The sequence below is a fragment of the Ursus arctos genome, unplaced genomic scaffold (genome assembly GCF_023065955.2).
Source record: "Ursus arctos isolate Adak ecotype North America unplaced genomic scaffold, UrsArc2.0 scaffold_8, whole genome shotgun sequence".
In the NCBI taxonomy this organism is placed as follows: Eukaryota; Metazoa; Chordata; class Mammalia; order Carnivora; family Ursidae; genus Ursus; species Ursus arctos.
The window spans coordinates 49289919-49429769 of record NW_026623100.1 but is presented as its reverse complement, the minus strand read 5'-3'; the positions used below and the strand labels follow the sequence as shown (position 1 = coordinate 49429769).

The 139851-nt window shown below is 49.8% G+C and overlaps 5 protein-coding genes and 1 long non-coding RNA gene across 12 annotated transcripts; all 6 read left to right on the top strand.

Moving 5' to 3' along the window:
• The first annotated feature begins 4424 nt into the window (after nucleotides 1-4424).
• LOC113268188 (interleukin-36 beta-like) lies at nucleotides 4425-12781 on the top strand. The gene is made up of 7 exons (XM_026516524.4): nucleotides 4425-4516; nucleotides 5351-5438; nucleotides 6002-6109; nucleotides 8685-8824; nucleotides 9621-9833; nucleotides 11187-11284; nucleotides 12721-12781. The coding sequence occupies exons 2-7, from the start codon at nucleotides 5423-5425 to the stop codon at nucleotides 12779-12781; spliced, it is 636 nt and encodes a 211-aa protein (XP_026372309.4). The 5' UTR covers nucleotides 4425-4516; nucleotides 5351-5422.
• A 7778-nt stretch (nucleotides 12782-20559) lies between these two features.
• LOC123000364 (uncharacterized) lies at nucleotides 20560-25422 on the top strand. Its single transcript, XR_006408324.3, has 3 exons — nucleotides 20560-20915; nucleotides 22218-22396; nucleotides 24052-25422. It is a non-coding gene; the product is annotated as an uncharacterized LOC123000364 (long non-coding RNA).
• A 4143-nt stretch (nucleotides 25423-29565) lies between these two features.
• LOC113268712 (interleukin-36 receptor antagonist protein) lies at nucleotides 29566-33850 on the top strand. The gene is made up of 5 exons (XM_044379700.3): nucleotides 29566-29599; nucleotides 29792-29852; nucleotides 31466-31551; nucleotides 32609-32736; nucleotides 32938-33850. Exons 2-5 carry the CDS (start codon nucleotides 29824-29826, stop codon nucleotides 33160-33162), a joined length of 468 nt encoding a protein of 155 aa, XP_044235635.1. The 5' UTR covers nucleotides 29566-29599; nucleotides 29792-29823; the 3' UTR covers nucleotides 33163-33850.
• A 4374-nt stretch (nucleotides 33851-38224) lies between these two features.
• Nucleotides 38225-45298, top strand: IL1F10 (interleukin 1 family member 10). The gene is made up of 5 exons (XM_026517305.4): nucleotides 38225-38259; nucleotides 41870-41929; nucleotides 43850-43935; nucleotides 44205-44332; nucleotides 44616-45298. Exons 2-5 carry the CDS (start codon nucleotides 41898-41900, stop codon nucleotides 44826-44828), a joined length of 459 nt encoding a protein of 152 aa, XP_026373090.1. The 5' UTR covers nucleotides 38225-38259; nucleotides 41870-41897; the 3' UTR covers nucleotides 44829-45298.
• A 30409-nt stretch (nucleotides 45299-75707) lies between these two features.
• LOC113242510 (interleukin-1 receptor antagonist protein) lies at nucleotides 75708-89077 on the top strand. 2 transcript variants are annotated; one of them, XM_026480583.3, is made up of 5 exons: nucleotides 75708-75932; nucleotides 83868-83919; nucleotides 85364-85452; nucleotides 86560-86672; nucleotides 87792-89077. In XM_026480583.3, exons 1-5 carry the CDS (start codon nucleotides 75728-75730, stop codon nucleotides 88002-88004), a joined length of 672 nt encoding a protein of 223 aa, XP_026336368.2. In that variant the 5' UTR covers nucleotides 75708-75727; the 3' UTR covers nucleotides 88005-89077. The 2 variants fall into 2 exon arrangements, with proteins under 2 accessions (XP_026336368.2, XP_044247578.2); XM_044391643.3 differs by lacking the exon at nucleotides 75708-75932 and adding an exon at nucleotides 83365-83725.
• Nucleotides 89078-100545: 11468 nt separating this feature from the next.
• PSD4 (pleckstrin and Sec7 domain containing 4) lies at nucleotides 100546-135549 on the top strand. Of its 6 annotated transcripts, XM_048222777.2 has the most exons (18): nucleotides 100546-101081; nucleotides 106597-106879; nucleotides 119637-120716; nucleotides 121844-121969; nucleotides 122259-122337; nucleotides 122840-123221; nucleotides 125910-126086; nucleotides 126493-126573; nucleotides 126719-126831; nucleotides 127057-127115; nucleotides 127294-127383; nucleotides 128672-128715; nucleotides 129101-129261; nucleotides 130279-130349; nucleotides 130469-130635; nucleotides 131131-131275; nucleotides 131594-131737; nucleotides 133234-135549. In XM_048222777.2, exons 3-18 carry the CDS (start codon nucleotides 119745-119747, stop codon nucleotides 133489-133491), a joined length of 3069 nt encoding a protein of 1022 aa, XP_048078734.1. In that variant the 5' UTR covers nucleotides 100546-101081; nucleotides 106597-106879; nucleotides 119637-119744; the 3' UTR covers nucleotides 133492-135549. The 6 variants fall into 6 exon arrangements, with proteins under 6 accessions (XP_048078734.1, XP_044247591.2, XP_026336389.2 ...); XM_044391656.3 differs by lacking the exon at nucleotides 106597-106879 and having other exon boundaries at nucleotides 123080-123221; XM_026480604.4 differs by lacking the exon at nucleotides 106597-106879.
• The last annotated feature ends 4302 nt before the right edge of the window (nucleotides 135550-139851 follow it).

Here is a 139851-nt window from a genome sequence, read left to right as displayed (position 1 = left end):
GCTGGCTTTGGAAGGAAAAGCCCTTTACCAGTCAGCTTATCCAGAGATTCTAGGTGGGCTTGCTGCTGAAGTTCTCAGACAGGTGTGTCTGGTGCCTGGGTCAGCAGGTGGGCAGACCTGGTGCTTGGGTCCACAGGGGCCAATCTGGTGTCTGGGTTCACTGGGTTCACAGGTGCAGTGCCTGTCTTTGGTGGTAGGCTTGTGACCGGGGTCTATGTAGCTGGGCCTGGTGTTTGGGTCCACAGGGGCTGGCCTGGTGGTGGGGTGGCCCTGGATCCTGGGTTCATGGGAGCTGGCCTGGAAGCCAGGACTATGGAGGCCACCCTAGCAGTTGGGCAAGCCTGTAGCCTATAGCTGCGGGGGCCATGAGGGAGTTTGGATCCATGGGTGCTAGCCTGGAGGCTGGAGCCATGGGAGTTGGTCTGGAGACTGGGTCTCTAGGAACTAGCCTGGTGCTGGGGTGGGCTGGTAGCCTGCATCCATGGGAACCCACCTGGAGCCTAGGTTTATGGGTGTAACCTGTCTAGAGCCTGAGGTCATGGGGTCTGGCCTGGTGTTAGGGCAGCCTGGGGGCCTGGATCCACGGGAAACTGCCTGGACCTTGGGACCAATAGTACCAGCTTGGAACAGGGGCAGGCTAGGAACCTCATTCCATGGAAGCTTATCTGGAACCTAGGTTTGTAAAGGCTGGCCTGGGTGCTGGGGCAGGCTGGTAGCCTAGGGCCATAAGAGTCAGCCTGATGCTAGGGAGGGCCAGGAGTCTGGATTAGCAGGAGGCTGCCTGGAGCCTGGGTTTGTGGGGGTCTGCCCAGTGCTGGGGTGGACTGGTAGCCTGGGTGTTGGGGCCCACCAGAAGTTTGGGGCCATGGGAACTGGCCTGGTGCTGGGATAGGCCTAGACCCTCAGGCCACAGGAGTCAGTCTGGTGCTGGTGTAGGCTGATGGTAGAGTCCACTGTGAAGTCAGTTCCTTACTTCACTCTTCTCCCATGAGTTGGATGTCTCTTTCCATGCTGGGCTACCTTGGCTTGGTTGGGGGGGCGGTGGGTAATGGGAGTAATGTGAAACTATGATTCCTATCATTTTTTCAATGCATCTTTTCTTATTTCTGTGTTCTACCCAGGTGCTGTCATCCCTACCTGGAATTCTTAGCTCTTGTGGAAGTCTTTTTATATATGGATAATTGTTCAAATTGACATTTCTGGGAGGCATGAGTGCTAGAAATTCCAGCTGATGGTACTCTCTAACTCTTCCTTCTGCTGTGTGCTGTCTGTTGCCAAATACAAATTTTGATTTATATAATTTTATTTGTTGTGTTATATAGTTCTAGAGATCCTGTTTAACTCTTCCAAATTGGCCACATTTCATAGTTTGCTGTTCTAGAAAAAATATATCCATGTTTGTCATTTGCTTCTTAAATATGGTTAAGATAGTTGTTTTATGCTCTATGTATAATAATTACAGAATCTGATGTCTGTGTATGTTTCTGCTATCTTGCTTTGCTTATTTTTTTGGTTCTTGTTCTTGTGATCTTGTTTACTTGTATGCCTTGTAATCTTCAACTACTTGTGGCTTGTTGCCTTTGTAAAATTATTTAAATGGGTCTGCCGTCCTCTAGAGAGGCTTTCTCTTTGTTTCTTGTGGAAAGTGTTTGGTCTACGTTAAATCAAATACAATTTGAGACTTCCTGGCTCAATCAAGCTATGAGTACTTAAAGTGGAAATCCCCCAGAGGGCCTGTCCATGTCCATAGCCTTCCAGGAATTACTTCTTTTCTTTATATCTTTCCCTCCCCCACTTTGTTCAGTGCCAAGAAAGCCCACTTCATGGGTCCCAGAGATTGGGGAAAGGTGAGGGTGCGTCTAGATCTGGTTTGCTTGTCCCTGTTCCAGTCCTAGGCAGGCCCTGAGTCTTGACCTTTTTTTTTTTTTTTTTTTTTTTTTTGTGCTGCTATGACTAGATTATGATGTGTGTGTGTGTGTGTGTGTGTGTGTGTGTGTGTGTGTTATATCAACACAGAACATATAGTAGTTTTAATGCTCCTTTAGTTCAGATCCTGATTCCGTAAGTCTGGGACAAACCCTGAGATTCTGCATTTCTGACAAGCTTCCAGGTGATGCAAATGCTACTGGTCCCCAGGTTACACTTTGAATATTGAGGATATATCAAACAAGGACTGTTCCATCTAATAACTTGGCAATATGTGAACAATAGCCAAATTGAATGATGGGAATTGTGCTGTAGAAGTTGGGAAGGATTTATGGAACTGAGGTGACTTTGATGTGAAGGTGACCTTGATATGAAGTAGTGAACGATAGATATGTGTGGACATAGGAATGCATGCAATCCCAAGCTGGATCCAGTTCTGGCTACCTGAAGAGAGAAGGAAGGCTATATCTCTGGGTTTTATTCCTATGCAGTTCTTGTCTTACAGAGGGAGAAATTTCATTCACGTATTTGAGCCAGTGTCCCTTTTCAGGATCATCCACCATCTTGGTGGTAAAGGATGCATCTCCATACTAGGGAGACACAAGTAGAGGTCTCGGGTTATCTGATATCACCAAAGCCCCCATCACCTCAACTAATGTGCTGGCTACATGGAGCTCCACATATTTATAGGGTGAAATAATGAATCTGAAATGATCCACATCTTATTAGCTGTGGTCCTGAGTGAGTTTGCATGCAGCATCCATACCAATGTATCCTGAATATTTGCTTCTTTGTGCCTTATGGCAGGACATTGAATCTCTCTCCTCAAGATATCCAAGTGGGTTTGGTCCTATATAAGGAGCATGGGGGTGATTCCATAGGCTCTGAACTTTCTTCTTAGAACATGGAAATCAACTCATGCTAATGGATACCTAGGGCAACTCCTCATCATGGCCGCAGATTGATTCTGAATCCTAGTTTTGACTCAGAGACACCTACTGCACATTTAAGTTTGCTTCATGATTCCACACTCCTGAGGGAATGGTTATGGTCCTGGATAGGACAAGATCATAATGACCTTTATATCCCACTGTGCAGTGGGAATCCCTTGGAAGTGTATACAGTGTGGGTGTTAGGTAGTTAGGTAGGTTGATGAGGTAGCACAAATGTCAAGAGCTAGGATGATCTATTGGTGGTCAAAGCAAAAAGGCTGGTAGAGACAAATAGGCTGATCTGGGGTCTGATGACAGACATAGGAGACTTAATAGGCCAGTTGCTACAGGAAGCTTTAATGTACTGGAGGATTTGCATACTCTTCTTTAACCCGCACAATAATCCAGCAAGGTACAATGCATTTCATATAATAGTCATTTGAGGATCAGAGATGTGAAAGAACTCTGCCAAGGACACAAGTCTGAAAGTTGCAAAGCCTAATTATGAACATGCATCTTTTGAATAAAGTCTCTGGCTTTTGAACACTAAACTACTATCTTAGTGTAGGTTCTCCCTGAGAAACCCTACCATTGTCCTACTGGAGGCTGGGAAGGCTGGAACATTATGAGCCTTTCCCCCCCTTGGTTGAGGTTGCTGTTGAGATGAATACCCTTGAGGTGTGAAGCTGTCAGATGCTGGGAACTGTCACAGTGACAGTGAACTCAATTGGCCTGAAAGGATTAGAGCAGAGTATCAACGGCATTGCTTCAGCTTTCCTTCATGTAAGACCTAATGCGTGTCTGCTAGCTCAGAGCAGTGGAGCATCTGGGAGCCAGGCTCCCTTTCCCATTAATCCAGGGCAGTGATCTAGAGTCAGTGATAGGCAGGATGCCCAGGAGCTGGCTTTGCCCAGATGAGGCTCCCTTAAGTGGAGAAGCAGCATGTACACAGACTCTGAGAAGCTGGAGAAGCATACACTGGGGCATTTTTATCTGATTTGAGATTGGCAGAGAATATGGTGACCGTGGACCAGGAGTAGTTGCAAGCTACACAGGTCTTAGGGGACACAGCCCTTCCTTGGTCTATCTTGAACCTACTATGGGCTTCCACTCCTAGGGATAACATTCCAGTATGTCATTTTGTGGCAACAGAATCCAGTCATCGGCCCTGGGGCAGTCCCATGTTTCTTTCCTCAAACTTGGTGTTGATGACTATATTTCCTGATTGTTGCTTTTAAGGGTTTTGCATGCCCTACTTTTTCAGGGTGAATAGACAAGTCATAGCGATGCTTGGTTGACATTTACATAAAGACTCACTGAATCCTCTGGCACCAGGAACCAGCAAATATCGGGTGTCAGGTAGTCCCAGCCCAAGTGAGGCAGAACCTCCTTCCTTCCCCGTGTGAATAAAATGCTTGGGACCTGTTGGAGTCAGTCAGAGCACCTGAGTCCAGAGGAAGCCATAGTCCGTAATAACAGATTACAGGTGCAGCCTGAAGTCATGAAGGCTGTTGACCTTTGATGTTTTCTTGCATCTGGATCTCTGGTCTCTCCTGTTTTTTCAGTAAAGGAACTAGGAGTCCCAGACAGCTTTCCAGAGCCCTTGGATGCAGAACCTTAACTTTGGATTCAGGGACAAGAGCATCTCATAGACAAAGGTAACTTCAGCTCAGAAGCCATTTGTGGGGAGTCTTGTTTCACTGCTCTATGTCTAGCCTTGGGGAGCCTTAGGGGCCTTGGTGGAAGGCACAGGGTGCTGGAGGAGCTAGGGCTTCTTCCAAGAGTGCGGGTGGTGATTTGCTTACTCCCTGTCCAATGATAACTATTGAATTAGGCCGTGAGGATCCTGAGGTGGGGAGGGATGTAAATAGCTGGCTCTCACTATGGGGAGTTTGTGGGCTTCTTGGGGGAACTGTCCTGGTTCCCTAATCAGAAGCCCAGGGACAGATGGCCCCTGACAGTCAAAACACCTAATGGAGCTCGTAGATGTCCATGTGCAAGATCGTAGTGATGCCTCTTTGGATGAAAAATGGGGGAAGATGGGGGTCAGAGAGGCAGATTTGCTGCCAGTTATTTAGTAGTGTTCAAGCTTGATGTCAGGATGAATGGTGACTCACCAGCTGTATGGGAGGCTAGAAAGGAGATAGCTGCACAGTCTCCCCTCCATACCTTCCTTTAAATCTGGAGACTTGTTGCACTAAGCAGTGCCTGAGGTGATGCTCTGGAACCTCCTAATGATCCCAGATGTGATGGATAGAGGGCATCCCAAGTCCACCAGAGTCTGGAGAACAAGGACTACCTAGTCACGACAGAGACAGGAGTTTCCATTTGGGGTTTTCTGGCCTTGGAAAACCCCGTCCCTAGTCTCAAATGTGCATCTGGGGCAGGATCTTGGGGCAGTTTCTCAAAAGAATTTTTACACAAAATTCCAGGGTGGAGGAGAGGCAGTGAGACATGGATGACATGTTTTTCTTCTTTCTTTCACCCACAAGACCAGCTGCTGACAACCTCCTCTCTATCATCTCATCTATTTTGTCCTCTTCACAGGAAGCTCTGAAGCCATCATGGCTACCCCGCAAGGTGAGTGGTGAATTTCAAACCAGCTTGGAAATAGCTCCATCCTGCCTCACCGAAGAAAAAAGAGTGCAAGGGCCCCCATCATTTACTCAGTTAAAGATGCATTTATTTCTTGCTAAAATATGCAGATTGCAAAACTTGCATTTGAATATTTCAGAGCCTTTAGCTCTTTTCTTATTATGTATGTTCAGAATTGTTATTTATTTCAATAAAGAGGGTAAAGAAAAAAACAAGAAATATACTGATGACCAATTTGAATATTTTTGGTTTTGTTACTACCTAGAGACTATCAATCAGAAAAAGACAAGTCACTGATATCCCTAGAAAAAAGACAAATCTTGAAAATCTGTTGGGAACTATAAATGCAGGTAGATCCTTACAGACACTTTGATCCACAAACCAGTTCCTGTCTTAATTTCTTCTCTCTTTCTTATAGCCACTCTTTCTCAAGTCAGTAAGCCTACCCCACGGATTCAAAAGCCATTATTACCGAGATGCAGCTAGAGTCCTGAAGTTTATAATATAATAGCCTCATATGTGTTTTGTGCTTTTCTGTCTTCTCTCAGCGGTGGATTTTCCCAGAATCTTTGGTGTGTATGATTCTCAACAGATGGTGTGGATCCTGAAAGAAAATTCATTAATAGCAACTCCTTTTAGCCGCAATGTCATACCTGGTGAGTGACAGACAAAGCCACTGTCGCCTCTAAAAGGGACACCGGCTCCACTGCAGAGCTTGCTTGAGCCTGGCCTTGGGCCCCTCCTGCTTCTGGGCGGTAGCCCAATGTCCACAGGAAGGACGAGAAGGTTCTCTTCACAGAGGGAACCCTGCACCTAGAGATGAGGGTGTGAGGGGTTGGCAGTTCTTCTTATCAAGAGAAAATGTCTTCAGATAAGAAGAGATGTCCATTTAAGCAGCAGTTGACCTTCTCCTTGGAGTTTCTCTCCTTTAAATTTCAACTATTGCTACCTATGTCCCCAGAATCAAACTTGGTCATCTTTTCACCACCAGACCTACACACTTTCCTAATTCGGTGTCCTCTCTTCTAATAATGGGGGATATTCCTTCCTCTCAGCAAAAGTCAATCTGTCTCAACTTCTTTCCCTTTTGCTAGGACTTCAGTGTTTGATTTAATTCTTCTCTTCCCTGCATACTCCACCTTTGTCTGTCTGCTGTATCCTTTCTATCACTGACAGACATGCTCTAATATAATATTTCTAAATTTAATACTAAACACCTTCTCTTGATTGCCACATTCCATTCTTGCTACCAGGCTTTTTTCCCTATATACCAACCTCTATACAGTGCTATGTACTAGTCGTAGCCAAACTTCATTGAAGAGTGGGCTATACAACTAGTTTCCACTTTATCTCCTGCTCACGCTTGCATTAAACAACCTGACTTCTGAACTGTTTTCTCAAGCTCCTCTTCCCAAGGTCACCAAATATGCTCCTCTCTCCTCACATTATTTGGTTCCTCAGCTGCAGTCAGCATAACTGATAACTCTTTCTTTCTCGAACACCCCCCCCCACCTTTCCTTCTGTAGGAACATTCTCTTGTGGTTCACTGGCTTCTCTATGGCATTCTTTACGACTCCACTTTCTCTATAAAATCTCCAACACTGGGGATCCTCAGATCTCAGTCTGTAATCATTATGTAACCCCTCTGAAGGGATTCGGAGCTGGTCTCTTAGACTGATGTATCACCTCTATCACTCTGACGTTTATGCTTCCAACCCAGAAGTCCCCTCTGGACAATTTACGCATGTCCTCTCGATGTCCCCTCAGACATCTCTAACTTCATCTATCCCAAGCAGAATTATGGATCTGACTTCTCAAAACTGCTGATGAGCCCAGTCTTCCCCATCTCTAATAGTGGCATTACCATCACTTGTTTCCCTGAGCCAGAAGTGCAGGAGACATCCTTGATTCAATCTCTATCCAATCCATTAACAAAGACTGAGGAGTCTTTTGCAAAATATGCCTTATTTCTAAGATAATATAATCTCTCACCTGGGCCACTGCCATTGCCTCCTCACTGCCCTCCCTCCCCCTTCATTTGTGTAGCCTCTCATCCATTCTCTACAAAACATGAAGAGTGACCTTCTGAACAATGTTAATTGAACAGTATAATTCCCATGTGTTTGTGTTTTGGGGGGTGGGAGGTGGGGGCCAGTAGGGAAATCTCAGGGGCGCCAGTCTTCTTTCAGAGCCACATAGGGGCCTTTACCCATCTTTTCCCTGTGACACTCTCCTTTCAACCCTGCTCCAGCACCCATGTTTTCATGCACTAGTTTCCTCTTAAGTTTAAGGTCTTGGTTTGAACTTCACCTCTGCAGAGGGGTCTTTCTTGATTCCTCTATCTAAATTTGGTCTCCTACTGTCCCAGGCTTTGGTCCCTTCCCCTGAAGCAGGCATTGCAATTTATTGTGGTTCTGGTCATGTCTCTGCTTACATCTTTTGGTCTCATTTTCTGCAGGGGCAATGACAATGTCTCTCTTATCCTCAGCTAAATCTCTGGTGCCCACATGCAGCCTTGTCCTGAGTGGGAATTCAATAAAGAGAGTTGACTGGAGAATTCTCAGCCCCTTGCCCAGATGGATAGATGCAGAACACCCAGGCTCCTGGGCTAAATTAGTTGGGAATTAAATTCAGCTGATAGTGACAGAAAACCCACATAACTGGGATTTAGCTAAGAAGTTTATTTCTTTCTCATGAAAAAGAAGCCTGAGCAGGCAGGCTGAGGCCTGTATGGTGACTCCATGATACCCCCATAGTCCAAAGATTCTAGCTTTCTGCTTTACCAAGCTCAAGTTCTCCTCAACCATCATCCAAGTATTTGAGTCTGGCAGTAAGAAGACACAGGGTATAAGAAAGGAGCTTCTCCCAACTGAGTCAACTCCTTTTAAAGAACATTCTTAGAAATCCCACACAACACTTTCACATTTATCTAATGGACTACAACTTCAGTGTATGATCAAATTTAGCTGCAAATGTGGTGGGGAGTTTTATTTTTATTTTTGGGATGCAATATGCCTTGGTAACAACTTCTGATATTAAGTAAGAGAATGAAAATGGGCTTCAGATAATGATGAAGGATCTCAGCTACATGGTGAATGGGAGGAGCCTTCTGAGAGAGTCCTGACTGCTCAGCATCCCCCCTGGCTGGGAGAAGTAATGTCAGGCCAGAAGGACTGGACTTTTTGTTGCTTGGGGCCTGATACCTGTTTCCATTTTTCCTTGTGTTTCCAGTCAGTCTTGATTTAATAACATGTACAGACAAAGAATTTCATGATGCAGGAAAAGGCAATCCGGTTTACTTGGGCATCAAGGGCAACCATCTTTGTCTCTTCTGTGCAGAAATTCAAGGCCAGCCCACTCTGCAGCTTAAGGTGAGTGGTTGTACAGCTAAGGAGAGAAGCACTGTGAGATGCACTTTTTATTACATTTAACATATCGCTGAATAAAAATGACATTTTTTCAATCCTGGATTGTTCAGTTTAAGGAAGGAAATGTGACTTGGCTGACCCCCAAGTCAATGGGCATGGGTGTAACAATCATTTGAACATGAGAGCATTCTCTGAAAGCCAGAGGGTATGCCCATGAGAATGTTTCATATAGGCCAAGGAATGGTGGTTTCTTCATCCTCAGTTTTCTTTAACTGCCTCCCAGAAGTCTTCCAAGATGCTGGGCGGCTCCCACTTAAGCAAAGGCCATTGTGTGGCAGAGGAGACAAGGGGGAGATTGTTAGTCTGGATTTTGTGGATAATATGCCTGTGGTCTCTGTGCTGAAGGTAGCATTTGTAGTTATGAAGCGAATCCTTCTGGTTATGATGAATGCTGTAAGATGTCAACCCACTTGGAGGCTGGGAATCTTGTGAGATGCCCACACCTGCAGATGGGTGCCCACCAGGAGCACCCACAAAAGGGACTTAAGCCTGTCTCTGTTCTCAGGGAAGATAGTGCTGTCTTTGAGAACCAGAAACACCTGGTGTTATGGGATGCTGGGGTGGAGCCAAGCTATTAGGAGCCAGCGGGTTGTCTGTTTTGACACCTAGTGTCCTTTCATCTGCCTGTATCCCTGGCCTCTGTCCCTCCCTTTGGGGAAAGCAGTCACTCTCAGGGCTGTGTTAGTTTAGACCCTTCCTCTCAGTAATCCTCTCTAATAAGCCTTTTTCCTAATCCTAGGAGAAAAAGATCATGGATATGTCCAACGAGAAGAAAGCACAGAAGCCCTTTCTCTTTTTCCATAGTAGGGAGGGCTCCACCTCTACGTTTCAGTCTGTCTCCTACCCGGACTGGTTCATAGCCACTTCCAAAATGGCAGGACAGCCTGTCATTCTCACCAAGGAGAGGGGCAAAAATTACACCACTAACTTCTATTTAGAGCCTGAGGACCAAAATTAGGCTAGGCTGTCATGACTGATTCCAGGACAGAGGATCAAGCAGTCAGAGAATCTTCCTTTCCAAAACACAATAGGTCATCTTGAGAGACCAACATGCACTGATGCCCATCCATAGCCCACCTCATTCTCATCACCCCAAACCACCTCTTCCTTTAGACATTCATTCTGCACCATGTCTCCCCATCTGAACATCATCCCAGTATAAAACCCGAGTTACTTTTTATTCTTTCCTGTTCTTGTCCCGCCATCCGCTTAGCTGTCACGTCTAGTTAAGTCAACATCCAAGATGCTTCCTGTACACACCTCTCTCTTCCTTTTCCTTCTGACAACCTATGGCCTAGAGATATGAGTTCCAAACATTTTTGTTCTACAACCCTATCAATAAAAGAGTATTATTTGTTAATTCTCTGCATGTTTATTATAAATATTATGATATGTGTCCCAAATGAATCTAAAGTTTTATCTATTTAAGTAATCTCTACACTCCACATGGGCTCAAACTCATGACCCTGAGATCAAGAGTCACATGCTCTTCTGACTAAGCCAGTCAGGTGCCCCACCAAAGATGAATCTAAAGGATAAAATAAATGTGAAATAAAAATTTTATGTGTCTTGATCATCATAATATCAGTAGTTAATAATTTAACACATAACACATACTTTGGTTAAGAGTAATTATTAACCGTAGTGAATTTAAATCAATCCATATTTCAGAGAATCACTTGCATCAGTTTAAATTTTTTTCAGGTGACTTCTCAGAACTTATTGCATTGTCTTTGTTTTTACTTATATATTAACTCAAAGGAGAAGTACTGGTTTTGATATTTTCCTGTTATTATTCATGTTTTCTGGAATTTTAGTCAAATCTTTAATCAACAGTTTCTTTATGGGGATGCTTTTAGGCCAGTTGTCCATTTGGTGAGGGTTACTTTATTTAAAACCTGTAATAAAATCACCAAATTCACTTAGCCAATCACAAGGAACTGTAATTTACCATAATATTTTGCACATGAATGTGAGCATGATGGGCTCCCTTCCCTCCGGAGAACTTGCCCTTCTCTGCACATGACAAGCAGTGGTATCAGGTTTTGCAATGGACACCCATTGCTAACTAAGTTCAAATTTCTTAGCCAAGCATAATCTCTTCCAAAACCTGTCCTTGTGGCATTACCTCCGGGTGCCTCACTGGCCATGGTTCTGGGATAATCCCTGAATCCCCCCTTACATCCTGTTCGCCTGCCTCTTACTCTAGTTATTGCTGTGTGTCCAGCTCTGAGAAGGTGTAACTTGACATCATGCCATCTCAGCTGCGCCAAGCATCTGTCTGCCTCTGCGTGGGGGCTCCCAGGACACCTTGGGGGAAGACAATTGCAGGAACTTGCTTGGCACTCACACATGCACACACCTGCAAGTGAGAGGGAGCTACCAACGAAGAACCCTTGACCAGTGGGCGGTGGGAGTGGGTGGGAACCTGCTACTCTCTTGGATCCTTCAGGTGCACAATTCTGAGACGCATGCTACCTACATGGTTCCTCAGAGGGTCCCTGTAGAATTGAGTCATAGTCATCCACCGCAGCCCTGAGCTCAAGAATACACCCTTGCATTGGTTTATCTCATTTCCCTGCTTTGGTTTCTCTATGCCCCATTCCTGTTCCCTGGAATCACTTCTCATCATCTGAATGCCAACGCTTGTCTCAGGTTCTGCTTTCCAGTGTAAACCCAGGCTAAGACAGATTCAGTCAAAGCGAGCTGCTTTTCTTACCAGCTGCACCCAACACGTTGGATTTCTTCTCTCTGTGCCTCTGCGCATGCTTTTGCAAACATCTCAACCACTTTGGTCATTGCATCTCTCACCTGCCTACGTCTTCCTAATATCCTACATCTGTCTTAAGTGTTTAGAGGCTGCTCCTCCTTCTCCCAAGTAAATCCAACATCGTATCTTCTTTGAAGCCTGTAGCACTTTGCCTTATCACGTGACAGACATTTCTTTTGTTAGACTTGTGCTAGAGTTTTTTCTTGTCTTGGCTTCTTTGCTCTTTTCTCCTCAACCAAATTCTAGGTACATAGTGGGCAGGGATTGTGACTTTGATATCTCTATACTCCTTAGGTGCCAAATCTTGCCTCCTACATAACAGTCACACAAAATATATTGTTGAAACAAATGAATTCTCATTGCATGTATTAACATCTTCCAATGATACTGAGGTGTGTCGGAGTGGAGTTTGCTTTATCATGGCAGAGGCAGTCCTAACTGCAAGAAAGGTGCAAGAAACATCAGTGTTCCTCAGAGAAGGTGAGGAAGGAAAGCACAGAAAAGCTAGCTAGGAACTTTCCCTTCTGAACTCTTCTTCCTCCTCCCTGCAAGCCAATCTGACCTTAGGGGATTGCGATGATGTTAGGGTATCCTCTCAGGAGGGGATGGCTGCAGAAACAAAGCACAGCCCGGAGCTTCCCAGGGGGCCTCCAGCCAATGTCCACTGATTCCATGGCATCTCCCTCTTGGATTTTGTCCAAGCCTTCACCAACATACATTCTCATAAACCACTAAAGGGCACAGGAAAAGGATAACAGGGGAATCCAGTGTTTCAGTTTTTTTCTCTGACGAGGTCAGGACTAAGCACTAAATGACCCCAAGTACGGCTGTGAGAGGCTTGTGGTGGCAATAAAACGGACACAGAATAAGCAGGTTTTCTGAGAAGGCTGCAAAGAATGTTGAGTTCTATAAATAGCTGAATGTGTAGAAAGAATAGTAGACAATGATAAAAAACCACAATATAACCCTAGGCTGTTCTTATAAATATTAACTTCTCAGAAATCCCAAGAGCACTGGAGATGAGCTGGAGGTAGACGGCTGGCCCACCCTACACTGCACCCTCTGACAGAGAAGGTGAGGAAGTGGTCGTGGTGAACGAGGAAGAAGAAGAGGAGGAGGAGAAATCATAGAAGGACCCAAGAGGTATTCTCAGATATTTTATTGGCTCTCCTAGTTCGAGGGAGGTTTTAGTCTGTTTGGGCTACTGTAACAAAATTCCGTAGACTAGCATTCCCTACCCCAGCAGAGCTTGAAGGGACTGTGGGGCAATATTCTTCAGAAGCAGTTGGTGGAAACTCCCACCCCAACTCAGAACTTTGAGATACGTAGGAGGGTAGAAGATAATCCCAGAGGCTCTCATGACACATATAAAGAAGCCTGGGGTGGGCAGAAGATTTGGAACCGTGGGATTTTTCTCCAAGGGAGCAATGGGTCAAGTGATGAGACACTCCACCCTGGAAAGAGTTTGAGTCTGAGAGCTACTCAGGTCTCTCCGAGGGTGCTTAACAATGGGTAAAGCCAAGGTGATGCGGATCGTCATACCCTCTGCAACAGCTATACACACACCACCTACTGAAATCTGATGACACCAGACTACACCCAGGAGTGTGGGAACACCTTCCCTGCAGACCCAAAGCCAGTGTCCTGAGAGGGTCTTTGCCTTTCCTTTTCTTGCTCTTTGCTTGCAACATTTTGGCACTAGGTCTCATAAAAAGGAGGGAACAGCTTCCAAAACCAAAATATCATCCCCCCCGACCATTCTTAGAAAAATGACAAGGAAGTTAGGACACCTTGACTAGGATGTTGTTAGGGGCCTGATACCAGGTGGGAAAGTGGAGTGAATACTGCAAACTCTAAAGAAGTGATTGCACTAAAGGAAAAGAAAAACATGAAGTATTCTGACATTTATACCTAGATGATTAGATGGCCCCTTAGAAGTGGACTAGAAAAGGAAAAGTGATGGGTATTAAGGAAGGCACTTGACATAATGAGCACTGGGTGTTATATGGAACTGATAAATCACTAAATTCTACCCCTGATACTAATAATACAGTATTAGTTATATGTTAACTATATGTTATATTAACTAAACTATATGTTAACGAAACTGAATTTAAACAAAAAATATATAAAAAAAAAAGAAAGAAAGAAAAAAGAAAAGAAAAGAAAAGGAAATAGACCAAGAAGAAGTAAAAGACCCAGGAGTCACAAGGTAAGGCTCAGCCCAGGAGAGAGGTATGGGGATTCCTGCAAATAGAGAATACCTTTCCTGAATGGATCTGAAGATTGGGCTAAGAGAAAGAAGATGGTGTGGGCAGGAGTCTGTTGTTTATAGTTATGCATTCTAAAAATTCTATCTGGCCTTTAAAAGCAATGTGCATGTATTACTTTGATAAAAATTAAAATGAGTTAAAATAGTATGATTCTGTGCCCTTGTTTTACTCATCTGGAAATGTCTTTCTTTTTTTGCTGGGGTGAGGACTGAGTCCCTTTTAAGGAGATAAATATAGGAAATCCAGGAGGGTTTATCCAAAATCACAAAACATGGCATCTTTCCTCTTTTTTCTAGAGAGGAAAACCAAACCTCTGATGAATATACTTGAGAGCATCAAGCTCATTTTTCACATTCATTTTCACCTGGGTGTTGGACTTTCTGCTTCAATCCCTGTCCTTTTTGGTGACAAAGTTAGTGATGAACTAGAACTTCTATCTCTTGACCCTTAAGAAGAGTGCGTTTCTGTGGGTGCCCAAATAGCTCAATTCCTGGATAGATCATTCTCAGGCCTCTGAATGAGTAAGCACTTGATCCTGCCCAGAGTGTGTCATCCTGATTTCTCAAAGCCAGGGACTCAGAGATGTCCCTCTCCTGGTTTAGACTAAGGCGGATGCTGTTGGAGGCCCAGCCTTGGTGATTCAGTCAATCAGAGGAGGCTATGTCTGGGCAAGACAAATTCTAGGGCTGCACTGCCCTCCCTGCATTCCACCTGCAGGCAATTTGCCCTTCCCTAAGTTTCTCCAGTTTGGAGAAGTAACTGAATCACCGTAAATGTAGCAAAATAATTGCTAAGACTAAACCTGAATCTATAGAGTTGGAGGAGCCCTGGTTCTAGATTCCTCCCTCTGACCCTTAGGTATGTTTATAAATGCTTGAGAACCAAGGGGCGTCTCTCTGTGTCCCTGACCATGGTGAGCATGGGTGTCTGTATGCATCTATTACCACAGGTGGAGGTATGGTTCTCAACCTCCACAAGGCTGTGTATCCACCCTATCCAGGTTCTTTCTGTCATGGGCCTCTGTAGATAGTCCAGCATCAAGACCCTTTGCTGTTCTCCTGAGACTCATTTGTGGATTCTCTCAATAGCCTGGAGAATGTAACCATTTGCTCTTTGGACAACCCATCTTCTGTAGAAGACCCAATTGGTTCATACTTTCTGTTTTTGTACATTCTTCAAATTATTATATGAATGGTGGGATTCTTCTATATCCTTATAGTTGTCTTTTAATTCTGTCTAGTTTTGAACACATTTAAGGACCCTTTAGGCAGTTGGCCTTAGTAACTTGCAGATATTATGCTTTAGAGGCAAATTTTCATAAAAATTGTATACTAAATTTTATGTGCTGATTTGACTCTAGGTCAAATCAATTAAAGGAGTGGGTGTTTGGTACTACTAAATTTGCATGGATAATTTTGTGTTTCTTAGTGCAGTTTAATTTCTGCACCATAATTAGGGCAGTTCTACAATGAGAGAACGTCCTTGGGCATTTCCCTCCTTGAGAGAATGAATAACAGGAGTTTTGGTGAGCCTTTGATACTGACAATTTGAAGTCCAGTGGTATTGTTCCTCCTCCGATTAAATGATAGCTTGATAGGCACCTCTCTCCCCTCCACTACAAAGCCCTACATGGGGCTGAGATATCCCCAGAGGACAGATTGTATTGATAACTTGGGCTAGGATACAGCTTGTGATCTGAGCTTTGTGCTTCCCAAATAGGAAAGATGCTTTTCCTATTGCTATAAGATGATGGAGAGGAGGCTTTAGAGAACAGAGTATCCAGACCAGATAATCCCAGCTCCAGAGGGCTTCTCATTGCTGGCTGGGCTCAGGGATCTGCCTAAGAGAGTGAAAGATGTGAGAACTAAATTGGCAAATAACGTAATTTTAACCCAAATGCTACTCACCTCTGAGCTGTCCTTGCCAGTCCTCTGTGCAGAGCAAGTTGATATCATTCCTTCATTTTTTTCTTCAACTGCTCTTGGCTTCTGACCAAAAACCAAACTCTGCCTTAGCCTCATCTGGGACCAGCAGCAGATGAGAGGGAAGGGGCCCAGCACTAGGGGACCAGAAGGGCTAGGTGCCTAGGACTGCCCTTCTTTGAGGCCAGAGCTTGGAGGTGGGGTGTAGCTAGGGGGTAGGGGGTAGCTCAGCTCTCATTTTGCACATTTTCCATTTTGGAATTTTGAGTTCCATTGTTATAAAACAATTTCTCCCCAGTTAGTATATATGTATTTTTAGAATTAAATTTTTATTTTTTATTAAAACAAAAAGCCCAGCTCTGCCAAAGCCTGAGTGTCCCTTGGAACAATGTCCTCAGTTGGGTGGCCTTGAGGTGTGGTGCGGGTGGCGTGGCCACAGTATTTGCTTGAACACAGAGACTCAAGAGGTGACAATACTTTGTATGAATAAAGTACATATGGACACTTGCAAAAAACCCAGAAACCAAAACATAATTATTGTCATTCTGGACCAGACCCTGTTTTGTGGTACTTCTATTTCCTTGCAGATAGAGGAGATTTCTTACTGGGAAGTCAAATGATTCCGGGCATGAGCATTTTTTTCCCCCAGCAATCTCTGCTCCATGTCTTCTCTAGAAGATCCAGTTCCTATAAGAAAGTTAATTTCCTGATAAGAGATATCAAACCCAGCTGTGGCCTCTGGTTGCATCACTGTGGTATTTCATACAGAGTGAGATGTATGATAGTGGATGACATCCTTGCGTCTCAGTCCAGTCTGAGGAGGCTGGTTGATGTGGGGGAAGATACAGGGTAGTGAAGACTAAGGCTCAAATGAGAGGCTGTGGGATTGGTTATTTTAGGAAGGCATGATCCCAGAGTGCAGGGAGAAGAGATAAGCTTCATGACTTCAAGGACTAGTAGTAGGAGAGGGAGACAAAGAGACAGAAATGAGGACAAATGATTGAGCTTCAGAAAATTCATGGACTCAGGGACAGCCTGGAGAGAGCCCATTCTCTCAACTGCTGAATCTCCATCTATGCTTGTGTTTCAGGTGAGAACTCAGCAAGGAGAATGAGTCATTGGGGAACTGCTCATTGAGGACCAGACAAGCCATGTCCGCTTGGGATCTTCTCCCCTTATCACCAGACTGAAGGCAAATAGTCATGGGCCTAAGGGCTGAGGAGAGAGGAAGGGTAGGGTGGTCTTGGATTTCTGCATCTGGCCTCTTGTCTGTAGGTTGGATATCAACTAGTGCAGATTGGACCTTGGATGCCAAGTGCACTCCAGGCATCTTGGGTGTCCAAGGATATAATCAGCATGTGCTTTGTAGGATGAGGCAGGCACCAACTTCAAGTTCTGTTCTTTCTTGACCCTTCATCATTACTAGCCAAATGGCAGAGAGTCCCACTGTGCCCTCATCACAAAACTCAGTGAACACTCTAGGGACAGATACCCCAAAAGGTGGTCACCGTCCTACCCCTGTGGCCAGCCTCACTATGGCACAGTTCTCCAGCTAAAAATCCTGATTAACTTTGTACTTAGTTGGGTCAAGAAAGATTGTTAAAATAGCTAGAGTAACTACCAAATTAATAGAGAGCCTGTAACTTCCCAATTTGAGAGAAGGATGAACAAAGGGAAAACAAACGAAACCATCTCATTCAATCCAGTTGAAGGCACTAAAGGAAGGAGAGAAAGAAACAGAAAAAAAGACATCAGAAAGAAAGGAATAAAAAAGAAAGAAAGGAAAGAAAAAAATAAAAGGATAATAGAAATAAATTGACATATTTCAGTAATCGGTCAATTTAAATTAACTTAATTATCCAGTTAAAAGAACGTTAACAGACTAGAAAAAGAAAAATTGCAATGTGCTAATTACAAGAGACATACTTAGAACTGAAAGGCATGAGTTTCTTTTGATGCCAAGTAGGCTCTGACTGGACCAAGGCTTTCACAAAAACATAAACTATAAGATCTGGCGGGAAATGGGGAGGGAACCTGAATGCATTGGTGAGAGGGCACAAGCAAACACATGCAGGCAGATTCCACAGGAGAGTAGCTACTTGGAAAAAAATGATGTGAATGGGTCAGTTTCCCATATGTCCAATTTTTGCACCGAGGGCAGGCTTAAGCTGCACAGCATGAGGCAACTAAAACTGATTGAAAACCCTACAGTCCTCCTTGAAGAACCAGAGGACAGATTTGGGACAACTACAGCCCCTGGAAAGGGAGGGGGTAATCTTAGGAGAGAGGCAGTAAGGGAGAGCCACAAAATTCGGTGTAAAAACTGCCCAAACCTCTGGCTGACCCATGAGCCATGCCTAAAAGCCCAGCTAAAGGTAAAGGAACTGATCTTAGATATTTGCTGCCACTTGAAAGACAGGATTTGCATTTTGAATCTAATGAGGTTAATTGTGTGGAAAAACAGAAACATAAACTTCTTCAGAGGAGTGTAATAGTCTCTGAAATATAATATTTATAATGTCCAGGGAGCAATTCAAACATATGAGGAAGAAGGAATGTGTGACCCTGTGTCAGGAATTAGGGCAATGAAGACCAATCCTGAAATGATCTAGGTGTCAGAATTAGTAGGCATGAACTGTAAAATGGAATCGTATTAACAGAATAAAGGACAAATACCAGATGATTATTTCAGTGCATACAGAGAAAGCATTAAGTTAAAGTTAACCCTTACTCATGATATACACTCCCAACCAACTAGGCATAGAAAAAACTTTTTCGGTATTTTGAAGGGGCATCTACCAAAAAAATATATCTACAGCTCATACTGAATGGTGAATGACTGGGTGTTTTTTCCTAAGATTGGTAACCAGTTAAGGATGATTGTTTTCTCTTCTTGTGTTTAACGTTTTACTGGGAATCCTAGCCATTGCAAAAGTTAATTAAAAATATCCAAGGAATGAAGACCAGAAAATAAGGAAATCTGTCCCTCTTTGCAGATGATACAATCATTTATGTAGAAAAGCCCAAGGTATCTACACAACAACTACTAGAACTAGTAATAAGGATAAGGTGGTGGGATACACTGTTAATATAGAAAAGTTAATTGCATTTTTTTAAAACAGCAAACCTTAAGAAAAAATTGGAGTATAACATAGATAGAGGACACTGCACAGCTCATCAGGATATAGTTTGCTGCATTTTCTGACGATACACATTAAGTACCCAGAAACAGCCCTGTGTTCCTTCCAATCACTCTCCCTACCTCAGGGTGAGGTTAACCCTGGGCCTGATGTCCAATACCATGGGTTAGTTTTGCCTAGTTTTGAATTATGTAAATGAAATAATACAGCATGCATTCTTTTTGTGCCTCATTTCTTTCACTTAATACTATATTTGAGAATCACCTTGTAAAGTTAAGTAAAAAAAGCAAACTTTAAGTCAATAACACATCTAAATGATTTTTTAAAAATTCAGGTAGGATGAAGGGAACAAAGTGAAAGTCAGTTCTGTCTCCCTATCCAGTTTTCTATGGCATATAGAGATAATGAATGCTACCCGTTTGCAGACTATCTTTGGAGAGAAATTTGGAGCACCAGCCGGCCTCTGAATGTGTACTTTTTTTACACAAAGGGTAGCACATGCTACATATAGAAGAGAACCCTTCAGGAGATGTACTTCCTAAATATTTTCCTAGTCAGCCTACTTTTTCTCCATCCTTGTTGTCGTTGTTCATTCATTGTTGAAGAATAAGGGGCTGTTTCTTTGCGACTGTCCCTCAAGTTGGCTCTGTCTGGTGTTCCTCGTAATTAGATTCAGCTTATGAACTTTTGGCAAGAAAGGTGCAGAAGAGGTAATGTGTCCTCTTCCGTGTGCCATCTCCCGTATGGACACACCTCATGTTGTCTCGCGCCGTTAATGGTGAACGACATTTTGGCCACTTGGTTAAGATGCAGTTGGCCAGGTTTCTTCACTGCAATATTACCAATTTTCCTTTTGTCATTGGTAAGCAATCTGTGAGCAGATCCTTTAAGACAATGCATATCTTGCTCTTCAAACATTCGCACAAAGGCTTTAACATCTGTTGATGATTTTCACCTGAATCGGTCATTACTATGATGATTGCAAAAATATTATTAAGTTTATTTTTATTATCTTTGAAGTCATTGTGTTTTTTATACGTGGGCAGCAAGCTGTTAGGAAATGAAATAAAGAATCAATTCTGTTTACAATAAAATACTCAGGAATAGATTAACAAAGGATGTAAAAGACACGTACGTATCTGTACACTTAAAAATGGTTAAGACGGTAAATTTGTTATGTGCATTTTACTACAATTAAATATAATAATAAAAAATTAGAAAAGACAAATGTGTAAACACTTATCTAATAACTGTTTTATATATATAATTGTTATATATATAATTGTTATACATATATATATAATATATATGTATATATATTACATATATAAAGAAGTCGTCCCTAGTTCTTGAGGAATTTGTGAAAGGAGATGATTCTACTCCATCAGTGCCAAGTGTCACAGACAGAGCCAAGGAAGGCATGGGGCCTCCTTTGGGGGAGTCCCAATGCAGTTCCCTTTGCCCTAATTCTGCTACAAGTGCTCACTGCTCCAAGTCCTCTGTGGAAAGAGACAAAAAAACAGGAGGAAAGACTGCATGGATTGGTCAGGCGGGTGTTTGGAAGAAATCCACCCACGTGTGGCCCACCCAGTCCAGCCTGGCCAAGAGCGCTCTTTCTGTGAGGTCACAGCCATACTCACAGAGCCTGTACTCTGCCCGGGCAGAAGGAGGGCATGGCCCAGGGAGCAGGGAAAATGGAGTCAGACCAGTACTCTTCCTGACCTATTGACTTTTTCCTTCCACGTTTGGCTTATTTCCAATTTCCATCTGCAGAATCTTGTTCAAGTCCTAGCTATTCTGTGGACAGAGGTCCAGAAATGGCCAAACCACGTAATCTGTGGGAGGTGAGTCCTCAGACTCTGGAGGCCTCTGAAGTACAGATGAACAGAGTACCTGGACCTGCTCTGGAGGGTCTCACCTGGATCTGAGGTAAGGAAGTTGCTGTGGCTCTGGTCCTGCCCTTGGTGACTCAGTCAGGAGAAACCGCTTGTGGGTGTGACACACACCAGTCTCACCCTGCTGTTGCCTACACACTCCCCGGTCCCACCTTGTAGAACTGGCCCGTCCCTAGACCCTCCACCCCGGAAGATGCCATGGGACTGAGCAAGGACAACAAAGCAACATGTTTCTGGCTCAGCACCCAGCTGCAGTGCCCTGACCCACAGACTTCCCTGTAATTTCACAGGGACCCCAGTGTTACTCAAATGTGCTATGAGCCAAGTAGGAGCTTCCCTCTGTTGCTCTGCACAGTGACTGCAGGATGTGGCTGTAGTTGGGGTGGCGGTCTAGGGCTGTGGCAGGAGGACCTTCTCTTCACAGCTCCCTGAAGGCTGTGTGTCTGTGTATCACCACCAGCTCTCCTAGGCCAGGCAGGGCCTCCATGGTTGTTCTAAGCTGCCAAAAGTCACTCCAGGGAGTGAAGAATCCCCTCTGTCCTAATGTGTGCCACACTCTGTTGTGCTGGAGCCCTTTGTCTCTGGACCAACTCTGTGGGTTTCTGCTGTCTTTCTTGAAGTCTCTGTTCTTCTCAAGAAGCCCCTTGGTCCTTCCTGCAAAAGACTCCTGGCATGGAGTCCCCTTGGCCTCCAGCTCTACCTTCCATCCCTTGATTGCTTGAGTCTGTAAGCATTATACGGCTTGTTGGTTCACAGTGGGGAATGGGGGCGAGTTAGTATGAAATCAAACTGCCAGAGTACTAGTACCAGGTCCATCTCTCACTAGTTTGTGACCTTGGACTAGTTACTTCATCTCTCTGGGCCTGACTTTATCTTATCAGCTAAAGGCGAATAAAAATTGCTCTCACTTCACAGGTCTGATAGCACAATGTCTGTACTGCTTTTGAGATAATGTTGACAGTGAATGCGCAGCAGATGTGAACCTTTCTTGTAAGGGATTTGAAAGTCCACAGCATATGCTGTGGTCATTCAGCCAGGCTGGGTTGGGGCCTCCTCCCTCTCTGGGTCAGGTAAGATGTGTTAGCACAACGGCAAGGAAGTGTTTGGCCTTGAACTAGCCTCAGATTTGGGTCAGTGTAGACATGGACTCTGCCATGTTCTCAGGGTTCTCTCTACATACGTGGGGAGGGGTCCCAGAGAGGTGAGAAACAGAGGGGATGGGAGGCAGGTGTCTGTGGGTTTGTGCTAAGTGATGACCCTGCTCTTCACAGCCTCTGTCTCATCCATCCTCATGACAACCCAGTGTGGTGGTTGTTCCTCTTTTTTTTTTTTACAGAAAAACGCAGATGAGGTGAGATGAATCATCACATCAGAGAGATGAGGCAAATTCCCCCAGGCCACGTGGCCGGTGATGACGATGATGATACAGCTGACATTTAAGCACCTGCTTGTGCCAGGCATGGCTCTAACCACTTCACATACATTAACTCCTTTAATCTTAACGGCCACTCCTGAGTAAGTACTATTTTTATCCCCATTTTACAGATGAGACCTCCAAAAAGCAGAAAGGTTAAAGAACTTGACCAAAGATGTGTGCTAATAAGTGACAGATTTAGGACTTGAATCAAGATGGTTGTGACCAGAGTTCGGGAAGCTTTTTCTGTAAAGGACCACATACTAAATACCCTATCTGTGCAGTTTCTGTCACAGATACTTAACTCTGCCATTGTAGTGCAGAAGGATCCACAGACTGTGTAAACAAATGAGCATGTTTGTGTTGCAATAAAGCATTGTTTAGAAGAGAAACAGTGGGCCCGTGTTAGCCCACTGGCCAGAGAGTGTCCACCCTGGTCTTTAACTGCTATATTAAGAGAACGAGGACCCAGAAGCATCAAAGCTCTCTGAGAAATAAAAATCATAACTGTGAACAAAATGTGAGACAATTCTCTGGTCTTTTCAAAATTTTATTTATTTATTTGAGAGAGAGAGAGAGAGAGAGAAATCATAAGCAGGGGGAGAGGCAGAGGAAGAAGCAGACTCCCTGCTGAGCAGGGAGCCCAATGCAAGGCTCCATCCCAGGACCCTGAGATCATGACCTGAGCTGAAGGCAGGTGCTTAACTGACTGAGCCACCCAGGTGCCCCTCTCTGGCCTTTTCAATGTGTTACAACATACAACTCATTCAGTGTTAATGCGATATTACTTATTAAAGACATACTGTATACCAGGCACCACCTCAAGTGCTTGGAATACACTAATGAACAAAATAGACAGGAAACACCTCCCTTGTATGAGCTTATCTTCCAGTAGGGTAGGGTGGGGAGCTGATTAATAATACACATAACACACAGCTGAATTATACAGTGTGTTAACAGATGGTGAGTACTGTGGAAAGAAATAGAGCATGGTAAGCGGAATGTGGCAGCAGGAGAGGAAAGCATGAGATGGTAAGTATAGGTTTCATGAAGAAGATGATACTTTAGCAAAGATGTTAAGGAGGTGAGAGAGTGAGCCATGCTCATATCTTGGAGAAGAGGTTCCCAGGCAGAGAGAATAGTCAGTGCAAAGGCCCTGATGCAGGACTGCACCTGGCTTGTTCAAGAAAGGGCAAGAGGTCATGTGGCTTGAGTGTACTGCATGGTGTGGTAAAAGAATAAAATGAAGTGTTAATGAGAACCTGGTTTTGTGAGGCTTGGGAGCATGGCAAAGACTTGCCTTTTACTCTCAAAGATTCAGGGAGCAGAAGAGTGACATGATCTAAGGCAGACTGTCAATGGTTCCCTCTAACTTCTATGTTGTGCCTGGGGGTCCATAGCTTTAGATTCAGGTCTCCTGGATTTGGTTCTGATTATTGGCTCCATATCAGACAACATGATTAACCTTTCTATGTTTGGTTTCCACATCCATGAAACAGAGATAATAAGAGCATTTACCACATAGGGCAGTTCTGAGCATAAAATGAGAACATTCTCATGAAATAGAAAAAGTCCCCCACTAAACATAGTTCTAGGGACATAGTGACACCACATGAATACTGGTTATTTTAATTATGTTTGATTTATCTTCCTAATAAAAAATTACTATTTTACTATAATAAACCACTTTTGAATGTGTGCTTACACTTTGATACAGCTGTATACCCTTGTCCTGTTTGCTTCCTCCCCTCTTCAGCAAGAGCAGGAGCCACCCCCACCTCCAAGGCCCTGGTGAGAAGCACCATGGGGAACATTACCCCTCTGCAGACTGGCACAACTTCTGGGACAACCTCCATGGTCACGTGAAGTCCATGAAGAATTGAGATGTTTCCTAAGAAGGGAGGATATCCACTGAGGACTGAGGCGAATGAAAGGAGAACAGGCGTAGAAACTGCCCATGGTGATGACAAAGTGTGTTAGTTGCCTGTTGCCATATAACAAATTGTTCCAAAACTTAGCAATAGCTTAAAATAAAAAGCATTATAATTTCACAGCTTCTCAGAATGAAGAACCGGAAAAGCGGCATGAACTGGGTGGTCTGGCTCAGGACTTCTTGTGAGGTTGCAATCAAGATGTCAGCAGGGCTTCCTCATCTGAAGGCTGGAGTGGGGCTGTAGGGCCTGTTTCTAAGATTGATCACCTGTAGCTGTTGTCAGGAGGCCTCAGGTCCTACCATGCAGACCTCTCCAAAGGCTGCTTGAGTGTCCTCCTGACACGGCAGCTGGCTTCCCCCAGGGGGGAGAGCCAAGAAAGATCAGGAAGAAGCTCCAAGGCCGTTTGTGACCTAGCCTCAGATGTAGCACCTTGCCACTTCCACCACGTAGTAGATACTTTAGAAATAAGCCACTAAGTCTGGCCTACGCTCAAAGGAAAATTAAGCTCCAACTCTTAAATGGTAGAGTATCAAAGAATTTGTGGACAGGTTTTAAAACTACCACATACCACACATGATATGTGGCTTGGGACAAAATAATATTATCTTAGGTAGTGTCAGTTTAACTTTCAAAAAAGTCCAAAACACAACTCACACACAAACACAGAGTGAGCATGTGCCAAAGATTATCGTTATTAATAAATGAAGGAACCAGCAAGATGATAAAGCTGATTCAAAAGACATGATCAGTCAGGAAAGAAATGGTGGAGTGGGTTGGCTGACTTAGATTAGAAAAAAAAAAAAACCTGCTTAATGAATTGCAGAGCAATAAAACTGCACCCTCTGGGGCAATCTTTTCTATCAGGCAGAAATGATTTGCAATTTATCAATCTCCTCCTAGTTCACATCAAACTTCACAGTCTGGTGTCTAATCCACAGTCATCAATAAGCCAAAGACATCTATTTCCTAAAGAATTGAGTAATTGCTGATGGGGCCTCTTTGACCAAGTTCTAGTGTGACACTGAAAGCACATGTGGTCACCATTTTGTTTTCTTTTCTGTTTTAAAAAATTTAAATTGAATTAGCCAATGTATAGTACATCATGAGTTTCAGATGTTGAGTTCAATAATTCATCAGTTGGATATAACACCCAATGCTCATCACATCATATGCCCTCCTTAATGCCCATCACCCGGTTACCCATCCCCTCACCTATCTCCCCTTCAGCAATCCTCAGTTTGTTTACCAGAGTCAATAGTCTTTCATGGTTTGTCTCCCTCTCTGATTTCTTTCCATTCCATTTTCTCTCCCTTCCCCTATGATCCTCTGCGCTGTTTCTTATATTCCGCATATGAGTGAAACCATATGATAATTGTCTTTCTCTGATTGACTTATTTTGCTCAGCATAATACCCTCCAGTTCCATCCACAGTGATGTAAGTGGTAAGTATTCATCCTTTCTGATGGCTGAGTAGTGTTCCATTGTATATATATATACTACACCTTCTTTATCCATTCATCTGTCAGTGGACATCTTGGTTCTTTCAATAGTTTGGCTATTGTGGACATTGCTGCTATAAACATTCTTTCTTGATTAAAACTCTCCACACTGTAGGGATAGAAGGAACTTACCTCAATATCATAAAAACCATATACAAAAAGCCCACAGTGAATATCATTCTCAATGGGGAAAAATTGAGACCTTTTTCCCTAAAATCAGAAACATGATAGGGATGCCCACTCTCACCACTGTTGTTCCTCATAGTACTAGAAGTCCTAGCCTCAGCAATCAGAAAACAAAAAGAAATAAAAGGCATTCAAATTGGCAAAGAAGAAGTCAAACTCTCACTCTTCTCAGATAACATGATACTTTATGTGGAAAATCCAAAGACTCCACCCCAAAATTGCTAGAACTCATACAGGAATTTAGCAAAGTGGCAGGATATACAATCAATGCACAGAAATCAGTTGCATTTCTATACACTAACAATGAGAGAGAAGAAAGAGAAATTAAGGAATTGATCCCATTTACAATTACACCAAAAACCATAAGATACCTAGGAATAAACCTAACCAAAGAGGTAAAGGATCTGTACTCTAAAAACTACAGAACACTTATGAAAGAAATTGAGGAAGACACAAAGATATGGAAAAACATTCCATGCTCATCAATTGGAAGAATAAACATTGTGAAAATGTCTATGCTACCCGGAGCAATTTACCCTTTCAGTGCAATCCCTATCAAAATACCATGGGCATTTTTCACAGAGCTGGAACAAATAACCCTAAAATTAGTATGGAACAAGAAAAGACCCTGAATAACCAGAAGAATGTTGAAAAATAAAACCAAAGCTGGTGGCATCACAATGCAGGTCTTCAAGCTACAGTTTGTCTTATTTTCAAGTGTGAAGAACTTAATTTTCTTCATGGGGGTTCATTTTGTTTTTGTCACTTTCACTGTCTTAGCTCATTCATTCACCTCTCCATCCATTCATCCTGTACCCATCACCATGAAGCACACTGCAGAGCAGACAGAGCTGGCAGACACATCCCCCTGTGCCCTCAGCAAGTTGCCCTATCTGGAGGGGGGCAGCCATGCACTGGTGTCATTCCATATTAGTCAGAATGAGGACAGAGCTTCTGAAGCCCCACAGATGTGTCCTGTGGGCACGTGGGTGCAATTCACTGCAGTCAGGGTATCAGAGAAGGCAGCCTTTTTAAGTGAAACAACATGTACTTCCCTATAATCACTTTACAAATGAAAGTCGTCTGCTTAAAACCACTTTGGGGCACCTGGGTGGTGTAGTCGGTTGAGTGTGCGACTCTTGGTTTTGGCTCAGGTCGTGATCTCATGGGTACTTTGATAGAGCCCTGAGTCAGTTGGGTTCTGGGCTCAGCAGGAGTTTTCTTTCTTTTCTTTTCTTTTCTTTTCTTTTCTTTTCTTTTCTTTTCTTTTCTTTTCTTTTCTTTCTTTTCTTTTCTTTTCTTTTCTTTCTTTTCTTTTCTTTTCTTTCTTTCTTTCAAGATTTTTTATTTATTTGACAGAGAGAGACAGCCAGCGAGAGAGGGAACACAAGCAGGGGGAGTGGAAGAGGAAGAAGCAGGCTCCCAGCGGAGGAGCCTGATGTGGGACTCGATCCCAGAACGCTGGTATCATGCCCTGAGCTGAAGGCAGACGCTCAACGACTGCACCACCCAGGCGCCCCTCAGCAGTTTTCTTGAAGATTCTCTCTCTCTGCCCCTACCCCCCACTACCACTCACACACACACACTCTCTCTCTCTAAATAAGTAAAATCTTAAAAAAAAAAAAAAAAAAAAAACAACTTCAAAAAAATCACGCCTTTTGGTGTTTCTTTTTCATTTTGTTCTTTTTTGTAGTTATTTTCAGTGTCATTTCCATTTGGTCAATTTAATGATTTTGCATAAGGTAGCCTTTACATTTTAAAGTTTTCTTTTCTTTTTTAAAGATTTTATTTATTTATTCGACAGAGATAGAGACAGCCAGCGAGAGAGGGAACACAAGCAGGGGGAGTGTGAGAGGAAGAAGCAGGCTCATAGCGGAGGAGCCTGATGTGGGGCTCGATCCCATAACGCCGGGATCACGCCCTGAGCCGAAGGCAGACGCTTAACCGCTATGCCACCCAGGCGCCCCTACATTTTAAAGTTTTCTGAAAGGTGTTTATCACATTGGAAAAACTTGATATTTTATTTATTCTTGAGCACTTTAAGGACTTTTTAGCCTATAAACTGGAATACAATTTCTTTAAAATTTGTACCTTAATGATATATAGCTATTAGCAGTACTCAAGGTATTGTTAGATTGTTTGTTATTATGCACTGCCCTCTATCTTTAATTCAGATCCGTCACAGAGAGTGTGTAGAGGTATTGAAGCTGCATGAATTGTTACCCAGCCACATATTAATTCGCCAATTAGGTATTGGAGAAAGATCAATCACAGGTGGCATGGGCTAGATTTTATTTTCTAAGGAAATAATCAGACACGTGAAAGATGTTTGTCACCACGTGATTTTCAATAGCAAATAATAATAGATGAATAATAATTGATTGCTGTAAATAAATGATGCATCTATACAATGAAGTGTATGCAGCTATACAATTTTTTAAAAAGATTTTATTTATTTATTTGACAGAGAGAAAGAGACAGCCAGAGAGAGGGAACACAAGCAGGGGGAGTGGGAGAGGAAGAAGCAGGCTCCCAGTGGAGGAGCCTGATGTGGGGCTCGACCCCAGAACGCCGGGATCACGCCCTGAGCTGAAGGCAGACACTTAACGACGGAGCCACCCAGGCGCCCCAGCAGCTATTCAATATTATATCATAATTCATATTTGGTATGGAAAGATATTCTGCTATTTTGTTACATGAAGAAAGCGAACTGAATAGAGTGTAGGCTCTATGACTCAGTTGTGGGAGACACAGTTGACAGTTACCTGTATATATACACACAGAGGAAAAGTGTTGTCGTCGGTTTTCTTTTTTTTTTTTTTAAACCTGAACTTGCGCCCTCGCAAGTTCTTTTTTTTTTTTTTTTTTTTTAGAGATTTTTTATTTATTTATTTGACAAAGACAGAGTCAGCCAGCGATAGAGGGAACACAAGCAGGGGGAGTGGGAGAGGAAGCAGCAGGCTCATAGCAGAGGAGCCTGATGTGGGGCTCGATCCCACAACGCCGGGATCACGCCCTGAGCCGAAGGCAGACGCTCAACCGCTGTGCCACCCAGGCGCCCCTGTCGTCGGTTTTCTGATGGTGTACTCACAGAAGACAAGTATCATGGTAGCGTTTTTGTTCGTTTGTTTTAGTTTGGTTTGGTTTTTGGTTTTGGGTTTTTTTTTTTTGCCAATCTGGATTTTCAGGTTTTTCTACAATGAATAAGTAGACTAAACATTGCCTAAGCAGGAAAGCCCCACCTCCAGTATTTTCCATGGGCCTGGCAAAGGAAGGAAGGAAGGAAGGAAGGAAGGAAGGAAGGAAGGAAGGAAGGAAGGAAGGAAGGGGAAAAGGGGCTTGTTCTAAAATTTGCTTTCCTTGAGGGGCTATTTGCACTGAAGGCTTTGGGTCTGGAAGTGCCTGAGGTCCAGGAGCTGAGTGCTTACAAAGAGCTTGAAAGCCCCTGGGAAGTTCATCAGAATTGGTGAAAGACTATCTCCAGAACCTTCCTTCCTTGGGAGAGGTAATGAAGAGCAGGAGTTTCTGGAGGCTTAGGGTGGTGTGAAATACCTGGAAACCCTGCTCCTCCTCAGCTTGTGGCAGTTTCAGGGGCTCCTCCCTAGTGCATTATTAAAAGGGCTGAGGCATCCCAGAGGAGCAGGCTGATACCACAAGCTCTGCCAGGAGAAAGGAGCATTCTGAGGTGTCCTTTGGGGAGCTGGGTTTCATTCTCCCCAGCAGGACTGGAGTTTTCTCCTGACCCCAGACCTAGAGTCCCCTGCTCTGTGGGGGATGTTCACATGCTGGGGGGTGGGGTGGGGTCAGAAGGCTGTTTGCTACTCAGGCCACTGCCAGCCCAGCCTCTATCTCCACCTAAGTTTTTGTGTTATTTCAGAATAGAAGAAGCTACACACTGTGAAGCTCAAGATGGTCCTGAGTGGGGCGCTGTGTTTCCGGTGAGTATCTGAACCTCTGATTGGCTGTGTCCTCTAAGGGAAGTAAGTTCCAGGTAGACCTGTTTTCCATCCTTTCTGGGCAGGGAGGGGCTGCGGCTGCCCAGAGCTGGGGCTTCTCATTGGTGGATGGGCAGCTGGAAAATTGTGAACAGCCCCTCACTGTCCTAAGAGAATTTTTTTCAGCCTTTCTCAGGCTGGGGCTGGCCACCTCATGGGGATTCCCTGACGAGAAGGGGGAACAAGTGAATCACTCTGTGTAGAGCTTCAGCCCCACGTATCCATAATGAGAATGGAAGTCAGGAGACCCAGCTCGGAGCTGTTACCACTCACTGGGGTGAAGTGACGTCACTCTGCTTCACTACCTCCCTGCTGCCCTTTGGGGCAAAACAACACCAAAACTATTTGGTCAATCAGTCTGTCTGTCCACTGGGATGTACTGAGTCAGACGGTCTGCTGTGTTCTGGACTTCACACTAGTGAGTGAAAATGGTCCTTGTTCTCTTTGAACTCAGAATCTACCATAGCTTTTCCCAAGGTGTGTTCTGTGGAGCCCCAACCATATGAGTTGCTTTATACAGTGGCGCTCCTTGATTAAGAGATGTGGGAAATACTGCTTTCTGTGTCTTCTTGTAAGAGAACCATGGTGCAATTCAATATATTAGTAACTTTGAACGAGATTTGTTTGTGTTTAGCCACCATTGAACCAATTTACACATAGCATACTTATTTCCATATAACACTTGAGGAAACCCATTTTAGGATATATTTGTCACCATACAGGATGTCAAAAAGTCAACTGAGATCAGAGATGAGAAATAAATTTGAAAAGTAAAATGAAAGAATTTTAAATTTATTATGTTATTTTTATTTTTTAAAGATTTATTTATTTATTTGAGAGAGAGAGAGAGAGCACGCACAGTGGGGGAGAGGCAAAGGGAGAGGGAGAGAAGAACTTAAGCAGACTTCAGACTTGAGTGCGAGCCCAATGCAGGGCTCCATCTCACCACACTGAGATCACAACCTGGCCAAAACCAAGAATCTGATGCTCAACCGACTGTGGCCCCCAGGCGCCCCAAGAATTTTAAATTTAAAGATATTCCTCACTTAATAGGTGGAAGTAAATGTGCCTTGATGTCTTCAATAATGATTGAAGAATCAGATTTTCATCTGGAAGAGGCTTGGGCATTATCTAATCCATTGTCTTAATTAGCAACAGGGAGACTCAGGCCCAGAAAGGGCAAGCAGCTGGTCTGTTGTGACTCAGCAGTAATGGTAGCACAGCCAGACAAGAACCCAGGACTCTAACTCACAGTCCAGTTTCTTTTCCAACATCACACATGGAGGAGATTGGTTGGTATAGAAAAGATTGAATAGGATGAAGGAGCAAATCCGAGACTCGGATGGGAGGCTGTGTTGTTACCCTGTTGGTAGGGTATGAGCCCAGCAGGGCTGGCAGGGAAGGTTGGGTGGTTACTCCTGGCACAGCAGGAGGAGACGGAGACAATACCTGACACGGGGGTGGGGGGGGTGGGGGGGGGACGACTCTGTAGAGCCCAGCAAGCCGGAGCACCCACCCCTCCTCTAACTAAGTGTCAATCTGTCTTGATGTTCCAGAATGAAGGATGCGGCCTTGAAGGTGCTTTATCTGCAAGATAACCAGCTTCTAGCCGGAGGGCTGAATGCAGGGAAGGTCATCAAAGGTTGGTGGCAAAACATGACCCTACTTCCCTAGGTCTCTATACACCTCTGAGGGGGCCTGAAGAGGGCTTAGCATAGCTATGCAAACTAGTCCAGGCCTACAGACCCCAGGCCTGACACAGTAGATGGGGCATCATAAAAGGAGGCTCTGAACAAGGACAAATAAAATAATACACCTTCTAGCAAAGTGAGGACACCTACCCTATTGCCACCTGAAGCCTCTATGTAAAGTGGGAATATTTTCTAGGATGAATGCTTTGTTCTTCTTTAATAGGTAAACTTAGGCCAAACATTCCTTTTCCTGGGAGCAAGTACTGAGGAGAGATCTAAAATAGGCTCCTAGACCTTTATTCCCATGCAGGAGTGGCTTTCTACCCTTTTGCCCTGGGTCTCTTCTGCTCTCTGGGGATTCCCGGTCCCTCAGAGTGATGGGACCCGGATAGCAGGTGGCACCATCTGGCCTCATGCCCCAGACACCATGACAGGTCTTCTCTCTAAAATAGCCCATACCTGCCCACTTGGGACATATTTACTGGGCTCTGGGGCCAGGCAGAGTGTGTGTGTGTGTGTGTGTGTGTGTATGTACACGTGTGCATGCATGCATGTATGTATATGAGTGTGTGTGTGTTTGTATGTGTGGTAGGGGATGGTACAGAGAGGAATGAGACACTCTTCTGCTCTCATGTTGGTACAAACATGTCCAAATAACTCTGATGAGATCCTTATCAAATCAAGTTTCCAAAACGAGGCCAGAGGGTCAAGAGGCATTAAAGGAGGTGGTCAGATCTCCCCTGGGGGTTAGAGTAGACTTAAGGGTTTGAGCCTGCACAAGGGGGTGGGCTAGGAGTGGGAGATGGTACAATGTGCTTACATGCCTTGATGTCATTGGACCAACTGGCAGGAGACCACCCTTCCTTAGATGACAGCAGCTAACAGGCTTCCCTTCTGCCCAGTCTGGGGACAGGATGTCTCATGCAGGACTTGCACTCCAAAGTCCACGATTCAGGGAGAGGGAGGGAAGGGCAGTCAAGGCCCCTGAATCTGTCTTCCTTTCTCTAGGCGAGGAGATTAGTGTTGTTCCCAACCGGTCTCTGGATGCCAAGCTGTCTCCAGTCATCCTGGGTGTCCAGGGAGGGAGCCAGTGTCTGTCGTGTGGGACAGGGCAGGAACCGACTCTGAAACTAGAGGTGAGTCCTGTCGGGGCGTCCTTGCTATCTGACTTCACTAAGCCAGCAGATGCTGAAGCCACTGGGCCTGGCATCCTGGGGCCTGATCCTCTCCCTCGCAGGGTTCTGTTGATGATAGCCCTACCTCTCCATGCCCATGGCCCAGCTCTCCTGCCTCCTCCACTCTTTCCCCTCACCTGCCATGCCTCTCCACTCACACAGCCAGTAAACATCATGGAACTCTACCTCGGTGCCAACGAATCTAAGAGCTTCACCTTCTACCGGCGGGACACGGGGCTCACCTCCAGCTTCGAGTCTGCTGCCTACCCGGGCTGGTTCCTCTGCACCATGACGGAAGCAGATCAGCCTCTCAGACTTACCCAGCTCTCAGAGGATGGCAGCTGGGACAACCCTATCACAGACTTCTACTTCCAGCAGTGTGACTAGGGCAATGCACCCCCTAGAACCTACCTGGGCAGAGCCGGCTCAGGCAGGGACGGAGGTAGAGGAAGACACTGATGGCAACCATCCCTCCATCTGCTCTCAGGGCCCCACCTCTGGTGGGCACTTGGCCACTCTCTCTTTTGATTCCCAGTTTGGGTTAATCCTTCTGAGATTTGGGGCTTAGTCCACGGTTTCTTTCCCTGTTGAGTAGTGCTACTGGTGTAGAACCTTGCAAAAACTACTCGAGATAAACTAGAAGTCACATAAAAAGGTTTCCAAGGAGTCAGGGTGGGGGGAGTGTTGGAAACCCTTCATGCTTCATGGTAACTTACCCAGTACCCCTGAGCCCCACAAACCAGCCCATCCCAAGTAGAGCCTATTAGGGCCACTAGCTGCCCACACGAGGTCCTGTCATCTACCACTATGCAGGAGAGGGAGGTCATAGAATTAGGGACCCAAGCCAGCCCCCTCCCTCTTCCCTATAACTCAGCTACCATCATATTCTACATTTTCCATCTCAACCCTCATGCTCTAGCCATGGCAGGAGAGGGTGGGGGAGTCCAAGGAATTGACTCCAGCTCAGAAGGCTGAAGAATGGCCAGGCATGTCATATGTTTTGAAACCTGAGGTACCACTAAAATCCAAGATGCTGGTATCTATTCACATGGAAGGATATTTGTGACATTTTAAGAAGAGCAAATTACTAACATATCTTGTAATTTCATTTTAATTAAAAAAATATCTATCTATATATTTCTGCATAGAAAAAATTCCAAAATAGTTTACTTCAATTTCAGCAATGTCAATTCAGCAATTACAGGTGATTTTTCTTTTTATTCTTTTATTTAAACATTTTCTAATTGTTCTGTAATGATGATGAACTCCTTGTGTAATAAGTAAGTTAATCTTGAGGAAAACAGAGCAGGCAATATTTCTAGTCATCTTCAGCATCCACTTCCCTGAGTGAAATTCAAATTGAATTGAGCTCTGCTGCTGTGGTCAGCAGCGGCAGAATCAGCACACAGACCTCAGCAAAGCCATGAAGAAAGAGAATATGATGAGTTAGAGTGGTTGGAATCTCCTGGAGAAGGAATTTATAGAAAGAACAATCCTGGATCTAGAGTGGTCACAGCCCCCTGAGGTTGCAAGGTGTGGCTTTCAGCTTCCAAAGGGTCCCGTGTTGGTTGAACATGTCCTTCTGGAAATTTTAGACTGTGGCCTTATTTGGAGATAGGTTCTTTGCTGATGCAATTAGTTAAGAGGTCATGGATGTATTCTGGTGGGCTCTACAGCCAACATGATTGCATGTGCAAGAAGAAGAGAGGACAAACAGAGACACCCAGGAGACCCAGGGAGAAGGCTACGTGAAGATGGATGCAAAGATTGCATTTATGCGGTGATAAGGCAAGAAATGCCATGACTGAGGCAACCACCAGAAGCTAGGAAGAGGCAAGGAAGAATTCTTCCCCAAAGCCTTCAGAGGGAGGACAGCCTTCTGGTCTCCTGAACTATGAGAGCACAAATTTTCATTGTTTTAAACCACCAGCTTGATGGTAATTGGTTATGGCAGCCCTATGACATCAACACAGCTGCTGCTGACCCCATCTCACATCGTGTGTGTGTCCCCTCCCACATTGTACATGTGTTGTCTCTGTGGCCAACAGAACATGGCAGAAGCAATATTATGCCGCTTTTCAGATTAGATTATAAAAGACTCTGCAGCTCCTATCTTGTTTTCTTTCTCTGTTTCTTTGTTTACTTGTTCTGGGGGAAGCCAGCTGCCATCTCATAAGCATCCCTATAGAGAGACCCATGTGTTGAAAATGAAGCCTCCTGCCAACTGCCACATGAGTGCATTTGGAAGCCGCTCCCCCAGCCCCAGTCAGGCCTTCAGATGATGCAACTCTGGCTGACAGCTCGATTGCCACCTTAAGAGAGACTCTGAAGTAGAACCACCCAGCTAAACTGGTCTAGATTCCCAACCCTCAGAAACTGTGAGAAAATAAATGTTTGTTGCTTTCAGTTGCTAAGGTTTTTTTTTTTTTTTTTTTTTAAGATTCATTTATTTAACTTTTTAGGGAGAGAGAGAGTGTGTGTACACAGAGGGCAGGCAGAGGCAGAGGGAGAGTGAGAATCTCAAGCAGACTCCCTGCTGAGTGTAGTGCCTGATGCAAGGCTCAATCCCACAACCCTGAGATCATGACCTGAGCTGAAAGAGTCGGATGCTTAACCGACTGAGCCACCCAGGCACCCCAACTAAGTTTTGGGGTCACTTGCTACACAGCAATAGATAACTAATACATAGGGAAAGAGAAATAAATGCATTTATTTTATTATGATTGCAATTTTTTTCCAATATTTTCATTTCCCTTCTCAAAATCAACATTAGCCCTTTCATTTCTCCAAACATTCTATTTAAAAGCTGCTCATACTAAAGTTGTTGAATATTCTCTGTGTCTGCAAGGTTTAGCTCTTCCTTTACTACCTTTGCACCTCCAGTCTGACATGCCAGGGATTGTGACTCCAGCATCCTTGCCTAAACTCTAGGGGATCAGGACAGAAGCCAGAGGAGAGGCCTAAATCTAAGCCCCAGGTATTCTTCCTGCACCTCACCAGTCAGACCAGCCTGGCAAGTTCAGATTCTGCTGAGGCACTAGCAAGGATGTGGCCAGACCAGAAGGGTCTGTCTCTGTGGAGCTGCTGAGGCCCAGATGCAGCCAAAGCCCTCGGTAGCAGACAGCGCAAGTCCTGCCACAGGCCTCTCAGGAGTGCCGAGAACATGGACTCCAGGCACCAGGTTTGTTTCTGCAGACCCAGTTCACACTTCTCTTTGCCCACGGGCCCAGCCATAGTCTGATATCATTACCTCTTCCAAGAAGCCTTTGCTGAATTGAGATCTCTGGTCATCTGCTCTGACTGTGCTACATTGCTATGCCAACTTCCCCTCATTGTAATAATTGATTTGGGGTCTATGGCCCTTGAAATGAGCTCAAGGTCAAGGCTGTATTGATTTGTTTCCAAACACTTCAAATAACATTTGACAAATAATTGGAAACCAGCGAGTACAGAATGTAGAAACTATTCCTCCACCCTGGAATATTCTTTTTCTCTCCTCCACCCATCTAAATGGGCCCACCCTTCAGGGAGCAGCCGAAACCTCACTTCAGTCTGGAAGCTTTCTCCAGCCTAAAGTGACTGATTCATCATTTGTAGGATGGTAGAATTCAAAATGGTTTTAGCAGGGATGAGCTGACATGAGTCAATAGAGAAAGAAGGAATGTAAAATGCTACCTTTGGGAATGTATGGGCTGGGGGACCCTGGCATCATGACTGTTCATACGAAAAAGACATAGTGGTTTTAGATTTCTTCAATTTCAATATAAGCCCCCAGCTTGATCTGTATTTACAGACGTGTATTGCCCACATCACATGGCATTTGTACAAGGCATAGGCATTGAGGACTAAGAGTGTGTCCTGAATAGCAGAGAGTGTCCGAAGACCAAGTCATTAGGGCAGAGGCAGGGAGCTGAGGGTACTTATCCTGGAGAAACAACACAGAAAGCCCCATACAAACACTCAAAGCTCTGCCTAGTAGAAAAATAAACTTGTTCTGTTTAATTCCAGGAGGCACCAGCAGGACTGGTGAGTAAACTATGTGTGACCCCAAAATTTTAACCACAAGGACCACACACACAGCGTTTCTTTAAGAGGTTGTGGAGGTATTGAAGAAGAGCATGATTAATTATGTCTCAGGGGTGCCATAGCACAGATTTCTCCATTTGGAGGGAGCCTATAGCCATGTCTAAAGCCCTTTCAATTCTAGGAATTTTTTTACTCAAGGAGATTCTCTGCCTTTATTGTTCCCAATATGCCCTTGTCGTGCAGATTAGAGAGTCTGGTCTTCTTAATTATCTTTTTAAGTATTTATGACTTAGCTCCCCAGCTGGACTGTAAAGCTACCTAACAACAGGGACCAGGCATTGCACGTCTTTGTCACACAGCAGTGTAAATGCTCAGTAAATGCTCATTGACTGCCTGGCATAATATCCCATGCGTTGGCCCTTTCCACAAGGAGATAAGAGATTGGGAGAAGGATGAAGAATGGCTGTTGGCCTCAGGAAACAGAAATTAGGTCTCCTCCCTGCCCATATTTTCTTATCTTTCACTCTTTAAGCATCTGCATGTGGATTGACCTCTCCTACTTTCTCACCAGGCCCTTTGTGGAACTGTGCAAATGACCGAAGAGTGAGAATTACAGTAAGGCAGATGGTCCCCAGAGAACATTATGCCAAGCTTCTCCACCTCTTGTGAGTAGACAGAAGGATGGATGGTTGGATGGTTGGATGGTGGGACAGACAGGTGGGTGGATGGATGGCCTGAGTTAAGTAATGTTGATTAGAGGCTTGAATATTCTCTTTATTCCTGCCTTGCTCACACTGTGTCATGTGTCCTAGCAGTGCAGGGCATACGATGGCTGCCCAGTCCCAGGATGGATCTAAGTCAATATCCTCTATAGGTGGGTTTCCTTAAATGCTCTGTCTCATCAACCTGATACCAGCTAATAGGACTTGTTGAAAAGCAGAGACTTCCCTCCTCTCTTTCCAGTGCCATCAGTCCCCTCTCTTATATTGTCTCACTGGCCACAGCCTGGCTTAAAACACCGGAGGTTGCTCTGTCCTTGGGCCCCTTAAACATATCCTCTCTTGCCTCTTCTACCTCTCTAAGCCTAGGATGGAGCTCCATGGCGCACCAACGGGAAGGTGATATAAAGACATCTGACCCCAAGACTGTTTATCTGGCTATTGAAACCACCAATAATAGTGTCAATGACAGTAGCTATGAGCAGGGGCCCACTGCCTGGCTTCTGCCAGGGCTTTATGGGTGACTCTCTCCCCCTTCAACAAACGCTCATTAATGCCCCCACCTTCTTATTATCCATACTGTGCTAAAGACATTGTGAAATCCCTAGGCTCTTCTTTCCCATCCTAGAGCCAATTATAAAGATTGCTGCAGGCTTGACCCACCCTGACCAGACAGTATAAACTCGGGGCAGATGCCCTGGAGAAATCAGTCGGACGTTCCAGGCACCCCGGATTGCAGGTCAGTTGTTGATCGGCAGTATTCTATCTCCTTCTCACTTTCCTTCTCCTTTCTCTCAATATCTCTGGTATGCCCCCTCCCTTAACTCCTCCTGGCAAGCTCTCTAGATAACAAGGTATTCCCCTCCACAGAACATCGTGGGATGCTAAATAAGTCTGGGAGCACATAGAAAGAGTTTGAGAGAAGGCATAGGTTAAACCAAGTCAAGATTTTTAAATATTTAGAAACATAGATTTTATTTTTTAATTATAATAATATTTTTTATTATATTATGTTAGTCACCATACAGTACATCCCTGGTGTCTGATGTAAAGTTCGATGATTCGTTAGTTGCGTATAACACCCAGTGCGCCATGCAATACATGCCCTTCTTACTACCCATCACCAGTCTATCCCATTCCCCCACCCTCCTCCCCTCTGAAGCCCTCAGTTTGTTTCTCAGAGTCCATAGTCTCTCATGCTTCATTCCCCCTTCTGAAACATAAATTTTAGAAAATAATTTCAGAAGAAATCAGCTAGGCCAGTGGTATTCAACAGTGTGTGGTGAGGCTTGGGGTTCATTAGTACCCCAACTGCCTGCTTTAGTGGCCAAGGACAGTGTTAGCAGGGTTCTGGTGTCACCCTCATTCTCTGCTTCAGCAAAGGCAAGTCCTCTTTATCCATTTTACTTTCATTAGGTTTCTGTGTAAATTTTCATTGTGAAACTTAGTTTTGAAAAATACTGACCTTGCCTAGCCTCTCCTCCTAATGATAACAAGTTGGAGGCCCAGGGACTAAAGGTTACTTTCTAAGGTAGAAAGATAAATTGGTAGGAGAGCTAGGTCTAGAACCCAGCCTGGCAATTGAAATCTTCTGTGTGTGTTTCTATGTCCTGCTTCTAAGCATATGTGTGTCAGGGTGGTTGGAGGGAGCTACACGCCACACTTCATGGATCAAGATATTGTTAACTTTTATAAGGGAAACAAATGTCTGTATATAGAACAATACAGAAGACAGTGAAATTTAATAGGAGTTCAGAGTAGGGTTGCAAGAGTAAAAGAAAGATTCATTAAACTCTGAGTCATGGAATCATAGATCGTTTGATCTGAAAAGAATCTTAATAACCACAGACTCTAATTCCATGATTTTACAGATGCTGAAACTGAGAATTGGAGGTGAGGTGACATGACCTTGTATGTCTGAGCTGTTACTCTGACCTGATAATTAATTTGGCAGAGCTAGAGACTCAACCTATAGATAAATGATACCATATCCAGTGCTCTAATGCCAAAAGACCTGAATGGATGGCAAGGAGGAAGGATGGCTTTTGAAGGAGGGAAATCAAAGACAACTGTGAGCATGCCCACTGGGAAGAAAGAAGGCATGTGCCTGGAAGGGTGGTTTAGTGTCCACAGAGAAGTGAAATACACTTATAGAAGTGAATCAGGGCCAGATGATGATGAAATGGGCAGCCACTGTAGACTCTAGAGCTGGGTGGGGATGTTGTGAAAGCAATACCTAGAATATAGGTCCAGGTACCTCACATAGGTTGGGCTGGATTGAAGGTAGAAAAACCAGGAATACCGGCACAGGTACCATGGCTTTTAAGAAGACAACGTTACATTTTAGGGGCACCTGGGTGGTGCAGTCGGTTAAGCATCTGACTCTTGATTTCAACTTAGGTCGTGATTTTAGGGTGGTGAGATTGAGCCCTGTGTCGGGCTCTGTGCTCAGCATGGAGTCTGCTTGAGATTCTCCCTCTCTCTCTCTCTCTGTCTCTCTCTCTCCCTCTGCCCCTCCAGCTCATGCATGTGCTCTCTGTCTCTCAAATAAATAAATAAATCTTTCAAAAAAGAAGACAAAATTACATTTCAAAGAATAATTTATTGGAACTTGCTGGTAAATCAGACATACAATAAGGAGGAGGGGGGAGATGAATGGGCTGGAAGGAGGAGAAGATTGATTTGACTTCAGATCTCTTTGGTTGGTTGTGATGGCAGGAAGTCTAAATGAAGGTGTCCTATAGACTGTTGGAGATAAAGTAGCATGTTCAGTTGGGGCTTAAGAGGCTTTAGACCAAGAAGATCGCTGCAGCTGTGGAAATGGATGAATGGCAACTCGATGGGGTATGTGAGAGATGTGCTTAGAACTTAGACTTGTGACTTCCAGCCTTAGAGACACCACCAAATGGAAGGGAGAACTACACAGACCTGAGATGGGGAAAATGGAAGTGTGAAGGGAGTCAATCAATGTCAAGAGCTCTGAGGAGGCAGAAGCCAAATACCAGAGGACTCAAAAGAGTCTTTAGATTTGGTTCCACAGAAGTTAATACTGGTCTTGGAGATAACATAGTCCACATAGAAAATGTGTAGGAGAACAAGGAGAGGGTATGATGGAGAAAGCCCAGTGCTACTTGGGTGGTGGTTTTTGACTCAGGACAGGTGTTATGAAGTCTGAGAAAGCCAGAGATGGTGTCCAGGGAGGACAATAGGCCAGAGTCCAGGGAAAGGTCACTTGGGGACAATAGGGAAGGGAAAGCTTAGGGGATGGAGTGTGTGACACATTAGGAGGGACCATGGCAGATGCTTAGCACCAGGACCCCAGGCTCTCTGATGGACTAGAAGCTGGCCTCTCATTCCTATTCACCTCATCACAGTCTAGCCAGAACCCAGACAGGCGGTGCCTGATATGGCAGTCTTTGGGAGAAATACTGGGATTTGGGGTTTGGCCAGGACAGGAGGCTTCTGGGGCCCCTGGAAATCCAGCTGGACTGGACCACACTGAATTTCTGCCTGCCCCTTATGCTCACACTGACCAAGAGTGGGAATCATCCTCACACAGAGCCCTCAGCTTGATCTGTCCTGGCCAGACCTTCACATAGCTCTTAGCCTGCCCATTATTTTTGTTTCTACAACCAAAGGAGCCCCAGTAGTTTGGCTGAGAGAGAGCACAGCATCAACTGTGCTTGCATTGAGGCCACACTGCCAATGGCCTGCTGGGCTGGGGGATCATCTATCTAGTCCTTTGCTACTTGTGGCCAGGGACCAGCAGCATACGTATCACTTGGTTACATGTCTGAAATGCACAGTCTCAGGTTCCAGCCCAGATCTAGAGAACCAGAACCAGCAGGTGATTTATATGTTCACTGGAGAGTGAGAAAAACTCAGATGGTGTACCAGTTCTCAAGCCTGGCTGGTCATGGAGTCACTTCAAGCCCCGGCGAATCAGAACCTTCAGGTGACTCTAGGGCCAGGCTGGGCAGTGGGACAAGGTTTGAGCTCAGCTCATCCTCAAACTGTGAGGCTGGAGCACGCCCCACCTCAGTCTCAGCCCCAGGAAGTACTCCTGTCTAAACTCTTTGGGGAACCCGTTCTTCGGTTACCCCAAGCTAGCACCATGCACACGTCATGGGCTCACACCCCTGTCAGATGGCCCCAAAGGAGGGTGAGGCGCGGCTGCCTGGAGCTTGCTAGCCTAGGGAGATCATAGAGGATTCCGGCAGGCCGGTTATAGATAAGCAGCCTAGTGAGATTTTTCTACCCTGTGATTTGGTGATTTGGGAGCTCCCGGGGGGTCTGCCCCCCAGCTCTACCCACCCTTCTCTGACAGCCCTTCTCTCCTTCCCCCTCAGCAAGGACCAGTCACCCACAATCGCAGAAATGTGCTCCCTCCCCATGGCAAGATACTACACGTAAGTCTTCCTGGAGTCCTCCCTTTCTGAACCAGGGGTCTGGGGATGACATGGGAAGAGGGAAAGAAGGCTGAAGGGAGGGATGCAGCAACTCCTCATCCAAGAAATCTCAAGGGCCCCATAATTAAGCTTAATTATCATCATCCTAACAATAGCTGTCTTTCCTGACCATACGCAAGATGCCAGCCCTTGGGCTGCCTTGCCTCCCTCCCGAGTAACCTACAAGGGGGGCATGACTGAGTCCATTCAGATTTGGAAACTGAAGCTCAAAGAAGTGAAATAAATTACCTCATGTCACACAGAGCCAGGACTCACCCCTGTGCGGCTCTGTCCTCCTCTCTCCAAGAGCTCAGAGACAATTTTGAATCTCAGTGACGGCCTGTGATTTTTCATTGTAAACTGCCTCCAGCCCTTTGAGGAACGAGATGAGACATAACACAAATAAAACAGACTGACTTTCTGGGCCACATTTCCTCAGCTCCTCCATGGGCTTGCCCTGTCCTAGACACTAGGGGGCCAGTCGGGGCCTCCGAGATGTTACAACGTGCCTGGGAAGGCAAGACACGTGTGCATGAAGCACCCACATGACAAAACAGACGTCAGCACTTCGGGGTATCTAACTTGGGTTCTGGTCTCCAGATAGGTGGTTGCTGGCAGATGAGAACCCCGCAGTCCTGGTTGTCCGGTTGGCAAGCCAGGCTCTTTGCAGATCTTTATTTTTATCGTACAAGTGAACCTACTTTACACACATACAATCATTAGCGAAGGGTATTATAATTAGCTGTTATTGAGAGAGAAAAATCTCCTGGGGGCAATGGCGTTGGCCATTGGTTCTGCCCTTGGAGATAGGGAGGGCTCCCCAGGTCCTGAGAGCGGCTGACAGACATTTTGAAACCAGCCAAGCCACCGAGCTAGTAGCCTGCAAGCTAATAACCTGCATGACTTTGATGTTGCATGCACTCACCGTGGTTCCCTCCCTGTTCCCCAGCACGTATTTACCCTCCCAGGCCGATCGTTGAAATCATTGCCAACCCCAAATGACTGTAAACACGCCCTGCTCCGGCGCCTTGCTGACCTCCTAAATTTGGCACCCATAACTCGGGGCCACCCCAGAACACACCTCACATGGAACAAGGTGGCCATGTTGGCACACCTACTGTCACATAGGATTTTTTTCCCCTGATTTTGGATTTTATTCTATAAAAAGCCTTTAAAATATTTGAAAAGCAAACCACACTATTTTTTAAAAGATTTATGTATGTATGTATGTATTTTAGAGAAAGAGAGCACGTGCGAAGGGAAGGGGCAGAGGGAGAGGGAGAGAGGATCTCAAGCAGACTCCACGCTAAGCACAGAGCCTGACATGGGGCTCAATCTCATGACCTTGAGATCAAGACCAGAGCTAAAATCAAGAGTCGGACGCTTAACTGACTGAGGCACGCAGGCGCCCCACAAACCACACTTGATTATACATTCAATTAATCCTCTTCACTGAAGAAAATAAAACATTTTTGCAAAATTGGGTCAGGCCCAGAAAACCTGGGATAAGGCTCACTATATCCTAGAGACATCTGAGCCTCATTAGGAAACTTCTCAGGAAGGGCATGAAAGGGGTTAGCATAATCAGGAAAACTCTACCCATCAATGAGAAGGCACTGGCTTTCCTCACTGCCCCAGGGCCCTGACAGAGGCCAATGCTGGTAAAGGGAGCCTCTGAGAATCACGAGCTTCCAGAAGACCTTCCCTAGCCTTAAGGCTGACCTGGTTTCACCTGCTCTTGGGTGGAGTCATGCACTTCTCACCTGTGGGAGAGAACACCTAAATGCTCAGTGTAGTACTTCAGAGCATGGGGGTGGAAAGACTTTGGGGCTTGGTGGTGCCTGAAGGGAGCAGGCCATCAGCACTACCGTCTTGTTCCAGAATTAAGGATGCAGATCAGAAGGCACTATACTCAAGAGGCGACCAGCTCCTGGTGGGAGATCCCAATGTGGACAACAGCTGCGCAGGTGAGAACCTATAGCCTCCATCCCCTCGGACTGGCTCTCCCCTCCCCTCCTGCCTCTGGTGACAGTGAGAAGAGGCAGGGAGCAGATGAGGACCTCTCCTTCTGAGGGTGTCATGACTGCTGCAGGGGCCCCAGCCTGCCCGGCAGCCTGTATGCAGGGATCAGGCCAGGTGCGCCCTGGGCCAGCTCTTTCCTGCCCAGCCTTAGCTCGCTGAGAGCTTGCCATCTGGGTCCTTTCATCTCCTGGCTCTCTCCTCTCTTTCCTCCCAGAGAAGATCTGCATACTTCCCAACAGAGGCCTGGACCGCACCAAAGTCCCCATCTTCCTGGGGATCCAGGGAGGCAGTCGCTGCCTAGCCTGTGTGGAGACAGGAGAGGGGCCTACCCTGCAGCTGGAGGTGAGAAACCACACTGTGTTCTGGGGGGTCCTGCAGACGTGGCCTGGCTTCCAGGGTGCTCTGGTATCTCTGCAGCCATCTGTGGACTTCCAGCCAGGTCCACACATGCCTCTCCCTCCCTCTGCACCTAGTGCCAAGACCCCTGCCCTCTAGAACCTGCAGAAGGCACTGCCCTGGGTACAGGCCCTCCCTGTAAAGTCCCTCATTGGCCACCCCCGGGGGCCTCTAGGGCTGACATCTCAACCAGTGGCCTCATCCTGCAGCAGCCACCTTGCCCCCACAGGACGTGAACATCGAGGACCTGTACAAGGGTGGTGAAGAGGCCACACGCTTCACCTTCTTCCAGAGAAGCTTGGGCTCAGCCTTCAGGCTTGAGGCCGCGGCCTGGCCTGGCTGGTTTCTCTGTGGCCCAGCTGAGCCCCAGCAGCCAGTACAACTTGTCAAGGAGAGTGAGCCATTGGCCCGCACTGAGTTCTACTTTGAACAGAGTCGGTAGGGAGGCAGGAGGCTGAGTTCCAAGCTGATGCCCCCAAACCAAGCTCATCCTGCTCAGGATCTGTGGTAGGCAGAATAATGCCCCCCTAAAGATGTCTACATCCTAATCCTCAGAAATTGTGAATATGTTACCTTACAAGGCAAGAGGGACTTGGCAAATGTGATTAAGGTAAGGATCTTGAGATGGGGAGACCATCCTGGATTATCCCGGTGGGCCCAGTGTAACCACAAGCGTCCTCATAAGAGTGAGGCAGAAGGGTGAGAGCCAGAACTGGAAAATGCTATGCTGCTAATTTCGAATATAGAGGATGGGGGCTACCAGTCAACAAATGCTGGTGGTTTCCAGAAGCTGGAAAAGGCAAGGGAAAGGATTCTCCCCTAGAGCTTCCAGGAGAAATTGAATTTTAGCCCAGTGAAACCCATTTCAGACACCTGACCTCCAGAACTGTAAAATAATAAATGTGTGTTGCTCTAAGCCACCAAATTTGTGGTAATTTGTTACAGTAGCCATAGGAAAACAGTACAAGGCCTTCGCAGGCCCCTGTGAACAGTGTTTAATGAAAGCATGTGGGTCGCTCAGTGAGTTCTTGGAAGGCTGCCCACAGCCTCTCCTGCAGCCCATTTGCTCCAGAGCTTCTAGAAACAGCCATAAGTGCCAGGCAGAATCCACGTCTCCCCCTCTGTCCTCAGGTGGACTACATCTTGGGCTGCTCACAATTGTAGTTTTAGTTCAAGTCTTGTGATTTGTCTATCAGATATTTCACAGTGATTCATCAGTGCCACTGGTTGTCTGCTGGTTTGGACGTGTGAGGACCAAGGAGCAGTGAGGGAGAGATGGTGAGTTTGTACTGGGTGTGTTGAGTTTAAGGCTGTGGTAGAACTGATAGACTGAGGTGACTTGTCCCAGCCAGCAATACAGGACTGGGACTCGGTTGAGAGTTTGCAGTTAGGACTGACACTCGTCCTCAGAGCCCAAGTCCCTCTCCATTTCACAAACAATCTGGGGTCGGGTGCAGGCTAGGGCAGAGAGCCCATGGTGTCAGCGCTCAGAGTGGTGGGCAGCTGGTACTCTTCCTCTTTCGTGTAACTACTCAGCGTCCATCCAGCATGCACCAGGGGCCAGGCATTCAAGGACAGGCTGTCTTCACCCTCAGAACCACCCTGCAAAGCAAGCGTTTTTACCCGTTTGACAGATGAGGACACTGAACTAGAAGGGGTGAAATAACTTGCTGAAGGTCACATGAGCCATGAATGATGGAACTCAAGGTCATCCTGGCCCTTCTGACCCCAATGTCGTTCCCCACTCTTATTCTGGGAGTTGGGGACAGGATGGCAAACAAGAACAAGCTTCCTTGGAGCTGATAATTGAGGGGGAGAAACACTAAACAGGCAAATAATCAAAGATGAAAACAAACAAACAAGAGCAGTTCACATGATAGAGGGTGAGGGCAGTAGGTATTGAGTGATATAACATAGGAGAAGGTGGTAAGGGGGAATGACTCATTTTGAGGAGGTGCCCTCTGAGCTGAGGCTGAAGGATAGGAGCGAGTGGGACTGGGAGTGATGAGGCAGAGGAATAGCAAGCATACAGGGTCTGAGACAGAATGGGCTTGGTGTGTCCAGACAGCAGTGGGAGGCAGGGCTGTTGGAGCCTGGAGAATGAGGGAAAGGGTTAGGAGGTGAGCAAGACCAGCAGGGGCTGGGTCCTGGGGGCCTTAAAGGCAAAATGAGGGCTTCAGTTTATCTTTAAGTGTGAAGGGAAGCTACGGGAAGGGTTTTAGCAGAGGAGAGACATGCTGGCCTTATGCCTTTAATAAGTTTAGATTCTTACCCTGCCTCTCCATGGCCTGCATATGTCCTGAGTACTTTATCACCTGGCTATCACGTCATACCTGTGTGTTGAGACTACTGTGTGCTTTTGGAAGGCATGTTCTGTTCTTTCGGATCACCAGTACCCAGAGTAGCTGCTGGGTTATCAAAGGTGCTGAAGAAGTACAGAGTCTCGAATGGATTAGTGGATGATCACTTGGGTCCTGTAGATCATTCAGGATACAGTGTAAGGAGAGCCACGGTAGCAAGGTGGATGATCCCCACTGTGGCACAGAGGCGGAGCTAGCAGAGAGGGCTGGACAGGACTTCAAAAAGGAAAGGTACTTAGTCTGGGCCTCAAGAAAAAAGTAGTTTTCCAGGCACAGAGTGTGGGCATGGGCATTTCTAGGCAGAGAGAAGACTCGGGGAGGTGTGCTGGAGAAGAGCTCTTAGTACTTCTGAGGTGTGGTGAGGCATCATGTGCTGGGACCCAGGGCTTGGGGCTGAGGAGTTGTTGAAAATTAAGATGGGAAGTTAGGCTGGGCCTGGCTCTGAATGCCTTGTGAGGGAGGTTACACTTTATTCAGAAGACTTGGAGGAATCATCCAAGTATTTCAAGCAGGCCCTAGATTTTAAGCCTGGGCCCCTGAGGTCAGTATTGGACCAACCCAGCTGCTACTAGGGCTTTAGCTCCTCCAGCTTCCTCTTCACTCCCCCTCTCATCCCGCCTGCCTTCTGTTTGGCTCTGCCCTGGAATCAGCTTTGGTACTTTGGTTCCAAGTTTTGCCTAGCCCCTGTCACCTCCCCATGCCTGCTCATCTCCTTCACTCATGGTAACTCAACATGATCCAGCTTGGACAGGGCCCATGACTGAGAGGAGGCCTGGGTATGTCTGGGTGCCCATGGGCACTGGTCACAAGAGAAAGGTAAATTGGATCAAGTCCTCTATATAAGTTAAAAAAAAAAAAAACCCAACACATTCTGAGCATCTAATATATGCCAATTCTATATTAGTGCCTGGGACACAAGAGATTTGGGAGACAGAGTCCCTACCCTTTAAAGGTGTAGATAGTATAGTATGGGGAGAGCAGATGTTAGGAATAAAAGCCAACATGTATTGACTGCTTTCTACAGAATGACTAGAAGACACTCCAAATAGCACTCAGGGAGCCTTGGACTGAAATTCTGCAGGCTTCTGTTCTGAATAATGATGGGCTGTTCGGGCACTGGGATTTAAGAGTAGGAAATGGAAATAACTTCTGATAAATACAGTTCAGAGATGCCAGGAATGTTCTTCCTCCACCTCCCAAGACTTGTTGTTTAAATTCCTCCTCCTCCCTGGCGACCACACCAAAGGTTTCATTCCGAAACCAGCCAATCAGAGCTGTTACTGTGTAAATTTCTGGGAGAGGCACACTTTAGGTCTCATCCACTATTTACAACTGGTAGCTGGGAGCCAGAGACTAGTAAACAAGTGATTGGAAAACAGTGTAGTGACCTCTCATTCAGGGAGCACCAGGGAGCCAGGCTGGTGGTGGGGGGGGGGGGGGGTAAGTGGTCCCATCCAAGGGCGTTAGGAAAGGATTTAGAGGAAGTGAGGCATGCATGGGGTCCAGCCAGGTGAGGAGCAGGGGGAGCTCTGGGGGCAAGTCAAGATATTTCTGGCAGAGGAGACAACCACATGGCTGCAGGAAGTCCTGAGTGTGGCTGCATGTGTGTGTGTTAGTGTACACATGTATGTGTGTGCTCACGAGCATGTACACAGGCACGTGTAGCTATCATGTGCATGTGCGTGTGAGTGCATGCATCAGCTGGTTCCGCATGTGTGCACGTGTGCATTGCATGTATACACGAATGTCTGGGTGTGTGTGCTCTGTGTATCCACGAGAGGTGCCAGACAGCTAGGCAGCTGTTGATAAAGGAGCTTGTCTTTATTCCAAGAAGCCTTGGAGCAACTTTATACAAGAGAATAATGTGTTCCGGGTTTCCCGTTACCCGTGTGTCATTCCAACCAGGATTCAAACTCTAGTCACGCTTACCTTTTGACCCCAGTTTTCATCTCATCCCACTCCTGCGTTTTATCATAGCCCCTGCAAACAATGGCTCAGAACGTTGGACACAAACTCCACAGGCTCCACAACATATGGCAGTTCTAGGGACGTCTAAACGTGGATTCAGGGAGGAAAATAAAAGTGAGGAAGAAGACTGGAACAGGAGCCAAATTTTCCTGCATACCATTCTCCTAAAATATACGACCATTTCATGAATGAGCATGACAGAAAGGAACAAAGTGAGCGTAAACAGAAAAGTTAACATCTCAGAAGCACTGGCATTTGAGTTATTTGATAACATTTCCGCCTGGATTTTACATTTGTGAAACTAAGAAGGTTCACTAGCAATCTTGCCAAAACAAAGTCTATCTGTCCTTAAAGCAAATTCCAATCTCTGTCCTTAAAAGGCACAAACTCCAAGCAATCCAGGGTCCAGTCCCTGGAGCCCATTTTCTAGGCCAGCAGGTTGCAGTGAGGCCTTTGGGCTGCAGGTGGCAACAAAGATCAACCTTCCTCACTGCCTTTTTGAGGCTGTGAACAATTAAATTTAATTCCTCCTGTGTTTAGTATCCACTGTGTGTGAGCCCCTGGCACCATATCTCTGCCTCACTTAGAATAGATGCAGCCTTCTCAAATGGTGTGTGAGTGCAGATCCAAATCACGTGAAGACGTTATGAGGCTCGGCGTGCTCCTTCCTTCTGACAAGTTCCCTAGCACCTTCTTGGTACTCTAGGAGCTTGGAGCCTAGGAAGGAAGAAAGATACTAAACACATACTCACTTCTACTTCTTGTGTATATATATGAAGGGGCAAAACATGTATGCCTGATCCCTTCTCCCAGGGACAGAGATGCTGCAGAGAATTATTCTCTCCCATACTCAGCCCCTCCAACCCCCTTGGGACACCCCCAAGTTCTGGTCGTAGAACTAGAGTGACTAAGAAAGCTGGAAGCCTAGCGTTTTGGCAGAGGCTCTTCTGCACCGTAGCGTCTCCCACTGACACTTTCTGAAGGACCCATAGCCAGAAGATCTGAGCCACAAAACAAAACAAAACAAAACAAAACAAAACAAAACAAAACATGGTCACATAACCCTGTCTACTCGGAGAACTGGAGACTCAGGTATCTCCTAGCTAAGTATTTTCTAGACTTCTTCCAGGGAACACTATTCCAACGAATGCTCATGGGTTTATGGGGAAAATGGGTTATTGTAATTTCATGTGCCAACTCGACTAAGCTAAGGAATGCCCAGATAGCTGGTAAAGCATTATTTCTGGTGGTGTCTGTGCGAGTGTTTCTGAAAGAGATTAGCATTTGAATTGGTAGGATGAGTAAAGAAGATGGCCTTCACCAATGTGGGTAGGCTTCATCCAATCCACTGAGGGCCCCAACAGAACAAGAAGCCAGAAGAAAAGTGAATTTTCTCTCTCTTTCCTTGAACTGAGATATCCATCTTCTCAAGCCCTTAGACATTGGAGCTCCATATTCTAGGGCCTTTGGACTCCTGCCACTGGCTTTCCTTGTTCTCCTGCTTGTGGATGGCAGACTGTGGGACTTCTTGGCTTCCATAACTATATGAGTGCATTCCTATAGTAAATCCTTCTCTCTCTCTCTCTCTTTCTCTATGGATAAATATAGATAGATATAGGTATGTGTATCTCTGGATTTCTGTATCTATCTATCTATCTATCATCTGTCATTTATCTAATCTCTCCTATTGGTTCTGTTTCTCTGGAGAACCCTAATACAGTTATCTTTGATGTACTCTCCTACATTCCTCTTTCTATTCACTCTCTGCTTTGGCCATACCAGGCTCCTCACTGCTCTCCAAAGACAAACACTCCAGGCTTGATGCCACCCCAGGGCCTTTGCACTAGCCTTCTGTCTGGAGGTCTCACTTCCTCAATGAGGGCTACCCTGATCACTTCATTTAAAATAGAAATATGCACCCTTCTCCAAATCCCAGCACTCCCAAATCCTCTGTAATACTATCATATTCTAGCATACTCTATGATTTAGTTTTTATTTGTTTTACTTTTTTCCTTCTTGTTCCACTAGAATGCAAGTTACACAGGGCAGAAGTTTTAGCCTGTTCTGTTTGTTTATATATCGTGAGCATTAAAAAGTATTTATAACTGTCAGGCACTTAGTAACTTTTGCTGAATAAATACAATAATTTGGGGGAATATTCATTATTCAGGGCACTGTGGAGCTTAGTCCCAAGAAACTCAAGTAGGATTCCCCAAATGGTCCAGTTTGGAGGTCAGAACCAAAGAATATGACCTCCAGGAAACCTGTCCAGATTTGTTAGGAAGGACTGGCAGTGAGTCGGAATAGTGGAGAAATGGTCTAGTTTCCAGTGGAGGAAGCGTCTAGTTTCCAGGAGGGCTGGTAGGGTTGGGTGGGGTCTTAGAGCTCCCAGTCAATATCTGATGTGCTTCTCATGGTATCTCAGTTACCTATTGCCGTGTAACAACCTATCCAACACTTAAGAACTTAAAACAACAACAATTTATTATTTTTCATGATTCTGTGTGTTGGCTGGTGGGTCCTCTGGTTGTTTTTCCTGGGTTTGCACACATTCAGCTGAAGGTTAGCTGGGCTAGAAGGTACAAGAAGGTCCCACTCATTTGTCTGGCGGTTGATTCGTACTATTGGTTGGGAATCTTGGCTCTTCTCTGTGTGTCCTCCAGCAGGCTATAGTGACTTCCTTATGTGGCAATCTTAGGGCAGCTGTTCAAAAGGGGAAAGGTAGAAGCTGTGAACCCTCATGAAGCTTAGGTCCAGAACTTATATTGTCACTCTTGCCATATCCTAGTGGTCAAAGCAACTCACAAGGCCAGCTCGGGCTTAAGGGATTGTGCGTGGAGAAATAGACTCCACTTCTTAATGGGAAGCACTGCAAAAAATTTGTCCCCAAAGTCACTTGAGGAAATGGAAAAGGAGGGGTTAAATCAGGAACTAATAAGCACTCTTGACCTATGAGCACTCTTGACCTTCATGTTACCCTGCCTTCACAACAAATTCAATGAGCTGTGTAGGGCAGTAAACTTATCTTCATTCATTCATTCATTCACTCATTCATTCATTGAACATTATTGAGCACCCATGGTGTTCAAGTGCAGTGCTGGCACGGGGGGTTACAGAAATGAGTGGGGTCTAGCACTTGGAGCTTCTAAAAACATGGATGCCATTCCAATCAAGCCCTCTCAGATGTTCTTCATCTTGCTTAGTGGTTTAAAGGTTAACTGAGAACACAAGGAAGAGTGTCAGCCCTTGGAAGGATGTCCAGAGGGAAGTGAGGTCCAACTGAAGCCCTCATCTATGAGAGGCAGACTGGTAGAAGTGAGGGTAGGATTTAAGGCAAATCACTAAGGCTGGAAAGGAACAGATCCAAGGAAGAGGAGGAATATCAGCAAAGGGCCTGTGGCCCCAGAAATGGGTTCTGAAATAGGGAAATACATCTGCCTTGAAGCAACTGACCTCTGGTGTCCTGGCAATATTATGATAAAGGTACTCTTGCTGTTCTTCGATGTTTCCTTCCTTCTTTTTTTCTTTCTTCCCTCTCTTCCATTTGTATTTACTGAATCCTACTTTAGATTCTGTTAGGAGATATCTATAAGTTTTGACTTCCTAGCCTTCTCAAGCTCATACTTCTTTCCTGCTCTTCCAAACCCTGAATTCAGTGTTGAGCACATGGTGAGGACTTAATCAATGGCTTGGGATGATTCTAAACTGAGAGGAAGGTCAAAGAATATCTTCACAGACATCCAAGACTATCTCCCCCTCACATCGTACAACTCCTAGGATACCAATCACCCTGTAGGTAGCACAGATTTACATGTTTACTATGTTAAATAATAGTTTGTTCTCAGAGCACCAGAGGTTCTCCAAATCTCTTGACCACTTATACCAGGATCAGCTAGTTAAAAATGAAGACTCCCGAATCTACCTCAAACCAGCTGGTACAGAATTGTGGGGCTAAGTTCAGAAACCTGAGTTTCTAGGGAGCCTGTGGGTGATTTTTCAGAAGTTTCTGAGGATCCCCAAATGTAAATGAAATTCCACTTCCTCCCCAAACAGCCCCATAGAAATAAATCCCAGTCAGGGCACATGGCACTCCGTATGTGTATATTTCCATGACAAAAAGGGGAATAACTGAAACAGGAAGTTGAGAATCAGAACATAACTCTCTATACAAAAACATGTGCCACAAATGTGACCTAAAATGTCGTTCTCTGCTCAGGCTCATTAGTCATAGAAGATCATGGAAAATCATCCTCATTATGAGGGGCTGCTCATTAGCAGTTACTTCTCCAGACACCCTGCGAGAGAGGCAAAGTGGGTGACCAGCATGGAAATTCAGGGAAGTGTGGTTCTGAGAATTCACTAGAATAGACTCCACTGGGGCAGGAGGTGCTTCGCTTAGGATTGGCTAGTGTGGGGGGCAGGGCATAGTTTTTAGGCGAGGGTTCAAGGTTGATGTTACCTCCTTTTTCGTTCTGGAAGTTGGGTGTCTCTCCTTATTGTGTTGTCCTTGGGTACGCTTCTGTTTTACCTTGTAGGTGGCACATCTTAGGCCTGACCAATCGCCTAATTGAAGGGGTGGGAGCTCCTGCTCTGGAGAGGTCCTGACAAGAGAATACGGGAATAACAAAGCCTATACCCACTCACTTCAAATACACTGCTGGTGGCAGATGAATGCTTGACCCTTTATCAACATTCTTATTACAAGACACCTGACTGTGAGCTCCTAAAGGGCAGAGACTTGGTATTTTTATTTCTATACATTTATAAATGAGCACAAAGCTGCTAACATCACTTCATGTGGACGTGCAGGTTTTACACTGCATGACTCTAGAGGACACCACTCACATTCTGATATCATAGACTTGAATATTTATTATGACAATGTTATGGTAATTGACAATAAAGTGACTTGTACTAAAAAACACAGTATTTCTAATGACTTTCTAGCTGATAAGAATAAAAAAAGGAAGATTTATGCTAATTCATTCCAAGGAGACACAGGTAGTTTGAGCAAAGAGTACAAGGAAAGGGGTTTAGGCAAGAGATGTGGCTCAGAGGAAAATAGGGGCCAGATCATGAAATTGATTAAGGTTATCCATGCTAAACCCTGGTCTTTAACAGGAGGGCAACATGGAGTCCCTATGGACGATTTCAAGCAGGGGATGACGTGATTAAATTTGCCTCCTCAAATAGCTGCTTCTGGTGATTGGCTGAAGAATGGTTTCCCTACTCCAGTATTTCTTGCCTCCAATCCAGTTGAGAGATGAGTGTCTAACAATTGACACAGGGGATTTGAGGGAAGTGAATGGATTTAAGGCATAGTAAGAAGGTAGAGTTGATAGATTTTGGTGATATATTGTGCACAGAATGAAGGGGTAATTGTTGAGATTGATTAACAAATTTCTATTTTTGTTGTCTATTAACGGATATTTCTACTGATGGGTAGTGAATCTGTCTTTTTAAAAGATTTATTTATTTATTTATTTGAGAGAGAGAGTCAGGGGTGGGCAGAGGGAGAGAATCTTTAAGCAGACTCCCTACTCTGTTAAGCACAGAGCCTGGTGTGGGGTTCGAGCCCATGATCCCGAGATCATGACGTGGGCCCAAACCAAGAGTTGGTCGCCCGACCATCTGAGCCACCCAGGCACCCCTGGTAGTGAATCTATTCACAATGGCAATTTCTTTCACTGACATAAGGACTGATGGAGGAGAAAGTGGAAGTTTTGGGGAAAAGATGATAAGCTTTGCTTTTGACCATGTTGAATTTTGAGGTATATGTGAACTCCAGATAGAGGTGCTCAGTGGGCAACTATGTGCATCTGGCATTCAAGAGCGGGATCAGGAATGGAGATTTAAATTTTGGAGTTTTCAGCATAAAGGAGATAATTGAATCTATAGGGTGAATAAAATGGGGAGAAAGATTATTTTAAAAGAGAAGATGGTCTAGGACAGAGGGATGTTTGATAGGTGGAGGATGTAGAGCTTTCAGTGGAGATTTGGAAGGAGAGGCCTGAAGAGGTAGAGGGAAGACCGGGAGACATGGAGTATGAAAGTCTAAAGAAAAAATGGTTTCAAAAGGAGAATCAATATTGTCAAACACCAGCAGTACATCAAGGCTGGTAAAGTTTGAAAAGTGTCCATTGGATCTAGGAGCTAGGTGACCCTAGAGCATAAGTTGAAATAAAGGGTCTTCAGGAGTAAGTGGAGGGTGAAAACATAGGGTCAGTGAGTAGAGATAATTTCTTCAGTAGTTTTGGCTGTGAAGGGGAGAGAAAGAGGGGTATAGCTAGAGGGAGACATGTGGCTAAGGGAAGAATTTTTCAAGATGTGACAGGTTTAAACAAGTGTAAAAGCTGAGAGGAAGGAGCTAACAGAAAGTTGGGTTTGAAGAAGCAGGGAGAGGATGGGTTTATGGGTAAATGTGTGGGCTCTGGAGTAAGTCTGGGCAACTTTAAATTCCTGTTCTGCTCTTTCTCCTGTGAGTAAACTGAATGAAATAGGCATACTCAAGTTATTTTTAAAATTATGTAGCAGAGTCATATGCTTTTTTCTTTCCATGATGCATCTGTGAGAAAAGAAAAGTGCCAAGGACCTTCTTCAGACTTAACAAGAAATCTTTTGAGTCTTTATGCCATTTAAGGATGTGGAAATGCTTTTTCATCATTATTTCCAAGGCAACTGTTTCATTTATCCATTATGATGAAATAAATCATCCTGAAACTTAGTAGCTTAAAAAAAAAAAAAAAGAAGACAATCTTATTTTGCTTGTGAATCTACAATTGAACAGGGCTCAGTCTTGTCTCTGATCCACCCAGCATCAGCTGAGGGGGCTCAAAGGGTAAGGGCTGGGGTCATCTGATGGCTCTTTCACTAACAGGTCTAGAGGTAATACTGGCTCTCTGGTGGGACCGTAGTGGGGCTGTTGGTCAAATCACCTTCACATGACCTCTCCATGCAGAGAAGTCTTCTCCACAACATAGTTCCTGGGTTCCAAGAGTGAGCATCTTGAGAGAGAGAGAGCCAGGCAGAAGCTGTATAATTTCTCATGACCTGGCTTCAAAAATCATTCAGCATCACTTCTGCCTTGTTCTATTCATTAGAAGTGCATCACTCATGTCAGCCTACATTGAAAAAGAGGGAAATTAGATTCCGCCTCCTAATGAGAAAACTGTCAAAGAATGTGTGGGCATGTTTTAAAACCACAACAGCAACACATTGTCAATTAAGACAAGTTAAAGCTATAGGTTTCTTTTTCAGGGTTAATTTTACAGGACATAACTTCTGAAACCTTCAGTGTTTTATAAGACACTTTCGTTCAAATAATACTTGCAAGGGTATATTTGTTTTAACTAAGAATAGAAAAGTTTGTGACAGTAATGAATATTCATACAGGCCTTCATAATGCACAGAACAAAAGTGATAGTCTTGTGGCTGTTCTTAATTTAATGTTGCTTAAAATGGATTCTTTGAACTAGTTTATGCTGCATGACCATATCTCTCCCACTGAAGCTGTAAAGAAGAGGGAATACCTCCCATATTGCTGGGATTTTTTGTTTGTTAGTTATGAAGTCTAGCACTGTGGGCGGTATTATTTGTATGATAAGCAAACAGCAGTCCCTTGGGTTTAATTTTAACAGCAGAATGGAAAAAGAACTAACTAGGATTTTATTTAATGATAGTGGGATAAGGAACATAGAGTGTTTTTCTTCCACTTGATGTAAACTTGGGCAAATAAAGTGGGTGTATAATAATGGTGACCACCATATCATAGCCTCATAGCCTTTTGGGGGAGGATTGAGTAAGTTAATGCATGCCAAGCTCTTGGCATGGGGCCGGGCACATAGAGTGCTCACTCAATGATTGAAAATGGTAGGTGATGTCAGAACCTTGATGAGGCTGACTGGGCCAGTACCCAAAGCTAAAGTACAGGGGCTAGCCTTGGATAAGAGCAGAGCTATTGCTTCTGTTAGATAAGAGAGAAGAAGGAAAGGATGAATAAAGGTTCAATGGGTTTTAATGTGGGCTGATGGGAAGTTGAGAAAGTCTTTCTACCAGCTTCTGTTATTTTGCTGTAACTAAAGGAAGAGGACGTTGGGTAGGAGAATGAAGAAAATAAGGAAGATTTGAATTATTTTCTGTGGAGACGGGACAGATAGCAAATTATAGAGACAAGAAAGGGGTGCTAAGCAACTATAAAGGCCAGCTAGTTGGCTATCGTCAAGGTGCCATGGTGCAGATCTGCCATGTTCTCCCGAGCCTCTTGGTGACTTTGGTGTAGAATCTGAGGAGGACATTTCCAGAGCTTTGCCAAACAGTGCAGTGGGTGAGCAGAGGGGCCTCGCAGGGGGAATATCAACAAAAGAATGGTGCAAGTAGGTGCTGGGAAGAAGTGAAAATAGGAGAAGATAATAGAACAAAGTTGAGTAGGTCAAAGGACTAGAGGTGTCCAGTGGTTGAAATACATAAGCAGCAGGGAAAAATGGAGAGTGAGGGAGGAATAGAGGAAGGAGGATAGGAGTAAAGGAAAAACAGACAATAAAGTCTGTCCTTTGTGGTCAGAGAATAGGATGTTTGAACTTTCAGAAGTGAAGAAGTTATGAGAAATGGTAAGTCATAGGGTATAGCCATGAGGGTTGGTAAAAAAAAAAAAAAAGAGAGAGAGAGATTGAGAGTAGAGGTGGAAGTCACTGGAAGTGAGAAAGTCAAGGGACTGAGAGGTCATGGTATGGGTCATCCAAGTGGGTGTCAAGGTCCCTTGGAGTTTAGGGCAAAAAGAAGGACTTGGTTCCAGGTACCAAATATTTAATAAATGGAGGGGAATGATAAGGTCAGTAGCTGAAAGCTACAATGAGAGGTACAAGATGTTATGTATAAACTTCAAAGGGTTGGGGTTTTCATTTGTTTGCTTTTCTTGGTTGTTCAATTAACAAAGGTTGCAGGTGTCACAATCTGATGTCAGTGGAGAGGTGACCCAATGTTGGCCCCAACTTCCTGGTCCTGAAATATCTGGGTGTAGGGGTTTGAGTTCTTTCTCCTTGAGAAAGCTTCAGGGAAAGCAGGGTCCCCCGAGGACAGCCAAGTTTCAGTCAACACAAGAATTGGGGGAATATTTAGAAAAGAGAATGGAAAGATAGAGTCATTCATTTAAAAAATAATGATCCAGCACCTGCTATGGTATGATACTGTTTTGGGCACTGGAACGTATCCATGAATAAAACATATTAAGGAATTTACATGGGACGCCTGGGTGTCCAACTCTTGATTTCAGCTCAGGTCATGATCTGAGGCTCCCTGCTCAGCGGGGAGTCTGCTTGTCTTCCTCTCCCTCTGCTCCTCCCCCACCTCTAATAAATAAATAAATCTTTTAAAAAAGAAGGAATTTACATTCCATTAGCAAGAGACAGAAAAATAAACACTTGAACAAATACATACTCAATACAATTTTGGATAATGGTACGGGCCGTGAAGGAGAAAAATAGGGCTATTAGATGGAAAGTGGAGGGTATATAGAGGAAGTGGGGACTTGTCACAAATTGTGTCCTCCAAAGGGAATGGAAGGTGCAGTGGGAGTTGTGTCAACAGTAAGCCTGGATAGATTTTATAGAATGAATGCTTGTTAGAATAAATAGTTTGGTTGAATAGCAGATGCAGGAAAGCACATTAGGGTTTGCAAACCATCACTGTAGGACATGTGATTTTGCAAAATAACTGCCAAGGTTTTTACAGCAGTTCTTTCCCATTGTGGCCCCCTGGGAAAGCCATGGCCACTGTGTGACCTTTCCTATCTTCTTGACCTCAAGGCCAAGGACAGACACTTGCAATTCCTGCCCACAGACCCCACAGGTCCCACAGATCACTTAACTACTGGAAACCAGAGCAGATGCTTACTGTGTGGGAATTGGAGGCAGCCTCGAGGGTAAGACAGCTTGCATGCAGCTCAGGAAGCAATGGTGTTCTTGACGTTGAGCAAAGGGAAGTGGCTAGCACATCAGACGTGACATTCACTAAGACTTAGAGGACACTTTTTTAGGGCAAAGAAAAGGAAGTTTTACTTTACTGGGGTTAGTAAATATAGGAAATTTACTTTCTTAATAGATCTCTAAATAAGGATAGAGGAAGACCAGGAACAATACCTAGAGGAGAGAGTTGTAACTGACTGGTAATGAGAACCGGGGATTTAGAGGAGGATGCCTCCTCATTCCAAGTGGCCCCAACAGCAGCCTTGGGCTCTCTGGTGCCCTGATTGGCTGGGGCATTGGGAATGCCACTTGGGCCCAGATTGGTGCCCCCTTGCCTGATTTTCTTTCATCAAGAATCCTAATGTCTTGTATGTCCTCATGTTCTCTTCACCTGAGATCATGAAGAAGATGTATTTTTCTAGCTACGTTGATTCATTATTAATTCATGCGTTACTACCATTTGAGCTCTTACTATATTCAAGATAACTGTAGTAGAAAACAGAGACTCAAAGATAAAAACGTGATAGTTCATAATGCAGCAGGGGAAACAAATTGTCTTTAAAAATGACATTACAAGCTACTCTGTGCTGAAGCATTGGTTTACCCTTCAGGCTGCAGTCTCTCTTGCAGGCCTCTCTCAGGCTCCAACGATTGCTTACAGATTTTTATCTTTACGGCAGTCTCCTCTTCTAACTTCCAGGCACGTGAATCTACCTGCCAGCTGGACACCACCTTGGGTGGTCCATCAACATGTCAAACACAATGCAACTAAGCTGATTTAATGACCTCTCCCACTACCTTCTGAAACAATCTTCCCCCCTCCTTCGTGTATCTCTATTCTCAATAAATGATTCTACTGTCTGCCCAGTTCCCGAAGCCCCCAAATAAGAATATCCCTGCTCCGTGTTGTCCCTCCACATTCACATGTTGCATCCACATTCAGCAGTCGCCAAGTCCTATTGAATCTATCTGTCCATCCTGATGGCCATCACCATAATTCAAACCCTTGTCTCCTCATCTGTGGATGCTGAGGTGACCTCCCCACCAGCTGCCTTCCCGCAGTTTTGCCGTGTCCTAAACTCTGGTCCACACTGCTCCATCCGGGTGGTCCCACGCTTTTGGTTCCAAGGTTCCCATAGGATTTTAGCACAGACAAGATACCTCATATTTGGGGCCTTGCCAATCCCCAGCTCATCTGCTAGTTGCCCTCACAGCTACCCCCCCCCCCCCACAGCACATTGTAGCTGCTGGGAACCTCTTGTGGGCCCCCCCTCCCCCGCCCAGGATGCTCTCTTTCTCAACCAAGGTCTGTCCTTGCACATGCTGCTCTTTTTGTTTGGAAAATCATTCTCCTTTTGCTTCCCTGGCTAATTTTGTCATACTGTGAAGCTCAGCTAAGGACTCAACCCCTCAGGGAAACAATGGATCGCCCTGTGGCTAGATTGAGTACCCTTTTTCTATGCTCCAATGAGAACCTGGATGAACCCCAGCATAGCACTTGCCAAACTCCATTTTAATTGTGAGCCTCGGTTAATCTGTAAACAACCTCTGGACAGAGGCTGTGCCCTATAAGTTTTTGTATCTCACTGAGTGTCTTGTAGGAAGTGCTTAGTAAACGTGTGCTAAATGAGTAAGTGAAAGAAATGAGAAAATGAATGAAAGGAAGGAATAAGGGAAAACTGGAGAGAGATGGAGAGAGATAGAGAAGAACAAGAACTAAACCGTACTGGAAATAAGCAGTAAAGACTTCAAACAAGAGGTGATGTTTGAGCCAAAGTTGAAGTAGCAGTTAGGAGTTAGCCAGGCAGAGTCAGGGCAAGAGGATTTTTACACATGGCCGAGAATACACACTCAGGCACAGAGGTGAGGAAGACAGTGAGATGTTGGTTTATTTGTCAGGATTCAGTTGCAGGTGACAGGAAATAATGCAGCTGATTTAATCAGGAAATCTTTTCATATCAAGAACTGGGTGTTTACGGAATCGGCTGAATGACTAGGGGAATGCGCTTTAGGCTGGGCACTCAGGAAAAATCCCTGGAGGAACGCTCTAGAACTGGCTTGCTGAGGGAGCCATCATCTCTGCCACAATCAGGGAGATGCTGTCACAACCTCTGGCACCAGCTTCACACCACTGGGGCCCAGTGCAGAATCAGGAAGCGGCTACAATGGCTGTTGGCTCCAGGAACACATGGCCTCACCCAGATCTGGGGACCTGAAGCACGCCGTCCTTGTGAAAATCTGCAGGGTAGGGCTCTCCCCAAATAATGCATTCCAAATTCAAGTATCCCATGAATGAGTCTGATGGGCAGACCTGAAGTCACATCTGGAACTTTGACTCCAAGGAAGTCTGCAAAATGTGGTTCTCAGTCTTCTAGGCAATGCAAGGACAGGCTGGAAGGCCACTGTAAGAGAGACTGAGGAGCCAAGCTACCATAGGCACTGCCCCTTCCCACCTCTGTGCAGCTGCGGTTACCAGAAATGGTCTGTGTAATGCGGTAGAGATGAGCCCAGGCTTTCTGCAGGTCGCTCCTCCTGCTCCCCTGCCACCCTGCCTGACAGTCTGCTGGGCCCCGGGGTCGACACTCTCTCATTCTTCTCTGCTGAAGCCTATGTTTCTTCTCTGGGTTTCCACCTCGCAGCTTAGAACCCAACGTAGAACCAGCTTGTGTGGGAATAGTGCTCCCGGGGTGGCTGACTGACAATAACAAACGTGGCATTCTCCTATGGGGGAGTGGGGGGGGCAGAGAGCTGGGCCAAGGGGGAGGGTGTGGGCAGAAGGTCCTGTCCCACAATGAGCTTTACTCCTCAATAGCTCTGTGGCCTTGGACAAATTACTTCAGTGTTCCGGATCACGTTCAGCGTTTCGTGTCCTCGGCATGCTCAGCCATAAAGGGAGGGATTAGAGTAACAGCTGCCACCACTGCCGTGAATCATGTAGTGCTTCCTGTATCCTGTAGTCACTCTGTCAGTCGGAGTCCCCAGGAGGAGCATCCATTGGCCTTTGACCATGTGCCCATACCTTCTGCACTATCTAGGGAATGGGAGAGGAGTAGTTGGTTTTTTCCAGTTCTGAAATGGCAAACAGAGCCCTACTTCCTACCAAGACATGACCAGGGGGATTTTTCCCCAATGGGAAGCATGTTTAGTTGGTGAATAGAAAACTAAAAAAACCACTACACTGTGGACACATTTTTAAAACAGGAATTATCCATTTTAGCCTCCTGCTGCATACTGACACCCTTGAAATCACAAGTTTTATGTGCTAGCTGTATTTGTTTCTATTACATCTTAAACACAGTAACACTACCAAAATACAAAAATATATTTGAATCCTAAATTGTCTCATGTACCACTGGCAATAGCCATCACCGCTTGGTGAACACACATGTACACATGGCATGTGAGGTGTTAAAATATCAGTGTCACAAGCCCATCATGGTTGACAGATGCATGCTTATTGGCAAGGGACTGCAGAATAAGGAATAGAAATAGACTTGGACTAGTTTTTTTAAAATTTTATTTATTTAGTTATTTTAGAGAAAGAGACAGTGTGAGCAGCGGGGAGGGTCAGAGGGCTAGGGAGAGAATCTCAAGCAAACTCTGTGCTGAACGTGGAGCCTGATGTGGGGCTTGATTTCACCACCCCGAAATCACGACCTGAGCAGAAATCAAGAGTTGGACACTCAACCTCCTGAGACACCCAGGCACCTCTGGACTCAGACTAGTTTAAATAGAAAAATAATTTATTGAAAAATATTATTAGGTGGGTTCCCAGAATCCATGGGAAGGCTGTAGAGCTGGCTCAGAAAACAGGCAGAAATCAGGGGGCAGGAGTGGGGTGGGTAGATTGAGGGGAAAAGAGCCAAAAAGAGTAGAGAGAAAGGCCACTCAAACAGGAAGGGGCACTCTTCTGTAGCTTTCTGTTCTTTCTTAAACGCCGGCAAACTGGAGAGTATTTTGTGGTTAGACACATTCGCATTCACACAAAGGTGCTAGTTGAGTCCTGTCCCCAGAGAAGCAGGGAATGAGAAGCTGTGGTGTCAGGACGGGAGTATGTCGGACAAAGTGCTGGACACTGGGAGACACAGAAGGAGTCAGTCCTGGTCTTTATTAAACCTATGAAGGTGATCTACTGGTAAGCCTTGAAGGGTCATGCACGCTAGGCATTCCTCCTCCTTCTTAGGAGAGTGTGCCTACGAAGCTCAAACAAGCCAAGATGTAGATGCCACAGGGAAGATTCAAGGAACCTGCGAGGAGTTAAGATAGCAAGCGGCTGGGAGATCTGGAAGGCTTCATGGAGGAAGCAGCGTTCCATATGGGCTTTGAAGGCTCACCAGGGTATCAGCAGGTGAATATGTGTAGGAAGAAGGATGTGGCAGTTTTGACGGAGTGAAATAAGCCAAGTGAACCAGGAGGGTGGAGGGAACGTAGTTCTAGAGACACTGAAGGGTCCATGTGACTGCATGTGGGAAGCGTGGAGGGTGAAGGAGCAGGAGGGAACCTGCTGGGGGGGCATCTGTTGTAAACTGGATGGGCATAAAGAATGAGGCACTTTCCTTCCACAGGCAAGGGAGGCATCTTTATTTTTAGCTTTTTGAATTAATTAAAATTATTTATTAAGTGCATGTTCCTATAGATTTAAAGGTTTTTGTTGTTGTTTGGTTTGGTTTTCTTTCTTTTGTTTAGTTTCAGAGGTAGTTAGTGATTCATCAGTTGCCTGTAACACCCAGTGCTCATGACATCAAGTGCCCTCCTTAATGTCCATCACCCAGTGAGCTCATCCCCCACCTACCTCCCCTCCAGCAACCCACAGTTTGTTTCCTAGAGTTAAGAGTCTCTTATGGTTTGTCTCCCTCTCGATTTTCATCTTATTTTATTTTTTCTTCCCTTCCCCATGTTCATCTGTTTTGTTTCTTAAATTTCACATATGAGTGAAATCATATAATATTTGTCTTTCCCTGACTGACTTATTTCGCTTAGCATAATATGCTCTAGTTCCCTCCGTGTCATTGCAAATGGTAAGATTTCATTCTTTTTGATGGCTGAGTTTGCATTCCCACCAACAGTGTAAGAGGGTTCCCCTTTCTCTGCACCCTCGCCAACATTTACTGTTTCCTGAGTTGATAACTTTAGCCGTTCTGACCAGTGTGAGGTGGCATCTCATTGTGGTTTTGATTTGCACTAAGGGAGGCATTTTTAGATTGAGAGTGAGTTGAGGGCAGGAGGCCTGATATGCTCAATGATCAGAGCTACGATTTAAAACAGCTATTCGCAGACTTTCGAATAACTGATGCCAGGAATTTGTGGGGTTTTTTGCATATATATATATATATATATATATAATTTAATTCAGGAAAACAACTCCGAATTTTGACAAGGACCTTAATAAAAATAACAAATTACATCACTGCTACTGCATAAAAGAAAAGCCATTTTTTATTCTGTGCACCCCTTCCAAAAGATAATCTCAGAGGAAAGGACAGTCCTAAAAAAAAAAGGAGAGTTGTCAACAGTACTCCAATACATTTAAATGTCAAGGGCTCTCACTTTCCTCATTTTATTTGGCCCATTATTATACTAGCATGGGTCTAAGGACCCACATGCAGGAACCACAGCTCTGAAAGATCTGGCCATGTATAGAAGGCAGATTGATGCTGGGAGAGATCACAGGCAGAGCAAAGGGTTCTACTCTTAAGGGGCTATTGCAATACTTTGAGCAAGCAATTCTAACTGGGAGCGGGTGGTGGTGGTGCTGTGGGCATGGGAAGGAGAGGTCAGGTGTGGGAGATGCTGGGATGGAGATGCATGGCACTCGTGCTGTGTTCTGCCCTCTGATGACCACGGTGGACGTGACCAATTGAGCAGATCACTCTTTCTTAAGGGATCCAAGACACAGCCTCACAGTCCTCAACAAAATACTCCAGGCAACCTGTACCAGTGGATCAGAGGGGGCATGTGACCCCAAACTTTTTTGCTCTCACTATACTGGGTGATTTCCTATGAAGGGAGGTAGGGATGGGGATGGAGATGGGAGTCACAGATGTTCCTGATGCTTCAGGCCCAGGATTCTGGAAGAAGTGCGATAGGTAGATTAATGGCCCCCAAAGATATCTACATCAATGAACACAGAATGCTCAGAACATGTCAACATATTACCTTACATGGAAAAAGGGATTTTATAGATGGAATTAAGGATTTCAAAATGGTAAGAAAAATGATCCTGGATTTTCCTGGCGGGCTCAATGTAACTTCAAGGATACTTATAACAGGAAAGCAGGAATGTAAATCCAAGAAGACATGGCAACAGAAAGAGAGGTCAAGGAGATGAAGCCACAATCCAAGGAACGTGGGCAGCCTCTAGAAGCAGGAAAAGACAAGGAAAAAGACCCTCCCCTAGAGTCTCCAGAAGGAACAGGGCCGTGCTGCCACCTTGATTTTCTCCCAGTAACACCTGTGTCAGACTTCTAACCTACATAACTGTAAAATAATAAATCCGTGTTTTAAGTCATTAAGTTTGTGGTAACTTGTTACAGCAGCAATGGGAAACTAATTCAAGAAGGTTGTATCATCCACAGAAACAGAGTGGTTTGAAGGGTGGAGTGAGAAGCTGATGGATTCTGCCTGGGGCATTCTGGGTGTCATATGTAAGATGCATATTACTGGGGAGATGTCCATCTAACAGCTGGAACTCCAGGGACAGAAAAGAAGGAACAACAATATTTTAAAAGGAAGAGAAATGGATAATAACCAATTTTTGTTGGGTACCTACAATGTTTCTGGTTCTTTCACAAAATTATTTTATTTAATCCTCATGACATCTTGAAGACAAGTTTTTTTTTTTAACTTATTTTCACAAGTAAGTGGCCCACGTAAGTGGCCAAGGATTAGGAGATGTGCTAAAGTTTCCTCAGCTAATAACAGGACTCACACCGGGGTCCAATTTAATTCTGGACAGTGTGACTTTTATCATTATGGTTCTACTGCAGTTCTGAAGAAGGGAGTCAAAGGAATTTCTAACCTACATCCTGATTCTTCTCAGTAACACAGAAAATGAGGTCACCAATAGGTAGTGCCAGGGCTAAGGGGTCAATTGAGAGGATAGAAGTAAATAAAGTTTAGAGCAATGGTAATAGAAGGGGAGGCAAATCTTTGGTAACTTGGAGGAGATGCTTCTCAGAAGGAAAGTTTCTTCACATCATGGGGTCACCAACTCCAAGACCAGTGGGTGTCATGGATGATGTCAGCAGTGATTCACTGTCTGTTGTCTCAGCAGAGGTACAGGGGAGGAGACAGGGCAGTGGCCAAGGGGATCTGATTCCTCCTGTCCCTACAGTGATTTATCCCTGGACTTCCTCACTGTGGGGGTAGGAGGTGTGTGAAGGGATTTCCCCAATATGTGAGAGCGCCAAGGGGACAGGAGAAGCAACTGCTAATTTCCAGATCTGTAGTTGGATTCTTGTTGGCTCAAGTTGCTGAGGCCTTCTGTGCTTCATATACCTTCCCAGCCCACGTAGTGTGGCATTGGGTTTGGAGCCACAAGGCTTTGGTCTTATTCTACTCCAGGGAGCCATAAACCTGGGTACATAGCTAACATTTATTGGGCACTTAGCATGTGCCAGTAGCCTCATGAAGCAGTTTTCTCTGACCCTATTGTTCTGATAGAGGATCAGAAGTTCAGAGAGATTCAGTAACTTGTCCAAGGTTACAGAGCTAGTAAATGGTGTGGGTAAAATTTTAAAACCAGGTTTATCCAGCTCCAAGTCCCGTACTTGACACATCTTGCTATGAATTAAACTCCTGGTCACAGCGGAGAAGCAGATGTAATTGCAGTTTACCATAGCACAGTGTAGTCATGTGGAATTAAAGAAAGCGCATGGATGGCCTGGGAAGAGGCCCTACCATGGATAGGGAGATACATGGTGGGGGAGGCTTCTCAGAGGTGGTGGCCTCAGAGCTCAGGGGTGAATGAGTTTCTGGCCAGTAGAAGGCATTCTGGGTAGAGCAGAAACAGACAAAGATGTGAAGATGGTGGCCATGTTTGGGAAGAATGAGTAGTCTGGCGACTATGACAATGAGTCAAGAGTTTATGACATCAGAGGCTACTGTTGACACAGATGAAGACCGGAGGTTCTGTGAAAAACAAACCCTCACACTTCCAACTAAGTCCTAAAGCCAGACTGAGTATACATCGTCCCTCAGGAGAACCAAGGAGGCGAACATTTGGCCTACTTATTCCGTCCAGTAATCATTATATTGTTCATTAAGTATGTGTCAGGGTAATATTTTTGGTGAGATTTGTTTGATCAGGACGTGAACTCAATACATGTAGACACAGGTTTCTCAGTTTGTTACTCATACACTATGGTCATCCGATCATGAGCCACAGCCAGCTGCTCGCACTTCTTTAAAATAGAGAGAAATATATCCTCTGAGAACTGTGCACCTCAAAAATCTCCATGCTTTTTCTGAGCCTCAGTTGGGTGAGATGACACTAGCAGTGTGCGATAAGCATTTTTCGTGTTTGCTACTTGGTCTTTAAAATTCCACATTTCAAAGAGCTGCATCATTTTCCATAAATATGGCATTATTTACTAATTTTCCTTTTCTGCACACTGAAGTTTCTTCTCACGTTTCACTCTTTTCATCTATGCTGAAATAACCATGTGGTTTTTATCCTTTAGATGATTTTCTATTGAAAAATTCCCTGAAATGGGATTAAAGGATCAAAGATGGATAATGTTTTTATGGTTTTTGATACATGTTATATAATCACCTCCTGAAAAGTTTAGAACAATACCCCATTGCTGCATCAATTTTCATCAGTGTTGGGAAGGTGTGCTTTTCCTAATTTTCATTAATTCATTAGGTATAAATGCCTTACTTTAACTATGGCTTCTTCGTTAATGATGTCAAACATTTTCTATATTTCTGTCTTCCATTTGATTTCAGCTTTTTGCAAAATTTCCTTTGTTCACTGGTCTACTAGAATTTTGATATTTTTCTTTTCGATTTGTATTGGAACTCAAATCCAAAATCACACATGGGAAAATAAATAAAGGTCTCTTTGGGAATCTACAGAAATGAAAGGATAGACTAAGAACTAGAACAGCAAAGGGATAATGAAGACACGAAATAATAAATTCAAGTTTATTTTCATTTTTGAAATTCCTCCAGCGTAGTGATTTTTTTTTTTTTTAAGAGAGAGCTCATGCACACACATGCACCAGTGGGGCAGGGCATAGAGGGAGAGGAGGGAGAGTGAGAATCTTAAGCAGGCTCCATGCCCAGTGTGAGCCCAATGGAGGGCTCAATCTCACAACCCTGAGATTGTGACCTGAGCCAAATTCAAGAGTCAGATGTTATTGACTGAGCCACCCAGGCGCCCCTAGAGTAGTAATTCTTAACTTGTTTTTAGATTATACCCCTAAAATGAACCTGACCTATTGCATAAAATTTAAATGAGTTCATGGCTCTTCTCAGGCCTCTCCACAGACATCTCTCGGGTTAAGATCCTTTGTTCTATAATAACTGCTTTAGCTAAAATGTTCATTTGATTATTGCTCATTTTCTCCTGTCTTAACAAAGAGCTACATTGCTTTGTTTTGTGTTAGAAGGCTAATATTATGAATGATTCAAATGTATTTCTTTTCCTTCTTCCCCCCTACCCCCGCACTCCCAGAGTTTTGAAGCTGTCACTGGGTGGACTTCAGAGTCCTAAAGGGAATTTGACTTCATGACTCAGACCTCCAACTTCAGGTATGACATGACCCCAGGAATGTTGGGAACCTCAGAGTCTGAAACACAACTAACACACTGAGGCCTCTAAGACTTCAGATTTATCCGATTCAAAATTTTAAATAACTATGTTTGAAATATTTAAAGCAAAAAAAAACATTAAAAGAAACCTGAATCAATATTGAGCAAGAGAAAAAAAATGACAAATGACCTGGCACTTTGGAGAAATTTTAGAGTTTGTAGAAATCGTCATTCTCTTCAAAGTGCTGAGAGAAAATTAACTGTTAATACCTATTAAAACTACCTATCAAGAAAAAGTACACAATAAAGATATTTACAGGTAAATAATAAATGAGTTTACCACCAACAAGCCGTCATTAAAAGAATAAAGAGTGTTTTAAAAAGAAGGAAATGATTACAGAAAGAAGGTGTATTCGTTATTAGCTGCTGTAACAAATTACCAGTAATGTAGTGGCTGAGAACACCACAAAGTTATCTCCCATTTCTTCAGGTCAGATTTCTGACAAGTCTCATTGGGTTAGAATCAAGGTGTCAGTCAACAGGGCTGCTGGAGGTTCTAGGAGACAAACTGCTTCTCTGCTTTCACTACCTTCTAGAAGCTTCTTGCATTCCTTGGCTGGTGGCCCCCTTCTCCATCTCTAAAGCCAGTAATGGGTGTTAGGTCCTTGTCACATCATATCACTCTGACTCCTCTTCTGTCTTCCTCTTCTACTTTGAAGGACCCTTGTGGTTACATTGAGCCCACCCAGATAATCCAGAATAATCTCCTTATTCTAAGGTCAGCTGATTAGCAACTTGCTGAGGTTTTCACTCTCTTCTACAGTTTGCACTTCTGGGCAGAAACAGGTTCATGTGCTGGCCAGCCAATAAAGCTCCCAGGACTCCTGTGGCATTGGAGCAAGCTCCTCACCTGGTAGAAGGCCATCAGGTGTGCTGGAGAAAGCCAAGGTCCTGTCCCTTCCTGGCTCTGTGTCCTTACCAAGATATCCCCCACCTTTGGACCTCTGATTGTTGGTTGTCAAAAGCCTCCGGTTATTGAAGGGATGAAAGCATAACCTATATAAAGCACCTGGCATGATGCCCAGCACAGGTGGGCATTTCACAAATATTGCCTCCTTCCAACCCCTCTGGGGAAGTCCATATCTTCTTGGCTGGGCCAGCTCTTGCTTCTATCATGTCCTCAGATCCATACTAGGGCCCTGTTGGACATGGATTCTGGGAATTAATTCTTGGCCTCAGTTCTGTCTACAGACTTCCCTGTCATTTACCTCCATCCATCCATTTGCCAAATGGAGGTGTTTGCATTGGCCTTCTGCCAGTTGGAGAAAGGTTTAGGTTTCTGGCCATCCTCAGAGATTGGGGGTGGTCTTATACTGCCATTTCTTAGATTCCATGCTGTTCTTCATTAGTAATAAGAATCCCATCTGCTATTTGTAAAGGGGTTAGCAGTTCACCAAGCACATCCAGCAAAAGGTAGATCAAGTATTATAATCCCTCTTTTAAAGCTGGGAAAATTGAATCCCAGAGAGGAAGAAAGACCCCTCTGGAAAATAGTCAGTAGCTAGATGGGAAGTGAAGGCCTTCTGTGCTGAGGTTTCCTGACTATGCGTCCAGTGCTTTGCTTGGGAAGATGTTATGGTGAAGCAGGCTCTGAGTCAGACAACTCTGGGCCTCAGTTTCCTCATCTGTAAAGTGAAGATAATAGTAAAATGGTCTGAAGCTCTTGTGAAAATTCAGGTACCTAGTCTCTATGGTGGTACGGCGGCTGGCCCTGGGCACTGCTGCTGTAGACGCTGGAGGGTGCTGCCCAGACCGGCCCCTGCCCCAGGAGAACAGTCTACACCTGAACAAGTCATGTCTGCTCTCCAAGGGAAGGCCGCATCCAATGACCAGTCAGTGTGGGATGTGGAGACCGGGCTCTCTTGCCAGGCCTGCCCTAGCTATAGATGTCCTAGGGGAAGGACTGAGGCCCGTGTTGTGACTACATGGCACTTCAGCTCCTTCTGCTTGGTCCTTCTATCTTCACATCACGTAGGGGCCCAATCCTGAACTAATTCCCCAATAAGCACCCTGCGCGCTAGTCTCCGTGTCACGCTTGGCTCTGTGCGCATGCGTTGAAAACCATCCTCGGTAAGGTGTGAACCACAAAGGGGAGTGGGTTTGCATGGAACCATCCACACAAAGCCCTCTTCCCAGAGTAGCAGAGAGGCTGGCCTGGGTTAGGTGTGCATCCCGTGTCCTTGCAACAGACTAGGACGGGCAGGCTGTCCTGGGTTCTAAGTCCATGACCCTGGCCCCCAGCCCTGGGACCAGACGGCTGGGGAAGACTCCAGGTCTGGGCAACCCCAGACTCTGGGTTGTTCTGTTCCTGGGCACAGACTCCTTTCCCCAGTGATGCAACGCTTTGCAACAGATGACAGGTCAATCGTGTTCCTGTTACCCAGCACAGAGAGGCTTGCGGCTCCGTCTCTCCAGGAATTCTGACGCACCGCAAGACCCTGTGGTTGGAATGCTTCTTTCCTCATAAAAGCCCCAGGCCTCAGAAAAGGAAGCTTTCTCAGGTGACTAACATTTGAGGTAGGGCTTCCCAGGACCCAGCCACCCTGGTACACGAAACAACAAACAGAAATCCACTTTAGCTCAAGTTATTTGGGCGGGGGGACAATAGGACCAGATAATTCCCATCGGCCCCCCACCTTCTCCACCGGATAAGCATACAGAGTAAGAGGGAAAATGCAAATGGGATACTTGCCGGCCTTTTCCCCACTTCCAACCAGACTGCCACCCCAAGTCTCTCCATCAGAAGTTCTGGAGCCCCTAATGCTGCCCCAAATCTAGAGCCCTTGATGACATGGATGGGTAAGGGCCTAGAGGCCAGGGGCTCTGTGACTCTGTAGGCTGCTCCCACTGCTTTGAACACTACGCTTTAGCTCTGCTTTGCCTAAACCCCCTTTCACTTTGGGGCTTCTCTTCCTTCCTCCTCCCCTACCTGTCCCATCTTGCTCCCCTGGCCACTCACCCAAGCCTGAGTAGGGTGCCCCTGCTCTGTGCTCCCACAAAACCCTGTGCTTCCTTTATCCATGCACATATCACCTTGTGATGTAGTTTTCCGGAGTTGTGAAGACTAAGTCCATGAGGACAAGGACACACCTGCCCTGCTTACCTCTGTCCCCTCAGGATCTAACATGGCACCTGGTGGGGGGGGGGAGTTGGGAAGTCTTGGTGGAGCCGATGCACATTAGGTTTTGTTGTGAGTGTTAGTTGTTGTCATAAGGTACCAAATCCCACCTGGAACTAGCTGATGGCTTCTACCATTTGGCTGCTGTGAGGGCCAGAGGAACTGCTTCTCTTCCTGCGGTTCCGCTTGAACAATGCCGGGAGGAGTCGCACGTCCCAGGCACTGTGGCTGAGTATGTGGTAAGGTGGCTGGGCTGGGAAAAGCAGGGCCACTGCGCATCATGTGGCGAGGAGCCTGGCAGACGAAACCTCGGGCCCTACGGAGCAGCGGACTCCCGCGGAGGAGCTTTGTGAGCTGCAGTGTCCCCGGCAGACGTGGGCAGCGACTTCCCACTCGTCAGCCGGGGCCTTGCTGGTCTGTCCCTCTGCACTTCATTCTGATGACTCCTCAGTTCCCTTCTGTGCTGCCTGTTGGCTTTTATAGGGTTGTTTAATTGAAGGCTTCGGTTGGAGGAGACAGACGTGCTTGAGCTAGCGCCCCCGTAACGGGCAGTGTGTGAGACAGGACGCCGTGGTAGGAAGTGTTGTCAGACCTCGTGGGATGGGGAGGTTATGAGGTGTGAAGCCAGCTATATTATCTGTCCGGAGAAGGCCTCTGCCTTCTCACTGCTGCGTCTGTCTGCTGCATTCTTCCCTCCCCGCAGAGCGGCTTTCTCTGCCTCTCTGTGCACCTGCAGCAAGTGGCCACTCTAAAGCGTAAGGCTTTTGAAGCCCTCAGCATGGCCTGGCCTCTCTGCATTCTAGTTCCTGCCTCCTGACAGTCGGTTGGTTGGAAGCAGCTGCCCACCACAGGTCCAGGCAGCCATGGCCTGGGGACAACATCAGGTACCTTTATCCGTGACTGGCCCCGAGAGTTGTGGCAGCAGTGACGGGGGTAGTTCCCAGAAGAGTGGATCACGGGGTTAAGCAGAATCTGCATATCTTGACCTTGACTGTTGTGAACTTATGTGTTTCAATGTGTGATCATTTATGAATGTCATGCTGGGAGTCTTATTCTTTTATACAGATGTACGAATGGTGCGGGGGGGAGTGGGAGGGAGAAAGAAAGAGAGAGGGAGGGAGGGGGGCACTATGCACGCAAGTGGCAGCTTCCCACCTATTCCTTTACTCATTTGTCCACGTGGAAGGTTCTGCACTGAGAATCAGGGATATGATGGTGAACAGCACAGCCACAGTCCTTGCTGTGACCTGCCAGGGAGGTAGATGTCACACAGAGGATCACACGAATGAAGTGTCTGAGCTGAGGTCTTAAGGGTGAAGGTAGATTGCTAGTCAGTGGAATGGGGCAGGGAAGGGTGTTCTGTGCAGAGGACAAGCCTATGTCAAAGCCCCGAGGCAAGAGGAAGAGGTGATACTGAGAAATCAAGAGGCCTGTGTCGCTAGAGTTCAGGGAATAAGGGAGGTTGTTTTGCAAGCAGAGCCTGGAGCTGGCTTGTGTAGACTCTCACGGATCCTGCAAGGACTAGCATTTATCTAAGACCACGGGAAACAGCTCAGCGCCGGCTCTTTGCACAACTCGGCTCCATTGCTCTGACCCCACGTACCTAAACTCTCAGGAAGCAGGATGCCCCCTTGGTGCTTCTTTCCCCTGGCGGCAGTGAGGGGGTTCTCTGATGCTCTTAGTCTTCCCACAGTGCACATTCCTGCCATTGAGCCCAGCGTACGACTTCCCCTTGGGGCCTTGGCATCTCTCCTGCCAGGTGACCTCACTTGCAGCTGTCTCAGTCTGAGACACGGGTTCTAAATAACATTGAACCTCAGCATCTCATCCGTCCATTCCTGATGCCTGCTGTCCTTGTTACCTCCCACCTCTGCCCTGTCTTCTTTCTGTCCCACCCCCTTCTTCCTTGTGCAGGCCCCAGGGAGGTCAGTGCTGGAGTGAGTGCTCAGTCATTGTTGCTGATGGAGGAGTAGCTCCGTGTTCTCAGAAGCAGCCCCCCTCCACCGCCAAGGGTGCCCAGCCACCAGGAATTCTCAAGGGCCCAAATGCCAGCTCTTCCCACAAATGTAGTCTTCCCCATCTCTGGGACGTTTTTGGCTCCAGGCTTCTCAGGTACTCTGAGTGTTCCAGGCCAGGTCCCTTAGATCTTTGTGGCTTTGGAAGAGAGGTGGCAAGCCTGCAGAGGAGGCTTCTGGAGTGGGCCAGGCTAGGGGGTTGGAGATGCCCACAAATGGTCCCTCCATCCTGGATGCGCCCTGTGTCAGGTCTGGCCGGGGAATGCCAGCCTTGGGCACTGATCAACATGCCATCCCTGGCCTTGGCTGGCAGCCTCGTTTACCATATCCTTACTGCCCAAAGACTGGCCAGGCCCTTAGCTCCCCAGGGAGAAACCAGACCTGTGTTCCACAGGAATACTAGCTAATGCTTAGATAATGTTTCCTGTGTTCTAAGCCCCTTATGCTTGTTAGCTCAGTCCTCACAACTACCCCACAAGCTGGGTAGCAGTCTTGCCCTCCTTTTCCAAGATCACACAGATGTAGTGTGTGAGGCCAGGACCTGAAACCCTGGGTGCCAGAACCTGCCTCACAGAATGGTCCTCTGGATGTAATAATAGACATGCAGACCGCGATGACAAGATGGCATGTGCAGGCAGGTTCCCTGGCTGCCCCAATGCCCAACTTTCCAGGTTTACAAAATTTAGTTCCTGATTTGTTAGCAAATGGGCATTTCTCTACAAAAGCTGCTTCAGAAATTCCCAGCCCAAACTCAGAGGCCTTGGCATTCTAACCGATGAGCCAAGGCTGCAGAGAACAGGAAGTGAAGGCCTTGTGGGAAGTCCCTGCGGTCAGGAGTACCCAGGAAAGGGCACCCTGCCCGTCTCTGGCTCTCTGCACCTCCCAGCCGACTTCAGGCCCTGTGCTGAGCGGAGGGACCCTGGGAACCAGCCCGGGCCCCAGGGACAGGGTTAGGGAAAGTGAAGCATTCCAATAGACCCCTTTTAAGACCCCATCTGCAAGTAAGCATGGTCTTTCCTTCTCCAACAGAAGAGACAGGCTTGAAGGTGGCCAGGAGTCTGGCCTGCTCCTTCACTCTCCCTTTCCCCTGTGCCTTAAGGCCTTGTCTAGAGCAAAGCCCTGTTTCAATGCATAAAACTCGTAAGGCATTTTACAGTCTGCATGCCATTTCTTCCTCCAGCCCGCCCCTACTCTAAGGGACACTTCCAGGGTCATGCAGCTGGTTAGTTGCAGGCCTGGGGACAAGATCTGGGGCTTCTAGCTTGCCAAGGGAGCCCCTGCCACTACTCTTCATGCATCAACCCAGATTGTCTTAAGGATTCCTGAGTTGTCTGCTCCCTGATGGCAGGATCCAGGGGCATGAAGCTAGAGAGCAAGTTCGGAACGGCAAAGAGGAGAAAGTTTAGAACATAGGGTCTTGGAGAGAAGGTGGAGAGAGAGTAGCCGGCCTTGGGGACAGTGTCATGCCAACAGCTGGGGTGGGGAGCCTGAGAGTAACTGGAAGAAGGGATGGCTACCCTGCTGCTCCATAAGCCATGTCCCAACTGTATGAACCTCCACATGGTCCCCAAATAAACCAAGAAGATCCCCACCCAAGGGCCTTTGTCCTTGGCGTTCCCTCCCCCGGGACACTCTTCTACTTCTTTGGCATCGCTCAGGTCTCAGCTCACTAGTCACCTTCTCAGACCAGCCTTCCCTGCCACTTTACATAAAACATGCACCCGCCCCTAAGTCCCTCAAAAACAGATCATGCTTTTGATTTCCCCTGTAGCACATGCTGTCATAAGAGGTTAGTTTATTTGTTTACTAGTTTCTTGTCTGCCTTCCTCCATTAGATTATCAGGGACCTTATCTGGCTTTCCCCCAATGCCTGGAAGAGTGCCTGGCACACAGGATTAAGTCAACCCATATTGTCTAGTTGAATAAGTGCATGCGTGAACTGGCGGCAGTCGGGTTGAGCATAAAGTGGGGTAGGCACAAAGGTCCAGCCTTACTAAGCCAGCTCAGTTCCTTATGCGAGACCTCTGGCTTTACAGAGATAAGAACCAGTTTGGCTTCTGTTAGCCTGAGTCACCCTTTTGGAAGCTGGGCCTGGCCAGCCCTGCATGGGTGTGTGGAAGGCAGGCTCTGGCCCTTCCTCTTCCTCTCCGCAGGTGATCAGGAGGGAAGGAGCAGCTCCACCCTGGGAGGTGCTGGTGGCACAGGTACTGCCCGGCGCTTCTCCTTTCTGTGCAGCAGCTTCGTCTGGAGCCAGAGGCTGGAAGGCCTTAGAAGACTGCATATTCTCCCAGGCCCTTCCCATGGCTTCGGGTAAGCTCCTTTCACTCCTACTTTTCCATCTGAACAATGGGGAGGAAAATAGCTACCATTAGTGCTTACCGAATGCTCTCAGACTCTGAAGAGTAAGCTTCCAGAGAAATATCAAGGGCAGGTAGCTCCAGGCCTGTCTGGGAGACCTGGCCAAGGGCAAGGCAGCAGCAGGCCATGTAGACGCACTGGGGCCGGGCCCACAGGTAACAGAGGAAGCACGCCTGCTGTGAGAAAATTCCTGGAGCTCTTAGAGTTTATTGGTCAATTTCCACTGGTAAGAGAGACGTGGAAATTGGGGACATATTTCTGTCAAATGAGAGAAAGAACCATGCCAGCTCAGTGAGAAATATTGACAGAATTGGGCACCAGGTCCCAAGATCTGAAGGGTCATATGAAAGCATAGGGACCGGGAATCTGTGGCTACTACTGATTCATCCTAGCAGATGGCTGTCTCATGAGGATGCAGGCCCAGGTGGCCAGAACTTCTCATTTTTCAGGAACTGTCAGATATTCTGATTGCCTTATGTAGTCTTTTCATTAAATAAAACAACAAAGTGAGCAAAGAGAATATTCAACCTGTGGGCAACTGGTTTGCAGTCTCTGGTTAAAATCTGTGTGGGGCAGAGAAAAAAATCTTAAAACTGGGGGTCTGAAGACCTAATTTCTAATTCAATGCTTGACCTCGAATGGGTGAACTATTTCTCCTTTCGGGGTCTCACTCTTCTCAGTGTCAAGAGGAGGCTGGCCAACTCTCAGGGTCTCACGGGCACGGTAAGAGCCAATTCTTCCATAAGCTCACGGACAGGCGCTCTGCTGAGCAATTAACATGGCCTGTCTCTTCTAATCCTCACAACAGCCCTACGAGGAAGCACTGTTATTGTTCACTGTTTCAGAAGTGGGAACTTGGATACAGAGAGGTTAAGTAATTTGCCCAAGACCAGACAGCCACTCTGAGGGGAGGAGCCGGGCTCCACTGCAGACAGTCTGTTCTAAACCACCGTATTGTGCTCTAGGGGTGCGGAGACTGTGTGAGGTCATGGAGGAAGAAGTACTCTGTAAACCACAAGAGTTTTTCCAAGGGCAGCAAATCCTCCCCTTCCTCCAGTAGGTGAGGCAGTCTCCGGTGGGATGTGTTAAAATGTCAGCCCATGGTCTTACGCATCTTTCAAATGTGTAAAGAGGATGCCACTCCCAGAACCAGCCAGTGATGGAATATGAGGGAACCTTGATACTTAAAAACGGTCCACTCCAAAATATTTTAAACTGGTACATCATAGGTGCTGAGTAAGTTTGAGTTCAGGAGATGAGGGCCTGCAAGCCCAGTGAAGACACCATGTCTTCTGGGAGGCCAGGAGCAGGGCTCAGAGAAGGGAGACCATGGAAACCATGGGGTTTGCCTCAAGAGCTGGCAGCTCAGAGACAGAGGAACAAGGACAAAGTTGGGCGTGTACCTTACCTCGCTGGCCCTCTGCCTCCTCTCTAATGCCACTGACCTCACAGCTGATGTGTGTGAAGAAGGTGAGGCAGGAGGAAGAGGACGTGAAGGTGCAGACAGTGATAATGAAACAGAAACTCCTTTTTACAGCCTAAGTTTGAAACCAGTGTTAAGTTACTAGAGGTTGACATATCTTGATTTACATAGTTGGAGGAAATGTGAATGGTTAAATTAAAAATTAACTGATCAGAAGGGGAGCGATTAACCAATACTGCATCTGCTGTGGTCTCTTTTCCTGAGTGGAAGGCTCAGGCTTTTGGTTCTTGTGTGCTCTATCTATCTATCTATCTATCGATCGATCGATCTAATAAAATGGACCCCATCTCTGCTGGGCAAGACACAGTGATGGACAGCTAATGGTGCCTGCAATTTGCAGTACTAACCACCAGATGGTATGAGCACCTTTTAAGGATTTGTATTATAGGGTGACCAATCATCACCCACCAATCTGTTTTCCAGAGACCGAGAGGTTTCCCAGGATGCAGGACTTTCAGTACTAATACTTGGAAAGTCCTGGAAAAACCAGGGCAAATGGCCACCTTAGTCCAAAACCAGGTAAAGAGCTTTCTCATTAACCTCTGTAAGGTTTTAGAATCATCCTTTCCTTACTACCAACAAACAAACAAACTCCTAAAGTTCCCAAGCAATTGTGGAATAAATTGTTGCTTCATAAGACATGAGTTCAAATCAAAAGGAGCTCTGCAAGAACAAATATAATTCTTGCTTCTGTTCACTGTGCAATGAAGCAGAGAGGAAAGAAGTCAGCTGCCTTTCTGGAAGGACTGCCGTGTGGGAAGGAATACAAGAACAGGGTTCAAATCCTGCCTCAGCCATGGTCTGGGGCAAGTGATTTAATCTTTGAGCCTCGATTTCTTATTCTTCGAGGTGAGTATGAGTATATGCCCATCTTGAAAGTGGGTATAAATATACCCACCTTGCACAGCTCTTAGGAGGACTAAGTGAGATGCACGTGAAAGAGTAGAACACATAGCCTGAAGCCCAGCAGGTAAGGAACACAGCTGTCCCCCCATCCTGGTTCTTGCCCCTCTCCCTCTCTGTCCGCCGGTGCAGAAGCCAGCTGCCCTATAAAGCTAGTCACCAGAGCCAAGGAGGCAAGAGCAGACATGTGCCTCTAGAAGGACAAGATAACCAGATAAATAATGGCTTTCAATTCAGATCCATATCAAACTCAGAAATTGCTGGAGCAAAACCCATCTTGGTAGACTTTGAAACTTATGAAAGTTTCCAAATGGTAAGTGTACCATTTAGACCAAGGAGGAGGACGTGCTTCTCGTGAAGCAGTGATATGAAGTTGACTTTATAGACAATCTCCTGACCACCGTACACGGAGTGCACTCAGGTCACCCCGGTGGGAGAACCTCTGTCTCCAAACCTGGCCTGCTGCTGTGGGGAGCTTCTCATTAGCTGCTGGACTTGGTTAAAATTGGCGTGGTTACCTGGCAGCCTGGGGCGCTGGAAGCTGACAAAGAGAAGACGTGAGATGGTATTCGCCCTTCCTCCTCCTGTTTGTCCTGATATATTTACCCACCTCTTGGAAAGAGTAACCAGAGACTTTGTACCATTATCTTTGTAAAAAATTCCAAAGTTTGGGCAACAGCACTGCCTGTATTGTGTGCTGCGCGCTGTGACGCTCACGTATGCAAGAGCTGGCTGAAGAATGTCAACACGAGATCGAGCCCTTACAACCTAAGTGCACACCCGGCCTCCCGAAGCCGGCTGCTTAAGTTCTTACGAATGGTGTTCACATGACATGAATGTAGGCCAGCAGGCCCAGCTGAAAGCGTTTGCACCAACATTCACTGAAGTGTCCTGATACCCTGGATTTGTCGGAGGGATTGCTTTCTGTAAGGGGGACAGGACCTGTGGGGTGAGCCCCTGAGCTGAGATGGGGAGAGACCGGCGGTGGGAAATAGGATGCTCTCTCTCGAGCAAGACGAGAATGACCAAGAGCCGCCCAATCTCCCCGCCTCTACGGGGTGCTAGAGCCAGCAGGATCTGCTGGCGAGCGTCTCTTCCCAGCTCTGCATTCAGTGTTGTCCTGCTGGTGGCTTGAGAGTGTCCACGGTGGGAGGGAGTATTTACACCGGAGAAGCCGGCAGATGCTACTTATGAGAACTCTTTTGGAGATCCAGATGGAGTCGACATTTAGCAGCACGCACGGCCCTGCCCTCAGGCTCAGTGACCCCAAACCACACACCAAGTCTAATCTGTCTGTCCACTGGCCCCAGGATGATCTTAATAAAACGCACCTGACTGTCATGTCACCCTCTGACTCCATGTTCTTTAAGATAAATTCCCTGCTCCTTGGTGCGGCATTAAAGGCCCTTCCTCCTCTGATTCCTGCCCAACTTTTCGATCACTTCTGCCCCTACCCCCAAATGCTGTTCCAACTCCACCATCCTGAATAATAGGACTAAAAAATAGACATCGGGTTCCACATCTGGCCTAGGACCAAACTTCCTGCTGTGATAACCAGCAAAGCCAGCAAAACATATTTCTGAACAATCATACAGCGGCAAAGACTGACCAAGGCTTTGAAGACTGCAGAGGCCCAGACAGGTGGAGGTCAGCCTTGGGGGGCTTTTGCCCCGGGAAGCATTTGCTGGTTTCAAAAGCCCCAGCTGAGTTTTGGACAGACTTATGGGGTTGGACTGGGGGTGGGAGAGGGTAAAATTCGTATTTTATCTCCCACTGAGGAGAAGGGGCCCTGATAAACACTCCAGGTCTGGGCTGGAACCCTGAAGGATGAGGACTGAACAGAAGTGGAGTAGCCTGTGTAGTTATTGATGCCCTGTTGGGATCATCAAGGCTGCTGGGGACAAGGTCACCCGGAGCTGCAGCGCCCCCAGCCTCACTGCCCAGCAGAAGCAAAAGGGGATCATCTCTAAATAAATACAATATTGTCCAGAGCCTCAAATGACCTCCACAGTTTTTGATATACTACCAGGCCCAGCAGCTGAAAGAAAGTAGCCAGGCATACGCAAGACAACCTGTGCGCCAGACAAAAGCGGATGGCAGAGGGACGCCCAGCGGGGATTCGGATAATGAAGTGAGCAGGGGCAGCCTTTACAAGAACCCTGAATACCGTGTGCAAGGATTTAAAAGACAAGACTGAAACTTTTGGCAGAAACCGTACCAAAAAAAGGAAGCAGATGGAAATCCTAGAACCGAAAGATGCAATGAGCTGAAATTGAGAAATAGCATTTATTGAACACTTCCTATGTGGATGGCGCTCTAGGGGCACCGATGGGGGCCCCGGGCTTGGTCTCAGCAGAGCCTGTGGAGTATCACTCCAGGGACAAGGTTGTCCTAGTTCCCTTTGAGGCCTTAGTCATTTCTGCTGTCACCAGGGCAGGGCTCAGCATGTAGAAGGCACCAGATACAGCTGTAATGCCTGCAGCTCCCAGGGAAAGTGCAAGGAGCTGACCGGGAAGGCAGGGTCCTTAAACTGAATTCGGGAACTGGAGCGAGGGGCTGAGCGCCCGGAACCGAGAATAAGTTTAGTCAGAGATTTCCTGTGGGCAGAAATCATAGGGACACCTACTATTTTTGATAAGACGGAACCAAGAGTGGAATTGTGGCCAAAAGCGTGAGGGGAGGGGAGGAGCCTCTGGGCCCCTGCTCATTTCCTCCCCCAGCACAGAGGCCCAAGGGCCTCCCCCTCGGTAATCCAGCCCGGCCTGCAGGGCAGGGTTGATGGGGTTAGGGGCCTTGTGACTGACCTCTCGCACTTTACGTGGGGCAAAGAAGCAGACGCTATAGCGTTCTATTGTGTATTTCCTATGTGCCAGGGTCAGGGTCAAGTACACCGTGTGCAACACCTCAGTCCTCACAGAACCTGTGACAGGGCCTCAATTTTTAGCCCCGTATAGTGGATAATGCAACTGAGGCCAAGAGAACCGGGCCTGGGTGGCCCAGCTCCTAAGTGACAAGGGAGAGTTCAGCCCCAGGTCAGCCCGACTTCTCAGCCCAGCCCTAGGGACTCCCTCCTCTCTATCTGGAAAGGCCTGCCAGACCACTTCTCGAGCACAGACCCGGCAAAGGTGGAGAACCTTTCTCCTGGAGAGATCTGTCTCTAGGAGAAATCTGTCTCTCTGAATTTGGGCTGGGGACAGGGGAGCATTTATTCTGGAGCCACAGTGTGGGTGGGACCTTGACTTGGAACGCTGTCTGAGGGCAGGCAGGACGATGGAGCCCCTCGGCCTCCCCTGGGCAAGTCATTCCTCCTCTCCAGTCTCCAAGGACGTTTTGCAAGGACTGCTGAGGTAACACGGAGGAGGGCTTCAGAAGCGGCATTGAAAGACAAGTAGGAGAGAACTTACCACAGCGGGGGCTAGCTGCCTTCCATCTCAGCAGGGTGGTGACCAGTTTAGGCCCCTGATGATTCATAGGTGTTCCAGAAATTATAACCCCCAATTCAGCAAATGCTGAGAGTGGCCAATAATCAAGCAGGTTCTTACACATCACGTTCTCCAACCAGCCCTCCCCAAAACAAACAGATCTCCCCATTGGCCCTCAAAGGTAGATGTTCTTTCTTGCATGTGTTTCAAAGGTGAATGTCTCCCTCACGGACCCTCACCTTGTGAGAACAGAGGGGACACGTACATGTCACTTTGTCCTTCAAAGTAATCACCCAGGGAAGTGATACAATTTTTGCAGAAATGTTCCATTTGCTCTGAAAGAAGAGCTCTTTAAAGATTTGAGAAATTCGTTTGTAACCTTCATTAAAAATTTTTTTAATTGAGGTGTAATTGACATATAACATTATATTAAAATTTTTAAATTGAGGTATAATTGACATAAACATTAAATTATATTTAATTGAGGTATAATTGACATATAACATTAGGGGTATACAATATAGAAATTCACCCACCGCCTGTTTTTATATACAGTTATAAAAGCATCTTTTTTCTTGTGATGAGAACTTTTGCGATCTACTCTCGTAGCAACTTTCAAATATGCAGTGTAGCCTTCCTCTTTGAAGGATTTTACCTTCATTGGACATGGACGCTGATTTTTTGGTTGCAAATAAAGTCAGACTCATCAAGATCAACTGTTCTAACAGGAAGACCACTGGCTGGGAGTCTGAACACCTGGATTCCTAGGCATACCTCTGCCGTTGATGAGCTGTGTGGCCTTGGGCAGGTCCCTTTCCCTCTCTGGGTCTTTCTGAGTGTTCTTCAAAACAATGATAGGGTGGGACAGGACAACTGCTGAGCTCCCATCCAGTTCTCCAGTGCCACATTAGCATTGCACACTCTGATCATGTGAAGCCCTGTCCATACTTTCCCTATCCATAAATGGGAGTATGCATAACTTTTTCCTAACTTCTAGAATGCAGTATGGAAAGAAGTTAATGCTTATGAGTGCTCACTGCAGGCTAGAATTTCTCCTTCCTTCCCTCTCTCCCTTTCTTCCTTCCTTCCTCCTTCCTCCCTCTTTTCACCCGTGAAGAAGACATGATCAGTCCCACTCTGGGCTCTGAGGCAGAGAGGCAGAGGCCCAGAGAAGCGAAATGACATGTTCCAGGTCACACGGGTAGCAAATGGCAAGTGGCAGAGGTGAAATTTGGATCCATTTCTGTCCAAGGGCTGAGTTGGCCTCATTTTCCCAAGACCATAACTTTTAAAGACGTGGATGGCAGGAAGAGAGCTGGCTTGAAAACACCTCTCAGGAAATTGACTCTATGGCAGGGGTCAGCGGACTTCCAGCCAAATGCAGTCACTACCTATTTTTGTAAATAAAGTTGTATTGGAACATAACCGGCTTGTCATTTACAGATCACCTATTACTGTTTAAGCTACAATAGCTGAGTTGAGAAATCATGACAGAGACAAACCCTAAAATATTGACTATCTGGTTCTTTACTGAATGTTTGCTAGTCCCTGGTCCAGAGTCCAGCACGGCTGTCCATCCTTCAAAGAACACAAAGTGACATGAGACTGTCCCATGTGCTGAAGGGCCCTACCACTTGGCTTGTTAGGAAGGAGGATTTTTCTACTTAAATCTATTTTTAAAAAAGTCAACAAACAGTCTCAGGATACCTGTCAGGCAGATGAGGGACTTCAGTTTTCATCGTGCTCTTCCCAGGAACTCAGTGAAGGGGAAATAGAAATCTTAATTTTGGGGAAATTACACAGGGGAAAAGGGGAGGGAATCAGTTACAACACCCCATTGCGACACTCAGCACGGTTGAAAGTGACAACAACAAGGGTTTCTCATTTTGGAAATGTGAGGGCATTTCCGTTTCTCAGAGTAGCACAGGGCGGCTTGGGTGAGTGACTATTTTCTTTATAAGCGGCCACTCTGGGCCCGAAATGGCAGTGTCGTGTTGTCTCGCTGCGGCCGCAGAATGGAAGCCTGCAGGTGTCCCCTCAGTTACCTGATCTCTTTCCTCCTTTTCCTGTTCCATTCAGAGACAGCCTGCCATCCCTTGAGGAAGAGACCTTGCAGGATGCAAGTCTTCAGGTAAGGCCGCCCCTGAGGAGGTGGGGGGAACGGACAGGTAAGTGGAGCCCCTGCAGCCGTCGGGGGCCGCTGGCCTCTGCAGCTCCTGCGACTGACTTTGGGCTGGAAAGGGACATCCATTATTCAGGAAAGGGGAGCCACATCCGTGGTCTTCAGGGCTTGTGTTTCAGAATACGTCAGATGCACAAAACTCGGCCAGAGGCCTGGGTCCTTCTCCCGGAGACTCTGGCCACTGAGTGAGTGACAGGCAGGTGCCGAGGAGCCAGGCTGAGCCTCTCTGCCGGGCAAGGAAGCAGGAGGGCCGCTGTGGGCAGCGCACAGCCCAGAGGTCTAGACTGCTGGCCGGCATTTCAGGTCCATGTGGAGGACCCCGCTCCTTTGCGGCCTCGGTTTTCCCATCTGTGACATGGCGTTAAGGATACCCCCCTGCCGGCCTTACTGGGTTGTTGTGAAGATCAAACAGTAACGTGAACACTACCGTGATTTTTTAAAAAATTGGGCCAGGAGTCTCACCAACCCCGTTGTAAAATCAATAGGCTGTGACACTGTCCCCACTGTGACATCCCAGGACTGAGCCATGTCAGGGTGACTTTGCCGTCAAACCGAGGTTCCCCGACTTGAGGCTGCAGTTCAGGATTCTGTGTGTGTGCGTGAGTGTGTGTGCATGTGTGTGTGTGTGTGTGCATCCTGGGCAAGTCGTTCCCCTTTCCAGACACGGTAACCGCTCTATGAGCTTTGCCTCTGCCTCCTCCTACTGGCTGGGAGACCCAGGAGATGCACCTGGAAGTCTCTAGTAGGAGACTCATCCGGGAACTCAGAAGAATCTCGAAAGCTGAAATGCTCAACATGTGCAAAGACCTTTACAGTTCATCCAACCGTCCCTCACCGAGCTCATGAGCTCCCCAAAGTCACCTGATGACATGGACGTTGGTAGCCACACTTCACTTCTGAGGAGACAGGCACAGGTCCAAGGTCACATGGGTGGGCTGCAGGGTATGGAGGGTCCACGTCTGGCTGGGGCTCTGCAAGCCCTGCTCTCAGCCCTTCACCAAGAGCTCCATAGCCACATGTGGCTGGTGGCTACCATATTGGATAGAGCAGATAGAGAACATTCCAGCATCCAGAAAGTTCTATTGGATGAGCTACTCTAGAGCATGTTTTGCTGAAGTAGAAGGTGTCTGTTTTGGGAACCTGAGAATGAGGAGTGAGGTGAGGAGAGGGGTAGAATGTGGGTGCACTGCTTTCCAGCTGTGGGAGCTGGGCCTGCCTCTTAGTCGGTGTTGACCTCAGTCTCTCCTCCATGCCAGGGCTGGGCTAAAAGGCCAAACCCCTGGTAGAAAGTTGAATGCAGATCCAGTGAACTCTGGGGGACACAGGAAGTGGGGGAGCAGAGGGCTGGGCACACAGAAGCATTTCACCGCAGCTTGGGCCTTTCGCATTTCAGAATCTGGGATATTAACCAGAAAACCTTCTACCTGAGGAATAACCAACTCGTTGCTGGATACTTGCAAGGATCAAATACTAAATTGGAAGGTGAGTGGTTGCCAGGAAAGTGGGTGTTGTGCGGGTACTGGGTCACTTTGCCCGGGGGCCTCCAGCTTGCCCCTGGAAACCTTAGGTTCAAAGTCCTAATTCCCGCTGGGTCTTTGCAGCTGAGTTGGAAGCTAGGGGAGGCCTGGCCATACTTGAGGGCAGTCTCAAGAGGGTAGGAGGGTTAGAGCCTAGATCTGGATTCCCCACCTGCTGGCACCGTGTCCCAGGGCCACCACTGGCAGGGATGGGGCACAGAAGGGAAGATGCCCCCTTTCCCTCCTGTGACTATGGAGCCTTCCGTATTCCTCTGTTGTTCAAAGCCTAACTACCACCCAAAACGAGTACGCCCTATCTAAGGCTGGGTTACATCCCTATTCACGGATACCACATCCAGCCATGTTCTGGTCCTTGCTCTAAACAAGCTGCCTGACCTTGGGCAGGCTTCCCCCACTCCATCCCTCAGTTTTTCCTGTAGTAAAATGAGGCTGGTGTGACGGCACGATGGGAGAGTTTTTCAGCACGAGCCTCCTGGGATGTTTTCACTCCCTGTTGGCTGACTTGGTACTATGGGATGACAGGATCCGCATCTTCCCACCCTGTCCCAGCCCCTTGTTCTTGGCCCCCCGCCTCGCCCTGAAAGAGCGCGAGGCCGGCCTTTCCTGTCCTTCTGTCATTTCTCCTAATGAACATGCTGAAGGGCAGAAAGGCCAAGATTTTCACTGCCTCGTGAGGGCTCAGAGACTACCAAGGGTAAGAGGCAGGTTCAAAGTCACCCAGGTGCCTGTAGACCAGGCCCTGGGGCCCCCTATGGACTATTTCCCTGCCCATGGGCTGCACCCCTGGGGACCTAGAGTGCAGGTATCCTGGGGAGAAGGAAGGATAGGAACCATGTGGAGCAGAATCTAGGTGACGCGGTCCTTGAGGGGTAACTCAATAGACTGGTGTGATGTTCTGTTTGAATGCAGACCAGGAAGATGGGACCTCACTGTCCTTCTGACCTTTGGGTTTTAGTTGGTGGGGAGGGTGGGGACACAGAAAATCTCTGGGAGAGTCCGGGCTGTCTCTTCCTCTCTCCATAACCTGACCCTGCCTTCTGCTCTTCCCCAGAGAAGTTAGACGTGGTGCCCATCGAGCCTCATGCCGTGTTCCTGGGAATCCATGGGGGGAAGCTGTGCTTGTCCTGTGTCAAGTCTGGCGATGAGACCAGGCTCCAGCTGGAGGTAAGGACCCATCTCAGATAACAACCACCCCAAACCCAGTGGCTGGAACAACCACAGTTGGTTCTTTCTCAGGACTGCGGGGGTTGATGGGGCAGGCGCAGCTGGGCAGCTGTGCTCCGCTCGGCCTCGCTCACGTCCCTCCTGCAGCGGCATCAGCGGGGAGCTCTGCTGGCTCGGGGGCGGCCTCGGTGGCTTCTCACCCCCCAGGCTCTTGCTCCACGTGCTCTCTCAGAGCTCCGTGGGCAGCGTGGGCCTCCTGACAGACGGGTTATTCCACAAAGACAAGCCTCCTTGTGCAAACGCGTATCAAACCCCCACTTACGTCGTATGGCTCACGTCCCATTGGCTGAAGTCAGTCGTGTGGCTAAGTCTAGCCTCGAGAAGGGAGGGGGCCAGGAAGGATGGTTCCTTTGGCGGATTCATTTTCTGTGTGCCACTCTCTTGCCCGAGGGCCCCCAACCCACTTAGACTCGCCCTCTTCCAGGGAAGCCAAGCTTCGGGGCCTTTCTCTTCTAATCCTTATGCAATCAAACCCACGAGTTGGCATCCTATCCAGGGCCCTGTACTCCTTAATCCCCTCAGTATGAACGGGCTGCCAGCCCTGGGAAAAGATGGCTTTGTCTCACGATCTTAACTCAATGTGAGTTGCTGTAACTGGGGTTCCGGCACTTGCCCCCACCAGTGGATGGGGCATTCTTTCAGAGGGTGACTACTCTGTGTGGAGTGGGGATGACCAGGACGTTGTGTGTACCACGTCAAATGCCCTGCAGTCGTCTCTGCCCACCTTCTCCACTGCGCCCTCCTGCCAGAGGCTCAGGCCCTGACAGAGCGCCAGCTCCGCATGCATTGGCCTCTGCTGATGATGCCACGTGGTACCAAACTCACTGGCCCATGGCTAGAGTGGCCAGATTTCCCAAAGTCAAGGTGTGGCCGTGGGACAGCCTCTCTGTGTCACTGCTGCTAGAAGACCCGGGCACGGGGCCTGCCGCAATGGTCTCCGGTCGGTGCTGCTCCCGCCCTTGCTCTGAGCCAGCCAGCGGCCAAGTCCTGCTGGGGAGAGGGAGGCAGCATGGGACCTTTGGGCTCCCCGGCCCTCACTGCTCATGTCTTGGCTTCCAGGCGGTTAACATCACTGACCTGAGTAGGAACAAGGATCAGGACAAGCGCTTCACCTTCATCCTCTCGGACAGCGGCCCCACCACCCGCTTCGAGTCGGCTGCCTGCCCCGGCTGGTTCCTCTGCACAGCACTCGAGGCCGACCGGCCTGTCAGCCTCACCAACACGCCTGAAGAAGACAGGATGGTCACCAAGTTCTACTTCCAGAAGGACTAGTAGTGTGTCCATGCCGCACTTCCCCACGCCCAGCACATCGATGACTCCAGAGACGCCTCTCCACCCTGCCCGGGGCCTCCTGGCTGTCATGGGGGCTCAGAGGAGCAGCCTTGGTGGGGCGGACCCTCGGAAGGATGGACGAGAGCCCCCGCGACAGGACTCTGTCGCCAGCCTCCTCAGCTAAGCACCCTCGATGCCGCGCCCACCATGGGCTTTCTAACGTGCAGCTCCGGCCACAGCACTGCTCCAGGCCTCCAGCGCTGCCTGCACCTCCCAGCCGAAAGCCAGGCGGCTCAGCCAGCCTGGCCCTCTGCCCTCCTCCGCCTGACTCCTCGTCCTCCTCCCTCGGCCCACGTGCACGTCCCGGCTCCCTCACACCCCTCGCTGGCCTCCCAAACCTTGTTTCGCAAACTGATGCTGTTCTGTGGGGAAAACTTGTAGAGTCTGTGCCACAGTGGAAGATAAGGATTTCATTGCTCTTTTAAGCCAACTTCATCCAGTGTGAAGGAGAGCCCTTTATTTAGAGACTGTGTCCTTTCTGGAAAGGGGGCGGGGGAGGGTGAAAGTAGCTCTCCCTTTTGATTTCCCTGTCTTATTTTTGTAATGCCCTAACCTGCAAAAATGAGAAGTTAGTGTGTTATGTTTTTTTCTTTCTGTAATGTTCCTAAAGTCTGGACCCTACTGCTCAGGCCCGGCACCATCTCCACTCCAGACCTCGTACAGCCGCCCGCTGAGTTTTTCTTCCCCCAGCCCACCCATCAAAGCTCCCAGCTCCCAGGGCGCAGCACAACTGTGGCTCCCTTGGAGTTCTTCCTGGGTCTCCTGGGAGGGAGGAATGGCTCTTGGGCCATCTTAGCACTTCGGACACTCTGAGACTTGCTTGAAAGATGGTTGTGCCTCTGTCTGTCTCCTGCCCCAGACTGTGAGCTCCTGAGAGCAGGGAGCATGACCTGGGTGTGTTTCGGGCCCAGCCCTCAGATGTGCTCAGTGAACGTGTGTTGTACGTGTTGAGTAGAAAGTTTCCTACTCCCTGTGACTGAAGCTCTGTTTTATAATAAAATCTTGAAAACTCATCCACTTTGCTGGCTATGTCTCTGGCCTCACCAGGCTTGGCGCATGGAGAGCTTGGGAAATGGGGAGGCCAACGGGCCTTTCTCACTCCAGGGCCTGGGCCTGGCTGCCTCTCCTCTGAGAGCCTTTTCCTCCTTGGGCCTCACTCTTTCTGGATACATGAGAGCAGATCTCCCTGTCAGGAAGGTGTGTAGCACCACTGTCTACAATAGCCCTGATAGAAAACAATCTAAACACCCATCACAGAGGAACGAACACAGACGTCGTGTACGTTCACACGACGCAATACCCGACAGCAAAGAAAGTGGATGCACTGCAGGCGGCTGTGCTCCACAAAGCAGATGTATCGTCCCCACATGTCACGGTGCAAGAAACACAAAAGCAGGCCCGGAGTATGATGCCACGTGCATAAAGCTAAAAGAGGCGGAACTGAGCCGTTGCGAGCAAGGATGTGTAGACAGGTGGTGCAAACAGAGAGAGAAGCAGGGATGGGCTGTGTCTGAAAGCGGGGCTGCTGGGTGACTCCTGGGAGACAGAGGGTCAGGCGGGAGCACCCGGAAGCTTTTAGGATCCAGGCGACACTCTGTTTCTTGGCATGGCTGTGGTTAGGCAGTTTTCTGTGTGTCTATTTCACAATTTCGAAGTCTAAAAAAATGAAAAGCCTTGCCCCTCGGGGGTGTGAGAAAAAGGGGGCACTGGGAGATGATGAGATCACCAGGCAGAATACTGAATTTGGCCCCGGAGAGTGGGAGTGCAAGACCATCTGCAGACATGGCTCGGCTACCAGGCAGGTGAGCAGGCAGTGGGGTCCCTCCTCCTGCCCGGCTTCTGCTGACTTCTGGACTTGGTCTCTGGAGCCTCTGAGTCGGGCCCGGCTGGATGGCCTCCCTCCTTGGGGCCCGCTGCTCACTTGTTCCCAGGGAGAGTTGACTTAGATGGAGTTTGCAGACAGCGCTCCCGGCACTTGTCCCCAAGGCCCAGGAAACAGAGCTCCACAAAGCTAGGCTGCAAGGCTGGGCTGCGGGTCTTGAACCCAATTCCGGCCGAGCCCTCTGCTCCTCTCCACTTCACGCACTGGGCTGCGCACACCACCTTGCTGGAAGAGAAGATTTCATCGCTAAAAACTAACTTCAACAGGTTAAAAGGCAACCGAGGCGAGGAAATCTTAGGATCTCTAGCTCTCCGCTCCGCAGAGGAGACCACCCTGAGGCCAGCTTCCTCTTCCTCGTGTGGAAGATGGAAGTCGCCACACCTGCTCCCCGGTGATGACCTGGGGACAAAATGAGCCAGTGTGGGCTCAGTGCTATGTGTCAGAGAACGGTGCATGGGGCTGATAGATTTTTAGTCCTGGTAAAGGAAGAAGTCCAGAGCAGAAAACCCTTCAAGCCTTAATTTTAACAGTAGCAACAACACGGTGGAGCTCTACAGCCCTCCTGCCCTCCTCTGACAGAAGGGGAAACCCGAGACTCAGACCCTTCATGCGATTACATCAAGCAGCTGGTTGTAGGTAAGTAATAGGAATGGGAGCGGGACAGTCATGCACATGAGTTCTAGAATGTTCTGGATCTCCCGTTTGCAACATGCACTCAAAGACAAGTGAGTTAATGTCTTGGGGGCTCTGTTTCCTCATCTCTAAATGCAGATAATGGCCAATGCGCAGGCCTGACTGACTTAAGCTTTACAATATTACTGTGGTAGTAGTATTACTATTATTTGTTTTAGAAGAGTCAGTGCTCAAGGGAATCTGCTTTAAAGCCTTGCTGCTCAAAGTGTGGTACCCAGACCAGCAGCGGCAGCATTTGGGAGGTGAAATGCAGAGTCCCGGGCCTCACGCCAGACTTCCTGACTTAGGATCTTCATCTTAAGCAGGTCTCCAGGTGATTCAGTGCAGCTTCAAGCGTAAGCAGGTCTACTTCAGAATGCAGCGCTCGTGCGGTGTGTCAACTCAGGCATATTTGTTAAACTGACTCTCATAATCACAAGCCCAACTCATGTCCTCAACATTCCTCCCACGAGCTCACTGCTAACACCCAAAACTCCCCTCTAAGACCTCCTTAGTCTGGCTTAAAGCGTTCTTTAAGAGAGGAAGAGCTTTAGGGGCACCTCAGGGGCTCAGTCTGTTAGGGTCTGACTCTTGGTTTCTGCTCAGGCCATGATATCAGGGTCCTGAGACTGAGCCCTGTGTCGGGCTCTGCGATCAGCCTGGAGTCCGCTTGTCCCTCTCCCTCTGCTCCTCCCTCTGCTCTCTCTCTGTCTCATAAATAAAAAGAGAGAGAGAGAAAGAGAGAAGAAAAGCTTTAAGCCCTTTCCATCCTGCTACAGCATCAGCAGCTCCACCCATGCAGGGATTTTGATCTGTTTTGTTCTATGATGTATCCCAAGTACCCAGATCAACACTCGGAATGTACAGGGTGGCCTGTCAATATTGGATGAAGAAATGCGTTGGTCATCGATATGTCAGTAGGAACTAATGTATCACATGCGTCAGAAAATTTGGGAAGACAGGGAACTTAGGCCAGGGAAGTTTTGAAAGAGGCCTAGGAGGGAAAAGCCCAGGGCGTTGCAGGTTGCAGGGATTTGGGGGCTCATCAAGGAAAAAGAAATGGCCACAAGGTGGCAGTAGTGCACCCGGGCTTTCCAGGGCCAAGCTTTGACAGGTGCGCTTCCTCATGTCAGAAGTCTGTCCAGAGGCTGCTCAGTAGGGAGTTGTTACTTAGGAGGAGAGGCAGGCATGGGGACTCGGGGGAGAGGGGACTCGTGTGTCTAGGTGATGTCACTCAGCAGCACAGAGGGCAATTTCTGGGTCAGAGAGCTCCAAAGCACAGCAGCAGCTTGGGGTTTTTATGGCCTGAGGCTTATCCGCGGCTAGCAGATGTTGGGAACAGTTTTGTGGGGTATGCAAAGCAGGCCGGCTCTAAATAGCTAAAAAGTCTGCTTCTCTGGGTGATGTTTGAAGCAATTGGCTGTGGAAACATTTGAGTTTGGCCTCACGTGGGTTTTGAAGCTAACAGGTCTCAGTCTGCTGTGAGCAAATGAACAGCCTAGGGCCCAGGGTGTTGAGGCCGCCTTCGGCTCATTTACATGACACAGGGCCTGGGCGGTGGCTCAGGACAGGCCGGCCTGGGCAGCATGTGAAAGTGACAATTTTGTGCGAACAGGAGGCAGTCAGGGTGACTGGGAGGTGGGAGGCTCGGCTGGGAGAGCAAAGCTCAGGGAGGGAAGATGGGCAAGCTTCTGAGAGAGTGTGGCCTTTTCTGTCACTTGGAGGCCTGACCGCGCTGGAAGACCACAGGATCATGGAAGAGCTCGTTTGAAACTTCGAAACTGAAAGTACAGGGCTCCAGTCTTTAAGGCTTTCTCAGTCTAGTCAGAATTTCCCTGCTAACTAGTGGGTGACCTCGGCCAAGCGCCATCTCCTCTCTGGGCCGCGGTGTTCCCACTTACTCAAGGAGCAGGTGAGACGAGGTCCGTGGCTCTCATTTGGCTCTCCTGTGGAGCTATACCGAAACTGATGGCAATGCCTGACCCCACCCCCAGGGACGAGTGTGGGGGTGGTCTGGGCACGCCCGGGTCAGGACCCCCTGGACTGGAAGGCTCCTGAGTTCAAGTCCTCCCAACTACTCCCTCAGAGTGAGCCCCGTCTGGTGGCATCTGGAAATGCAAAGGAGGGAAGTGGTCCTTACCTTCAGAGAGAGGCTCTTTACCTGGTCAGCAGTGTATCGGGACTACGTTTTAATTAGAGTTGAAGGTAGAAGAAGGTTTTCTACTTTCTCCGTTGGGTTAAGACACACTTAGAGCTTCATTTTTTTTTTTTTGGCATAAATTTGGCTATAATAGATGTTATATTGGGGTAAAATTCTTGCAGATCTTGGGGAAACCAAATAATTTTGTGTTTTCTCTTCATAAAATTATGAAATCCCTAATCACAGCAGCAAATCTTAACATGCTTGATATTAAACCCAACTCTCAGGAAAATGGGGAGAGAGAGTGAAGTATGTGTTTTGGGTTCTTATCCTCAAACCTCACGGAGCCTAAAGAGAGGGACATTCAGCTTTCAAAAGAATGTTTTGCCTCTGGGTCTCCTGCTGCATCAACTTTGTGGAGGTTTAAAAACAACAACAAAAAAACCCCAAACCAAAGAAAACCCCCCAAAAACAGTTCAAGAAATGTCCACCAGAGGTCAGCATTTTACTGAAGAGAATCCTACAGACCTGCCTTCCGTCTTTGCTCTGGAAAGAACCTTGCGAAGACAAGTAACTAGTTCAGTTCATGCTCTCAGGCTCGTGAAGGTTCAGTTTTTAAAAAACTCTCTGAGAAATAGCTAGATTTTCATGCCAGGGGAAGTACATTCTCATTCAGCCTCTCAATCAAGCTGTGGTCCTGATTTGAGCTGTTTGCCTCATGAAGTTCATGACCCTTGAGAAGTAGCCAATAGACGGTGTCTCTTATTGATGTCTGTTTTCCAAAGGGTGAGACTCAGGAAGTTCTAAAGGTCATCCTGTGCCTGCTTGTGGTTCTGTTTCCAGCTGAGATCCTGGTAGCTGGATGATTGATTGACTCGTGGAACTACGGCCACCCCACTCCCCGGGGACAATGTGCACCTGCCTCGCCAGAACTCAACACAGGAGCCCCAGTGGGCATGCCTGCAAGGGACATGTGCACTTCTTTCTGTGCTGGAAAGGGGTTAATGGAGCTCACAAAAGACAGATAAACAAAAAGGCCTAGACACTTAACTACGCTGGGGAGCGGATGCAGATCCATGGAGGGAACAGCCCGGCCTCTATCCTCTCTCCGGGGAAACCCTACACACAGTCAGCTGACTTGGAGTCAGAGCGGAGGTCACTGACCCTAGTGACCAGTGACCTCAAACTGCCACACCTTCTTATCCACCTCTATTCGGAGGGTCTCCCTGCCAAGGGATGGGAATGGCCAATTCTTAAATTCAAGGCACACTCTTCCTTGGGCCTTGATGGAGTCATCTGGAACCTTCTTTCTCCTTGGCAGTATTCCTGATTCGTCGTGGAAGTTTTCTCTCCTTTCATTGAAGGCCTGTGGCGGAAGCACAGGGGCGGGGAAGAGGTAGGCAGGGGCTAGACCCCGCCGGGCCTGGCTGGTGATGGTCGGGATCCCAGTCTCTGTCCTAAGGCATGAACAGGCCTTGGAAACTCTGAAGCTTACCCTGTCAGCACCCCAGGTCCCATTTTGGGGTGCACACATTCCTGCTCAGCACCACCTAATTCCTGGTCAACCTTCATATCCAGGCTCCTTGGCCACATTTTCCATTGAGGACCATCTGTGCCAGCCCTCGGTACCTTGCTCTCTTGACATCTCCACGGGGACCTGGGGCTCAGAGCCCTGATTTGCATAGTACTGATGAGGCCTTTCCAAGTGTGCATGTATTAACTGTCCCCTGAATGCCTGAAGGCCGGGACGAAGCGGTTTGCATTTTGCAACGTCCAGAGCACTGGGCCACTTCCCTGAAACTGACGAAAACTCATTGCAAACAGATTCCGAAGTATATTCGTTTCCCATGCACTTCCCATTTACTCTTTCCTCTTCTTCCAGTGCTCTACCCCAGAGATCCTCTGGGCTGGTTTCCTCTACTTCCCTGAGGCCTCTGCACACATGGGACCTTATCGGGTCTTTTCCGCCCCCCTCAAACTAGTATTCTACCCCCCGCCCCCCAAAGCCACCTGCATCTCCCTTACTTGCTGTCCCTGTACCTTGCTGTATTTTTCTTTCTGGCAATGATTACCTTCTGACATGTTATTGCTTGTTTGCTCCTTTCAATCGATTGCCCTACTACAACTAAGCTTCATTAAGGCAGGAACATCGCCCCACATCAGTGCCTGATTAGTAATTCAACAGTCTTCTTCGCCAAGCCCCTGCTCTATGTCAGTTCCTGGTGCTGGAGACAACACCCAGAGTGCTCCCTAGCAAGCTCGGGCAGGAGAAGAAGCCCGTTCAAACATATACTCGTAATGGGTAGCATGTTTACATGGCTAAAACTTGTATTCCAGTTTTTGTCCCCTTTCTCATGTGGTATGAAACAATTCCTTCTCCTGGGGTAGATAAGGGGGCCCAAGGGTACTAATGGGGCATCGCTATGTCCTTGTTCTGAGAGCCACAAATATCTCAGGGGTGTGATGGAATCCTTTGAGGAGAAAAGGAAAGGTTTGGATAGTGAATGAAGGGTCTCGGCAGAGACAGCATGAGCCACAATGGGAACTGAGTGGGCGACACCACTGTCCTAAATAGCCAAGGGCCTCCCCACCCCATCAGGCAGGATCCCAAGGCCCGGCCGAGTGCTTTGTTCTCAGCCCCTCTCTTTCCATGAAGACCCTTGTCCCCCACTCTCCAGCTGCCCCCAGCGCTCGCATTGCTGCAAAGGAGCTTACATCTCCTGACCTCCCTCCGCTGCAAGTGGGTCCAGGGCTTACCTCTGTGTTTCCAAACAGACCAAAGAGCTCCGCTAAGCCCCAGGCCCATGTGCTCCGGGAGGTGCAGAGCTTTCGATGTGTGGTTGTCTTTAATGTCAAATTCTTGGGCAGAGCTTCCGTTGTTTTTGGACCAGAGCCAACGCCTGGGGACCATCCGCATCTCTACCCGCTCCAGAGGCCCACAGTCAGGAGGCTGGATGCTGGGGTCTGCAGAAGGGCGGGGGCGGCCTCACAGAGAGCTGGGTCCAGGCGGGCCCCTTTCCCGTGCAGAGGGCCGCCCAGCAGCAGAAAGCTCTGACTTGACGTCAGAAGGCTTGGGAAGAAGGTCCAGCTCCACCCTCTCATAGCTGGAGGATTCCGAGCAGGCTACTGAAGCTTCCTGAAGTTCGTTTGATTCATTTGGAAAACCAAGATCATCATACTTCGTGGACTTGTGTTGATTAAATAACATATGTGAAAGTCCTCTGTGTCAAAGCTCTCTATGGACCCCGGTTTCATAATGGTACAACTCAAGTGCCTCCAGATGTCTCCAGGCTGTGGAAACAAAGCAAATCACACACGGTCCGAGGGTCCGGGTCTCCATCCAGCTTCCCCCAAGGCCCCTCGCTGCCCCTGACAGGATTGCTGGGATGATCCAGTAAGGGGCCCGCACCCGTGTCCGTCAGAACCTTAGCCCCAAACCTTCCACCGCTTACTTCCCTCCTCTCTTTTTGCAACAGTGTCTGTGCCAAGGGCAACCTCTCCAGATAATCCCAGAGCGTCCAGTTCTCAAAAGTGTCCCGGCGGGTTCCAAGAGAAGGAAAGAACATTTATTTCTCCAGCTCTTGTACCACTAGGTGGCACTTGTCTTCCCCAAAAGCATTCAGGGAGGCCTTTCAGTTCCCAATGAAAAACTTGGCCTGTGATCCTTTGTTTCATTAAGACACACATTCCCCAGAAGCAGCAGCAACATTTTGCAGGCACAGCGAAGTCTGATCCGGATTCGGGAAGGAAACATAAGGAAGGAGTGTATAGGGAAGCCGTCCCTCCTCTCCTGCTCGCATTGCCCACAGAGCAAGGCTCCAAGGCCTCCTCTTTGGATGCTGGTTTCTGCTTGGCAAATGCATAATGAAATGGCCCCATTCTTCACCCAGAACAAAGGACCCACCTGCCCCAAATGCCTTTCCAAGGGTTCATTTTTTTTTCCGTAACAAAACTGCTTGCTGCTTTGAAATGACAACTTCTCATTCAACATAATGCTTTCGAGATTGATCCACGTGTTGTGGGCACTCAGTAGATTGCGTCTCCCTATTTGCTGAGCACTGTTCCAACTTACGAATAAATCACAACTGTGTTTTCATGGACTTTGGGGTCGGTCGTTTCCAGGTTTCGTATTTGATAAATGAAGCTGTTGTGAACGTTCCTTTGTACAAGTCTTCTCACGGACATTTATTTTTCATTCTCTCGGGTAAATTGCTAGGAGTGGCGACTCTGAGTTCAGTGGTAGATGTGTGTTTCATTTTATAAAAATGTAACAAATTGCTTTCCAAAAAGGTTGCACCTTTTTTTCCAGTGTTCCACTTCCTCACCGATATTTGGTATTATGAGTATTCAAATTTTAGCCATTCTGGGAGGGCCGATGTGGTATCTCGTTGTAGTTTTATTTTACATGAATGACAGCGAGCATCATTTCGGGGCTTATTGGCAATTTGTTTATCTTTCAGTGTAAAGTCTCTGTTCGAGTCTATTGGCCTTTATTTTAATTGAGTGGTTTGTATTTTTACTCCCGATTTGCAGCAGTCGACTTTAACCTGGATATAATTCTTCTGTCAGATACATGTTTTGTGAATATCTTCTCCCAATCTGGAACTTGCTTGTTCATTTCCCTCACAGGGTATTTTGATGAACAGAATTAAAAAATTTTTAAATCCAATTATTGTTGTACGAAATCTTGGCCTCTTACAAAGGTGCAAAATTGTCTCCTTATTTTCTTCTAAATATTTTATAGTTTCAGTTTTTATAGTTAGGTCTATGATCCATTTTGAGTTAATTTTTATGTGTGTTGTAAAGTGAGACGCAAGGTTCTTTTCTTTTTCTTTTGTAACTGCTTTATGAGCGATCATCTTTCACATGCCACACGGTTCAACCATTTAAAGGGTGCAATCCAGTGGTTTTTGATGCTGTCATGATGACTTCTATGTGCGGGTGGAGCTGAGAGATACCCAGGTAGCCGGTAAAACATTATTTCGGGGTGTGTCTGTGAGGGTGTTTCTGGAAGATGTTGGCATTAAACCGGTGGACCAAGAAGGTGGCCCTCACCGACACTCGTGGACATCAGCCAATCCATTGACACGCACGTAATGGCAGACGGAGGGTGAATCTGCTCTCTCTGCCTGAGCCAGGGCATCCCTGTCCTTCTCCTGCTCTGGCACAGCAGCTCCCCTGGCCTTTGGGCTCAGACTGGGATTTACACCAGCAGTGTTCCCTGGTTTAGCCTGTAGATGGCAGTTCAGGAGCCAATTCCTATATAAATCTCTTCGGTAGCACTCTCTCTCTCTCTCCTGTCATTTCTAGTTTTCTGGAGAACTCGCACACAAGTATTTGTGCAGTGTTGTGCAACTACTGCCTCGATCAATTTCATCCTCCTCATCACCCCAAACACACACCCCAGATTTTTAGCAGTCGCTGCCCATTTCCCCTTTTCCCTAGTCCTGGCAACCACGAATTTACTTTCTGTCCCTAGAGATTTGCCTATTCTGAACGTCCTATATAAATGGAATCATGCAATATGTGGTCTTTTATGACTGAGTTCTTTCACTTAGCAAAATGCTTTTGAAATTAAATCCAGGGGTGTCTGGGTGGCTCAGTTAGTTAAGCATCTGCCTTCGGCCCAGGTCATGATCCCGGGGTCCTGGGATCCAGCCCCACATCAGGCTCTCCGCTCAGGGGTGAGTCTGCTTCTCCCTGTCCCTCTGTACACACCTCGCCTTCCCCTCCACTCATGCTCTCTCTCCCTCTCTCAAATTAATAAATTAAATCCATATTTTCATATCATGTATCAGACAGGACAAATAATATTGCACTGTATACACACACTAACTGTTGTTTATTCATCAGTTGATTGACATTTGGGTTGCTCTACTTTTGGCTGCTATGAATAATGCTGCTATACATATTCCTGTACAAACTTTTGTGTGGGGATATGTTTTCATTTCTCTTCGGTATATACCAAAAAGTGTAATTGCTAGGTCATATGGCACTTCTATGTTTAACCTTTGAGGAATTGTCAAACTGTTTTCCAAAGCTGCTAGACCATTTTATAATTTTATAATCCCACCAGCAGTATACGAGGGTTCCGGTTTCTCAACAGAGAGATTAACTGTCTTTTTTATTGTAGTCAGCCCAGTGTGTGAAGGAGTAGCTCGTGGCGGTTTTGATTTGCATTTCTCTGATGGCCGATGATGTTGAACATCTTTTTTGGTGCTTATTAGTCATTTGTGTATCTTTTTTTGGAGAAATGTTTATTCAGATCCTTTGCCCATCTTTTAGCTGGGTTGTCTTTTTGTTATTGAGTTGAAAGATTTCTTTATTTACTCTAGATGCAAGTCCCAAGGTTCACATTTCACCATGTGGATTTCGAGGTGTTCCAGAACAATTTGTGGAAAGCCTTTTCTTTCTCCACTGAATTACCTGGACGCTTTGTGAAAGATGCCAATTGCTCCTATATGTGTGGGTCTCTATTTGAACAGTCTGATTCTGCTACGTTGATCTCCTTCTCTGTCTTTATGCCATTTCGGTTTGAAGTGCTTCCTTTTTCCTGTGATGTCTTCTCTGGCCCATGGGTTGTTTGGAGGTGTCTTGCTTGATTTGGCATTTTCCAGATAAAACACTGTTGTTGATTTGTAATTTAATTCTATCGAGATCGAGAAGGTACCATCTCCATGAGCTGACCCGCTGAAATTCAGTGATTGTTCTAGAGTCAGTCTTTATGGTCGGTCTTCATCCTTTATCCCATAGCGCGAGTCAATGACTGACATGTATGCTGCAGGTGCACAATGAGTGTTTGTAGAGCGAGTCAATGTATGAATAAGTTATAGGATTGCTGACCTAGCATCCGGGCCCCCTCTAAAAAAGACAAAGAACCAGCACTGCGCGGGAATGTAGAGCACAGACTCGGGGTCCTTCTGACTGTGTGACCTTGGTCAGGTTACTTCCCTCTCTGTGTCTGAGTTTCTTCACTACGGGAAAAGCCTCCTGCCTCACTGGGTAGTTGCAAGGACTACATGTGTTAAGACAGACAGACAGACAGCCATTGCCTGGCACCCAGTTAACAGAACAAACGTTAGCTGTCATTCCTCGTGGAGAGCCTGGTCAGCTCCACGTTGGGCAGCATCAGATAAAGAGACGGGTTTCTCCAGGTTGCCAGGCTCTAGGACAGCTATGTGTCCCTGGCTGTGTTGGAAATAGGGAATCCCTTCCCTCGGATTTTCACACACGGTGCCTTGCATAGCTACAGAACTAGAAACCAGACAGTGCCATCCAGAGGGATCCTGAAAATAAAAGTTTCTTGCCAACATCAACCAATGTCTGAGGATAAGTTTGCTAAAATATGTTCGTTTCAAAACACCACTATTTGCCATCACGCCATCCATTCGCAGAGCAGCGAGCAGCTAGCGAGCGGCCGAGTGCACAGTCGCCGACAGCGGAAATTCTGGATTCCCACACCGCAGTTTGTCTCGCGCAATGGGTTTGCAGGGACCCGGAGCGGCGTCCCGCTCCGGGCGTGCACACAGCTGGGTCCGGCCTCAGTTTCCGGTGTCTGGGCCCGGAGACGAAGCCGAGGGCCCGGCCGTGGACGGCTCGGCCCGCGCAGAGCGGAGGCCGGCGGCCCAGCCCGCGCCGCCGCCGTCAGACCAGTCGGACGGCTTCGCCCGCAGCCCGCCCCTCCCCGCCCGCGCCGCCGCCCTCCCTCCCGGAAACCCGGTCCCTCCCGCGAGCGCCCGAGCAGGACGCGCCCGGCCCCGCGCAGCCGCCGCCCGCAGCCCTCGCGCTCCCGGCCGGCGCCCGGGCGCCGGGCCATGGGGCAGCCGGGCCGGCGGGAGGCCGGAGCAGGAGCCCGGCGGGAAGTGGGTAAGGGCACGCGGGGAGGCCGGGCCGGGGCGCCCCCGCCGCCCTCGACAGTGACTGTGTGCCGGGTGCGGGGCGCGCCGAGCCGGGGAGCACCTGCACGAGGCCGCGGGGCCTTGCGCTGAGGTCGAGGGAGCCTGCGGACGGGGAGAGGCCGCAGGAGGGTGGAGAGCGAGCGGGGGCCCCCCAGAATCCAACCTGCTCCGGTGACAGGGACGGCACACGGTGGCTACGGTGCCCCACGGGGAGCGTCAGTCCGGGCCTGGGCTGCCGTGGCGCCACAGGCTTCTCCAGCTGGGCCGGCTGGATCTGGGCTCCAGGATCAGAACTGGGTGACAGCGAGGGCTCCGCTCCTAACGTCCGTCGCCCTGTGCCGCAGTGGCCCCTGCCCTCTTGGATGTTGGCACCTCTCCGTGGCCCCTCTGGGTGTGTCTGGCCAGAAGACATCCGTGATTCCTGGGTAGGTAAACAGTGTCTGCTCAGCTAACAAACTCACATCCCTTCTAGGGTTCCTTTCTGGTCCTAGATTTGAGTCTAGCTTGTCCTTTCCGTAGGACGACGGAGCCAGGGATGAGCGTTCTTTGCTGTGTTTTTTTTCCATGCTGCAAGATGGATTTGGCTGCCCTGGTCAGTGCACTCGCTCAGACCCTGTGTCTGTGGCCTGCATGCTAGGTCAGGAGGCCAGTGTCAAAGTGAGGGCCTGGGCAGCTTGGGGCTCCACCTGCCCTTGAACCTCATTAGCCCAGCCCTTTCCCCAGCCCAGCGCTGATTGAATGTAATGAGCAACTAATTGGATGTCTGTGAGCTCCTCTGCATTAAGAAATACACCAAGGTCAAGGTTAGACGGCAGATAGTGCTGAGTGATGCATTCTCTTCTTTCAGACCCGGTATTTTCTCTATGTGGGGCCTATGAAGAAGAGCCATTCATTCATTCATTCATTCATTCAACTCAGATATTTCCAGAGTGCTAACTACTAATCAGGCATGTGGGCATTGGAAATACAACTGCTCTTGTTTACATATGAATTGTATGAGAGAGAAAATAAACAAGTAAGCGGGCGAATCACATTATTGGAGAGTGATAAATGGGATAGAACAAAAGAATCCGGCTGGTGATGGGCATGCTGGTGAGATGAGAGAAATTGGCTCTTAGCTCGACAAGGTACAAGCTTTCTAAATGAGGTGGGAGGGTGGTACGATTTTCAGGCCCTAAAACTCTGGGGGCTCAGGACAGGATGTCCTCTGTGTCCATGAGCAGGGACTTGGGAGGTGCCTCTGAGGGGTCAGTGAGCAATGGGTAAGTGGTGAGTAGCTCCTCTCTGGGGTCCTCAGGGTACGCGTGTTGGGGGGCTTTCATCAGGGCAGAACTCTAAGCTTCCCCCAAAGACAGGCTCTGTGGGCTCACTCGCTCATTTGTTCATTCAACAAATGCTTACTGAGGGCCCGTATGTTCCAGGCACTCTTCCAGGTGCTAAGGATACGTCGGTGAATAATACAGTCTTCCCCCTCACGGAGCTTATTTTCTGGTGGGGGGAAATGGACAATAAACAACAATAACTGCGATTTTAAGGTCATATCTGATAAATGCTGTAAGAGAAAGAAAGTAGCTAGAAGGGTTAGAAGGTGATGGGCTGTTGTGTTCAATAGAGCGGTCAGGACAGGCTGTGCTGAGGAGATGAAATTTGAGTGGAGACCTGAATGTAGATAAGACATAGGCATGTGACTATCGGAGGGAAGAACATTCCAGGCAGTGGGGAAAGCCAGTGCAAAGGCCCTGAGGCATAAAGAAGACTTGAGCGTGCTGGGCATGCTGAACATGCCAGAGAAACAGGAAGGAGGCCAGTGTGACTCTGGGAGGCGAGCAGGCATTTCAGAGGCTCTCCTTGGATGGGGCCTCAGCCCGATGACCAGAGGCATCCAGGAAAGCAGGTGATGCTCCCAGCTGGTGTGGCAGGAAGAGTCATATGCTCCCCGGCAAACCCAGGGTCAAGCCTGGTGGTTTACACGGAGCAGGGGAACAGGTGGCCACGAGATGGAGAGTTCATGTCTTGGTGGGAGAGGCATTGCTTGCTTTTCTCACACCTGGTATCCAGGAAAACCATCACGGGCCCACACAAAGAGGGCTAAAGCGGGAGGCGGATCCCGAGTTTTTAAAATCAGTAAAAACTCTGGAAACTGGATATGGGGAGAAAAACTTGCTTTCTGGGAAGATTCCAGTAATCTTTCATGCTGTGATTAGGCGATCTCAGTAGGCTTAAAAGGAAAACGGAAGAGTATATAATAACTGACACTTATCGAACACGTACTATATGCCAGGCTCTCCTTCGAGCACCTTACGTGCAAACACAAATCCTCGCAGCAAGTCTGTGAGATATGGTACTGTCCCATTTCACAGATGAGAAAACTGAGACCCAGAGAGCAGAAAGCTGCCGACTTTTACACAGCCAGTAAGTGAAGAATCAGGATTTACCATCAAGTGGTACAGTTTTAGAGTCAAGTGCAGAGAGACAGAGAGGGGTGGGGGAGGTTTTGACTGAAGGGATGTTTGTCCACAATGGAGAGGAATCCAGTGGACAGGGAGCCTAGCACCTAACAGCAGGGGGTGGTTAGAGAAGACAGTAGGGGTTAGGAGCGCATTCCACTTCTTTTGTTCGTTTTAAGATAATATTTGCACGGGTTAAAAATTCTTTAGAAAGTATTTTAAAAATCTTTTTATAAATGTTGATGGAAACAGCCCGTAAGGTGCATAGTGAAAAATCTCTTTCCCCGTCCTGTGCTCTCAATTCCCTCTTCAGAGGCAGTTTCTAGAGACTATTTCCAAAGAGAAAGGTTCTGTTTGCTAAGGAGCATACATATAATATGTATCATATAGAATATAATACTCAGTTCTGTACTTCTTCTAATTATTATTTTACTTAAAGTACGTACTCTGATTCAGGACATGTCGACGTACTTCATCCTTTTTAAATAACTGTGTAGTGTCTCCCTGAGCGGAGGCGCCGTATTTATCCCGCCAGTCCTCTGTGGGCTTCGGGGTGGTTCTCCGCATTGCTGTGTGTGTGTTTGCTGTGACTGACAGCAATGTGTTAAGCATACGGGTGCCCACACACCTACTCACCTCTGTCGCTATTTCAGCGGGAGAAATTCCTGAACGCAGAATTGATTTAAACGCCGCGAATATTTTAGACGTCGGTGGCTGCTGCCGGCCGGCCTTCCAGAGCCTCCGTGTGACCTGGTGCTTCTGAGTTTCCCCGCGGCTCCCCCAGCTCGGTGGCTTCTGAACCTTCTGCTCTTGCCAGCGTGACAGATACAAACAATCGGCCCCACGCTGTAGTTTTCATGCATATTTCCGGAGAGCGCTGTTAGGAGCCTCACACGTGCTCTTTGTCTTTCTCTGTGGACTGTTCCCGTCCTTGGCCTCGGGTTTAAATTGGATTTTCGTCTTGTTGTTGTGATTGAATTATCAGGGGTCTTATTAGGATTTCTTCTTCACCCCTCAAATCTAGTCCCCCTGACTGCCCCCTCCCCAGCTCCCCCTACCCTGCTTGTGAGCCCCAGCCACTCTGATCAATTTCTGGTAGGTCTCTCCCGGGATCGGGTGTGTTCTAGAGAAATAGATGATGTTGATTTACGCGTGCGTGTATGTTACACCTACATAAATTGTATTGTGCTACAAATCACGCTCGTCTTACGTTTTAAACCTGATGCTGTTTTTTAAAAAGATGGATCTGACTGCTGTGTTGAGCCCTGGGTTCGTCGCTCCCGTTCCCGCCCCGCGCCCCCTAAGCTGGGATTATGGAATTCTCCTAACAGTTGATTCTGAGTGGCTTGGTCTACGAAGATTGTTTGGAGAAATGGTGTTATGGGGATAGGCTCGGAGGACGAGGAGGATTTGAGAGATGCAGAGGAGAGTGGGGAGAGGAACAGAAATGACCCAGGGCACGGTGTGAGGACACACCAGTGTGCCCAAGTACCAGGAACGTTGCGGCCCCTAGACTTCCCTAGACTTCACGGTCGTGCTGCAAGGTGTGGATGCGTGGTCCTGGGAGAGGCTGGGGGTCTCACATGCCAGTGTTGGGCCTTCCCTGATGGCAGCATGGGTGAGGCAGGGGATGGGAGTCAGGAGGAAGTATTTTCAGGGGCAGGAGGGATTCCCCCGGTGAACTGGGGCCTTCTGCCCGCGTGCACCTGAGGGCCAGGAGGTCCCTGCCGTGCTCCTGGTGGGGAGGGTGTCTCTGGATGAGGGTGGAGCTGTGGCACCTGCAGGGAAGGGAGAAGCTGCAGGACGGGGCACCGGGGTCAGGAAGGGTCTGGGCTGGCGTCAAGGCTGTTAACCTGGGAGACTGGGCGGATGTGACGCGCAGACAGGACCCAGGAGGGGCGGGCCTGGGCACGTGGACGGGAAGGCGTGTTCACGGGCACATGGACATGCTACGGGGCATGCTAGTAAACCTAAGACCTGCTCACCCACCAGAGGATCCCTGCTGGCGGTTAGGACCCCGGGCTTCAGCGAGCAGGTGGGAGATGAGCCTGTGGGGCGAGGGAGGTCACTCCGGGAGAGAGTGTAGGGCAAGAGCGGCCCAGGCAGAGCAGAGCCTGCGGCGGGCAGGGGAGGAGAAGTGGATGGACAGGCTGAGCCGGCCAAGGAGGCTGGGTGCCCTCTGGAACTCTCCCTTTGCTGACTCCATGACCTCAGGGAGGCCTCCTCTCAGCATGGGAGCCTGGGCAGGGGTGGGGTGCGGGGGCCCTCGCCTTCCTGGTGTCTCCTGGTGCCGCCTTGGAGGAGGCATAGACGTGCAGAGACAGACGGGAGGGAGAGGGCCTCGGGCAGCTCAGGCATGTGGGCTCTCTTCCCAGGGATGAGCTCTGAGGCCCCAGTGCTGTTCCCGCTGGAAGCTGCCACCCCAGGCCGCCCCCCTGTCCCTGCGGGCGACTGTGGCTAGAGCATGGATCTGCTCCTGCTGGCACAGAGAGGGCACTAAGAGGCCTAGGGCTTTGCTGCTATGGGCAGGGTTAAGCCTGGGCACCCCCAGGAAGTCCGGGCGCTTTCAGGTGGCCCCAGGAAATGCCTTGCTCTCAGTGCGTCTTCCTCCTCCACTCGGTCAGAGCATACCTGTCCTCGGTTTCACATAATGCCAGAGCCTTGCATTCCTGCTCGTGGTAAGCCTGAATTTCCGCTCAGCACTGAATGACTGATCAAGGCTAATTAGCATTATCATATATAACTCCCAGTTCTTTCTTCCAAGTAAATGCTCGGAAGGTTAGAGCACCGTGCACTGTGTCTACTCATGTACTAAGTATCTGGTCATGATTTTTGACAGAAGAGTTTTCCACCTGTACAATTTTATTTCATATTTTTCCTTGACGACGCACAATTTGAAAATAAAGTAGCCACTATTTACTTCCACGGGGTCCTAAGAAATAACATCTATGAAAGCACGGGTTTGTTGCATTGGTTATATTTTTTGAATGCATATTCGAATAAATACTCCACTATTGAAAATATTCATTATGTGTGCCACGTCCCTCCTTAGGCCAACACAGGCTCAGAGTCATGGAGTCCTGGAGCAGGTAGTCTTTGCCACGGAGGAGAGGGGAAAAGAGCTTTTCCTCCACCCTCTTAGATTCAGTCACTGAGCCAGGCAAATTCGACTGACGGAAAGCAGAGTAACAGTAGAAAGAAGTTTCCTGACAGGCGCCTGAGAGCCAACCAGAGAAGCAGCTGGCTTGTGAAGTGGTTAAAAGCGAATCTACCTAACTCCATGGGGGATGGGGGCAGGAAAGACAAATGGGCTTTTTAGAACAGACGGGAGATGACGGAGTTTGTGATAGCATGTGTCTCTGTGGTACGGGTGGCCTTTCAGTGCGCCCCGGGCCATCATCTTTCCTAGAGAAGGGATTTGGGATAGTTTTTATTTGGTCTTCTGGGAGTAGCTCCGCCCTGAGGAAGGAATTATGTCACCCTTATTTCCCAGAAGTTGCTGCTTTCAGTCGGATGAGGGAAGCTCGGAGAAGACTTTTTGCACCTGTCCGATCTCAAAAGTCTTTACCTTGAAATCGTCTTCACAGCAACTCTGGAATTCCAGGCAGCTCCGCACACCACCAGCAGAGAGGTCACCCTGGCAGCCACTTGAGGGGTGGTGACAGTGAGGGGTCGAAAACGGTGAACTCCGTTGCAGGCCCTCCCCGTGGCTTGCTGGCTCCCCGCCTCCACCGGAAAGGAGGACGAGGTTGGCAGAGACCGTCCCAGTCTTTAAAGTGAGCAGAAATAGTCAATCATTATTTAATTCAACATACTAATTTCCTAGTACCTTTATTATTTTTGCTGATGAGAAAACATAATACATATTTATTTTTTAAAATTGGATACATGCCCTAAAGAGCATGAAGAACTTGAAATCCTGTGTACTGCCAGGACACAGCCACCAAACCGATGCTTCGGTATTTTGTTGCCTACTACACAAACCAGGTTTTAAAAATTGAGATCGTAATGAATATGGAATTGGTGTTCTTAGTAATACGCCATGAGCGTCTTTCCACTGCATTCGACACTGTCTGAAACAGAGAGAGCGGAAGGCGGCTGAGGCTCGCCGTATGGCTACGCCTGTATCGTAAGCTGTGATCCAGTTCCCGGTTGCGGGTGTGGAGGTTGTGAGCAATGCTGCCGCTGGAACCGTGCGCTCCCAGGCTTCCGCACATGCTGGCGAGCATCTGTTGGCTGCCAAGGGGCTTGGAGACGGAGGTGCATGGCTAGAATCCTGCCCACGGCCTCCCTAAGGAGGGCAGCCCTGTGATGAGGGGCTGCGGACAAGCTGCCAGGCTACAAACACATGGAGTTGGGAGGGAGCAGTTCCAGAAGGGGAGCCTTGGCAGACAGAGTCCGGGGCCAGGGAGCTGTGGCCGGGGCCTCCGGACCTGCGGGGTCGGACCAGCTTCCCAGCGTGACCGTGCCTACCACGGAATTGGGCAACCAAGTGCAAGAGGTGGAAGCTTGTCATTCACTGTCGTCATGGTCACGTCCTGCCCCGCTCCAGGAAACCAGGGGCCGCACCGGGGCCACACGGGTGTTGTGTGGTTGGCGGTGGTGTTGCCGCTGGACTGGGCTCCCTTTCCTCATGGCCCTGCCTCTGAGAGACTTCTCCCTCCCATTCTAGGACTACAGGCATCAGGGACGGAAGCCCTTAGCACCCCTGCCGCCCCTTCCAGCCCCCAGCTCTGGCTCAGATCCCCAGGGGGCACGTGGGCCAGTGCAGCCATGACCATCTAACCTGGCGAGGAATGTTTAGGGAGGCAGGTGTCCTCCTGTCTGTCCTCCCTGAGGCCCCAGGCTTGTGGAGGCTAGAGAGCTGGGGGGAAGTAGGGCCTTTTCTGGAGGAAGGAGCAAGTGGCTGCCTTCCCCCCAGGCCTCCCTAAAGGACAGAAGTTTGTCATTCAGGCACACAAGAGCCCACTGAGGTGCTTCTGGCTTCGGCTCTCACGCTGCCCAGTGGCTGGTGGCCCTGGAAGGACTGTAGTGAGCCGCGTCGGCCCAGGAGTTTCTAGAAGTTCAAATTGGGAGATATGGTTCAGGCTATGCTGTCAGTAGTGCTGCTCGCTTGGGGAGAAGGCCTCCTCCTTCCCATCAGCAGGGTGCAGGGGACAACGGGGTAGAACAGAAAGTGGATTCACTTGGGTTTGGCAGTCCTGGGCTCAGAGCAACTGCTCAGACCCTCTGTCTCTCCATCTGTTCAGCAGCACGGGGCTAATAACACCCCATTCCCGCCCCAGCCTCGTGAGCACTGGAGATGCTGCTTGTAAAGGGCCTGGTCAATGTCAGCACGGGGGGCCCGCAGTGAAGGGCAGGTATGAGTCAGGTGCCCCTTCCCTTCCCTGCCACCTCCCTCCTCTCATGCCTCCACCTCTCAGGAGGACAGACTGGGTGCTGGAGTCCCCAGAGCCCCTCTCCTGAAAGGTGGGCCCCCTTCCCTCTTCTGTGCGCAGCTTGTCAGCTGCCACCTCCCTACCTGTGCTGAGCGGCTTCCTCTGCGGGCAAACAGGAAGTGACTTACCTCGAAGGAGGCAGGAAGGGGCTGCCTGGCAAGGCTGCGTGCCCAGGGGCTGTGGTCAGGTCAGGAGGCTGGGCGTCCTCTGGGCCCTGGGGAGGGGATGGTGGGCTGGGCACGGAGGAGGTGGCAGATCAAAGCTCGAGCTCGCAGGGCTCTGGGTCAGGAGCCAGTTTCCTTCCCCCTGCCCTCATCCAAGCCCCACAGCCACTGAGCCGGGGCCCTCCTTGCCTGTATCCAGGGATCCCCCCTCCAGAGTCTTAGTCCCAGCAACCCTGGGAAGGAGCGGAGAGCTCTGGGAGATGGACAAGAGCGGGCGGCCACTACAGTCACGGAGTCTGTTCTCGGAGATGGCTGTGAGTGGGAATACCCCCACAGGGCCAAACACGCACCCCATGTGCATACACACAAGCCCCACTGCCTGGGGGGAGAGGGAGGGGCAGACTCCACGGCCCGGGGTGTTGTCCCGAAGCGATCAAGGAGGAGACGATGAGTAACGTTGGCCCATTCATTCATCAAGGGGCTATGGGCACTTAGGAGCCAGGCCTCTGCTATGCAGCCTCGGAGCTCCACAGGGGAATGGGCCAGGCGTTGCCCTTGAGAAGGTCACATTGCAGGGAGCATGTGGACTCATAAATACACGGAGGAGACAGGTCACTGGCACCCCGCCTGACCAGCAGCGTGGCTGTCACGGGAACTGCTCGTGCCAGGATCACTGAGGTGGCATTGAGGCCAGACTGCAGGGGGCAGACCCGGAGTCGGGGTCTGGGAGGTCGACCCCAGGTCCTCACCTCATCAGTCCTCCCCTCGTGGCCACCTGGCTTCGGCCCCCCTCGTGCCCCTTGCTCCCCACACCCCTGCTCGTCCACGACCTCTGTGGGGCCACATTCGATGGCCACTTTGCACCTTATCTTCCTAGCCTTTCTAGTAGCATTGACATAGCTGACCACTTCCTCCTTCTGAAGTTATCTCCTCCTCTTGTCTTCTGTGATGACACCCTCTCCATGTTTCTGTCCCCTCCTCGGCACCCCTTCTCACTCTGCTTTGCAGACTTATCCCTAGGAGTCTCCATCGGGCCCCGGAGTAGCCCCCACGCTGCTCACGCACGCTCACTTCTGCGGCCTGGCCCTCCCATAACCTCCAGGCCTGGTTTCAGGTGCCTGCTTAAGTTTCACAGGTACCTCAAACCTTTAAAAAGCAAGCTCTGGATTTTCTCTCCTAAGCCTCATCTCCCCCATGCTGCCATTTCCGCGAATGCCATTTGTACCCATCCGGTTGCTCCAGCCAGGAATCTGGAACTTGCCCCTGACGTGTCCGTCCTCTTCACACCTTGCATCTGCTTAAGCAGCTGGTGCACCCGCTCAGCCCAGCGTGTATCCCAAGTCCTCAGCCTCCCCTGCTCTGCCCTTTCTGCACCCCTCCCAGCCTGCCTCTCCCGGACCGCGGAGCCCCCAGCTGTTCTCCCTGCTCTCAGTGAGCCCTTGACTGTCTGTTGTCCATATAGCAGCGGTGATCTTACAAACCAACATGGCAATGCTCCCTGACCTGTCCTTTCCCTGCTTGGCGTGCACGCTGGCTGACCACTGGGGACCCCCTAGTGTCTGGTCCTGTCACTCCCACCTTGTCTTCTCCCACTGACCCCTGAACCAGCTGACCAGCCACACTGGCTTGCTTTCTGAACCCTTAACTCCTGGAGAACTTTCCAGTCTCAGGTAAGGAATTAGACATGCTGGCTCCCCTTCACCAGGGTATAAAGGTTCCTGTAGGAGCCTTTGCTTGGTCTCCTGCCGCCGACCCTCCGTGCTCCCCACCCCGTCCTTCCCCAGCATCCATCCCAGTTTACAATCAGATGTTGATTACTTAGGCCACTTGTTCCTTTTCTGCCTCTGTCACTAGATTGGACGCTCCCTGGGGACAGATGTTCTGTGTTTTATTCCTGAGGGGTCAGCAGTTTCTCACATAAGGACTGCAGGAGGAGTGGGCTGGCCAGTCTGGGCCACGTTCCAGAGAGGCCCTGGGAGGCCAGAGGCCTTGGGGGGGGGGAGGTTTGTATTCAGGCTGAGGGGACTTTGGGTTTCTGGCACACACAGCTGGGCACAGTTCTGTCAAATCCCAAATAAAGAGGAAGGGGCAGCCTGGGGGACGTGAGGAACCAGGTTAGCAGTGCGCTGAGTCTGAGGCCCTCGGGAGAGAAGCCTGCCCTCCCACATGCCAGCCCCGAGCGTGAACAGTGGAGGGCCCCATCGGATGGGATTGTAAAAATTACAACTGCAGCTGACAAAGTGTTCTGTATAGTGTGTCCTATGGTCCTACCTCCCATCTTAATAGTGACCCAGAGGTCCAGGTTTGAACTGAGATTCTCGGCCTCCCACAAATGTGGCCACTGCAGCAGGGCCCATTTCCAACCTCCGACCCCTGCCATTCCTGCCTCTCCTCTCCCTTCTCTACCTTGTACCACGTGTGCACGCAGGGGGCAACCTGACTACAGGTGCAAGCCCCGTCCGCCCCCTCCCTGTCTCTCGGGCCGCACAGAGCAGTGATGCAGTGCCTACGGCTGGCGCATGGACCCAGGAAGCCGAGAATTCCAGGCTCCCGGGTGCTCTGAGTGTGGTGGAGAAGGGCCTGGTAGGCCTGGCCTTGTGGGGGAGGGATGCAGCTGGTAAGGGGTAGAGCTGGAGGTAGGCCCTCTAAACCATGGGCCCAGGTAGCCTCAGTCAGAAGGCACTCTTTCTGAGACTCACAAGTGACAGGGTCTTCTGGGCACTTGGAATTGTGCGGGCTGGAGCTGGGGGCTGGGGCGGGGGCTTTGGAGCCTCTGCAGGGAAAGTGGTGGCAGTTGAGGCTAGAGACGTCGATTGTGCAGAGGGAGAAGAGAACGAGTGTGAGCGTGGCTCCCCACCAGCCTCTGTCTCACACTTGTGGACGCCCGGGACCTGGGACCGGCAGACACACGTTGGGAATTCAGCAGTGGGGAATGGATGACAAGTTGGCTCTTGTGGTCAGACACTCTGAGTTCTAACCTCCGCTGTGTGACCCCAGGCAGTGGCGTAACCTCTCTGAGCCTGCCTCCAGTCTGTAATGGATATAGCAGTGCTTCATCGAGTAGCTGAGAGGGGTGGCTGAGGTGCTACCGGGGGACACTTTGTAATGCAAGACCACTGTATCCGGCACCGCTGTTACCTACATGAGAAGAAGCCACGCCGAGTTCCCCATATCATTTATGAGAAACAAAAAGAAAATCTGCCAGGCCCAGGGCCCTCCCCTGTCCCCCGGGTGCCTGGCAGCGAGGGACCGCCAGCTGGGGCGAGATGAGAACCTGGTGACAGAACCACAGGGAGGAAGGGGGTGGGGCCTGTCCACAGCCCAGGGCACAGCACCTTCCCCTTTCTCTCCCGGGCCCTTGACTGGGGACAAGGGCGTCGGCACTTCTCTCTGGGCCTCGCGCAGGGTAGGGGCCTCCAGGCAGCGGGGGGCCTGGGGAAGGGGCCGGAGGCAGTGGGCCTGGGAATGGAGGCGCTCGTCTTGTGGGCAGGAAGTGTGAGGTGGCGAGCAGCTCAGGAGCCCTGGGGAGGCCGCGGGGTGGGAGGGGTGAGCGTGCGGTGGTGAGGGGAGCGGAAGTCGGAAGCACCGACAGCCACATTCTCCATTCACGGGTGGACAGACCTTGCATCGGGAAGGCCCGCTTACCGTTTCCCGGGTCCTTTGGAGGTGAGCAAGGTGGGCCTGGGCGGGGGGCGGCGGCTGGGAGGGAGCTGGGGGGAGCTGGGGATGCGAGAGTCCCATGTGGGCCCTTGTGGCAGCTGCTGGGGCAGGTGGACAGGAAGGAGGGCTCCGGGGGCCACTGCGTGCGCACCTTCTGTGAGCCTGGCAGGCCTGCAGCCCTCACCTTGTCTTCCTTCTCTCTGTCCCCCTCCTCCCTCAACCCACCGCTGCCAATCTGGCCCCCACTTACCCTGGCCTCTCCAGAGCCGCTGGGGGTCTGCAGTTATGAAGGGAGAAGGGGCAGAGGCAGGAGCCCCTTCCTGAACCTCCTGTGGGCCTCCCCGGGTCCCCGGTGACGACGGTGGCCGGGTACCCAGTGGGGGCTTTTGTGGCCAGAGGCCCCCAGGGAGCCTTGCAGAGGCTGGAGAGAAGGAAGCCAGACAGGCCTGCGCTTTGGGGCGGGGGCAGCTTTGGGTGCCGTCACTGCAGGAGTCCAGACACAGAATCCACCATTAGGGGGCTCCCAGCTCTACCTCGGCTTTCGGGCCGCACCCCGCGAGGCTGGGCTGGTGCTGGGGACCCCCGTGGCTGGCTTGCCAGGGCAGCCTAGGTTGAGACCCATTGACCTGATGTGCGACGGCCATCATTCCACTTGCAGAAGCCTCCCTGTCTGGGACACTGAGGCCTTCGGCTCGTAACTGTCATTCTCGCGGTTGATGGGGTCTCCCGGAGGGAAGGTCCTCCCAGGGCCTAAGATCCTATGGTTGGTGTCCCTTCTCTGCTAAAAAGGCAGGGGAGGGTCACCTGTCATCAGCAGATAATAAATACCCCTCCGGCCTGTTGAACCTTAGCCAGAGGAAGGAACGTGCCTCAGGAGGGCCTGTCTCCCCAGCCTCCTGGGGCTTCCAAACGTCCCAGAACTGCTGCTTTCTACAGATAACGAGCCACCCAGCACAGGCCTTAGAACCTGGGCTGCTGGGCTCTTTGGGGAAGGAGGGGGAGACCCCAGAAGGGGGAAGAGTGGTCCAGCCTGGCCCTGAGCCGTCCTCGGGGTCCTTGTCCTTCCCAGGGGGCATTTGCTCTAGAGACACATTGGTGCTCTGCCCCCATTCTTTCCGTACCCCCACATCTCTGCCCCATCCTCTCTGCCCCATCTTCTCTGTACCCCATCCTCTCTGCACCCCCATTCTCTCTTCCCTCTCTGTTCTCCCTCTCCGCCTGAGCCCCAGCTGACCCCTCCCCCCAGGGTCCTCAGCACCACTCCCCCCCGCCCCCGCCCGCCGTGCACACTCGCATGAAGACTCCTGTGTGGGCAGGATGTGGGGCCGCCCCTAGGCCTGTCTCTCACGGCGCTCTGGCCCAGGTTCAGGCAGGAGCATCGGTCTTGCAACTCCAGATAAGGAACTTTTCTACTCCTCTGCCGGCCGGGATGGCATCCCGAACCTCCCAAGGGCTGTGTGGGGACAGGCCACCTCCTAAATCCCTGAACGGGCCGGGAGCCTTCGCTTTTTCCATAGGAAGGAACAATTTCCAGGGCAAAAGGCAGGACTGTCTGCTGAGTCTGGAAGCTTGAAGGGAGTGAGGGACAGAGACAGGTCGCTCCGGGAGGAGGCTGAGTGCTGAGGGAGCCCACGGGGAGGGTGTTTGTGTGCTTGTTTGTTTTGGCTTCTCGAAATGACCAGCAAAGGAGCAAAGTTAAACTGAGCGCGACGTGCTATTTCTGAGAACCCAGCAGGGGCCAGGCCAGCAGCAGCTCTCAGACCCGTCCTGCTCTATCCCAAATCTGGAGCATAGCTTCACTCCATCTGATTTCTTTATTTTATAGATAAGGAACTAGGTGAAGTTTTTGGCCAGAGTCACAGAGCTCGTCAGTTGTAGTGAGGACTTGAGTCTCGTCTGTGGGCCTCCAGACATAGGGGGTCTGCAGACATTCAAGGCTGCCCCTTCCCCCCCTCAGGGCAGGCTCTTCCCCAGCCTCCTGCGGCCTCCCTGCATTTCCGAGTACAGGCTGTGTACCCAAGCAGCAAGCAGAGGGGATGAAAAGCAAACCCACTCTCAAAAAGTACAATCCAGGAGCCAACTGGTCTCCTTGCCCCCAAGATCAAGACAAAGTTGCATTGAAGCCCAGGGCAAGGTCGGGTAGGGGTGGAGGGACTTAGGCCCCCTTGATCCCCCAGCAATCAGATTCTGCGTCCTGTACTCCCATCAGCCAGGCCCTGCTTAGCCCCTGCAGTGTTCTCCACTAAGGCAAAGAGGGGGCGCCTCCCCCCCTCTTCTCCCTCCCCCCAGCCTCAGTTCCTTCCCATTCCTTCCTCTCACTGTCTCTGGAGCTCGGAGCATTTTGTTGGATTGCATAGAGTCATTCCACTTCTCCCAGAACTTATCCTTCCACTCCCCAAACCATCGAAAGGCCACTTTATTTTGGAGGTGAACAAAACCCACCTTATGAGGCATGTGGCAGACTTTCTTCCTCACCTGTTCTGGTTAGGATACCCGAGACAAGCCATTTCAACAGAGACTTCACTGAACACCAGGGCTGCAAAAAAAGTAAACCAAGAAAATTCTAGGTGCAGGAGACCTGGGTCTTTGGTCCACAGTTCCTGGCCCACTTCTGCCTAAGAGGTGCCATCCTTCCTCCAGGAAACAGAAGCCTGTGCTCCACCCTTGACCCTTGCCATGTCAGGCTGCCCCCACCCAGGTGGCTGGTGGGGCTGCCTTGATGGCCACAGGAATGACCTTACCCTTCAGTTCATCCTCCCCTTTCATTCAGGGAGGAGCAATTAAAAAAGGAGGAGAAAAAGAGGGAGGGGAGAAGGGAGAGAGAAAGAGAGGAAGAAAGGGGGCAGAGGAGGAGAGACACTTCTTAAACTCTCAGTGACAGTGGCCTTGCACAGGCAGACAGCACAAACAAGGTGACTGAATGGGTCTTCCTCACGTCTCTACCTCTCTATCCAGCAGCTGCCTGGGAGCCAGGACCCATACGAACATTTTGGCCCCTCACCTGGCAGGACCCTTCCTCTGGGAAAGCTCTGCCCCAAGGGCACTGGGCTTCCTGGGAGGAAGAAAGATGTGATTGTTTCATGAGTAGACTGCCCTTGGGAGGAAGTTTTAAAGTCAAAATGATGCTAAATCTCCTCCAAGCCTCAGTCTCCCCAGTCCTCTAGTAAGGTTGTTGAGGAGGATCCATCCCTTACACCCACTCATCCATCCATCCATCCATCCATCCATCCCTCCATCCTCCCTTTTATCCATCTATCCAACCATCCATCCATCCATCCATCCATCCATCCATCCATCCATCCATCCGTTTGTCCATCCATCCCTCCCATCCATCTGCCCATCCATCCATCCATCCATCCATCCATCCATCATCCCTCCCATTCATCCATCCATCCATCCATCCATCCATCCATCCATCCATCCATACATCCATCCATCCATTTGTCCATCCATCCCTCCCATCCATCCATCCATCCATCCATCCATCTATATGTCAGTCCATCCATTCATCTATCCTTCCCTTCTATCTGTCCCTTCTGTCCATCCATCCATCCATCCACCCATCCACCCATCCATCCATCCATCTCATTTCCACAAACATTTTTGGAGTACCACTTCCGAGTCAAGCAGGCACTGTGCTGGACAGTGGGAAAACAGATGAATACAAGAGACTCTCTGCTTCACAAGTAATTCATGCTTCATTACATTCATGAAGGCCCAAGGGAATTGATTTATGGGTGGGGAGACAGAGTGATACTTAAGAGAGCCACAGACCTGGATGCAGACCCCAGCTCCCCTGCTTACTAGCTGAGCTCCCTGGGTGCATTTCTGATACTCTCTGAGCCTTAGCTTTCTTTTTAGTAGGGAGGAAATGTTACCACTTGTCTCATTTGTGGGGTGAACGTCAAGACCCACAGATGAGCTCATGGTTGTAAAGCACCGAGCAGGATGATGGGTGCGGTGCGCGGGGCGGTGGGGTGGGGGGGCTTGGGACGCTCTTTTCACCTCCCCCATGGGGTAAGATTGTCAGATAAAATGCAGAATTCCCAGTTAAATTTGAATTTCAGTTAAACAGAGTAAATTTTTAATATAAGTATGTCCCAAATATTGGGCATCCTATATGTTTCTTTGCTAAAGGTGGCAACTCTCCTGTGAAGTTGTGTGCTGCCCATTTGGAACTGCCAGCCTAGAGCCAGGAACACCTCCCAGCAGGCTCTGTAAGCCCAGGTGTCCCATGGGTGGTCCTGAACTTCTTGAGTCAACACTAACCTTTACCTTTTTAATGAACTTGAACTAAAGTATAACGATACGCACCCCGCCCAGAACTTTGTAGCTGGGAGTGGGTATAACACACGCACTCCACTGATTCAGTCCTTCAGCATGTCCATAATGAGACAGGTGAACAGAAGCGCAAAGAACGTGTCTTCTTGGTGCTTACATTTGGGGAAGGGGATGCAGACAAGAACCGTGTGGGTAAAGCACCAGCAGTCACACCTTGGAATAAATGCTCTGAGACAGAGAGTGAGGGGTGGGGTGTAGCCAGGTTGAGTTTAATTGATTCAGAGTCATGGCCTAGCCAAACCGCACACCTCATCCCCCACCAAATGCTCTGTCTGTCTGTCTGCTTCCTCCTTCCATTCCCCAGTCCCCACCCCACCTCCCTCAGGCCCTTCCGACTCCTCGGGCCCCAGAAATCTGCTCTCTCCTTTTTGGTCTCTGGAAAGCTGCTACGGCTTCTCTGAATTTCCCCCTGGAGCCCACTGAGGAACGCCTGGCTTCTTCGGGGAAGGCAAATCCAGTGATCACTGACGCCTAGCGGAGTCATGAACGTCTACCCGTATGGCTCCTTAATTCATATACAGATTTATTTAGAAGTGTGTATTTGCAAAGAGGAATATGTAGGGCTCTTGTCTCATACAAATTGCAGGATGTCCTTTCCATCTCCGCTGCCAGCGTTTCCCATTCCAGTTATTGGCGTTTGAACTTTTCCTATCAAGTGAGGTCACTAATGAGGGTAGGGGGAGTTGATGTCATCCGGGCAAGATGCTCTCATGGCCACAGGGACCTGCTCCCGAGGCTGCCACACACTCACATACAATGGGCGCACGTGTGGAAGAAGGAGCACTGGAGCAGGGGTGTGGGGAGGGGAGCCAGCTAAGCACAAATAGACCAGGTCTTGGCAGGGAGGGAGGGTCAAGGGACATTGGCCTTGGGGTCTGAAAGTGAGCTGTAAACAAGGTGCCTCCCTCCACCTCTGTCCTCTGTCTCCTAAATGGAACTGCCTTCCCAGTGTTCCCTGTACCCTGTGGGCTGCTTGCTCGAGAAGGCTGCAGTGGGGGGATCTCCCCTCCCCTCTCACACTGGCCTGGGGAGGGAGGTGTGGATCTGGAGGGGCTGCCCAAGTATAGACCGTGGGTTGTGAGACTCAGTCCTCCCTCCCCCTTGGAAATAGGACTATGGCAGCTCTCACGCAGAGAGGTGGGAGAGTAGAGAACGCATTGCTGCTTGGTGGTGGGGGGGGTAAGGTATTCTGGTATTGCCCCTGGCCCAGCCGAGGACTTAGCGAGCAAAGCATATGCACCCTCAGCCTCTAACTGGGGGCAGGAGTGTGGGGTGGAGACAAAGAACCGAGAAGGAGCAAAGGCTGAGCTAGGAGACCCGTCCGACGAGAGCCGAGGGCCAGACCAGCGCACATCGATTTGATTCAGAGCATCGAATACAAGATTAAAAATAAGGAACAGCCCCACCTTTGGGGAAAGTACGGTCTCCACAGCCACTGCCAGAACTTGGTGGCCCGGAAGGCTGGGCAGGGGCCTTTCCCAGGGACTTCAAGTCCAGGATCGTGAGGCCCGAGTTCAGCAATCACACATTCTTGCTTCGAGGGAGGACTGGGGGAGTGGGGACAAAGAGGGAAAAGTCCAGAAAGGGGCTCTGTTTCTGAAGGGCTTTCAGAAAGAGGCTCTCAGGAAGAACAAGACACTGAAATTCACGGTGGCCCTGTGTCATTTCTGTCAGGTGCCCTCCTGAAAGAGGGCATGGTGCTGAGCCATGTTTCCTAGGTGACCTTAGCAATAGGTTTGGACAGTAGGCCCCCCCACCCGACCCCAGTTTTCTAGCTCTGGGGGTTCCCATTTACTGAGTGTCTGATGCTGGGCCAGTAAGTAGGCAGCAGGTGGTTACAAGGTGGGAGCCGGTGTATGTTTCTTCGTACCTTTCCCCCCAAATCGTTTACTGTAGCTCGCAAGCACGCCCAAGACTTCAGGGTGGAAACATGTGAGGGAAGGCAGTGGGCCAAAGGGAAACCGAAGATATGGTGGGGCCCAGGGTGCGTTTAGTGCCGGGCATCGTGCTGGAAGGGCCCGGGCCCTTCACGCTGCTCTACCTGGGATCCACTACCAGTGGGAAATGGGTCCAGTTAGGGGTTGCATAGTGTCTGTGGGATCAAACAAGCCCTTGTTCTGCAGAAGGAGGGCCACCCCGAGAGCCATGAGACCTGTCTACAGGCAGAGGATGGAGATGCGCGCTCCCGGAAAATACCTTCAGGATTCCTCGGCCGCATCCATGTGGTGCTGGAGTGGCCCGTGCACTGGGCAGTAGGAGCAGGGGCGGTGCAGGCCCCCGGGGGCTCGGCCACGAGTCTCCGGCCACTCCCTCTCCTCCTCGTGCAGCTGGGTAGGCCAGGGGGGCTGGGGCTCCACCCGTGGTGGCGGGGGGCGGGGGTAGCTGAGTGTAGCTGAGCAAAGGATGAGGCTCCCAAGCCCTGGGAAGTAGAAATCAGGCAGCCTGCGCCTTCCTCTCCCGGGTGCCCGCTTCTCCTTCAGGGCTCCTCGCCTCCCATCTGTGTCTGCTTGGCTCCCACATACTTTGGTTTATGTGTGTTTTCGGCTTGCCACAGCTTTCGGGCTGTTCTGAGGAATGTCCACCTTCCGTTCCTGCCACCAACCACGTCAGTGTCTCCGTTCTCTGTTCCAAACACCCATGAAAAATATCCAGTTTGTCCCATTTATCTTTTTCAGCGAGGCCACTCGGCCCCCTTCAGCCAACAGATGGGTGCCTTTGGAGCAGGAGCTGCCCTGGGGTGATCCCTTGAGGTTTGGGGCGGACAGCACCCATGGTGCCCCCCGCACCCCTGGCAGGGCTGGGGAGGGCGCACCCCCCTCCGCCGGGGCCGGGGATGCAGCAGGCGCTTGGAAACCTGTCTGCTACACAAGGCGTGTGCCTCCAGGGGCTGTGCGCCCTGCACTAACCCGCATTTGTTTTGGCATTTCCAGGGCAAGTGTGGACTCCCTGCTGCCCCCCGGCCAGAGCTCCCCCTGATCCGCACAATGGGACTGTGAAGGCAGACACTTCTGGGGGCGCCGGAGCAGCTTGCACGCCGGATGATGGGTGACGACAGACTCTCTGAACACCGCAAGCCCATGGAATTTCTCAGCCTCTACTTGGGAGACAACCAGCAGCCTGGCCCAGGAGCGCACCTGACGGAAACGTGCAGCCTTCCCGACCCTCCCGAACCTCATGGGGAACACAGCTGGGCCTCGGAGGCTCCTGAGTCCATGAGGGCAGATGCTCCCGCCAGGGCCTCCGGCATGGAGCCCCTGCACCTGGGGAGTCGCTCTTCCCTGGGGGAGCCCGGGCACAAAGCAGCACCCCCCGGCTCACCCAGGAACAGCCGTCCGCTGGGGAGCCCGAGGCAGAGCCAGAGCACGTCCACGCAGGTGGTGTTCTGGGCAGGCATCCTGCAGGCCCAGATGTGTGTCCTGGACCTGGAGGAGGAGCTGGAGAAGACAGAGGGGCTCAGGGCCGAGCTGAGGTGCTGCCTCCCCGCGGCCCCTGTGGAGCTCCCCCCTTTCCCCTCCAGCCCCGCGGGCCCCCAGGGCTCAGGCCTCCACCCCAGCTCACTCGTGGAGGAGGCCCCGGGGGGAGACAACGGTGGCCCCGAGGGGGAGAACCAGAACTCCGCGTGGCCGAGGGAGAGAAGGACAGACTCCTCCCCGGAGTGGGGCGCTGAGGAGGAGAGCGTGTTCTTCGACAACCCCCTCTTTTTGGAGAGCCCTCGCTCGGGCACCAGTCCTTCCGGAGCTCGCTTTTCCGGGGAGTTCTCAGACTCCTGCATGGATGTGAGACCTGAGCCCCAGTGTCCCCAGACCCCGGCGCCTCTGCTCCCAGGAGGGGGAGTGCTGTGGGAACTGGACAGCGAGCCAGATTTGGGGGACGGCACTGCTGATGCCAGTGGACACAGCACGCCTCCATTCCCTGTGCCCACCTACAAACCTCACTCCTTCTCGTGGGCCGTGGTGGGGGAGGCCAGCAAGGGGACCCCTGAAGCACCTCCTGACTGGGGGGAGAGTGAGGTAAGCCGAGCCCCGGAGACCAACCCAAGGCGGTGCATAGGGACATGGAAGGAAGGACCTTTCTCTGTGGTCACTGCGCCCAGAACACTCTTTTTAGCTGCTAGGGCCTGTTGGAATTCTGAAGTAATACCGCAGAAAGGCAGGCCCAGTGTGGCCTTCGGAATTATAGGGCATTGTACGAATGCCATGACGTCAACAGAACTTGATGGCAACGAAGTCCTCAGATGTCTCCATCTCACCAGCTCCAGGGGGCTGTGTCTGGACACATTTGGAGAACAAACAGCTCCTCCAATTGCAGTGTGTTCCAGGCCATTCTTAGACTCTACCCCTCCCACCTCCAGGACGTTCCCAACCCTAACGGGGCAGCGTTCAGCCTGTGAGATGACCTCTGCCCCAGGCGGGGAGATATCTGTTTTAAGAGTCTTGTCTTTTCTCGAGAGATTGCAGCGTTTGGTTACTTTGAGTTCACCATCTTTCATTCCCACCCCTCCACCCCCCTGCCCAGGGTCGCTAGATCGGGCCTGCATGACAAGGGCAGAGGTCCTTGATAGCAACTAGGACAAGCTCTGGGGACAAGTGGCGTGAGATGGTAGGGAACAGAGTTTTCCCAGGGAGCCCTCTGCTCAAGAGATAAGGAAACTCGAGATGGCAGAGCGGAGCTGTAACTTTCTAATCTCTCCCAAAGAACAATGCAGAAGAGCTATTAACCAGAGCAGCTCTCCCACCTGACCCCACGATCACAGGAGCTGCTAGGAGTACTGTCGGAGACCCCCGACCCGAAGGCTGGCGGCTCCGGTGTGGGGCGCTGTGACTCTGTCCCGTGAGAGTGCATTCTCGAGACCTTGTTGCTCTAGGGTCCTTGGGGTCCTCAGGGGGAAGCCTGGGAGCCCCATTCTCACAGCAAGTGGCATTTGCTCCCATCCCAGTGCCTGGGCGCTGTCACCCTCCCTATAACACAGCCCGTCCTTGGGCTGGTACTGCAGACGACGGAGGGAGGAGGATGGGGGCACAGAAGACTAGAAGTCAGTGAGCATGGATGAGGGGCTCCGGAGGCCCTGCGAGGTGCGTTAAAGGCCCTAAGAACAGTTTCCCTCGGGTCAAACCTCTTGCCTCTCCTTCTTTCTAAGACTTCTCTGGGAGACAGTCTTGACCCCGCCCCACCTGCAGCATCCTGTGTGGACAAAGCGTTGGCCTGGGAAACAGGACAAGTCGGATCTGATCCCAGCTCCGCCACACATCCCGTGCAAACTTGGGCAAGTGGCTTCCCCTCTCTTGGCCTCCCCGTCCCCATCTGTATGGAGGAACGTGAGCCCCGGCAAGTCTCGATTCTGGGCGCGGGCACCAGCCCTCCTAGGATGCGGTCATCTCTCATCCAGGATTCCTCTTCTGAACTGAGGGTCTAGACTAGACTGGGGCTGTGCTGTCTGGATGGGAAGAGAGCAGGGAGGGAGGGCTCCTGGATACTCAAAGTCATTCTCCCCTCCCCCATTTCCCCTCTCAGTGCCTCCAGGGCTCATGGAGATCCTGTGCCTCTCTCAACAGGCCCTGCTCAGCCCGGAAGGCTGGCAGACAGAAGAGGGTCCTTCCTGGCCCCAGGTGCCTCTGATCTCCCTGGACCGAGGTGAGACCTGTTATGGGCTCTGGGCAATTGGGTGTGGGAGGCTTTGGATCTGGGTGGGGACAGAGATCTCCTTGGATCCGTAGATAGCATTAAGAAGTCCCATTGTATCGTGTTGAAGCCACGCCAGGGATGAAATCCTGCTTCTCCTTCTGTGACTTCATTCATGCAATGGGTTTGAAAACGCTCATTTCATAGAATTAATGAAGAAGTGTGCCGAAGACCCAGCATTTCTGATGCCCGGCTCTTAGTGGTTTAGGAAGTCCTGAACCCCTGGGGTTGCCCGGGGACTGGAGTCGTGGGAGCCCTCTGCCCATTGCCTCCTCATGTGGGAGGTCCCTGCCCGGAGGAGGGATAGAACGCTCTGCCCAGCTCCAGGGGGAGGAGCCCCAGGGAGGGAGCTCGTGGAGGTGGCCAAGCAGCCTGCTTTCCTGGCTCTGCCAGGCCCCTTGGCACTCAGCCTGCCTCGTGCCCCATGTCAGCTTCCCTCCACGCTCCTCCTCAGGTGACAGTGATGCCGAGTGTCCCCAGGAGTCTGCTCTGCGCACCTTGGCTCCTGGCCCTTGGGGGAGCCCAGCCTCATCGCCGGAGCCTAGCAGCCCCGAGTCTGAGAGCGGAGGCCCTGGCCCCAGGCCCAGCCCTGTGTCCTCCCAGGAAGGCAGCCCGCAGCCCCGGGGCCCCCACTGGGGCAGCAGTCTTCCCGAGTGGACCCTAGACGCTTCATGCCCTTCACTCTTGGAGACAGATGGGGCAGAGCCAAGTCTCCTGGAGAAAGAGGAGGCAGGAGAGACCCCACACCCAGGGAAGGAAGTAAAGAGTGAAGGCCCAGCCAGGACTCCAGAGGCTGGAGCCGTCCAGCCTGGCGCTCGCTTGACCTCTACAGAACGGTAAGTGTTAGACTAACCAGCTCTCTGATTCTAATTGTGGATGCATTTAAGAATACGCTGGTCTGGATGGAGCATGAGAAATGCCCACTGGGATTTAACATACCGACATCTGTTAAGCCAGCATTATAGGACTGCCAGCGGTTTTGAGCAATACTGGGGGGTTTGAAAGCACGAGAAACCAAACAGCAGACAGTTATACACATGGGGCAGGATCTGTGCCCGCTGAGGCAATGCCCCAAGAGCCCGGACACCAGGAGAGGAGGCGGGGAGGTGTTCGGAGGACCCGACCAGCGCCACGTGCCCAGAAAAACGGGAGTTGTGCTAAGCAGGGCAGGGAATGGGAAGGTCAGAGCTTGTGATGCGGGGATGACACGCTGCTTTCAACTTGAGGGGGTGTCTGGGAGAATCCCATCAGGGAGCCTTAGGCTGAGGGTGCTGGCTCAGGTCTCAGGGGAAGCCAGAACACCGAGGGGAAGACTGACTGGAACCAAGGGAGTGGATCTCGGAGCCCATAGCAGGATCGAATAATCCCAGAACTGTGGCCAGAGGCAGGAATAGGACCACTGGGAAACCAGCCTAGATGTCTGCCTGCCTCCGGAGGCTGCACGGGGCTGTCAGCGCTGGGGCCTCCACCCGGGAAAGGGGTTTTGTCCTCTGGCTGGCAGAGGAGGGGTCATCCTGAAGAGGCCAGGGGGAACCGGTGATGGTTTGGGGTGCGCTAACTGAAGGCCCGCCCCTCCCCCACCATCTCAGTGTCACTGGGTGATGGGGACAGAACCTCAGGCCCCCAAAACCAAGGCATCTCTCTCATGGATCTGGAAAACTCTGCTGCCTCTGGAGGTGCTGGGAGGCTTGGGAATCAGGGGAGTCTCAGGATCTGAGAAGAGAGGGCTCATCATAGCAAAACTAAAGTCAGTTCAACCCAAAATAAAAGTAAGTAAAGCCACCTGAAATGAGAACCATATGTTCATAGTAAATAATGAAAAAAGGCTCGATTGGGGCTTTTCTTGCTATGATGCTAAATATTACATAAATAAATAAGTTTAATCTTATTTTCAGCACAATATTGGATCAAATTTTCCTGGGCCGAGTTTGCTGGTCCAATGGGATGTCTCATTTGTGCTTGACTGTCACAGAGAGGTCACAGAGGTTATTTTTTTTTATCATATTTTATGTTTTCATTTGATTTTATTTCAATTAATTTAATTTTTAATTTTTTGGGGGGGAGGGGCCGAGAGAGACAGAGAGAGAGAATCCCAAGCAGGCCCCATGCCTCAATTAATTTAATAGCAACTGTATTGAGAAATAATTCGCATATCATACAATTCACCCATTTAAAGTACACAATCCCGTGACAGTTTATATTTGCATTTTTTCCCCCAGAAGTAACTCCCCATCTAGATATTATTTTAGTAACAACACTTATGCACAAGGTCATTTCTGTAAAAGCATTTGAGGGTTTGCTCAGCTGATTATCAAATGGTTCTCTTCAGATGCGACGAGTGTGTCATTTTTCTCCCCTCCAGTTGTCCCCTGGCCTCCCTCCTTCGGTTCCTTGTTTGTCAGTGGCTTTTCCTGCGGTTCCTGGAATCTTCTGGCCTCACTGACACGGACTTCATGAAGCCCTGTGTTTTTGGGGGGCGAGATTCGTAGTGTCACTTTTCAGTGGGGCTCGTTACGCTGGCCCCTCCGGGTGCCCGGGAGCCTCAGAGAGAAGTGAGCCGCGTAGACACGGCCCAGTCGGGGCAGAGATGGCCGTTCGTGTGAGGAGAGAGGCCTGTCGCGGGCAGCCTCATTTCATAAGGGGTCAGCTTATCCGTGCACATTTTCAGTCCTGCTGATGTTGCTCACCTGTACAGCTCCCTGCCGGTGGTCACTGGGGTACGGAATATTCCGATAAGGAGGGTCCCCCAGCCCCGGTTGTCGTGTTGCAGGGGAAAGGGGAGAGTCCGGCAGAGACTGGGCTTGGTGACTCCTGAGGTTCTGAGTGTCAGACGCTGGGTGTCCCCCGAGTGTGTTGGGGCGGCTTGGTCCCCTGTATGTTCATAATAAGAGCAGGTCACCACGTGGCACCTGAGGCGAGGGCTTGCTTTCCCACAGGCTGCCGGTGTGGGAAGGGAGAGGTTGGAAGCCACCTCTGTGACCCCCCCCCCCCCCGCCAGCTGTCGCCATGCCTGAGGCCCGGCTGGCTTCTTGTTCCTCCCTCAGCCTTGCACCTTGCTTGGCTTCAGCTCTAGGAGGGAAGCCTGGCGCTGGAGCCCGGAGGGAAAAGGAGGGAAGGGGGCAAGGAGGCATCACGAGCAGGGCAGGACGGGTGAGGGAGACAAGTGGCTGGTGGGGGTCGGGGGGATGAATACTATCCCTCCTGGGGAAGGATTAAATACCACTGGCATCTTCAAAGGGCTGCACCCGCCCCCTGAGGTGAACTAGGCTCAGAACATCCTCGTGGTTTACCTGAGATAGTGCTGGGTGCTAAATGTGGCTCCAGGCCTGCAAGGTACGCCACCTCTCTGGATCCTCCCGGTGCCCAGGTCAGGCCCGGCCAGGTCCCTGCTGAGGCCCTGGTCCAGCTGCTCCCCCCAGCACTGCAGCTCCCCTGCTGAGCACCCCTTCCATGACTGACCTGGAGGGACGCTTGACCCTGTCCACCCCATGTGGTAGTCTGAGGACACTGTTGGACCTTTGCAGGCCTCCCGAGAGCCCCATGCCCCAAGCGAAGTCCTCGGAGGAAGGCCAAAGGCCACAAACTGGAGACAAGCTGGCTAATGGTGTCAGCCCCGACAAGGTGGCCTGGAACTTGGCCTCTCGCCTCTATCACCTGGAAGGCTTCCGGAAGTCCGAGGTGGCTGCCTACCTGCAGAAGAAGTAAGGGGCTTAGAGCTTGAGCAAGGCTGCAGGTTGTCTCAGGAGAGGAGGAGCGGTCCACAGACTCCGTCCCCTGGCTGCCCCACCGCTCACCTTTATCCTGTTGTTCCTGTCCCAATCCGTCCCCTCCTACATCCGCTTGCCGTGTCTGCCCCTTCCTCTTAGTCCCACTTGTCACCCCTTCTCCACACTCTCGAGCCCTACCTAGAGCCACCAGACCTGGCCACTTGCCTCCCCCACCCAACGTCCACTCGGCAGTGGACGGGTGCCCGTGGCAGACCAGACCCTGGCTGCCCCCTCGCCCTCTCACCTTCTGGGGATGTGTGCAGGCCCTGGGGCCCCTCGGCACCTGCGGCCCAGCCCAGACCTGCCCGGTGTGGGCTTCATTCCTATTTCCTCTCCGCAGCAATGACTTCAGTAGGGCCGTGGCTGAGGAGTACTTGTCCTTCTTCCAGTTTGGAGGCCAGAGCCTGGACCGAGCCCTCCGGTAATGCCTGCAGGCCCACTCTGGGGACGAGGGATGGCGGGGAGGGGGTGGCCCCAGTGAGGCCCGAATCTGATCGGCCCCCAGCTCTGGAGCCTGCCCACTGCCTCAGCCTGGGCTCTGTCCTGGACTCTGGCCCTCCTTCTAGGGGCTTCCTCCAGGCCCTGGTGCTCAGCGGGGAGACTCAGGAGCGGGAGCGAATCCTCTACCAGTTCTCCAAACGCTTCCATTACTGCAATCCCGGGGCCTTCTCCTCCGCAGGTAGGGAGGGGAGGGCTGAGGCCAGGGCAGGGCACGCTGGGCTGCTGGGAGAAGGACCGCGTGGAAGTGTCCCCCAGGGTCTGCTCAGGCGCTCACTGGGAGTGTGTTTGGGGGGCTGTGGAGACCCAGAAGCATCTGGGGGTCATCCCACCCAGCATGGGCTGTGGAAAGGCAGGAGTCCTGGTTCCAACGAGCTTTCTCTCCACTCGCCTCCCTCTGGGGCAGATTCTGTTCACACCTTGACCTGTGCCATCATGCTTCTCAACACGGACCTGCACGGACAGGTGAGGGGGCAGGGAGCTTGAGGCCAGAGGCCTGGATGGGGTCATGGAAGGGCTCCGGGTGCAGTAGGTCTGGAGAACTGCAGAAGGTTCCAGAGTGGCGAACGGGGGGGGAGGGGGTTATCCTATGGGGGTGGGGAGTGTGTGCCCGCTGCTGCCCTACTTCTCTCAATGGCCACAGAACATTGGGAAGAGCATGAGTTGCCAGGAATTCATAACCAACCTGAACGGCCTGCAAGACGGCGGGAACTTCCCGAAGGAGCTGCTGAAGGTAAGGCACAGGGTGGGGCTGCTCCCTGGGCTTGTCATGCCGGGGCTCTCTCTGTAGCTCCTTGTCCCTGGGGGAGATGCTCAGCCTGGGCCTGGCTCTGCTGCAAGGTCCTCGGGAAGCCACAGCTTGTTTATGGAAGGTACTAGAGTGTGTGTCCTAGCCAGCAACAGCAGCAGCACTGTGGAATTTGTTGGCTTGTGCGAATTCGTAGGCCCCCTGCTTTGGACCTACTGAATTAGAATCTCTGGGGATCCCTTAAATGATCTCTGGAGTTTCCAGGTGATTCTGAGCCATGGGGAATCTGAGACGTACTGGGTTTTTGGCTCTCGGCGTGAAAAAGGGCAGACTTTTAAGTGGCAGTAAGTCTAAGACTTAGGAGCTGGATGTTCCAGGGTTTGAATTCTAGTCTTGGGCAGCCTGCCCCTTGGCCCGCTCTTGGAGTTCCTCTTGGGGTAGAAACCACGCTAAGTGTGGTGCCCACAATGAAATAAAGGTCGTCGGGGGCTTAGCACGGCCTGGAGGACACAGCAGGCTTTTTTTTTTAATTTTTTTTTTAATTTTTTAAAGATTTTATTTATTTATTCGACAGAGATAGAGACAGCCAGCGAGAGAGGGAACACAAGTAGGGGGAGTGGGAGAGGAAGAAGCAGGCTCCCAGCGGAAGAGCCCGATGTGGGGCTCGATCCCGTAACGCCGGGATCACGCCCTGAGCCGAAGGCAGACGCTTAACTGCTGTGCCACCCAGGCGCCCCAACAGCAGGCTTTTTTTAAACAGCGATGTACTGGTTCCTTTTGTCTATGTGGTGAACGTTTCTGGAACACTTGCTGTGTGCCTGGCGGCCTGCTAGGCATTGCCAGGGCTCCAAAGGCAAGCGAGATGCACAGACATGAATACTCTTCGTTAGATCATTTCAAAGTCCCAGTGCCTCGTTTACTCGTTCCTTCACCATCCGTCTGTAGCCCCTTGCTCTGTCAAATCCCTCTGGGCAGGAGGGTATTGGATGATTCATTTCCTTTTCAGGAGAACTAGCTCAGGCCTCCCTAAACTCAGGTAGGGACTAGGATTGCTTTGTCATCCTGTCTGCGCGTCTGGCCCGGTGCCTGGCACGCGGTGAGTGCTCCGTAAATGGTGGCACGCTTGTATGCGTGGGTGCACAGAGGCATGCGTGAGCTGCTTCCTGCTGGGGGTGGAAGAGGCAGCCTGCAGCTTGCCCCGGGCCTACCTCTGCCGGCACAGTTTGCGCCCCACGTGCCGCGGCTCCCTGCCCACTGTGTGCTTCTGTTCCAGGCCCTCTACTGGTCTATCCGAAGTGAGAAGCTTGAATGGGCCATGTAAGTGAGAGTGCCCCTTCCCTCCACTCCCCACCCCTCTCCCCAGTCTCTGGGCCTGTCCTCCCTATACCTGCCCATCTGAGAGTTGGAGGAGCCCGGGGTGGGGGGCCTGGACAATGCTCCCCTCTGAGTGGGGTCCAGCCGGAGACCAGGCCCTGGGCCTGTCTCAAAAAGGGTAGAGGAGCCCAGATAGCACCTGGAGAAGCCGGGGGCCATGGGGGGTGGGGATGATAGGAGTGGATAGGCTGGCTTTGAAGGACTCCTTCTGGGGGGTCTCGGGGTATGACTCCCCAGCTAGAGAGAGGGTGGAGGGTGCTGAGGCCGTGGGCACCTCCTGGTGGCCGTTGCCCCGTCAGTACTCCCAAGCTGATTCTCTGATGTCCAGGGACGAGGAAGATGCAGGCAGACCAGAGAAGGCCCAGGTGTCTCCCCCCACAGGCAAGATGAGCAACCCCTTCCTCCAGCTGGCCCAGAACCCCATGGCGCCCACCTACAAGCAGGGCATCCTGGCTCGGAAGATGCATCACGATGCGGATGGCAAGAAGAGTGAGTGTCTGCTGCCCCACTGCGTGTGGGGCTTGTGTCCGCCACCGAACCAAGTGTGCGTGTGCACGCGGGCGCGCACAGTGGCTCTGCACGGGCTGATGTGGGGGCCGGGGTGCAGACAGATGGCGCAGGTCAAGGACAGGTAGCCTGTGTTCCGTCCTTGATGGTGACCGTGTGCTGGGCACCGGGTAAGACGCCAGGGGGCAGGGGTGCAGAGACAAGACAGACCTAGGTCTCCCTGCTCCCAGGCCCCTCCCACCTGTGGTAAGGGGGAGGTTAGACGAGCACATCAGTGTCTGTGATGAAAGGTAGAAATGTCTGAGGGGTGTAGGGAGGGTGAGATCAAGTATGGGGGTGTGGAGGAGGGCTAGGTTTTGATTTGATTTGGAGGGTGAGATGTGGGGGACGGGGATGGGTGAGGCTTCTGGGAAATGATGGTATCTGAGCTGAACCTCGGGGGAAAAGAGGCCAGAGGGTAGTTCCCACAGACAAAGGAGCAGGCATAGTGTGCTGGGAACAGGGGGTATGTGACAGAGTAGCAGACACACAGAGGCTTTCGGACTGGGCAACGACAGGACCACATCCTGGATCCTGGATGGCTCGGACAGGGTGTGGCCGCCAGCCAGGGAACTAGCATTTGGCTGCAAGAGGCCACAGGGCCTGAGCAAGGCTGGGAGGTGACCCTGGGGAAGCCGGCCTTCTTCTGCAAGAGGACCTGAGCCCCTGTGCCTCTCTGGATGGGACCAGAAAGATGTCTAGTGGCACTGTGCTCATGGGTGGGAATATTTGGAGAGGGGACAGTGGGTGTGGACATCTGCTCTTGTTTGTGGCATCCGAGGACAATTGCCTGGGTGTGAGGCATGGCACCTGCTTGGTCGTGATTGTGTTTTGTGGTGTGGGTATGTTGCTGCGTGTTTACATGCACCTGCGGAGGGACTGAGCTGGCGGGGAGAGGGGACCGTGTGCGTCTGAGTCTGGCTGGGGTGCCATCACTGCCTTTCTGTTCTCCTGGGGCAGCGCCGTGGGGCAAGCGTGGCTGGAAGATGTTCCACACCTTGCTTCGGGGGATGGTCCTCTACTTCCTGAAGGTAGGAAGGGGGTGCACAGCCCTGACAGGCAGGGTGGGGAAGAGGGAAAGGCCCAGAATGGCTCGGAGGGTGGGCCACTGATGATCAGCTCTTTTCTGAGCCCCTGTGTCCCGTGGCAGGGAGAGGACCACTGCCCCCCTGAAGGGGAGAGTTTGGTGGGGCAGATGGTGGACGAGCCGGTGGGGGTGCACCACTCGCTGGCCACCCCGGCCACCCATTACACCAAGAAGCCCCACGTCTTCCAGCTGCGGACTGCCGACTGGCGCCTCTACCTCTTCCAGGCCCCGTAAGTCCCGGGGGGGACGGGGGAACAGCCAAGCAGCAAGGCCTTGGCTCTCCTCTCCCTGATCCCTTGCTCACCGCCTTCTGACGGCTGCTAGCTGGGGCCCTGGTGGGAACAGGAGAATGCTGCCGCTGACAGGGGTCCTAGGGCTGCACCTGCTCCCCTGACCCCGCCCACTCTGCCCCTGCAGCGGCCTCCTCCCTGGAAGCCCCAGGTCCAGCCTCCTACTTCTGAACCCAGGATTCCAGGAAGCCTCTAGCAATTTTTTTTTTTTTTTTGCATTTGATCCAGAATCTATTGCCTTCCTAGATTTTCCTCTTGGACGGATGATAAAAACCATGGCAGAGGTCGACCACCTCGACGGGTGGCCGGGCTTCTGGCTTTTTGAGGCGCTCGGTCCTGAGAGTCTGGAAGGCTGTGCAGACCACGGGAGGTTGTGGGGAGAGGGGCAGGACCGACTTTGTCACCTTGGGGACTGACGGCCCCCTCTGCCCTCAGCACTGCGAAGGAGATGAGCTCCTGGATCGCGCGCATCAACCTGGCCGCAGCCACGCACTCGGCGCCGCCCTTCCCCGCCGCGGTGGGCTCCCAACGCAGATTCGTCCGGCCCATCCTCCCGGTGGGCCCCGCCCAGAGCTCCCTGGTACGCGCCCCGGGAAGGGGCGGGTGCGGCCGGGAAGGGGGCTGCCAGGGACCCGGGGACAAAGTGGGAGATAGGAGAGCGGGGCTGCGCACCTGGTTTGGGAACCCGGAGGGGGGGTGCGCTGCGCACCTGGGCCCGGTAACGGGGGGGGGGGGGCGGGGTGAGCTTCTCACCTGGGCCCGGGAACAGAGGGAGTGTGGGTGGGCTGCGCACCTGGGTCCGGGAACGGAGAGGGGTTTGCGGTGGGCTATGCACCTGGGGCTGGGAACGGAGGGGGGTGCTGTGGGACAGCTTTCCCCCTCCGCCTCCCGCTCCCAGGAGGAGCAGCATCGATCCCACGAGAACTGCCTGGACGCTGCGTCCGACGACCTGCTGGATCTGCAGAGGAACTTACCGGAGCGGCGGGGCCGCAGCCGAGAGCTGGAGGAGTACCGTTTGAGGAAGGAGTACCTGGAGTATGAGGTCAGGCTCCGGAGTCTCCGCCCTCCCTGGTCTCTCCGGCCCCTCGGCTGGGCCCTCTGCCGCCCTCTCGCGGCCGCATGCGGCCTTGCAGCCTTCGTTCCCCGGGCCGCTTAGGGCGGCGGGAGACCCCTTGTGCGCCTCTGTAGGCACTCAGACCCCTTCACTTCTTGTCCTGGGGCCACCTAGCAGCTGCTTGTCTGGACACACTCACAGGGACGTTTTATCACTTTCTTTCACCTAAGAGTACACCGTATTTGGCTTTACCTAAATTGAAGGAAAAACTGTATTTTAGTTGAATTATTTCCCCAAGACCTACCTAGTACTAATAGGCAGTGTCATGGACGTTCTCTTACTTGCCTGTATTATCTTGCTTAGTTGTCTCACCGCTCTGGGGTAGGGACGATTATCCTCACTTTACAGATGAGGAAACAGGCAGGGACAGATGAAACAACTCGTCTAAACTTGGTGAGTTCACACTCTACTCCAGTCAGGGCCATGCCTCATTTAACTAAGGACCTTTTTCATCCCCTGATCGATGCCGCGTTGTTTTATCCCCTAGCTCCCCATCTTACCCCCCACCCCCTTATACCTTACGCCTCTGGTCAGTGCACACATTCTGCGACCCGAAGCAGGAGCGGTAGGTGAGGGGCGTATGAGAACAGAGAGGGTCAGAGCCATCCCGCGGCAGAGACCAGAGATGGGAGCGTCCGCGTCACCCCCAGGCTGTGTTCGCCGGGCCTCGCACTGCCCCCTCCCTGCCTTTGTGGCCCATCCCTTGGCTTGTGGGTGCACTGCTTCCCAGGGGCCCTGGGCTGCCAGGACCCAGCCCTGCCTGCAGAATTCTAGCCTCTCCCTGCCTATGACCAGCTGTAACCTGCAGCAAGCCCCTGGCCCTCCCTGGACCTCACTTCCCTCTCTATCAAGTGGAGACAGTGATTCCTGGGCCCCCCAACCACCTGGGGCTGGGATGAGGGTCGGGCGGGGTGGAGGGTGAGCGTGCACTTAATACACCGAAGGCTGCTGGTTACGGAGGCCTCCGGAATGTTCGGCAGATGAAGGGAGTAGGCACCCCGCTCTCCAGATGCCAATTGTTAAAATGCTGTTCAGACTCAATTAGGCTTCAGTACAGATGTGAGCCGTGTGTGTGCAGTGCCGCACAGATTAGGCCTAGTGGGTTATGGATCTTTTAGTGTCTCAGACGTAGCAAGTTCTGGAGACGTTAGTTACAGCGCTACGAGGTGGTGGCTGTTAGAACAGGGCTGGGCTGGTGACTGCACTGTCCGGGTCACTGCGGGGCTTGGGGATGTGGCTGCCGCGCTCTGCAAAGTCTGCTGGCTCCAGCTCAGCGCAGACGTTGGTGTTGGTCCAGCCCTCTTTCTGCAGCAGTCTTCACCACCAGACTTTGTACCTGTGGGAGCGGTCTGCCCCTCATGAGCCCCGCCCCCTCCTGCCCTGGAGCCGGGCTGGCGCTAAGGTGGCGGGGCCGTGTGTTGCAGAAAACCCGCTACGAGACCTACGTGCAGCTGTTGGTGGCCCGTCTGCACTGCCCCGCGGATGACCTGGACCTGTGGGAAGAGCAGCTGGGGAGGGAAGCCGGCGGCACTCAGGAGCCCAAGCCCAGCCTGAAGAAGTCCCACTCCAGCCCGTCCCTGCACCAGGAAGAGGCCCCCACCACGGCCAAGGTGAAGCGCAACATCTCAGAGCGCAGAACTTACCGGAAGATCATACCCAAGAGGAACCGCAATCAGCTCTAAAGCTGGCATCAGCCCCACGGACTCTGGCCCCATGTTTGGGGGGGACCTGAGAGGAGACCCCACGGAGAAGCTTTGTTTCAGTGGGTCCGTGTTGGGGGATGAGGCCCTCCCCTTTCCCGCTGAAGGACAACCCTGTTTCTGTGCAGTCCTCACTCCCCCGTTCACTGGAGCTTTCCTAATAGTGCTGTGCCCACCCCCCTGGCAGCCCCCAGCGGCCCCAGTCCCTGCTCACTCCCAAGGGAGGACACAGGTCAAGGGTTTGGCTGCACTCCCATGTCACCCTCACCCCTTCCACAATCCAGAGTGGCCACATTTCTTGGGCCTGGGGGCAGCTCAGGGCTCATTTGAGAATCAGAGTACCTGCGGGCCCTGAGCTTCCAGAAGGGAGGCTGGGGCAGCAGAAGCACATCTGGGCAGTCAAGCCAGGGGAGCCACAGCTCTGAGGATGGTCTTGCTCTGGGACTCAGGTGACATGCGGTGAGAGGTCCTGGGAGACCCCAGCCAGCCTCAGGTGACTGAGAGAGCAGGGTGGCTCGGCCCTGCCCCCTGACAGGTAGGCCTTGGGGCTGGGGGGGGGGGGGCTGCGAGGACAAACTCAGTGAGGCTGACCCTAGGGCCCTGGGCCTTTGTGTCCTTTCTCCCTATAGTCGTCCATGTGCCCGGGGCAGATGAGAGAGGCCCCACCTCACACACCCAATTGCTAATCATTAGAGCAGAGCCATTGGTGGTCAGTGAGGGCCATGGGGTTGGGCCTCCAGAGCTCTGTGGGGAGCCCTGGGAACAAGGGGCCTTTGTTTTCCCAGAGCAGGGAAGGAGGTCCTCCAGGTTCGGACTTGGGAGAGGCTGAGGGGCAAGAGGCCATGTTACATCCCCTGGAGGCTCTCTTGGGAGAGCTTGTCTGAGAGCTGTGAGGGCCAGGTAGAAGCCTGGCTCCTCCCGCACACCCCACCCCATAAAGTTGCATTCCCCAGGAGGGGCACCAGGGCCCCTTCCAGACCCACCCCCTCCCCGCCAGCGCTCAGGGGGCTTTGCTGCCCTTCCTGGGAAGTTCCCCTGTGCTGCCCTCTGGCTGCCTCCCAGCTGGTCTCTGGGGGAGGTTCCGGACACTCAGGGACCTGGTGCTCTGCCTGTGGGAAGGAGGCTGGCTTGGAGGGGCAGCCACCATTGTCTCTGTTCAGCCAAGTGTGCGAGTAGGCCGCCTGCCAAGAGGGGCCTCTGCTGCCTGTCTGCCGCCTGCTGGCTGACGCAAGGCCTCTCCAGCCTTCCCGCCAGGGCCCTGCCCCTCCCATCCGTGCCTGAAACCAGCCCTGGGGCCTGGAGCACCACCGAGTGGGGCTGGCCCTTGGGGACCACAAAGGGTGTCAGGCCAGGGCTCAGGGCTGGGCCAAGTACCCAGTGGGTGCACAATAAATGCAGGCCGGTGAAGAAGGAGGTGTGCACGGATGTGTGAGGAAGGGAGGGTCAGGCAGACCTGCGTGGCTGGAGCCACCCGCAGGATGCCAGGCTGGGTCTCCCCTCGCCCGGGCGCATCTGTGCCTACATGCGTCTGTATGTGCCTGCATAGGTCTGTGCATGTGTGTGGAACACGGTGCGTGCAGGCTGTCAGAGCCTCAGGGAACCTCTGAATCATTCATTCATCCACTCATTCATTCATTTCACAAATAGTATTGACCACTATTTATGGGCCAGTACGAGGGGATTCCAGAAATGACTGAAACATGTCTCTGGCCTCCAGGAGGTAACCATCCTGTTTTCTGGTTCCTTGCTGTCAGTAAAGAGGCACACTTTATCTCGTGGGGGGGGGGGGGGCCTGCTGAAGACACATTCCCACCCTTTGCTCAGGGATTTGGATTCAGGAGGTCTGGGTCGGGGGCATGGATATATATTTTTAAAGCGGCTTGCGTCACTGATGTGCAGTTAATAGGTGAAAACCTAGTATCAGGTGGATGTGACTTGCCCCTGGACCGACACAAGCTTGGCCTTGAGTGGGTTATTTGACCTCACTGAACGTGTATCCTTATTTCTAAAGCCAGAATAAAAGGCGGAGGTTTGTCTGCATTTGTGCATGTATGTGGCACTTCGATGCATCTTGGCTCATGTGTGGGACTGGCACCTCTCTTTCACCTGGGCACCCGAAGCCTTCAGAGACAGATCGGGGCTGCAGGGCCTCACCTGGCCAATGCAGCCTAGGCTTGGCTTGGCCCGGCCCAGAGGCCTGGGGAGGTGGAGACTGCGTCGTTAGGCTGCAGTTCTGAAATGTGACCACTGGGGGGCGGGCTTGCATTTTTCAAGCTCGTAGGGCTCAGGTGTCCCGCTGCAGAGCTCTCTTCCCAGAAGAGAAAGTTAGTCTGTTTCTCCCCATCCATCACCAGAACCTGGACCTTCCACTTCCTTAAACCCACAGTGGTCCAGGCCAGGACTCCCACCTTCTGGAGAAGTTAGCCATGCAAAGGGTTGCAACTCCGACATCTTCCTGTGGATGCAAAGGAAAAGGGTTTCTGGAGCCATATGGGGGCGCCTAGAGTTCCCCAAAGAATTGTCCCCACAAAAGTGAAAACTGAGTGAGCTCCCAGTCCCAGTCCTGAGATGTGGGGCAGATCCGACCCAAGGCCTGTGTCTGAGCTTGTGTCCACCCTCGCTTCCTTTCCCATCTGGGAGGTGGGTTGGTGCATCTCCTTGCGGACAACGGGACGGACGGGCACAGGTTCTCGGTGATGAGCTCAGGCTCTGGAAGGCTGGCTGAAGTTTGTCTTTGGTTCCTCCTTTCCGTTCTAGGGGGGCTCAGGGCCCTGGGCCTGCCATGACCCAGGTGATACCCCAGATGTAACCTCTTCCTGGTCTTACAGCATCTCTGTGCCGTGAGGCTTTTTGCTGATAACGTTCATTTGCTGGTTGTTTGCCAAGCACCAGAAAAGAGTAAAAGGCCGCTGAGGCCCAAGTCTTGGGTCCTTTCCTTTTGGGGGTCAGAGTCCGATGGTGACGACAGGTGGGCTATATTGGAAGGAGCTGGGCTGCCAGACTGGGTGGAGGTGGGCCAGGGAAACACGGCAGTAAGGGTGGGGCGGGGCCTGCTCACATAGGACCTTGCCTGCAGCCCCGCAGCGTGCTCTACCAGCAGAGAGGTCCAGGCTCTCCTGGCTTGGGAGGCAGCCAGCTGGGAGCCTTGCTTTAGGAAAATGAAATGACTTGAGTGAATAAGGCCAATGGGTAGAGTGAGAATATGGCCTGGAGACCCTCTCTACTGCCTGTGCTACTTTTCTGTAAGTCTAAAATAAAAAATGAAAAGGCGGGGGGGAAACCAATGGCCTGGAAACTTAGGGCAACCTGGCAATCCCCCATCTGGCCCTTCTTCCTCCCTTCCCCCCACCCCCACCCGCGTGCCAGCACATACTTATGGCTTTCCTGAATGCCACACTCTCCATGATGGCCCCTCCCCATTGCCCCTCTGCCAACTTTTCTGGATGTCTCTGCCCCCTTGCTGTCTAACTGCAGCTCACACCTTAGCCAGTCCCTTCCTTTTCCCTTCTCTGGAAGAAGAGGTGCTCACTGCATTCCTGGGACTGACCTCTCCGAGACCACACACCACCCCTGCCTCTGCCTGCCATGACCGCTCTCCTTCAGGGGTCCCATCTGGGTCTTTGGGCCTACTTTCTACCCCCTTCCTTGTCCCTTGCAAACAACTTCCAGTGTATCACCCTCACGAGGAAAAAGAAAAAGAAAAGCCTGCATTTGACTCTTCGCTTCCTGTAGCTGAGACCCACAAATGTGTGGTCTTTGCCAGCTGTTTCTCTCCCTCGCCTGGCTCCCGTTCACACCTGGTTCCCATTCACACCTGGCTCCCATTCACACTTTGAAGACTGGCTTCTGCTCTACCCTTCCCTGAAACGGGGACACACCAGAAAGGCCACTGATGACCCTTAATCATCAATCCAATGTCTTCTCAGCCTACATGCCCCTCACCTCTCAGCAACCTTTGACCCAGAGACTTGCCTGCTCCCCGCACCCCCCCCCACACACAAGGCCCAGTGTGATCTGGTCTCAGCAGGCAGGACCTGGAGTTGGACTGCCCGGGATCGAGTCCCCAGCTGTCTGACCACGGGCCAGTTACTTAGCCTCTTGTACTTCGGTTTGCTTTTTTATCAAATGGGGATAATAACACTACTTACCTCACAGGGTCCTTGTGAGGAATAAGTAAAATTATGCGCGTAAACATCTCGGAACAATGCCTGGCACCGAAGGAAAGCCTAGCAAGTTAGCTATTAGTTCACGGTCTTGCTGGCCTTACCACTCCCGTCCTTGGGGCACCGCTTAGGTTCTGCTCTCCAGATGCAAGGCCTTGGCTTTCCCTCTGCCTGAAGTTGCGAGCAACAAATCTGAACTCGAACGGGCTTTAGCAAAAAAAGGACATTTCCTCGATGCCATAATGGGACAGTCTATATTCAGGTCAGGTGGGGCTTGAGCTAGGGCTCCGCACTGAACCTTGCCCCCCTCTATTCTTCTGGGCTCCATCTCCCAGGCTAGGAGGCAGGAGCAGCCCTCACGGTCCCAAGATGGCCCCAGTAGCTACCAAATCGCCTTCTTCTTGGTGCCAGTCTAGCACATAGAGACCATCTGCTTCTTAGGAAGTTCAAACTCAAGTCCAGGAACAGAGTCTCTCTGAGCTGCCCACTCTGAGCCATGTGCCCACTCTGAGCTGATCACCAGGGTAGTCAGAGCCCACCTTCTGAGATGGGGTGGTTGTGAGGCAGTATCACGAAAAGGATGGGGACTGGGACCAGCTGAGGAGAAGTTCTGAGTACTACCAGTCCCGGGAAGGGGAGGAAACCAACTGTATCTGGATGCCGTCTCCTCCAGGAAGCCTTCCTGGAGCCCTGCTCCGCCAGTTAAGTCTGTAACTTTCTACCTCCCTCCCTTCCCCTGCACTCCCCTCATTCCCTTCCCTCTTCTTTCTGTCTCTGCTCCCAGTAGAACATATGCTTCCCAAGGGTCGGAGCTGGGCAAGCTGGTTTCCGTTGCTCAGGGCCCAACACCTGCAGTCCAAAAGTGTAACTCTCAAAACCGTATCCCCCCTGGGCTTCCGGCCTCCACGTTCTCCTGGTTCTTCTCCCTTGTTACCTGTTCTTTTTCTGTCTTTCCTCCCCTTGCTCCTCCTACCCCTGAACTCTGCTTTCTCCCAAAGTGTGGATTTCGGAGGCTTCAGGACAGCTCCTGGGAAAGCCTCCTGACGTAAACCTTCAGCTCTGGTCTCTGCGCTGGATTTCAGCCCCGGAGGTCTGACTGGGCGGGACGAGGCCCTCAACCATCTGCCTGGAGAGGGTAAGTTTCCGTACAGACATTACTACACATAAGACTGGATTCAGGGTCGTCGCCCTACACCTGTCCCCTTCTGACTCCCCTGTTTCTATTAATGATTCTGTGACGGTTCTGTGACAGTGGATGTGAGAGGGAACACACCAGGATTATGAGGATATTTGAGCCAAATGGGCCTTTGCCTCACCCTCGGTGTCAGGCGGAAGCTTCTGGTTTTCTGACGTCTTTGCCTCCGTCTGGTGTGACACGGACAGGGTCTGGACGAGGTACATGGACAGAAAAGCAATGACTCTCTCAGTCAGGTAAGGGACCGTGACACCCTTCCACCTGGCCACCGCCACGAGGCTCCAGGCCCACGCACAGCTCCACGGCGGCCGCCTGGGACCACTCGCTATGTATTTTCTGTGGTCCTGATGCTTTCGTTCTTATTTGTTTTTTTCTAATTTATTGCATGCATTTCCTGTGAGCTGTCTCAAATCCTCTCTGGAACAAGGTGGGGAATACATTAATATTTAAAATAAAATAAACAAAATGTCAGTGTGTGTGTGTGTCTTAGGTCGGAAATTCCTTAAGGGCAGGGACCATGTCTGTTTATATAGCCCCCGGCACAGTGTCAGATTGAAGCTTAACAAATGAATTTTGATGAAGAGGGAGAAGGAAGATGCCTGCAGGAAGATACAGAGATGGAGACTTCACCCTCCAGCTACCCCTCAGCCACAGCCCCTTTGGAAGGGGCGCCCTTCCTCACCCCGTTCCTGACCATCCAGGTTCCCTGCTGTCATCCCTGCCCTGTCCACACTCCGCATGACCACCCCTGTCCTCACCCAGACCCTGCTGTCTTGCAGACGTTCGTTCGCTCTCCACACACAGCCCCAGACGCACCTCACTCAGGGCATCACCCCCGAACACCCAGCCCCCCCTTCACCCTCTGCCCCAGCCCCACAGGCTCAGCCAAGGCAGGCCATCAGCGCATGGGACTAGGGAACGCCACCTAACCCACCGGCAGAGCGGTTGGAGGTGCTGTCCCCACTCGTGCCTTGGCCCCGTGGG

Excerpts from the sequence above, each read along its gene's own strand:
- PSD4 (XM_026480604.4), top strand. The coding sequence starts at position 119,745 with ATGATGGGTGACGACAGACTCTCTGAACACCGCAAGCCCATGGAATTT. Across the intron at positions 128,716-129,100 it reads GAGAAGCTTGAATGGGCCAT|GGACGAGGAAGATGCAGGCA; the intron begins GTAAGTGAGAGT and ends TCTGATGTCCAG. Across the intron at positions 131,738-133,233 it reads AGGAGTACCTGGAGTATGAG|AAAACCCGCTACGAGACCTA; the intron begins GTCAGGCTCCGG and ends CGTGTGTTGCAG.
- IL1F10 (XM_026517305.4), top strand. The coding sequence starts at position 41,898 with ATGTGCTCCCTCCCCATGGCAAGATACTACAC. Across the intron at positions 43,936-44,204 it reads TGTGGACAACAGCTGCGCAG|AGAAGATCTGCATACTTCCC; the intron begins GTGAGAACCTAT and ends CTTTCCTCCCAG. Across the intron at positions 44,333-44,615 it reads GGCCTACCCTGCAGCTGGAG|GACGTGAACATCGAGGACCT; the intron begins GTGAGAAACCAC and ends TTGCCCCCACAG.
- LOC113242510 (XM_026480583.3), top strand. The coding sequence starts at position 75,728 with ATGGGTGTGTGGAAGGCAGGCTCTGGCCCTTCCTCTTCCTCTCCGCAG. Across the intron at positions 83,920-85,363 it reads TGCAGGATGCAAGTCTTCAG|AATCTGGGATATTAACCAGA; the intron begins GTAAGGCCGCCC and ends TTCGCATTTCAG. Across the intron at positions 86,673-87,791 it reads AGACCAGGCTCCAGCTGGAG|GCGGTTAACATCACTGACCT; the intron begins GTAAGGACCCAT and ends CTTGGCTTCCAG.
- LOC113268712 (XM_044379700.3), top strand. The coding sequence starts at position 29,824 with ATGGTCCTGAGTGGGGCGCTGTGTTTCCG. Across the intron at positions 29,853-31,465 it reads AGTGGGGCGCTGTGTTTCCG|AATGAAGGATGCGGCCTTGA; the intron begins GTGAGTATCTGA and ends TTGATGTTCCAG. Across the intron at positions 31,552-32,608 it reads TGCAGGGAAGGTCATCAAAG|GCGAGGAGATTAGTGTTGTT; the intron begins GTTGGTGGCAAA and ends TCCTTTCTCTAG.
- LOC113268188 (XM_026516524.4), top strand. Across the intron at positions 9,834-11,186 it reads ATTTAGAGCCTGAGGACCAA|GACACCTTGGGGGAAGACAA; the intron begins AATTAGGCTAGG and ends GGGGGCTCCCAG. Across the intron at positions 11,285-12,720 it reads CAACGAAGAACCCTTGACCA|AGAAGGTGAGGAAGTGGTCG; the intron begins GTGGGCGGTGGG and ends ACCCTCTGACAG.